The 112,942-nt window shown below is 46.6% G+C and overlaps 1 protein-coding gene across 1 annotated transcript; it reads left to right on the top strand.

The window, feature by feature from the left end:
- The first annotated feature begins 201 nt into the window (after window positions 1-201).
- On the top strand, window positions 202-82,974 carry LOC140496210 (uncharacterized). The gene is made up of 10 exons (XM_072595709.1): window positions 202-226; window positions 4,481-4,930; window positions 5,911-6,055; window positions 18,068-18,212; window positions 27,565-27,684; window positions 58,887-58,997; window positions 69,420-69,462; window positions 69,557-69,675; window positions 82,708-82,824; window positions 82,917-82,974. The coding sequence occupies exons 1-10, from the start codon at window positions 202-204 to the stop codon at window positions 82,953-82,955; spliced, it is 1,314 nt and encodes a 437-aa protein (XP_072451810.1). The 3' UTR covers window positions 82,956-82,974.
- The last annotated feature ends 29,968 nt before the right edge of the window (window positions 82,975-112,942 follow it).

Here is a 112,942-nt window from a genome sequence, read left to right as displayed (position 1 = left end):
TAAAGCCGTATTCTGTGTTCATCCTGACAGATTCGTACCTGAGGGACATTAACAATATCTCCCTGGAAAGACCATTTCCCATTGAGCAGTTTGGGTTTCTCTCGCCTTTCCACGTTTGAAACAGGGAGCAATCTTCATATTATTAATATACTCCTTTTGAATATTGTTTAATGAATGAATGTATATGTTTTTGGTGACAAGATGCGAACTCAAAAATCCAAGAAAGGTGAGACCAGTGTATTATAAAACCCTCACTTTAAACTTTTAAACAGTTACATTCTTATGTCTGACCATTCTGTGCTGTATTGAGTAGTTATTTTCATATTGTTCAGACCATTGAAATTGGTTTGTTCAGTATCATTCTGAAACCCCTTACTAAATGCTCTGTCCCAGTTCAGTTCTTCCATTACACACCTTTTTATCTATTGTTCATTCCTTTACAGAATGCTTGTGATGTCGACAGCATTGACATGAGTGGTATTAACAGTAACTGGTGTCACAATGAGGAAACTGGTCTTGCTGGGTTAAACTTTCACCAATATACCATCCCCACTTCTTAACTAAAAACCCTCAGCATTAACCCCAACTCCCAAACCCCATCCCCAAAACCCAATTTACATCAGTCACCCTGATTCCCAACTTGAACACCTAATCTGAACTAATACCCTCTGACCCTATCCCCAATTTATCACTTGAACCACTTCAAATCTTCCCCCAAACCTATAAACCAGACGTTGCCAGTAGCAGGTCTATCGGTTATGGTCCGAATAATCATGTGTGTTTTCAATTGATTATTCATCTATTTGGAGGAGAAAGTGAGGACTGCAGATGCTGGAGATCAGAGCTGAAAATGTGTTGCTGGAAAAGCACAGCAGGTCAGGCAGCATCCAAGGAGCAGGAGAATCGACGTTTCGGGCTTGAGCCGTTCTTCAGAATGCTGCCTGACCTGCTGTGCTTTTCCAGCAACACATTTTCAGCGCTATTCATCCATTTGCCCAGTAATTGTGGCTGGTCTGATTCCTGCCTTAAATATTCTGCAGTGGTGTAATTTGATTCACTCTTTTTCATAATGTATGGTCCTGAATGATTAAAAACATGAGGAGAATGAAGATTGGGGTCTCTGGTCTCCTCAGACCATGAACTAACAAGGACAGATGAGCTGCCCTCAGCCTCTATCAGTCCCTGTTTCACTTGGTCACTCACAGCTGAGTCCCAGCAGCCTGACAACTCCAGCTGAGGTTTTCACTCCAATAAAATCTCAATAATTTCCCCCAAAATTCACCGAACACGGTGATTTCAAATGGGAGCTACACCCTGTCAATTGGTGTCACTGGGCGTTGGTACAATGACAGGTCATCATTTAACTCCATGTAATTTTGTATGTTTTGGATGTAACCACCATTTGTGTGATCCTCACCCTGTGCTCTCATATTCCCAATGTTGATTTTCCAGAGGAGGAACCCAGTGGAAGATGCCTCTCAAAACCAGCTCCTTTCACAGACTGATCAACTCTCAATGCCTTCTGTTCTGTTTCTTCAGCTTTCACATTGGGAAAGGTAATTCATTTCTCAGCACTTACTTTGTTTCACTTCTTTTAAATTCCCCAGTTTATTTTCAATGCTGTATGAGGCTGGTGATCCAATGGGATGGATTATGTATCTCAGTGTGAACATTGGTCCCAGTGTTAATGTGATTCCTGTACATTTCCCATCATTGACTGTTGAAAAGAGAGACAGAAAATTAACACGATACAAACAGAGTTCGTCGAAGGTAAAGTAACAAATTAAGACAATTGTAGAGATAAAGTTATCACACAAATGCTGCTGACAGACATAGATTAGTCCAGCACAGTACAGGCCATTCGGCCCTCAATGTTGTGCCAGTCTTTTATCCTCCTCTTAGATCAGACTCACCGATTCACCCTTCCTTGTACGATCTTCCATGTGCCTATCCAAGATTCACTTAAATGTCCCTAATGTATCTGACTCTACTACCACTGCTGGCAGTGCATTCCACATTCCAACTCCCCCACCCACGCCCCACTCTCTGAGTAAAGAACCTTCATCTGATATCTTCACTAAATCTTCCACCAATTACTTTAAAATTATGCCCCTTCATGATAGACATTCTACCATGGGAAAAACTCTCTGGCAATCCACTCTTTCTATGCCTCTGAACATCTCTATCAAGTCATCCTTCTTCGCTCCAATGAGAAAAACCCTAGCTCCTTTCTTCAGATGTCATGCCCTCCAGTCCAGGTAATGTCCTGGTAAATCTCCTCTGCACCTTTTTGAAAGCTTTCCAATAATGAGGCAACTCGAACTGAACACAACATTTCAGGGCTCTGTAGAGCTGCAGCATAACCTCGTAGTTCGAAAACTCAATCCCCCTGCTCATGAAAGCTAACACTCCATACACCTTCTTAACAACCCTATCAACCTGGGTGGCAACTTTGAGGGATCTATGGACATGGAACCCAATATCCTTCTGTTCCTCCACACTGCCAAGAATCATGCCTTCAATCCTGTATTCAGCATTCAAATTCAACTTTCCAATGAGAACAGCTTCACACTTTTCCAGGTCGAATGCCATCTGCCACTAATCAGCCCAGTCCTGCATCCTGTCAATATCCTGTTGCAACCTACAACAGCCCTCTGCACTCTCCACAACTCCACCAATCTTTGTGTCATCAACAAACTTACTAAGCTATCTTTCCACTTCTTCATCTTACTCATTTATAAACATCACAAAGAACAGAGGTCCCAGAACTGTTCCCAGCAGAACACCACTGTTCACCAAGCTCCAGGTGAATACTTTCCATCAACCATCACTCTCTGTCTTCTCTGGGCCAGCCAATTCTGTATTCAGACAGACAGTTTCCCTGTATCCCATGCCTCCTTACTTTCTGTATGAGCCTACCACGGGGAATCTTATCAAATGCCTTACTGAAATCCATGTACACCACATCCACTGCTCTACCTTCATCAACATGTTTTGTCTTATCAGCAAAGAATTCAATAAAGTTTGTGAGGCATGACCTGGCCCTCACAAACCATGCTGACTATCTCTATTCAAACTATTCAGAAACAGTACCCAGTGAAAAAGTAAATTTGAGAAACAACTGTTCACCAAGAATTCAAAGATCGACAGATTCTGTTACTGTTGAGGATAAAAGTCACTAAACTCTGATTTCAGGTTAAGAAGTAACACCCCAAGGTGTCTAAGGCCACATCAACATTATTCTCACTGCCTTTACCACTGTCTATTTTGAACTTCCTCCCTCTGTGTATGTGTGCGTCTGTTCATTTTAATCATTGGTTCTTGAATCAAGTGAGTCATAAAAGTCCCTTTTCATTTAAGAAAGGCTTGAAAATGGGCTCTTGCATTGTGTAGTGAACTTGGTTGAAGTTGAAAGATCATCACTGTAAGCTGAACAAAATAAATAAAATGTTTTTGCAGCTGACTAATAGGAGTGAGAAAACAGGGAGCTGGTTCCCTTCACACAACTCGTTATAAAAAGTTCAAAAGCTGAATAAAAAATTGGAAAAGTACATTTATCCTCCTGAATCCTGAAACTTCCTCCAGTCAAAGTCCAATAACCTCTCCAGCAGCGAAGTCATTCAGTTTGGTGAAAGGTCTCCTCAGTGAGCAGGATATGACACGAGATTCTGTTCCTGACCTTCTTCCTTGGTGACAGGCTCATGCTGAGGAAGGGAACAGACACGGCAGGAGGAGGGAATATTGTGAACTCTCTGAACATGCGATCACCTTTCAGTGCAAAATCTCAGGCAAGCTCATTTCATCAAAGTTACAGATTAAACTCACACTGTCACTTTGCTGTTCGGTACTACCTATTGCCTTTACATTGCCTGATCCCTTTTCCAGGGTTCTGGTTTGTAAAAGCTATAACTTCCTCCATCTCAGTGTTGGCAAGCTCAAAGCCTTTGACTGTGGCCTTATTTTATCACACAACTTGATAAGTTGATGGAGGATTGAGGAAACAGGTCAAACAGTTGTATATTTTCATGTGTATACAAGGACAGTGAGTCTGATCATCATAAAATGTAAAATCAACTCACCTGGGTTACAGCCAACTCCCAGCTTTATACAACATATTACAACATTACTTACGACACAGACACTGTCTATTCTTCACCCAGTTCTTGACTCCATCCTTATATAATTCTAACCAGCAAAATGTTTTAATATTTTAGCCTGTGTTTTACAAATACTATTGAGACCTTACAATGGCATCAAAGTTTTGTTTGAGAACCCACTTTTGAAGGGCCTTGCAACATTTTATTACTCTAAAGGTGGTATGAAAAAAAAGTTGTTGTTGTTCCTGATTATCAATTCCTGATAATGCAATTGGTGTGGGAGTTCCCTCAATTTTCCAGCAAAGTCACAGTATTGATTTTAAAAGTTTCTGAGAAGACTTCTCAGGTGTTGATTAATGCTTACTTTGTGATTATATTTGCAGCAATCGTTGGTGCTGAGTTTACAGTTTGTGGATACCTGAACAGTCACATTAATAAATTTCATCACTACATTGGCCCAGACCCATGTTCATTGAAAGTGTCTGTAAAGAAAACAGGCTTAGAAATAGAAGCTCATCTCATTGGGAATGGTTCATCTTCCTGGACACAAGATCCTGCAGCACCTACACCTGCAGCTTCATCAGAAATCTGCATCACCTGGAAAGGATCCGTTGGCCAACTCTACATAACCCGTGGTGATATTGGAAAGTCGTATCCAACTGCCATGTCCACTGGAGGGAAATGTTGTCAACATTTCACTCTCACCAATAGCAGTTCACACAAGAGTTCACCGTTGCTGAGAGACCTTATTTACATAAATCAGTCAGACTTCAGTCCAGTTCACATGGAAAATGCTTCTTATTTGGAATTTACTGGATCTGAAGGAGCATGGGGTGAGTAGAATAATAACTGACACATTGTGAATCATAGATATGTGACTCGATGACTCTATTTATCACAGATAAAGAATAAAATAGAAACATAGGCCCAGGCTTTCTCTGTTTCTCCTCCAACCACAGGAGGAGGAAAGTGTGAGTGGGGGGTGTGTGCTGCTCCCTGTCTTCAGAGATGTCCCCAGTCAATGGGGAGGGGGAGATGGGAGGCCTGGGCTATATTATGGAGCACCAGATGAGCACTAAAAACAACACCTTGATTTTGTAAATAATGTTAATTTTATGTCACAACACAATTAATTTCATGACCTGCTTAATGAAAAGGATCGATGGCTTTAAACCCAGATTGTGGAATATGCATTTCTTTAAGCTTGAGAGTATATTTCTCACAGGTAAACTTCTCCCAGTATTCCAGGAATATTAGTTCCTGTCCAGCTAGATTTGCCAATGTCTGTTCTAACCAGACTCAATTGTAATCTAATAAAACTGAAAGGTTTTTGGTAAATTAGATGATTGATAATAATCACAACAGATGTAAAGATTTCAGCTATTTATCAGGACCCATGTTGAGAGTTTAATGTTCCCGATGCTCTACCAGGACCACAAGTGATTTCCTTTCCCAGTCCCAAGCTTCCTTTCTCCTTTCCTTGTATTGTTCCTGTTTCTGATGCGGGACCTTTCACTCGGGAGAAAGATCTTGCTGGACATCATTAAGTTACCACGTCCATTCAGTTTCCCTCTCCCCAGATGCTGCAGGCCTGCTGGGTAGTTCCAGCATTTCCTGTTAGTGTTTCACAATTTTAATTGTATTGTTCAGGACAGAGTTCAACACAAAGATGGAGATGTGTGTACACAAAGCCTTTTTTACATCAAGCTGCAATTTGCAAACACATGGACATAACATTTCAAAGTTTGACATACTTTCCTGATATTGAAATGTTGAGATTCCCTCTTCTTTCTAACGGTATCTTTCCTATTAGAATCCCCATTGGCTGATTGCATAAATCAGAAAAACAAATTGACTGACCTGACAAGGAAAGGACAATTGAAACTAAATGATGCTCGCTATGCAATGTTACTGACCAACAGAATCCTGGGGCAATGTGAGGGGAACATTTCAGTCGGGTAAGTGTGAACAACTTGAAGTTAAAAACAATGTTTAAAAGGTGATGTAGTGAAGGGGCTTAGTTCAAATGTTTTAATTCAAGTTCATCAACCCAGTAAAAATGAGCCTGCACACTGTATTCTGCCATTTCATTCAAACTGACACTTTTTGCACTGACTTGGAGGCTCTGTGGCCTGCATTGCTTTTTAGCAGCAGAGGGAGAGGCAGGCAGCGTGCCATTGTTGGGAGCACTGAGCAGTCAAGGGGCTGGACATGTTGTTGTACAGCACTGGGCTCTGTCAATCTCACACCGGGAGCTTGTGGCAGCAGCTTATGTGGCAACAATTTGCATGGGCTTCAAGCAAATGGCTCTGTCTAAAGGTCAGAGGGACCAGTCCTTAGTGGAGTGAAGGGGACTATGTGTCAAGGAGCTCATCTAATCCCAGTCCAGGGGCTTGGCCACAGTCTCCCAGAATGTGGGGATCCCTGCAGTCCAGGGAACAGGCCAGGAACAGCCCTGAGGTAAAGTTCAAGCAGGTTGGAGATCACAGGTACATCAGCTGGGGTGCTGTGGGGACACCTGTCTTTGGGCTGGCTCTCATTCGAGGCTGGCCTGCCCAAGTTACTCTGGGGACTCGGACATGGTCCGAGCTGGAGGTTTGGGTATTAATGGTCAGGGGCTTTTCAGGGTCCTTTCCATGGACTCCTGGGGAAAGCAGGAATCTCAGGTCTGAGGATCAGGTTCATTGGATTGGGTTGATGAGGGAATGGTGGGAGTGAAAGGAGGAAATTCAAAATGGAAGGCTGGAATTTCTTGAAGCATGGAATGGGATGGAAAGCTAAGGGAGGGATGGTTTTCACAAGGTGCTACTACTTTAGCCACAACATGGAGGAGGTGTATGGCCAACGAGGGCATCGCAATTCACAGAACCATGGGCTCTGAGGGTAAAGTGGGAACGTTGATGGTTATATAAAGGGGAAGGATAGAAACGGTGGAGGCTGACAGGTCACTGAAGGTGCAAGGGCAGCAACAGGAAAGGGAGCATGAAGCAAAGGGAAGATCATCATTCATCTCGATAAAGACTGCTCATCACTCACAAGGACACTCAACTGAAATCGTCAGATATGAGTATTGTATCATTAACATCACGGTGAAGCACTCTGGGAAGGGTGTCCCTCAGTCAGCATCATGGTGAAGCAGTCTGGGAAGGGTGTCCCACAGTCAGCATCACGGTGAAGCAGTTTGGGAAGGGTGTCCCACAGTCAGCATCACGGTGAAGCAGTTTCGGAAGAGTGTCTCACAGTCAGCATCACGATGAAGCAGTTTGGGAAGGGTGTCCCACAGTCAGCATCATAGTGAAGCACTCTGGGAAGGGTGTCCCACAGTCAGCATCATAGTGAGGCACTCTGGGAAGGGTGTCCCACACTCAGCAACATAGTGAGGCACTCTGGGAAGGGTGTCCCACAGTCAGCATCATAGTGAGGCACTCTGGGAAGGGTGTCCCACACTCAGCATCACAGTGAGGCACTCTGGGAAGGGTGTCCCACAGTCAGCATCACAGTGAGGCACTCTGGGAACGGTGTCCCACAGTCAGCAACTCAGTGAGGCACTCTGGGAAGGGTGTCCCACAGTCAGCATTATAGTGAGGCACTCTGGGAAGGGTGTCCCACAGTCAGCATCATAGTGAGGCCCTCTGGGAAGGGTGTCCCACACTAAGCATCATAGTGAGGCACTCTGGGAAGGGTGTCCCACAGTCAGCATCATAGTGAGGCACTCTGGGAAGGGTGTCCCACAGTCAGCATCATAGTGAGGCACTCTGGGAAGGGTGTCCCACAGTCAGCATCGTTGTGAGGCACTCTGGGAAGGGTGTCCCACAGTCAGCATCATAGTGAGGCACTCTGGGAAGGGTGTCCCACAGTCAGCATCATAGTGAGGCACTCTGGGAAGGGTGTCCCACAGTCAGCATCATAGTGAGGCACTCTGGGAAGATTCAAATAGTCATGTGGGGCAAGAAGAAGCAGGTGATTTACTGAATACAGTTGGGTGAGCGTTTAGTTTATTTTTATCACTTAACGTCTTTATTTTGGGTTTATAGTTTACAAGTGCAATAGTGCTGTGGCCCAGAGAAGAAGAACCTGGAAAAAATCAGCGTTATTGATTTTACAGACAATCTGAGGGTCTAATTGAGCAGAAAGTCATGGGAGTAGATCTCAATGCTGTGGTGTGCTCCTCCTGCTCTGTGGGGAAAGTGGGACCAGAACATGTGCAGGAAGTGGCTCCAGCTGCAGCTACTGGAAGGGAGCCTGGGTTTCAGAGCTGGAGCAGAGACTGGGGACACTGTGGAGCATCTGGGAGGCTGAGGGTATCGAGGATAACACGTACAGAGAGATGGTCACATCACAGGCTTAGACTCCAAAGTGAGAAAGTGAATAGTTGATCACCGGGCCGAGTCACAGAACGATGCAGCAAGTGCAGGAATCCCCTGTGGCTATCCCCCTGCAAAACAGATAGACCCACAATGGATCCTGCTGGGGGTAATGGCCTCTCAGAGGAATGTAGTGACTCTAAAATCTGTTGCACCGTGGTTGGCTCTGCTGGATTGGAGAGGAGGAACAGTTTGGAGTGGAAGGGTGAACAGCCAATGGTTGTAGACTGCACAGATATCAACATCATGGGTTAAAAAATGGAATGGGGTCATACAAGCAGAATATTGGGATTCGATTTCAGATGTTTCGTCACCGTACTGGGTAACATCATCAGTGAGCCTTCAGGTGAAGCTTCATCCAGAGGTTCACTGATGATGTTACTTAGTACAGCGATGAAACATCTGAAAATGAACCTTCCAGCTCAGCGAGCAATCCTCCATCCAGAACCTCAATCTGAGTTACAAATCTTCTCAAAACTCACTAGAATGTGGGGAGTTAGGAAACAAGTTACAAAGGACATTGTCAAAGGCCGTGATCTCAGGATTGATCCCAATACCATGTGCAAGTCAGAGTAGAAATAGCAGGATACATCAGTTGAATATGTGGCTGGAGAGATGGTGTGAGGGGTAGGGTGTCAGATTACTGGGGCATTGGAGTATTCTGGGGGCGGTGGGACTTGTACAGTCTGGATGGTGTACACTTGTGCTGGACTGTTACTGATGTCCTGCTGGGATTATTTCCCAGTCTGGTTGGGGAGGATTCAAACTGAAATAGCAGGGGGATGGGAACCTATCCAGGGAGACAGAGGAGGAAGCCAGGACAAAAACAAATGATAGAACAGACAAAAAGGGAAAAGGAGGGAGAGGAACATTTGCTGGTTAAAGAACAATTTACACAATAGTAATGAAGGATAATGGCTCCAATGAAATGGAATCTGTATGGGTGGAGCTTACAAACACCTAGGGACATAAAACGATAGTGGGAGTTGTCTATACCACAACAATGTTATGGTAAAGTCGGCATTAAACAGGAAATCATGGAAACAGGAAATAAAGGTACATGGTAAATAAGGGTAACTTTAATCTGAAGATGGATTGGGCAAATCAAGTCAGTACCAATGCTGGAGGAAGAGGAATTCCAGTGTGTTTACAAGATGATTTTCTGGATCAATGTGTTGATGAACGAAATAGAGAATAGGGCATCCTAGACTGAGTATTGTGTCATGAGGAAGGAATAATTGGAAGTGTTAATGTCAGAGGTTCCTTGGGAAAGAGTGATCATAACATGATAGAATTCCTCACTCAGATGGAGAGTAACGGAGCTGATTCTGAGACTCAGGTACTGAATCTAAATAAAGGAAACAGTGATAGTATGAAGCATGTGCTGTCCATGATCAAACTGGGGAATGTTACCTAAAGTAATGATGGTGTACAGGCAATGGCAAACATTTACAGAACACTGAGGAACTGCAACAATTTCCATTCCTGCCTGGCAATGCAATAAAATGGTGGCCTGAATGGTGACCTGACCATGGCTCCCAAAGGAAATTATAGATATCATTCGATCCAAAGAACAGACATAAAGTAAACAGCCGACCTGAGGATTGGGAGCCCAGTTTATAATTTAACGAAGGAGGACAAAAGGATTGATAAAGAGAGGGAACATAGAATATGAGAGTAAGCTCGTGGGAAAGATACAAACTGAATGTAGAAGCTTGTGGAGATATTGCCGAGAGAAAGATGATTGAAGACAAATTTCTATCAGTTACAATCAGAAAGAGGGAAGTTATAATGGGGCACAAAGAGATGGCAGGCCATTTAAATACAGAGTTTGGTCTGATTTTCATAAATAACATTTGAAATATGTTGAGGGAATCAGGATCTAGTGAGAGGGAGGAACTGAAGGAAAACAATTGGAGAAACTGATGGGATTGAAGATAAATAACTGCCCAGGGCCTGACAATCTCCATCCGAGAGTAATTAAGGAAGTGGCCTGAGAAATAGTGGATGCATTGGTGGGAATCTTTCAGAATTCTCTCGACTCTGGAACAGTTCCAATGGATTGGAGGGTTATTAATTTAACCCAGTATATTACAAAGAGAGCAAACAGGGATTTATAGAGGAGGGAGCCTATCAGCAGGATTTAGCAAAATGCAAGAGTCCATTTGGAAAGATTTAATAACAGTGCATTAGAAAGCAGTGAGATGACTGGACTGAGTCATTGTAGACTAAGGAAAGGGAAGCCATGCTTGGCAAATCCAGTGGAAGGTTTTGAGAATCTAACTAGAAAAGTTATTAAGGGGGTATCCAGTGGATGAGGTCTACTTGGATTTCCAGAAGGCTTTTGGTTCGTTCTCACAGAAGAGGTTAATGTGAAATTAAAGTGTGTGGGTTTGGTGGTAGTGCACTGTCATCGATAGAGAGCTGGTTGGCAGACAGGAAACAAAGAGCAGGAATCAATCGGTCTTTATCTTAGTGACAGGCGGTAAGTAGTGGGGTACCACATGGAGTGATGCTTGGGTCCCAGTTATTCACAATATATATTCATGATGTAGATGAGGGGACCAACAGCCATGATCATACTGAATGGTAGATCAAGCTCAAAGGGCCGAATGGCCTACTCTGCTCCTATTCTTCATGTTTCTATGAAACCTTACAATTTTCAATTCAAATTACACTGAACAAGAAAACAAAATGACTGCCACCAAATGGTTTTCACTTTGGGGATGAAGTTTAATTCTTTGATTGTGTTGCCCTCCCAGGGGCAATTGTGTTCATCGTAAATGCACTGATTCAGTAAGGGCACCCATCTGGAATCCAATGACAATTCAGCTCAATCTTCTTGCAAGAACGAGCATGAAATATTACTGAAAAACCACCCAACACCAAGTTATAGCCAAACAGATTTATTTGGAAGTCTGAGCTTTCAGAGCACTGCTCCTTCATCAGATATAACCTGGTGTTGTGTGATTTTTAACTTTGTCCACCCCAGTCCAACACTAACACCCCCCACTTCATGATCATAGAGCAGTACAGCACAGGAATAGGCCCTTCGGCCCACAATGTTTTGCCAAACATGAAGCCAAATTAAACTAATCCCTTCCTGCCTTTCCTTGTGCTATTTCCCTCCATTCCTTGCCTATTCATGTGCTTATCTAAAAGTCTCTGAAAGGCCCCATGGATCTGCCTCTACCCCCACCCCTGGCAGCATGTTCCAGACTCCTCCCACTCACTGTGAAAAATACATGACTCTCACATCTCCTTTCAACTTTCCCCTTCTCACCTTATAACCATGCCCATGAGTATTAGACATTTCAACTCTGAGGAAAAAGATTCTGAATGATACTGTATCTATGCATCTCACCATTTTATAGACTTCCATCGAGTCTCCCCTCAGCCTCTGCTGCTCCAGAGAAAACAACCTGAGTATGTCTACTCTCTCCCTCTCGGTCATACCCTCTACCCCAGGCAGCATCCTGATAAACCTCTTCTGCACCCTGTCCAAAGCCTCCATTATTGCCATCCTGCAATGTGCTGACCAGAATTGAATGCAGCATTCTAAATGTGGCTGAATCAAAGTCTTGTAAAGCTGCAACTTGACGTCCCAAATCTTGTATTCACTCCATGAGGAATAAAGACAAGCATGGTCATATGCTTTCTTTACCACCCGAGCTACTTGCGTGGTCACTTTGAGGGAGCTATGGACTTCAACCCCAAGATCCTTCTCTGCATCAATGCTGTTTAGGGTCTTGCTGTTCACCATATACTTTTCCTTAACATCTGATCACCCAAAGTACATCACCTCACACTTACCCAGATTCAACTCCATTGACCATTGCTCCGCTCATATCTGTGACCGATCGATCTCCCACTGTATCCTGTGCCAACCCTCTCCCACACCTGCACCGATCTTTGTGACATAACAAAAACCATTTGAATAACTGCTGGGTAACTGGCTGCCTTCTGCCCCAAGGCCAAATGATTGCCTTGCAGAAGAACTGAAGCAGTTAATTGCAGGAAAGTTGTGTCTTCAAACAGACAGCCAAATGTAAATGTAACAGGAACAGGGAAGCTACTTTTGATAAGAATTCAGTCTGCACAGTAGTCAGTATTGTGGATGGAAGAATCTAAAGGATCATCAATGATGGAAACTTGAAGGACTGGAAAAGCTTTAAGATTTCATCTTCAGGATTCTTCAGTAACAGAAGAGCAATATTGCACAGACATGGAATCCTGAACCTCCAGAGAGAGACATTGTTGGTTGGAGTCGGTGCTAAATTCCATCATTAATCGGGTCATAGTGAAGTTGGGTTGTGAGGCTGAACTTACTTGAGGGGACTTATTTTGGTCGCTACATGCAGTAAAGTTTAAGGAATTAATTCAGTATTTGATTGTGATATTTCTGAATCAGTTGCTAAATTAAAGGGAACTTGTGGTGATTTACCCACAACATCATGGTGTTAACTTCAAGCCCAGCCTGCTTTGTACTCTGGTTCTCCTGTACAAAGGGCAGCCCTTGCTCTGACTGCAGGAACTGAGAGATTATACCATTCAGAGTTCAAACAAAACTATCTCTCAATGCTGCATCTTCGCATGAATTAGTGACACTAAATAAATCTTTGGGAGAGACAAGGTGGCTGTTTGCTGGGACATCTGGCCGGACCAATCACACACAACAATGACATTCTCAGGACTGCAATAAACATCAAAGGCTGCTGGCACTGACTGGAACTGGCTGAAGCTTCATCAATACCTTGCTTCATGAGGATCTCTTTAGCAATGGGGCCCACTGCAGAAAAGGAATCACTGACCTGGAGCAGCTTCTGTTTCAAATGGAGAGCTTGGTGACTCTGTACCTGTGGGTCTGTCGGGTCCACACCTCCCATCTAACTTCTCACGTTGGTCCTTCAACAACACTGGACTGTGGGGCTGATACTAATATGTTGGAACTTGAAAAGAAGCCCTAATTCCCCCCCATTTCAGCTCCGTCTTTGAAATAACTCCACCAAGGCTGGTATCCCGTCATCAAGTCACCAACACAAACATAATCCATGACACTGACCGAGCAAGCTCAGAGCTGGCTCCTCGAGGGAGAGGAACCCCTGACACTCTGTTTGTATCTGTCAGCCAGGGCCCCCTGATTGGACCAGATTAACAGCCCCAATCAGGGAACTCATATTCCAGGATATCCACCTGACTGACCTTGTTCCAGTCACTACATCCTTTCCCTCTGAGACCTGGGACAGAGGCCTGTTCTTTTTCCTGTACCTTCTCCTGGGATATTTTTCCTTCAGATACAGTTCCTCTGACAATGCCTCGGATATTGGCAGCATGTACATTCTGTGGGCCACCTACAGTACCCGGAGTGTCTCAGCCAGGATTCATATTCTACATCTTCATCAGACGATAAGTGCATCAAGGCTGTAACATCTGTCATGGCCATCTCATCCTCAGAGGTTTCTTCAATGCTCGGTGAAGGGGGTGAACCCCATGGATTCTGACAGCCTTGCTGGACGTTCTGAGGGGCTGGGTACAGTTTGTTCCTGCCCCAGTTACATGGTTGCAGCTGTCATGTGATCCACATGCTTGTTCCGTACCGCCTCACCTTCCTGAACTTTATGGGACCTGACCTTGCATTTACCAAGCCTCTTACCCACGCAGGGTCATTCCTGTGGTTTTGACAATCCTACCTCATCCCCTTTGGTAAACTGTCTCTCTCGCTGAGTGGACTATTGTGTCCAGCATTGATGTTCCTGATGTTGTTTTACCCTCCTCCCTGCCCAGGTCCAGGAAGATCAGGTTTAACCTGGTGCAGCATCTTGTCCCCATTAGCAACTCTGCTGGAGCTGTCCCTGGAGCTGGGTGAGGGGTGGTCTGATATCAAACAGGAACTGGGACAGTTTGGTATCGCGTGAAGCTGTATGGCTGTTTCTTTGAGCCTACCTTCAAAGGTTGCCCTGCACTTTCCACCAGACCATTGGACAGTGGATGGTATGGGGCTGTCCCTTCCTGCCTAATGCCACTCAGCTTTGGGAATAATGGGCCGTTGTCTGTGACCAACATTCCCTTGAGTCCATGCATTGTGGAGGATGCTTGCACCTTTCCAATCGTTTTCCCCGTGTTGAACAAATGGATTCTGTGCATATCCAACCACTTTAAATGAGCATCCACAATGACTGAAAACACGGAGTGTGTGAAAGGACTGGCGTTGTAGACATGTGACTGAGTTCAGGGTTTACCCAGTCATTCCCACAAATGTTGGGGAGCTGCTGGTGGTAATTTGTGTCTTCGTTGGCACTCTGGGCACTGCCCCACCAATGCAGAAATGTCATCATCCAATCCTGACCAGCAGATGTAACTTCTCACTAACATCTTCATTTTGGAATCCCCTGGATGACCCCGGTGGAGTTCAGCCAGTATCTGTCAATGACCTTTACTCGGGACAATCACTCCTGCTCTCCATAACAATATGGTGATCTGGTCTCACTGAGTCCAGAAAGGTTTCAATTCTGGTGATGGGTTCTTTCCTCTATCACCACCAGCTGTGTTTGTTTTGCCAGGACGGGATGTTTTTGTGGCGACAATCTGATATTTTCGGTGGTGACCAGAAGGGTGTCCAGAAAGTTTAAAACCAGAACAGACTCTTCTTGTGGTGGAACCACTGGCCAGTGGGAGGTGCCTCAATGTATCTGCATTTCCCACTTGGCCTCCCGGACAGGGTTGTAACTTGTCACTGTCTGCCTCAGAATAAGAGCCCACCACTGTATTCATCCTGAAGGTCTGGGCGGCATGGCCCAGTCCTCTTTAAGTAGCCCTAGCAGGGGATTGTGGTCTGTTCCTATTACAAATGTACACACGGAAAGGTACGGGTGGAACTTTCTCACATCAAAGGTGACCACAAAACCTTCCTTCTCTATCTGGGCGTATCTTCGTTCAGCATTAGCCAAAATCCAGGAAGCATGCACTATCGAGCGTTCCTCTCCATTGGCCCTCCAGTGAGCCCAACACTACCCTGATACCCCACAGGGAGGTATCACACATCAACACCATATCTCGCTTGGGATTGCAGTGAGCAAATACCTGAGACAATGACAGCTGCTTCTCTACTTCCCTAAAGGCAACATCTGAGCTCCAAGGCCATTCCCAAGGCTGACCCTTTTTCAATAGAAGATGGAAGGATGCCAGAATGGAGGCCAGGTTGTGGATGAACGTTCTGTAATAATCCACCAACCCAAGGAAAGGTTTATGCTCCGGTGCAGATGAAGGAGCCTCGGGATCTTTTTTCAATGAATCTCAACCAGTTCTGTCCTATCAAGCTTGGGTCTGGGCTTTTTACTACAATCAGTGGGAACTGAACCAGCTCCTTCTCAGAAAAGACTGGAACTGAAGTTGTACCCTTAATCTGGAAAGGGTCCCCAGTACAGGCTCTCAGCCTGGCCGAGATCTTACACAGACTTAAGGGTTAGAGTCCTGAGGGAATTTTGGTAAAGACTGGTTCCACAATCACTGATACAGCCGCGCTGTTATGGACCTCCATTGGAACTGGGTGACCATTTAACCCAACCTTTATTTTGATTGGTTCTGATTTGGAGATGATGGAGCATTTTAACTGTTCCTAACCAGCTGTTGGTGAACTTTCCAGTGTGTGCACTCTCCTGGATAACGTCCTGTGAGTTCTTATTCAATTCAGGTCAAGTGGGACCCTTTGCCGTCTCGGGTCCACCTACTGGCTGTGACTACAATGGTCTACCAGGCCGGATCAAGAAGAAAACATCAACTGGTTGTCCGAGGCCTGGCTTTGTTTTGGGGTTTTGCTGTGGGCTGTCCAAGGGTCCCTCTGTTCAGGATATGTCCTGAGTGAGGCTGTGCAATGGCCTTCCCTCATGTGGTGTTCCCAAGCTCAGTCGACCTGGTGAGACTGTCCACTTCCACCAACATACCCTGTAACTCAAGCTCCACTTGCTGTATTTTCTAACCACAAAGCCAGTTGTAGTGCCTGTTTGAAGTCCTGTTGGGCTTCAGCGAGTCAGTGCTTTTGCATGGTCACCTCATAAAGCCCACACACCAAACGGTGTCTCAGCATCTCACTGAGGGTTAAACCAAAATCATATTCCTCTGTCAGTTGTCTGAACCAAATCTCTGATACGGATTTCCCTGAAAGGTTCTCAAACTGTCAAGTAATACCGATGGTGTCTCAGAATGAGAGCAGGCTTGGGTCTGAAACAAACCTTCACTAAATCTATCAACTCTTGAAATGTTTTAGTGTCTGGTGCTGCAAGAAAACTCAGGCTCCTAATAACCAAAAAGGTTGTGAGGCCACGCGCTGTCAGTAGAATTACTCATTGCTTGTGTTCTGCTGTAATGTGATTTGCCGGAAAAAATACTGCATTTTTCCACATTCTGGGCCCAGTCTTCGTTTTTCAGGATTGAATGAGTCAAGCTTCCCAAATAGCAGCACAATGTCAAAAATGTTGAGCCCAACTCAAAGACACCTGTTGCAAGTGGATCTCTTCAGGAATGTGCTTTTTTCTCATCATTACAGAAATAACTCACTGAAAGCTGGTATCCCATCACCAAGTCACACTTTATTGACACCAACGTAGTCAATAACACTGACCCAGCTAGCTCAGAGCAGGCTCCTGGAGGGAGCAGAACCCCTGGACACTCCAGTTTGTATCTGTCAGCCAGGGCTCCCTAATTGGACCAGGTTAACAGCCCCGATATGGGAACTCATATTCTCTGAGATCCACCTGGCTGACCTTGTGTCAGTCACGACGGTGTTCAGTAACTGCACCTCCTGCTGAGTAAGCCATTGAGCTGCTGCCTTCAGGAATTCTGACAATACTCTTGTCTCCCAGTTTAATCTTACCTCATGGTTCTTCAGATTCATCTGAGAAGGAACTGAGAAGAGACTGATGCCCCCATTGAAGCTGCTATGTTTGATGTGGTGGTGATGTGGTTTCTTTGGGGATTAACAGAAACTCAGATCAGACACCTTAGTAATTATTACAGTATGTTTATGATCACACTGAGCACGGCAGTAAGGTATCAGAGCAGCATCACTCTCTACATCTTCATCAAACTCACTGCATGGAAAGGTTTGGCCTCATCCTAAACATTTTCTCACACGGATCCCTGCCATTGTCCCTCTGAAATCTGTAAATGACCCGGGACAGAAAATGGTGGTGAATTTGGACAGAAACGTACAGAGGAAATAGAAACATTTTGTGGAAGGATTTGATTCAAACTGTGAGCCATTTCATTTTAAATTAAAGCAGCAATATCTATTGAAGGCCAACTTACAGCATGGTTGTGTCAAACTAATTTACATATTTACATTTAAAACAAATGTAAATGATTGGTCCCTCAGCACACACAGTGATGACATCATGATAAAGGCTGATGGGTTCTGATGAAGAGTCACTGGACTCGGAACATTCATTCTGCTTTCTCCCCACAGATACCAGACCTGCTGAGTTTCACCAGCAATTACTGTTTTTGTTTCATGACATAGACTGAAGTGTAATAAATAAGTTAATATTGACCCTAATGTGTGAATCCCTGTTTCTTATCCAGTCCAATGCTAACTGTCTGTGCATTTTCCAGCCTGGAGTCTGATCTACGTAAGGTCCTGATGGATATGGATTTTCCAATGGACAGTGAAACCTTTGTACTTCCAAATGTTAAGGCTGCTGTGATCAAAGTGGATATGAATGCTTCTGAGTTTAAGGTTATTGCCAATTTCTCATGGGTAAGTGTTTTCACAATGCAGTAATTAATAAAATGAGATTAGATTACATTACAGTGTGGAAACAGGCCCTTCAGCCCAACAAGTCCGCACTGACCCATCGAAACACAACCCACCCATACCCCTACATTTACACCTTACCTTACACTATGGTCAATTTAGCATGGCCAATTCACCTGACCTGCACATCTTTGGACTGTGGGAGGAAACCGGAGCACCCGGAGGAAACCCATGCAGACACAGGGAGAACGTGCAACCTCCACACAGTCAGTCGCCTGAGGTGGGAATCGAACCTTGGGTCTCAGGCGCTGTGAGGCAGCAGTGCTAACCACTGTGCCACCGTGCCGCCCAATAAGGGTGTAGTAATGAAATGTGACATTGTCTGACTTGATAATATTTGAGTATTAAATACCCCCCAGAGTAAGGATCACACAAATATTTAACTGCAACAGTTCAATGGAATCAGATTATTTCTAACTGGATAATCTGAACAATGACCAAGGGGGAAAGTCCCAGCTTTGTAGTGTTGCTTGTGATGAGACTACATGGGCCCTGTGCCCCCCTGGAGATGGGTGCTGTGGTGCCAGCTGTTTCCAGTATACCCCACATGGTACAGCCTCTTGAGAAGGTGCCCCCTGACCCCTGTGTGTTACTGGAACCAGGTGATGAGCTGCTATCCTGGTTTTACACAGCAGCCTCCCTGCCTGATGTAATACTGAATTCCCCAACTTGGACCACCCAGGGCCAAGCACCAAACATGTGCATCACAGAATCTTTATTCATGAACATAGCCAGTGACGTGGACAAATGGGAAGTGACCATCCTTGTGCAGTGCCCGAGTGCCTGTCCTGGTGTTCCTGTGCAGCTTTACCCCGTTGGTTACTGCATGGTTAGTGGAAGGCAGCTGACCTCCAATGGGGGAGACTGCAGGTGGCTTTTGCAGGATTTCCTGGGGAAACCCTGGGCCTGGCTTCAGACTGAACCATCTCCCAACAGACAGCAGCTGTCTGGACTGACAGGGTAAGGGACAACAGCAAGGGGACTGGTGGAGTGGCCACAATGAGAACACAAATGCTGTCGCCCTGAGAGAGGGCAGCAGGTTGATGCTCCATGGTGCCTCTGCCAGTCCCCCAGGCAGCATCCCCAGATCCCTAGTGATCTGTTGGAGGATGAGCTGCTGGCCTGCTCCAAGACCTTGCAAATCCCTTTGCCCACTAGGATCCACAGTCATGTTCACAGCAGGTCTGAGTCTGCATGGGACCAAGCACAACCTCAGTCTGAACTCTCACTGCAGCATTGAGGGGTTTCTTGGCTTCTGTCTGTGTTTCAGCAGTGGCTGAGACAGTGAGTACAGATACTGGATCACTGCCCTGTCAGCTGCTGCACTCAAGGAGCTGGCTCCCACTGGCCCAGGGGGAAATGATGGGATCCAAGCTCTGTACAGTGCCCTCTGTCACATTGGGACTGAGCTTCACCATGCCCTTTGATAGGCTGTCTGACATGGCCTGCTAATGTACCAAGCATCTCAGTGTGTATTCCCATCAACCTCCTTCTGTAGGTCTCCCATTAATGTCCCCATCTGTGTTCCCTGCAGCAGAACCTGCCCTCCATGGAGTTGGCACACGAGGTACCCATTTCCCCTGGCAACTCACCTGTGAGATCAAGTTACAATGCCCCCTCACCAGTGACCTGGGTTTGAACTTCCACCTCCTCACGGCTGTGAGCAGGTCCCCAGCCGGCAGTTCCTGGGAATCTGAAAGCAGCCAATCAGAACGGGAGGGTTGGGATGTTGGAGGGAGAGGCAGAGGAAAGCACCAGATCCATGGTCCCACAGTCTGCAGCTTTCATTTGATTCCCCATCTCAGGGTGAGAGTGAGGAGGGGATTGAGAGCAGCAGAGGCAGTTACTCACCGTCATCCTTAATGTCCCCCATGAAGCCATGGGCTCTGTTCCAGCTGTCCCCATGATTCTCAGCATATTCCCAGAAGTCCCTCTGTGAATGAAATGGTCCTGTCCCCACTGATTCTGTCGGCCCTGTAGCTGTTATGGAGAACCTTCTCCTGTAAAATGTGATTGAGTCTGTTGTAGTGTGTTGGGGTGATGACCCACAGCTGAAAACTGGATGGGAGTGGAAGCAGCAAGAGTTGGTCTGTGTGTCTGTGTGTGTGTATGTGTGTGTGTGTGTGTGCGTGTCTGTGTGCGTCTGAGTGTGTGTGTGTCTCTGTATGTGTGAGTGTGTGTGTGTGAATTTGTATGTATGTGTGTGTCTGTGTGAATGTGTGTGTGTGACTGTGTATGTGTGTGTATGTGTTTATGTGTGTGTGTGTGTGTGTGTCTATGTGTGTGTGTCTATGTGTGTGTGTCTCCGTGTGTGTTTGTGTGCATGTGTGTGTATTTGTGTGTGTCTGTGTGTGTATCTCTGTGCGCGTGTATGTGTGTGTACGTATATCTGTGTGTGTGTGAGCGTGTGTGTTTGTGTGTGTGTGTCTGTGTGTATGTGTGTCTCTGTGTGTATGTGTGTGTTTGTGTGAGTGTGTGTGTGTTTGTGTGTGTGTCTATGTGTATGTGTGTGTATGTGTGTGTGTGTCTCTGTGCATGTGTACGTATGTCTCTGTGTGTGCGTGTGTGTGTATGTGTGAGTGTGTATATGTTTAGCATGAGCACTGAGTGTCGATGAGTGCTGCCAGTGAGTGAGAAGGGCTTGGTGTATTGAATGGTTAAGAATATGTGGTACAGTTGGTGGGACATCCCAATGGATGGTGCATGCACTCACCTTTCCCACACATCTGAGACTATTCACTATTTTGTAGCAGGGCCAGGCATTGGAGGTGTAATCTCCCTTGCAATCTGTCCTGACTCCATTTCCAAGCTCTTACATGAAGGCCTTCAGTCTGCCCACAGCTTCAAGGTGCCTCCTCCCTAAATCCATTACAAAATGGAGCTCTCTCCTTTGCCTGGTGTCTCAGTTTCCCTGACCTTCCTATTCCAACATGGAATTTGTGCTCCCAACACGGGCAATATATTTCCAAAACTCAAAATGGCTGCTGTAATCTATCTGCCTAGGCACAGCTCCCTGTGCAATACAATTGTTACTCTATGTAACTTCACTGGACTTCAAAGATTTGATAATTTCATTGATTAAATTTTGGGAATGAAATAGATCTGTCAGTCTGAGAGAATCACCTAAAGCACAATGTTTCTTTCCCCATTCGTTCCTGCATCACTTGCAGTAAGATAAATCAGCCCATTCTTCTGTTGTCAGAGTGAACTGAAGGCTGTTGCTGACAAGGTGACAAACTGCTTCCCCTTTACTCCTGGGTTTTTCTACCACACAATGAGTTTTGGGTTTGAGACAGACTGGTTGTGGAGAAGGTAAAAACAATGACTGCAGATGCTGAAAATCAAATACTGGATTAGTGGTGCTGGAAGAGCACAGCAGTTCAGGCAGCATCCAACGAGCAGCGAAATCAACGTTTCAGGCAAAAGCCCTTCATCAGGAATAAAGGCAGTGAGCCTAAAGCATGGAGAGATAAGCTAGAGGAGGGTGGGGGTGGGGAGAGAGTAGCATAGAGTACAATGGGTGAGTGGGGGAGGGGATGAAGGTGATAGGTCAAGGAGGAGAGGGTGGAGTGGATAGGTAGAAAAGAAGATAGGCAGGTTGGACAAGTCAAGGAGACAGTAACTGAGCTGGAAGTTTGAAACTAGGATGAGGTGGGGGAAGGGGAAATGAGGAAGCTGTTGAAGTCCACATTGATGCCCTGGGGTTGAAGTGTTCCGAGGCGGAAGATGAGGCGTTCTTCCTCCAGGCGTCTGGTGGTGAGGGAGCGGCGGTGAAGGAGGCCCAGGACCTCCATGTCCTCGGCAGAGTGGGAGGGGGAGTTGAAATGTTGGGCCACGGGGCGGTTTGGTTGATTGGTGCGGGTGTCTCGGAGATGTTCCCTAAAGCGCTCTGCTAGGAGGCGCCCAGTCTCCCCAATGTAGAGGAGACCACATCGGGAGCAATGGATACAATAAATGATATTGGTGGATGTGCAGGTGAAACTTTGATGGATGTGGAAGGCTCCTTTAGGGCCTTGGATAGAGGTGAGGGAGGAGGTGTGGGCACAGGTTTTACAGTTCCTGCGGTGGCAGGGGAAAGTGCCAGAATGGGAGGGTGGGTTGGAGGGGGGTGTGGACCTGACCAGGTAGTCAGAGAGGGAACGGTCTTTGCGGAAGGCGGAAAGGGGTGGGGAGGGAAATATATCCCTGGTGGTGGGGTCTTTTTGGAGGTGGCGGAAATGTCGGTGGATGATTTGGTTGATGCGAAGGTTTGTAGGGTGGAAGGTGAGCACCAGGGGCGTTCTGTCCTTGTTACGGTTGGAGGGGTGGGGTCTGAGGGCGGAGGTGCGGGATGTGGACGAGATGCTTTGGAGGGCATCTTTAACCACGTGGGAAGGGAAATTGCGGTCTCTAAAGAAGGAGGCCATCTGGTGTGTCCTACGATGGAACTGGTCCTCCTGGGAGCAGATACGGCGGAGGCGGAGAAATTGGGAATACGGGATGGCATTTTTGCAAGAGATAGGGTGGGAAGAGGTGTAATCCAGGTAGCTATGGGAGTCAGTGGGTTTGTAAAAAATGTCAGTGTCAAGTCGGTCGTCACTAATGGAGATGGAGAGGTCCAGGAAGGGGAGCGAGGTGTCAGAGATAGTCCAGGTAAATTTAAGGTCAGGGTGGAATGTGTTGGTGAAGTTGATGAATTGCTCAACCTCCTCGCGGGAGCACGAGGTGGCGCCAATGCAGTCATCAATGTAGCGGAGGAAGAGGTGGGGAGTGGTGCCGGTGTAATTATGGAAGATCAACTGTTCTACATAGCCAACAAAGAGACAGGCGTAGCTTGGGCCCATACGTGTGCCCATGGCTACGCCTTTGGTCTGGAGGAAGTGGGAGGATTCAAAGGAGAAATTGTTAAGGGTGAGGACCAGTTCGGCCAAACGAATGAGAGTGTCAGTGGAAGGGTACTGTTGGGGACGTCTGGAGAGGAAAAAACGGAGGGCTTGGAGGCCCTTGTTATGGCGAATGGAGGTGTAGAGGGATTGGATATCCATGGTGAAGATGAGGCGTTGGGGGCCGGGGAAACGGAAGTCTTGGAGGAGGTGGAGGGCGTGGGTGGTGTCTCGAACGTATGTGGGGAGTTCCTGGACTAGGGGGGATAGGACAGTGTCAATGTAGGTAGAGATGAGTTCAGTGGGGCAGGAGCATGCTGAGACAATGGGTCGGCCAGGGTGGTCAGGCTTGTGGATCTTGGGAAGGAGGTAGAACCGGGCAGTGCGGGGTTCCCGGACTATGAGGTTGGAAGCTGTGGGTGGGAGATCTCCTGAGGTGATGAGGTTCTGTATGGTCTGGGAGATGATGGTTTGGTGATGGGGGGTGGGGTCATGGTCGAGGGAGCAGTAGGAAGAGGTGTCCTCAAGTTGGCGTTTGGCTTCAGCGGTGTAGAGGTCAGTGCACCAGACTACCACTGCGCCCCCTTTATCCGCTGGTTGTGGAGAAGACAAGTGAAAGCCTATCTCTGTCCTATTCTTCACATTAACACAGTTCATGAGGCTGTATACAAAATATTCAGATACATGGTGACCTTACACCAACATCTGACCACCAACACCAACACCAACATTCATGTAGGCTCTTCAGGATTCCTGAAGAAGGGCTTATGCCTGAAACGTCGATTCTCCTGTTCCTTGGATGCTGCCTGACCTGCTGTGCTTTTCCAGCAACACATTTTCACCACTGTATTTATACCCAGTGATGTGCAGCTCTGTGACATCTCAGCAAGCTTGCTCCAGGGTCCTATTACCCTGACACAACACTGGGTTATACAGAAAGCTCAATGATTGGAGATTTGCTGCAAAGGTCATTTGGACTCCCTCATTTCAGATACTTCTGCCCATTTTCAGGGATGATGTGGAGGTGCCAGTGTTGAACTGGGATGTACAAAGTTAAAAATCACACAACACCAGGGTATAGTCCAACAGGTTTATTTGGAAGTACAAGCTTTCAGAGCACTACCCCTGATGAAGGATCAACGCTCCGAAAGCTTATACTTTCAAATAAACCTGTTGCACTATAACCTGCCAGAAACAGGGAAGTCTCCCATTTAGTTGCTGAGTTCCTGCTCATGCACTTAGCCTTCCCATTGCTCCTAAACACAGTCATTCCAAAATCACCTTTTGTCAGATTTTAGCTCAATCGTGTAACTTCCCTTTCAGAGCAACAGCCAACCTTTGAACCCTGGATCATGTGATGTTCTCCTATTGGTTGAACCAGGTGAATAGCCCCTCTCATGGAGCGCATATTCTCTGAGAGCCAGTTGCCTGACCTTGTTCCAATCCCTGCACTTTCCTCAATGGGGATTGAGGGATGATTTGACAGAGAGGCAGAAGGCAGTGAGAAGATTGGAGAATGTGGACAGTGTGAAGCTACTGCCATTTCCTGATTGTACAAGTGTCAGGGAACAGGGATTTAAGGTTTTTGTAAAAGTTGCAGTGGGAGTGTGAGGAAGAATGTTTTTATATTGTGGGTGTTTGTGATGTGGAATTCCTTACCTTCAAGAGTATGGGGGTGGAAAGGATCAATAATTTCAAAAGGAAATTTGATGGACACTTGAGAGCAATAAATTTGTATCCCACAGAGTAAATCAAGGGAAATGGGAGTGAGCAGACGAGACTAGACTCTCACAGCTCCCTTTGCACACCTCAGTTTTCACAACTCTCCCCCCTGTCCCTCCAATACTGTCACAGTGTCCTCTTCCCACCCACACTCTCACAGCTCTGGGAACACAGTGATTTTTGTCGAAAGTTTGGGAGTCACTGATCCACACGCTTTCCCTGTTCCCGATGCTCCAGCTGTCCTCTCCTCCTGTGCACCTTCCGGAAAGGATCCTCAGGGACAAGGGGTGGCCATTGCAGACACAGACACATAGCCAACCCTCCCATTATAGCAGGGGAAAGGTACACGGCCTGTCACAGTGTGACCCAGCAATGCATGAGCAGGCCCTTGGCCTCTTAAACATGTGATCCCATTGGCTGGTCTGCACTATGTCCCAGAAAGGGCCTCCCATACTGTCCCTGTGCTCTGTGTAACCTCACACTGCAGAGAGGGGAGGCCTTTTATCAGGACCACATCATCAATTGTCACTCTTCATCTGACCAGGAGGATGTAGAGGGGGTAAGGGGGTCTAGGGCCCAGACTCTCCACACACAGTGACCCAGCTGAGGTAATGACCAAACACTGCCTTCCCTGATGTCCTTGGGAGCTGCCCATTCACTGCCTGAGGCCTGGGGGGCCCTGACATGCTGTGGGACTGCCTCACAGCTACAGGAGCTCACTGTGTCCCCATGGCTCCTGGAGGTGCTGGGGTCACTGGCAGAGGGGCTGAAGAGGCTCTGTGTGTACTTGGAGCACACTGAGAGAAGGCCCCAAGCCAGAAGGGGTCTCTTCTCCTCCGTTGCAAGGGACACCTGCCCCATTGTGTGATGGGGAGATGGAGGAGCCCCTGGGAGAGACTCTCCAGCTATGTTGTTCCTCTCTCACCTGGTCACCCTGTTTGTGTGTGTCCATCAAGTGACCTGCTGGATGTGGCTCTCCATGAGGGGCACTAACCCATCGATACAGGAAGCAAGACACACCCATGGCTGGGACAGGATAGCACCGATGGCCTGAATGGACTCCTCCATTGTCCATCCGTGGGGTTGTCAGCCCCTGGCAGCTCCCTCACCTCTCGCTGCGACTGCAGCAGGTTCCATGTTACTGACTGCAGAGGCCCCTCATCAGCCTGGGACTCAGCCTGGGCCTGGCCTCTACCAGACCTCTGTCTGTCAGTGGCTTCAGTCATCACAGTCTCCATCAGCTGCTCAGGAGAGGCAGTGATGTACTCACCAGCTTGTGACATTGTACCAGATAGTGAGCAGATAGCCACTGCCCGGAGAGGGTCTGTGTTGGTGGGGGGGGGGGGGGGGGGGGGAAATGATGTGATGCTGCATCCTCTGAAGGATCCTTCTTCTCCGAGTGGAATACAGCTTCCTGGTCTCAGCAGCTGACTGTCCTTCTGGAGCACGGAGTCCTGTCTGAGAAAACACAAACAGTCAGGGGGTAAGGGCTTCAGATCCCCTCCTCCCAGCCCTGCCCTGCCTGTTGTGAATCTCTGTGTGCCCAGTGGTGACACAGGAGCTCAATGCCCCCTCACTCTCTTTGCTGTTCCACCTCACGGGGGGAATGGACTGGAAATCAAACTCTGCTATTCCCAGAGTCATGACACAAGTTAATAATTTTTACATCATATTCAAAACTCCCTCATTTACTTGTCTTTTTAGACCCAGGTTAACAGAAAACATGGACCAGGTTTTCATCCTAAACTATTTCCTTCAATTTATTCCTGGTACACGGGTGTCACTGGCGAGGTCCGCACTTCTTGCCCGTTGGGAATTCCCTTTGAGAAGGTGGTGGTGAGCTGCCTTCCTGACCCACTGCTGTCCAACTGAGACTTTATCGCGATTGACACAACTGAGTGGCTTGCTCGGCCATTTCAGAGGGCAGTTGGAAATCAGCCAAGTGATCCTGATGAACAAGATCGCTCTGCTCACAGGATGAAAAGTTCTTTTGAGATGGTGCCAGGCCCTGTCTTTCAGTGAGGGGACACTGAGATTGGCACCTCATTACCCACTCCCACTTATCCATTCAGCATGTCCCTCACCCCCCGGGGTCCGATCACCATTGGGCCTGTTCCTTGTGTGGGAACAGCACCCGCTCCTAGTGCCAACACCAAGATGGGCCCCATCATTAAAAACATAGTGTTCAGGGAGGCTCCAAGTCCATAAACTGCATTTTCTGTCTGATTCCCATTAAAAATTCCTGAAAGATTGATGAACTGTGGAGTCCTGGGATAGTCCAACAGGTTTATTTGGAAGCACTAACATTCTGAGGCGCTGCTCCTTCATCAGGTGGTTGTGGAGTATAAGATTGTAAGACACAAGATTAAGAGCAAAATTTTGTGATCTGTCTTATGATCCTACAGCACAACCACCTGATGAAGGAGCAGCGCTCCGAAAGTTAGTGCTTCCAAATAAACCTGTTGGACTGTAACGAGGTGTTGTGGGATTTTTAACTTTGTCCACCACAGTCCAACACCAACTCCTCCAAATCATATCCCTCATTCAGAGTGAAGGTTGGAGTGACAGATCATCAACTCCCTTCAAACCCACTCTCTGCCTCGTTCAACCTGTCCCCATGGAATTATTAAACAACAAGGTTACATTGTCAGTGGCTTGTTCAGTAAAAGACGATGGAAGTTATTTCAAACAATCTTATTATCATTGTGCAGGTGGGCCCTGATGGTCGGATGGAGTTCACTGTTGTTCGGATTTCTTTTTCATTTGCATCACCTCTGGCCAGGAACGGGAGGGCCGTTGTCACTCAGTTGAAGAATGAACCCTCCATCCAGGTAATGGAAGGAACCCACTCCCTCTGAATCTGGATTGATCTGGATTCCAGACTGTCAGTGTTTCTGTTTGTTATTCCCTTTGTGGATGAATCTGGGGATTATTCTCTCTTTATCTGGAACCTGCTGTGTCTCCAGTATTTCTGACAAGGCTCCTCCTCACTTCAGCTAAAGGCAGGCTTTAATTCCTGGACTTCACGTGAACAAGATCTTACATTTACAATCATCATGACATCACCTGAGTATATCCGATCCACCCCATCTCCTTCGATATACCGCGAGAATAAATCTGTTTATTCACCAAACATCGAACTACAGGAGATTACGGTGACACAGTAACTCAGTGATTAGCTGCCGCACAGCGCCAGGGACCTGGGTTCGATTCCACCTTCAGGCGACTGTCTGTGTGGGGCTTGTACATTCTCCCCGTGTCTGCGTGGGTTTCCTCCGGGTGCTCCAGTTTCCTCCCACAGTTCAAAGATGTACAGGTTAGGTGAATTGGCCAAGCTAAATTGCCCATAGACTTCACGAATATCAAGGTTTGGTGCAATATTCAGGGAAAATGTAGAGTAATAGGGTAGGGGAATGGGTCTGGGTGGGATACTCTTCGGGGGTCGGTGTGGACTGGTTAGTAAATGGCCTGTTTCTCCACTGTAGGGATTCTATGATATTATTGATCCAGACCTGTGGATAGCAGTATGTCCACAATCAGGATGTTATTCAGTGTAAATGGCTGGGACAGGGGCCTCGATATTAATGGGGAAATGGGGAGGGTGCAGGGAGCCCAGCAGGGGGTGAAGGACCTGACCAAGTAGACAAACAGGAGGCTGGAAGAACACAGCAATCCCGGCAGCATCAGGAGGTGGAGAAGACAATGCTTCGGGTCTAACCCTTCATCAGGATGTGGGGATGGGCGGGAGGGGGGAGAGGGGGAGCTGCAGATAGAGAGAGGGGAGGTGAGGGATGGGGAGAGTAGCAGAATGGTGAAGCAGTGATTGGTGAACACAGGTAGTGGGTTCGACCTGGTTGGTCAATGGGAGGGATGGATCCAGTTGGGAACTGGAAGGAAGGGTCAGTGGGTGGAATGGAAGGAAGGAGGTGGGGCTGTAAAGGGAGCAGGGGGATGGGTGGGAAGTTTATTGGAAATTCAGGAACACAATGTTAAGTCCTTTGGGTTGTAGGATGGCTGCCCAGGCCGACCTGACAAGGCTGGGGAGGTGGAGCTCCTCATGATCTTCCCTGGAGAGAGACATTTCCATCATTCTGTCCAGCCTCCCGAGGGACAGTCGCCCAGACTGACTGCCTGGTTTACAGCAACAACAGAAATGTCAAGGGGATCTCATGAAACCTGCAAGAGCAGGAAATGGAATGAAATCAGAATGTGCTGGAGAAACTCAGCAGGTCTGGCAGCATCTGTGGAGAGAGAAACAGAGTTAATGTTATCCGTCCAATCTGGCTTTTCTGATGAACTGAGGAGACGTGCTGGGAGTGTGGCTGAATTAGGCCGGGTATGAATTGTTGTATTTCCCAATGACAGGTTGTGGTGTCGAGATAAAGTCGTGTGTTTACAGTTTGTCAGGTATTACACCAGACTGTGGTGCTTCGTACTTGGTTTACATTTGGATCCCATGAATATTCATTAACATAAAAACCCAGTCCCTCCTTGAAGACCCAGTCAGCAGTGTGTGAGAATCTGGTGAGCCCGGTTCATGTTTGTTTCCCGGTGATGTACAGCGGCAGGTTTCTGCAGTTTGGTCTGAGGGCAGCACTTTCTCTTGGTTACGGCACAAGGGAGAGGGACAGAAAGCTGGCAGCTGGCATGGCGCATTGGGAATGGCCAGGTTGTGGCAGTGAGGGGAGCTGGGGGAATGGGGTCAAGGGGGTGGAGGGATACACAAGGAATTCAGGGGAGGGCAGAGGTGGGATAGGGAATGGCGATAGACTGGGAACAGTCAGACAGGGTAAGGAAATGAGGGGCCTTGAAGGTGGTGTCAGTCCTGTCCACATTTGACTCCACCTCAGGCTGTTAGCTGATAAAGTCATTCCCAGGTGATGAGTTTATCTGTTCCCACTGAGGCACATCCCACAAGGAGCTGGTGTTGGTCTGTTCCTCACCTGAACCACGGTGAGAGCAACATGCAGAGGCAGTGAGACTCTGGGTGGACAGGGTGGATCTGACAGGGAGTACCCTCTCTCCTCCAGCTGGGTTCAGAACAAGATCAACTACAGTGAAACCAAATGGGAACCTTCTGGATATACAGAATGCCCAAGGTCCAGGAAACTTTAGTTGTGTTCCAATCCCAGCTGATGGTGATACTGGACACATCAGATCTCAGAGTGAAACCTGACCTGATAAACCACAGTCATCTGGAACAAAGAACTGTGGGTTCTGGAAATCAGAAACACAACACAAAGTGCTGGAGAAACTCAGCAATTCTGAAGAAGGATCACTGGACTGGAAACATTAACTCTGTTTTTCTCTCTGTACATGTTGCCAGATCTACTGAGTTTCTCCAGCACTTGCCTGTTTCCTTTCAGATTCCCAGTATCCACAGTTCTTTGTTTTATATTGGGCTGAGGTGGGTGTTGGGTACATTCCCTACTGCTGTGTCCCCACAGACATGGCCCATTGTTGAACTCCAGACAAAGTGGAAGATGTTTTGAGTGAGCTCCACTGTCCAGGAGTGGAGTATGGGCCAAAGTTACAGCACATTGAGAAATGAAGAAACATCTCCCAGCTGATGACCAGCTCCTTATCTCCAATGGAGAGGGAATGTCACTTCCCCAGCCCAGTTTCAGTCACATCACAGTTACCCACACCTTCCAGGTTTTAGCACACACCTCGGCTCCTCTGAATCACATTCCCAGCACCTTTAGGTAGTCTGCTCAGACAGGGCAAAGGGCAAAGGATTGATTGGCCCAGTTCTGAAAAGGAACAGGAGCTCATTCTTGCTGCAGTTGATCTTGTGTCCTGAAGCCAGTTTGAACGGGTCACAGATTCTCATCAATCTGATCACTGACGGTGGATCTGTGCAGAAAGCAGTGATGTTTTCCATGTGCAGGGATGATTTGAACTCAGTGTCTGCAGTACCTGGTATTTTCCCTTTTCCTACACCTGCCTCCTTCCTATTGTACTCAGTAAATGTTTCAATACAGCACACAAACAGGATGGGAGAGAGGACAGTCCTGCCTGGCTCCATCTCTGATCGGAAAGCTTTCCCATTCCCACCCATTATTTAAACTGTCCCATTGATGTTTGTGCAGAGCAGATAGATCCAATTGTGGAATCCCTGCATTAACCCCATTTGAAGAGCAAGTTGATTAAGTAGGTGTTGGATATTCTTCCAAAGGCCTTCTCCAGGTCCAAGCTGACAAGTCACAACTCCAAACCCCTCTGGCCTCACTGAGGTGTTTGTCCAGACTCTCCCTCATACTGCTGTCTGAGACCTCCATGAGAGAGAACAGCAAAGACTGTGAGGTCTTTCTGCCTGTGGAGTTCCTGCATTAACCCCATGAACAGTTGAGCGCAGTTGAAAAAAAACTTATCGAAAGAGAAGCCGCTGTTGTCAAGTGACAGGACTAAAGTAACACAGAAAGGCAGAAATGTACAGAAAATCAAAGGATACTTGTAGGTTCAGTCACATCGAAGAGCTCCTGTCTGTTGAGCTGTCTCCAAAATCTCCTAGAGGTCAGTAAAGTGAAAACCGCACAGCCCAATTATACCTGTGTGAGCTGAATGGGGAACTTTAATGTGGAAACACAGTGATCCTCCTGTTCATGTACCTGTCCAAATATCTTTTAAAAGTTGTAACTGTACCTGCATCTGCCACTTCTTCTCACAGTTCATTCCACATATGAACCAGCCTCTGTGTGAGAACATTTCCCCTCAGCTTCCTTTTAAATCTTTCTCCACTCAGTTTAAAATTATGCGCTCTAGTTTTGAACTCCCTAACTCTTTGGGAAAAGAGTTTGTTTCTGACCTTATCCATGCCCCTCATGATTTTATAAATATCCATAATTAATTGGGGGAGGGGAAATTATATCGCGATTAGACAGGAGCTGTGGAGTATAAATTGGGAACATTGTTCTGCGGGAGATGTACAACAGAAATGTGAAGGCTGTTTAAGGAACACTGGTTGTGAATGTTGGATAACTTTGTCCCACTGAGACAGGCAAAGGAATGGGAAGGTGAAGGAGCCTTGGATGACAAGAGAAGAGGAGCTTCTTGTCAAGAGGAAGAAGGAAGCTTACTGAAGGTTTTGGAAGCAAGGATTTAGCACAGCTTTAAAGGATTAAAGTATGGCCAGGAAAGAACTCAAAAAATGGACTGAGGAGAGCTAGGAGGGGGCATGAAAAAGCCTTGGGGGAAAGGATTTGGGAAAACCAAGAGGCGGTCTACATTTATATGAGAAATAAAAGAATGATCAGCGAGAGGGTAGGGCTGACCAGGGATAATGGAGGGAACTTGTGCCTGGAGTCTGAAGAGGTAGGGGAGGCCCTAAATGAGCTTTTGTTTCTGTGATCAAGAGAGAGGGACCTCGTTGACAATGAGAACATTGTGGACCAGGTTAATAAGCTTGAACAGATTGACATTAAGGAAATGGATGTGCTGGAATTTCTGGGAAGCATCAAATTACATAGGTCCCCAGGGCCAGACCAGATATATCTGAGGTTACTACGGGAAGTGAGGAATGAGATTACTACACCTCTGGTGATGATCTTTGCATCGTCACTCTCCATGGGAGTAGTACAGGCTGATTGGAGGGAGGAGAATGCTGTTTCTCTGTTCAAGGAAGAGATTAGGGGAATCCCTGGGAATTACAGACCAGTCAGTCTTACGTCTGTGGTAAGCAAGGTGCTGGAAAGGATTCTGAGAGACAGGATTTATGACCATTTGGAAAGACATTATTTGATTAAAGATAGTCAGCATGGCTTTGTGAGGGGCAGGTCATGCCTCACTGGCCTTATTGAGATCTCTGAGGATGTGATGAGACAAGTTGATGAAGGTTGAGCAGTGGATGTGCTGTAAATGGATTTCAGTAAGGCATTTAATAAGGTACCCCAAGGTAGGTTCATTCAGAAAGTTTGGAGGTATGGGATATCGGGAAATTTGGCCGTCTGGATACAGAATTGGCTGGCCGAAAGATGACAGCGAGTGGTATTGGACAGAAAGTATTTCTCCTGGAGCTCGGTGACCAGTGGTGTCCCACAAGGATCTGCTCTTAGGCCTCTGCCCTTTGTAGTTTTTATAAGTGACTGGGATGAAGAAGTGGAAGGATGGGTTAGAAAGTTTGCCAATGACACAAAGGTCGGTGGTGTCAAGGTGAGGGCTGTTGTAGGATACAACGAGACACTGACAGGATGCAGAACTGGGCTGAGAAGTGGCAGGTGGAATTCAACCTGGATAAATATGAAGTGATTCATTTAGGAAGGTCAAATTTGAATGCTGAATACAAGGTTAAAGACAAAAAAAACTACAGGTACTGGAATCCAAGGTAGACAGGCAAGAGGCTGGAAGAACACAGCAAGCCAGGCAGCATCAAGAGGTGGAGAAGTTGATGTTTTGTTTGTAACTCTTCTTCAGGACTGGGTGTGGGTGTGGGGGGAGCTGCAGATAAAGCGGGTGGTGGGGGTAAGGTTGTAAAGTAGGGTTAGGTAAAGACAGGTAGAGGGGACGACCTGGTTGGGTCATTGGGAGGAATGAATCCAGTTGGTGGCAGGGAGCAGTGGAAGGGAGGGGGAGGGGCTGGGAAGGGAGTTGGGGGATGGAAAGAGAGGTTATTTGAAATTGGAGAACTCAAAGTTGAGTCCTCTGGGCTGTAGGCTCACCAGTTGGAAGATGAGGTGTTGTTCCTCCAATTTGCGGCAATGGACGATGCCAAGGATGGTCATGTCAGAAAGGGAGTGGGAAGGAGAATTAAATTGGGGGATGAGTGGGAGGTTTGGTCGACTTTTGCAGATCCAGCTGCAATGTTTGGCGAACCATTCCCTAAGACCACATTGCGAGCACCTGATGCGGTAAACTGGGTTGGAAGAGACACAGGGGAACCTCAGTCTCACCTGGAAGGACTGTTTGGGGCCCTGGATGGAGGTGACCGGCTGGTGAACCTGCAGGTTCTGCATCTTTTCCGGTTACCGGGGAAGGTACTTGGTGGTTCGAAGGGGTTGGTGGGGAGAGTGGTACAAACCAAGGATTGTCAAAGGGAATGATCCGTGCGGAAGGCAGAGAGGGGTGGGGACTGGAAGATGGTCTTGGTGGTGGGGTCTAGTTGGAGTTGGCGGAAGTGTTTAAGGATGATACGTTTGATGCGGAGACTATTGGAGTGGTGGGGAGGAGTGGTGACTAAGGAGGTAGATGAGGGGAAAGCGGTAGATGTGGTATATATGGATTTTAGTAAGGCGTTTGATAAGGTCCCCCATGGTAGGCTACTGCAGAAAATACAGAGATATGGCATTGAGGGTGAGTTGGAGGTTTGGATTAGGAATTGGCTCTCTGGAAGAAGACAGAGGGTAGTAGTTGATGGCAAAGGTTCATCTTGGAGTGCCGTCACTAGCGGTGTTCCGCAAGGATCTGTTTTGGGACCATTGCTGTTTGTCATTTTTATAAATGACCTGGAGGAAGGGTTAGAAGGTTGGGTGAGCAAGTTTGCGGATGATACGAAAGTCGGAGGAGTTGTAGACAGTGAGGAAGGATATGGCAGGTTACAGCGGGATATAGAGAAGCTGCAGAGCTGGGCAGAAAGGTGGCAAATGGAGTTCAATGTAGCTAAGTGTGAAGTGATTCACTTTGGTAAGAGTAATAAAAAGATGGATTACTGGGCTAATGGTCGGATACTTGGTAGTGTGGAAGAGCAGAGGGATCTTGGTGTCCATGTACACAGATCTCTGAAAGTTGCCACCCAGGTAAATAGTGCCGTGAAGAAGGCATATGGCGTACTGGCTTTTATTGGTAGAGGAATTGAGTTCCGGAGTCCTGAGGTCATGCTGCAGTTGTATAAGACTCTGGTGCGGCCGCATCTGGAATATTGTGTGCAGTTTTGGTCGCCATACTATAGGAAGGATGTGGAGGCACTGGAACGGGTGCAGAGGAAGTTTACCAGGATGTTGCCTGGTATGGTAGGAAGATCCTATGAGGAAAGGCTGAGGCACTTGGGGTTGTTTTCATTGGAGAAAAGAAGGTTTAGGGGTGATTTGATAGAGGTGTACAAGATGATTAGGGGGTTAGATAGGGTTGACAGTGAGAACCTTTTTCCACGTATGGAGTCAGCTATTACAAGGGGGCATAGCTTTAAATTAAGGGGGGGTAGATAAAGGACTGATGTTAGGGGTAGGTTCTTCACTCAGCGAGTCGTAAGTTCATGGAATGCCCTGCCAGTAGCAGTAGTGGACTCTCCCTCTTTATGGGTATTTAAGCGGGCATTGGATAGGTATATGGAGGATAGTGGGTTAGTGTAGGTTAGGTGGGCTTTGATCGGCGCAACATCGAGGGCCGAAGGGCCTGTACTGCGCTGTATTCTTCTATGTTCTATGTTCTATGACAAGGTGGACCCTGTCTTTATTGAATTGGGACAGGTGGGTGTTTGGAGCAGTGGAACGGGGAATGAAGGTGGTGCGGTGGAGAGCTGTCTGGATGACAGAGGGAGGAAAAGCATGTTGCTCAAAATAGGTGGACATCTGGGATGCTCATGGAAAGTTTCCTTGTCCGCGTAGATGCAGCAGAGGTGGAGGAATTGGGAGAATGGGATGGAGTTCTTGCAGGATACTGTGTGGGAGGAGGTGTGACCCAGGGAGTTATTGGAATCTGTGGGTTTGTAGTAAACATCCATCTGGTGACTCGCCGGAGATGGAAACGGTGAGGTCAAGAAATGGGAGGGAAATGTCCGAGATGGACCAAGTGAATTTGAGAGCGGGATGGAAGTTGCGGGCGAAGTCGATGAACTGCTCCAGTTCAGTCTGGGTGCAGGACGCTGCACTGATGCAGTCATTGATATAATGGCAGAAGAGTTGGGGTACATTGCCTGTGTAGGTGCTGAAGAGGGACTGTTTGATATAGCCAACAAAGAGGCAGGCATAGCTGGGGCCCATGTGGGTACCCAAGGCCACCACCTGGATTTGGAGGAAATTGGAGGAGTTAAAGGAAAAGTTATTGAGGGTGAGGATCAGTTCGACGAGGGAGGGGAGGGTATAGGTGGAGGGGGACTGGATGGGTTTGTTGGACAGGAAGAAGCAAAGGGCCTGGAGGCCATCCTTGTGAGATATTAACATGTATAAGGACAGCACGTCGATAGTGAAGAGATAGCACTGGGGGCCAGGGAACTGGAAGTTGCTGAAGAGATGGAGAGCGTGGTTGGTGTCGCGGATGGAGGTGGGAAGAGCCTGAACTGAGGGACAGAGGGTGGAGTCGAGGTAAGACAAGATGAGTTCATTGGGGCAGGAGCATGCCGAGACGATGGGTCGGTCAGGGTAGTTGGTCTTGTGGACCTTGGAGAACAGGTCGAACCGGGCAGTGTGGGGCTGGGGGACTATGAGTTTGGAGGCAGTGGAGGGGAGATCACCGGATGCAATGAGGACACAGACAGTGCGGGTGATATTGGCTTTTGCCTTAAAGCCAGGATTGTGGGCAGAGTGGAGGAACAGCAGGATGTTGGGGCCCATGGACATAGATCCCTCAAAGTTGCTGCCAACTTGATCGGGTTGTTAAGAAGGTGGATGGTGTTTTGGTTTTCATTAACAGGGGGATTGAGGATAAGAGCCAGGAGGTTTTGCTGCAGCTCCATCGGACCCTGGTTAGACCACACTTGGAATATTGTGTCCAGTTCTGGTCACCTCATTAGGGGAAGGATGTAGATGCTTTAGAGAGGGTGCAGAGAAGATTTACCAGGATGCTGCCTGGATTGGAGGGCTTGTCTTATGAAGAGAGGTTGAGTGAGTTTGGGCTTTTCACACTCGAGAGAGGAAGAGAGAGAGGTGACTTGATAGAGGTGTACAAGGGAATGGGAGACATAGATAGAGTAGTTAGCCAGAGACTTTTCCCCAGGGCAGTAATGGCTGTCACAAGGGATCATAATTTTAAGGTGATTGGAGGAAGGTATTGGGGTGATGTCAGAGGCAGGTTCTTTACTCAGAGAGTGGTGGGTACGTGGAATGCACTGCCAGTGGTGGTAGTAGAGTCAGAGACATTAGGGATGTTTAAGCGACTGTTGGTCAAGCACATGGATGGCAGTAACCTGAGGGGTGTGGAGGTTAGATTGACCTTAGATTAAAGTAAATGCTCAGCACAACCTCGTGGGCTGAAGGGCCTGTCCTGTGCTGTCCTGTTCTGTGTTCTGGGTTCGAAGGTCACTCCTTAACCTCCTCTGCTCCAGTGAAAAAAGCCTTGTAGCTTTTCCAGCCATTCCTTATAATCAAACCCTCCATTCCTTATACCATCTTTGTGAACCTTTTCTACATCCTCTCCAATTCAACCATATCCTTCCTATAGCAGGGAAACCAGAACTGTACACAGTACAGGTACACAATCCTTTATCCAAAATTCCAAACTCCAAAAAGCTCCAAAATCCAAGATTGTTTTCGTGGAGTGTGGAGCGCCATTTTGGCGTGTGAACAGGTGACCCACTCGATTCGCATCACTCAGATGTGACATGGTGGTGTGGCCCAGCACTGACTGGCATCAATTGGGTCTCAGTGCTTGTACTATTCACACGTGTATCTGCTGTTAGGTAATACTTTTCTCATTTTACTGTGAAAATGTCATTTATTCCGAATCCGAAAAATTCCTAATTCAGAAAAACAACTGGCCCCAGAAAAAGGATTATGTAACTGTTCTCCAAAATTGACCTCACCAATGTCCTGTACAATCACACCATGACATCCCAACAGTTTGACTCAATGGTCTCAGCAATAAAGGTGCCAAACACCTTCTTTCCCACCCTGTCTACCTGTAACACAACTTTCAATGAACTATGTCCCTGAACCCCAAGGTTTCTCTGTTCTACAACATTCCCTCAGGCCCAACCATTAACTGTGTAGGTCCTGCCCCTGTTTGTTTTACCAAAATGCAATACCTGACAGTTATTCAAATTAAACTCCATCTGCCACACCTCAGCCCATTGGCCCAATTGATCAAGATCCCTTTGTAATCTCAGATAATCATCATCACTGTTTCCAACACCACCAATTTTGGTGTCATCTGCAAATTTACTGGCCCTGCCTCCTATATTCTCATCTAAATCATTTATTTCAATGACAAATAACAGTGGGCCCAGTGCTGATCCCAGTGGAACACTGCTGGGCACAGACCTCCAGTCTGACATACAACCCTCCACCACCACTCTCTGTCTCCTACCATGAAGCCAATTTTGTATCCAATTGACAAGTTCACCCTGAATCCCATGTGATCTAATTTTGAGGTGGGGTTGGGACCCAGGGAGATAGTGAGGAAAGACGTCAATCTGAGATTAGTACAGTTGAGAATAAAAGAGAGTCAATTAGTCAGGACAGGCAGGAACAAGTTAGGACTGATTAATTAAACTACATTTATTTCAATGCAAGAGGCCTAACAGGGAAGGCAGATGAACTCAGGGCAGATTAGGAACATGGGACTGGAATATCATGGCAATTACAGAAATGTGGCTCGGGGATGGACAGGACTGGCAGTGTAATGTTCCAGGATAGAAATGCTACAGGAAGACCAGAAAGGGAGGCAAGAGAGGAGGGGGAGAGGCGTTTTTGATAAGGGATAGCATTACAGCTTTCCTGAGGGAGAATATTCCCAGAAGTACATCCAGGGAAATTATTTGGGTGGAACTGAGAAATAAGAAAGGGATGATCACCTTATTAGGATTGTATTATCGAGCCCCTAACAGTCAGAGGGAAATTGAGAAACAAATTTTTAAGGAGATATCAGTTATCTGTAAGAATAATAGGGTGGTTATGGTAGGGGATTTTAACTTTCCAAACATCGACTGGGACTGCGATAGAGTTAAGGGTTTAGATGGAGAGGAATTTGTTATGTGTGTAAAAGAAAATTTTCTGATTCAGTATGTAGATGCACCTACTAGAGAAAGTACAAAACTTGACCGATTCTTGAGAAATAAGGCAGGGCAGGTGACTGAGGTGTCAGTGGGGAGCACTTTGGGGCCAGCGACCATAATTATATTCGTTTTAAAATAGTGATGGAAACAGATAGACCAGATCTAAAAGCTGAAGTTCTAAAATGGAGAAAGGCCAATTTTGACAGGTTGTTGGAGGGGATCCTGAGGAACAGGATGTACATGTATTTGGAAACGCAAGGACTGATTAGGGATAGTCAACAAGGCTTTATGTGAGGGAAATCATGTCTCACAAATTTGATTGAGTTTCTTGAGGAAATAACAAAGAGGATTGATGAGGGCAGAGTGGTAGATGTGATCTATATGGATTTCAGTAAGGCATTCAACAAGGTTCCCCATGGGAGATTATTTGGCAAGGTTAGATCTCATGGAATACAGGGAGAACTCACCATTTGGATACAGAACTGGCTCAAAGGTAGAAGACAGAGGCTGGTGGTGGAGGGTTGTTTTTCAGATTGGAGGCTTGTGACCATTGGAGGACCATAAGGATCAGTGTTGGGTCCAGTAATTTTCATCATTTATATAAATGATTTGGATGTGAGCGTAAGAGGTACAGTTAGTAAGTTTGTAGATGACACCAAATTGGAGGTGTAGTGGACAGCGAAGAGGGTTACCTCAGATTACAATGGGATCTGGACCAGATGGGCCAATGGGCTGAGAAGTGGCAGATGGAGTTTAACTTAGATAAATGTGTGGTGCTGCATTTTGGGAAAGCAAATCTTAGCAGGACTGATATACTTTATGGTAAAGTCCCAGGGAGTGTTGCTGAACAAAGCGACCTTGGAGAGAAGGTTCATAGTTCCTTGAAAGTGGAGTTGCAGGTAGATAGAATAGTGAAGAAGGCTTTTGGTATGCTTTCCTTTATTGGTCAGAGTATTGAGTACAGGAGTTGGGAGGTCATGTTATGGCTGTACAGGGCATTGGTTAGGCCACTGTTGGAATGTTGCGTGCAATTCTGGTCTCCTTCCTCTCGGAAAGATGTTGTGAAACTTGAAATGGTTCAGAAAATATTTACAAGGATGTTGCCAGAGTTGGAGGATTTGAGCTTGAATAAGCTCGGGCTGTTTTCCCTGGAGCGTCAGAAGCTGAGGGGTGACCTTATAGATGTTTATAAAATCATGAGGGGCATGGATAGGAGAAATAGACAAAGTCTTTTCCCTCATTTGGGGGAGTCCAGAACTAGAGGTTTAGGGTGAGAGGGGAAAGATATAAAAGAGACCTAAGGGGCAACATTTTTCACTCAGGGAGTGGTACGTGTATGGAATGAGCTGCCAGAGGAAGGGGTGGAGGCCAGTACAATTGCAACATTTAAAAGGCATCTGGATGGGTATATGATTAGGAAGGTTTTGGAGGGTTATGGGCCAGCTGCTGGCATGTGAGATTAGATTGGTTTGGGATTTCTGGTCAGCATGGACGGGTTGGACTGAAGGATGGGTTTCTGTGCTGTATATCTCTATGACTCTATGACTCTACTAATTGGTCTGCCATGTGGAACCTGGTCAAAGGCCTCACTAAAAATCCATACAGTCAATGTCTACCCCTCTGTCAAGTTAAAAAAATCACGCAACACCAGGTTATAGCCCAACAGGTTTATTTGGAAGCACTAGCTTTTGGAGCGCTGCTCCTTCATCAGGTGGTTGTGGAGCATAAGATCGTAAGACACAGAATTTATAGCAAAAGTTTACAGTGTGATGTCACTGACATTATATATTGAAAAAGACCTGGATGGTTTGTTAAGTCTCTCATTTTACAATGACTTGTTGGTTTCAGTTCTTTCATATGTAAATTCCAGAACTTTATTAAAGTTATATTCTCAAATGAACTTTAACAATAGGTGCCATGCTCGCCCAGATAATGCATTGAAGGTGTGAGGTGCCCTGTGTGAGGCTGTCTGTGCCCCAATGTTCAGACTGATTCTATTTCTCAAAAAGGGATTTACAGAATCATACAGGGATTCATGCAGTTTGTGAGCAAAATAAAAGGTAACTGTGCACATTCTCACCCTCCCACCCTCCTGCACACACTCTCACAGACTTTTCTCCCTTTACAGTCACACTCCCACACATACACACACTCTCTCTCTCACAGCCTCTCTCTCACACACACTCACACACACAGACATGTAAGTTTGTGAGGTCATTTGTACTTGCAGAACAACATTTTAATAAATTACAAAGTAAAACGTAATTCTGCACATTCCCACACTCCCACCCTCACACGCACGCTCTCACAGACTTTTACCCTTTTACAGTCACACTCACGCACATACAAACACACATACATTTGTGGTGTAATCTGTACCAGCAGAATTCCATTTTACTGCATGAATCCATGAACCATTCTGAAAATCCCTTATACTCCACAACCACCTGAGAAGGAGCAGCACTCCAAAAGCTACTGCTTCCAAATAAACCTGTTGGGCTATAACCTGGTGTTGTATGATTTTTTAACTTGTCAGAGGAGTAGACATTATCGACACAGATGAAGCTCCGTCGTCACACACCTTTCATCACAAACTGAACAATCCGGCCTGTTCCACTTTAGTAGACACGGGGGTGCCCACTGGACATCCCACTGCACTCAGTAATTTGGGTTGGGGTATGCTCCACCATTTACAATTTCCAGTGTTTCAGAAACACGGGGTATTTTCCTCCAGCTCCTTAAAGTTTTGCCATTACTTTTTCTGGAGTCACCATTCTTCCATTCTCCAGCCAAAAAGGAGCAGCTCGTTCTCATCTGTTTCCGTGTGGAGCCTCCCCTTGTCACTGGGTTGGTGATGGCTCATCTCTTATTTGACTCATGTTTTGTGGTTAAACTAAGACCATAAGATGGAGGAGCGAAGGGAAGCCATTCAGCCCATCAAGTCTGTTCCACTATTCAATGTGATCATGGCTGGTCTGATAATCCTCAACTCCAATTTCCTGCCTTTTCCCTGATACCCTTGATTCCTGACTGATTAATAATCTGTCTGTCCCAGCCTGTTTGTCTATTCCTTTGCAAATGCTGGCTGATATTGACATTAACACCATGACCATTACGTTCACAGATGACTGAGAGCAGACTGATCAGATGGGAATTAGTTGGGATGGATTTGTCCAGCACTTTCTGTCCTTTGTCAGGACATATCTGCTATCGTCCAAATTGTGTGAAACTTCCTGTCTTGTGTGTGATGGACTGCTCTTCCTGGTTCACCATTTCCCCTTCCTGTGCACAGTCATTACAATGGAGGGGCTGTTCGGTTCACCTTACTGGGCCATTTCACATGAGCCAATGTGGAGTCACATATCAGCCAGACTGGGGAAGGATGGGAGATTTCCTTCCCTGAACAGCATTAGTGACAACCTGATAGTTCCATGGTCACCATTACTGGGACGTGCTTTTGATTCCAAATGTATTTGTTAGTTAATTGGATTTAATTTTCACATCTGCACTGGGATTTAAACCCACATCCTGCATTGACTGAGGCCTCTGGATGACTAGTCTAGTAACCTTTCCCTGACACCATCATTCCCACAATCCTCACCACTGTTATCCAAGCAGTAGCTGAAACCACTCAGAAATATATTCCCCAACAATGAAGAAGGGAGAAAGAGAACTACAAACAGAAAACCACAAACCTGTTAGTGTTATACCAGGAGGAGCGAAAATACGAGAATCGATTTGCAAGTTTGTGATAACTGAATACTTCGAAAATAACATTTGTTTGGACAGGGTCCACACGGATTTGTGAAAGGGAAATCATGTTTGACAAATCTGTTGGAGATTTTTGAAGCTATTACTTGTAACGTAGATAATGGAGAACAGGAGGATGGGATGTATTGGATTTTCATTAGGCTTGAAGCAGGAGGTTGGGAAACACACTTCGAGCAGCAGGGACTGGGAGAAAGGTCCTGCTGTGGGGGTTGGGAATTGGTTACCAGACAGAAAACAGAGTTGGAATAAATGGGTCATTCTGAAGGTGGCAGCCTGTGTCCAGTGAGGTTCCACAAGGATCAGTGTTTGCATCACTGCTGTTCACAATCTCAACCAATGATGTGGATGTGGGGACCAAATGTAATGGGCAGAATCATATCGGGGTCTGAGCAGCATGTATTATGGTGAGCTGTGTGACAGAATTGGGTGACACGTGCAGTGAGACCCATCTCACCATCAGGAGAGACTCACACCATCTTTTCACAAGCAGCATGGCAAGTTTCTCACTTGGCAGAGGGGAGTTACCAACTGATGCTCAGTATTGATGGTTAAACACCAGGCTCATAACCCAGACCATCTCATTAACAGTCAGACTGCCATCTCACCAAACTCACTAACAAGCCCGATGGCAGGGAAACTTGATTGGGGAACCAGAGTGAGCACAGTGTGAGTATGAGGTATTCGAGAGAAGATGGTGGGGCATATGCTGGCAGCCTGGAGAAGGTCATTGACTTCTTCCTCTAGCACTGGGCATTCCACCAAACAGTTCAGACTGCTTTACCCCAGTGACAACCTTAGAGCAGGATGGCATGGGGTGTCAGTGCCAGCCCCTATGGGGGAGGGGTATGGGGAGTGGAGTCAGCACTGGGCCGTGTGGGGGAAGGGGACAAGGAGTGGAGTCAGCACTGTGTCCTGTGGGGAGGGGCACATGGAGTTGAGTTCGCACTGGGCCCTTTGGGGGAGGGGGACAAGGAGTGGTGTCAGAACTGGGCGCTGTTGAGGAGGAGGAGGATGTTGTGGGGAGTCTGCACTGGACCCTGTGGGGGAGAGGCTCGGGGAGTGGAGCCAACACGGCCCTGTGGGGGAGAGGCACAGGGAGTGGAGCCAACACTGGGCCCTGAGGGGGAGAGGCACGGGGAATGGAGCCAACACTGGGCCCTGTGGGGGAGGGGTACAGGGAGTGGAGCCAACACTGGGCCCTGTGGGGGAGGGGCACAGGGAGTGGAGCCAACACTGGACCCTGTGGGGAAGGGGCATGGGGAGTGGAGCCAACACTGGGCCCTGTGGGGGAGGGGCACAGGAAATGAAGCCAACACTGGGCCCTGTGGGGGAGGGGTACAGGGAGTGGAGTCAACACTGGGCCCTGTGGGGGAGGGGCACTGGGATTGGAGCCAACACTGGGCCCTGTGGGGGAGGGGCACTGGGATTGGAGCCAACACTGAGCCCTGTGGGGGAGGGGCACTGGGATTGGAGCCAACACTGGGCCCTGTGGGGGAGGGGTACAGGGAGTGGAGCCAACACTGGGCCCTGTGGGGGAGGGGCACAGGGAGTGGAGCCAACACTGGGCCCTGTGGGGGAGGGGCACGGGGAGTGGAGCCAATACTGGGCCCTGTGGGGGAGGGGCACAGGGAGTTGAGCCAACACTGGGCCCTGTGGGGAAGGGGCACGGGGAGTGGAGCCAACACTGGGCCCTGTGGGGAAGGGGCACGGGGAGTGGAGCCAACACTGAGCCCTGTGCCTTTATCCCAGTGGCCAACATTTGTACGCACTGCTCTGTGCCCCTCCCCCAAGGGGCCCAGTGCTGACTCCACTCCCAGTGTCTGTCCCCCACACAGTTCAGAGTGGCACAGTGGCTCAGTGGTTAGCACTGCTGCCTCACAGCGCCAGGGCCCCAGGTTCAATTCCAGCCTCGGGCGACTCTCTGTGTGGAGTTTGCACATTCGCCCCGTGTCTGTGTGGGTCCCCTCCGGGTGCTCTGGTTTCCTCCACAGTCCAAAGATTTGCAGGTTTGGGGAATTGGCCATGCTAAAGTGTTCAGGGATGTGTTGGTTAGGTGCATTAGTGAGACCAGTAGGGTAGGGGAATGGTCTGGCTGGGTTACTCTTCGGGGGGTCAGTGTGGACTTGTTGGGCAAAATGGCCTGTTTCCACACTGTTGAGTTTCTATGATTTGAGGATTTGGAGGCCTAACCCCTGGAGGAAAATGAGCAGGATTGTTGTCAGAGGTGATTCAGTAATAAGGGGAACAGATCGATGGGCCTGGGGCTGTAAACCAGACTCCAGGACGGTATGTTGCCTCCCAGCTGCTCGGGTGAAGGATGTCTCAGTGTGGCTACAGGACATTCTGAAGTGAGAGGGTGAACGGCCATTGACCGTGGTAGACATTGATACCAATGACATGGGTGAGACAAGGGATGATGTCCTAAAAACAGAATATATAGGGATTTAGGAAGCAAGTTATAAAGTAGAACCTCAAAAACAGTGATCTCAGGATTACTGCCGATGCTCTGTGCATATCAGAGTAGAAATAGCAGGTTATATCAGACTGGAAAGTTGGTACATGGGAGAGGGTTTCAGTTTGCTGCAGCATTGGGACCTTTTCTGGGGGAGGTGTCATCACGACAACCTGGATGTGTAGTACCTGGACAGGACTGGAACTTGGGAATATATTGGTGAGTGCAGTCAGGAAGGTTTATACTAATACGCCAAGGGGATGAAACTCTATACAGGGAGATGGATGACACTGAAATACGTATTAAATCAGAAAAGAGAATGGGAGGTCAGAATGATGCTGGGCACAGATTACAAGGGCTAGAATTGATCAGGGCCACAGCGAACAGAACTATGGAAGCCTTAAGGCCTTGTGCCTTAATGTGTAATCATTCTCAATAAAACAGATAAATTTATCACACAAATAGATCAGAGTGGATATGATATAGTGGGTATTACAGAGATGTGGCTGCAGGGTGACCAGGAATAGGACCTGAATTACCACAAGTTTTCAGATTTTATAAAGGACAGACACAAAGAAAAGGGACAGTAACACGGCTGATTAAAAGGGAAATTGTGATTGTGAAGAAAGATATTAGAATAGGCATGTGACAGTGCAGGTGGAGACCATTCAGCCCATCAAGTCTGGACCAACCTCGTGAAAAGCATCCCACCCTATCCCAGTCAGCTCACATTTGCCACGGCTAACCCACCTCGCCTGCCCATCCCTGGGCACTGTAAGGCAATGTTTTTAGCGTGGCCAATCCACCTAACCTGCACATCCTTGGACTGTGGGAGGAAAGCATAGCATCTGGCATAAACCCACACAGACACTGGGAGAACATCCAAACTCCACACAGACAGTCACTCAAAGGCTCGAATTGAAACCGGGTCCCTGACACTTTGAGGCAGCAGTGCTCCCCACTGTGTCACCGAGCTGCTCGAGAATAGCTCTTGTGAAGTAGAATCTGTATGGGTTTAGAAACACCAGGGGGCAGGGAATGATAGTGGGAGTTGGAATATCAACTCCCAAACTGTGGTAGTAATATTGGGCAAGGCATGAAAAAGGAAATTAGAGTCACAAGTAATACAGGTAATGCTGTAATTATGGGCTATTTCAATCTGCATATAGATTGGACAGAACAAAACATTAGTAACAGCAGAGAGGAGGAATTCTTGGTGGGTGTAAGGGTTAGTCTTATGAATCAATACTTTGAGGCACCAACTAGAGAAAAGGCCATCCTTGACCTGGTTTGTGTAATCAGGAAGGAATAATTGAAAATTTAGTGATTCTGGGTAATCCAAGATGGCTGACGGGAAAAATATCTGGCTGTAACAGCTGCTCCTTTTTTGAGGTGTTTTAGGGATTAGAGGTGATTTCCTCGAATTCCAGGGGCAACAATTACTGTTTGAAATGCTGTTGCATTGTTTTGGAACTTGGCCAGGAAAAAAACTCAAAACAACAGCACTTTAAAAAGGGAGAAAAACAGAGAAAGGAAGCACATGGTGCAGTCAGTGCAGGAGAGAGAGAGAGAGAGAGAAAGAGAGAGAGAAAGAAAGAAACCCACATTGTTAACTGACAGAGTTAGCAGTTACTGCCTTTGCTGATGAATTTATGTCTCGTGGACAGTGGAGTGAGTCTGGGAAAATTAAAAAAACAGTGAAATTCACAACTGATCTTGGAGGAACCTGTTGGGAGAGGTGACAGCACAGAAACAGAGAAGGGGATGTTTAAGAGTGGCCTTAAAAGAAGTCTGCAGTGATGAGTAGAGTGGATTCTTTCTTGATTATATGTTTTATTGAGCTATGTCTCTTGATGAAACTTAACATATAAGCCATAAGTATTAATTTAACTTGGACCAGTGTTTTGTAGAGGTTTAAGACAGTGCTATTTTCTGGGTCTGTAGATTGAAAGAAGCAAAAATGGCCCTTAGTAGAGTGATATGCTCTTCTTGTCGGATGTGGGAGTTTAGGGAGAGTTTACGGGTTACTGAGGATTATAGCTGCAATAAAAGCCATTGGTTGTGAATCTTATCAGATCGAATGGATCAGTTGGAGAGGCAGTTAGAGGCAATGAGGAATTTACAAGAGCAAGAGGATGTGATGGATGGCAATTATAGGAAGGGGGGATATCTCAGATACAGTCACACAGATGGGTTCAGGAAAGGTAAGAGGGTTAGGCAGGTAGTGCAGGAATCTTCTGTGGCTGTGAGAAACAAAGCTCACTCACTTCAATAATTTCAGTCCGAGACAAGATCTGAATCAGTAGTGTCATTTATTTTACACTTGCAAATGGGTGTGATGTCCAGTGTCTATAAGGCAGAGGACATACACACACCAAATTCAATTCATACACAATATTTATATAATTTGGTTTCTTTTGTTTTACATTGCTCCTCCCCTGTTTACATCCTCCACTTCCCTAAGACTGGCCCCATTACTCCTGTTTATCTCTTGCCTTATCCGGCCTTGTCTGTGACAAAATGCTTATTTCTGGCCTCACAAGGCCGTTTGACCTCATCCCACTGTAGGTCATTGTTAGGCATATCCTTTCTTCATCATTATCTACCCCCTCCATCTATACCTTTCTCTCACAGTATCTTATCACTAAGCCCTTTTAATTGGGGTTTGTTCCTGTGTTTCTGTAAAAGTGGGAAACAGATGTTTATACCTACTGTTTATACAGGCATATCTAATTTAACTGCCTCTCTTCACAGTATTTTATCTATTCACCCGTAATATCTACCATTGTCTTGCAGTCCCGTTTCTTTCCTGCATACATTTTTAGCTAATACAAAAACAATTATTTATTCCTCCACATAGTTTCCATTCTTATTGGCTCAGCTCTTGGCTGAAACAATTACACACTGGTGTGAGTTCATTCAGCTTGTATCAGAAATTAGAATTGCAGAATTGCAGAAGTAACATTAATTTACCTATATCCCACAGTGGCTATCCCCATTTCAAACAAGTACGCTGCTTCGGAAGATGTAGAGTGTGATGGATTCTCAGGGGAACGTAGCACGAACAGCCAAGTTTCTGGTATTGAGACTGACTCTAATTTTAATGGGAGGTACTTCGGGTTCCAAGCCATCGCTTGTCTTAGGGGACTCGCTAGTCCGAGGTACAGACAGACATTTCTGTGACCAGCAGTGAAAAATCAGAACGGTGTGTTGCTTCCCTGGTGCCAGGATTAAAGATGTCTCAGAGAGGGTGCTGAATGTTCTGCAGGGGGAGAGGGGCCAGCAGGAGGTCATTGTACACATTGGAACCAATGACATAGGAAGGGAAAAGGTTGAAATTTTGAATGGAGATTACAGTGAGTTAGGCAGGAATTTAAAAAGAAGGTCCTCGAGAGTAGTAATATCTGGATTACTCCCAGTGCTACATGCGAGTGAGGGCAGGAATAGGAGGTTAGAGCAGATGAATGCATGGCTGAGGAACTGGTGTATGGGAGAAGGATTCAGATTTTTGGATCATTGGAAGCACTTTTGGGGTAGAGGTGACTTGTACAAGAAGGACCGATTGCACCTAAATTGGAAGAGGACAAATATACAAGCAGAAAGATTTGCTCGAGCTGCTCGGGAGGATTTAAACTAGTATGGTGAAGGGGTGGGACCCAGGGAGATAGTGAGGAAAGATTTCAATCTGAGACTGGTACAGTTGAGATCAAACGTGAGTCAAACAGTCAGGGCAGGCAGGAACAGAGCAGAGAACAAGGTAGGACTGATAAATTAAACTGCATTTATTTCAATGCAAGAGGCCTAACAGGGAAGGCAGATGAACTCAGGACATGGTTAGGAACATGGGACTGGGACATCATAGTAATGACACAAACATGGCTCAGGGATGGACAGGACTGGCAGCTTAATTTTCCAGGATACAAATGTAACAGGAAGGATAAAAAGGGAGGCAAGAGAGGAGGGGGAAAGTGGCCTTTTTGATAAGGGATAGCGTTACAGCTGTATGGAGGGAGGATATTCCCAGAAATACATTCAGGGAAGTTATTTGGGTGGAACTGAGAAATAAGAAATAATCACCTTATTGGGATTGTATTATAACCAGAGGGAATTTGACAAACAAATTTGTAAGGAGATCTCAGTTATCTGTAAGAATAATAGGGTGGTTATGGGAGAGGATTTTAAATTTCTAAACAGAGACTGGGACTGCCATAGGGTTAAGGGATTAGATGGAGAGGAATTTGTTAAGTGTGTTGAAGAAAATTTTCTGATTCAGTATGTGGTTGTACCTACCGGAGAAGGTGCAAAACGTGACCTACTCTTGGGAAATAAGACAGGGCAGTCAGGATGCCGGAACCTTTAGTCATCGAGTGGGTTGTGTTCTGGTATGGGAACAAAACTTGGCTCAGTCTTTTGGATTGTGATTCTTGTTGTTGTTACCCTGAAGGAATGTTTCATTGTCTGAACAAATTTTTCTGTCAAATTATTGATGGTTGGGGGATAAAGAGCTGATTGGACATGTTGGATTCCAATCTGCTTCAGATCATCTGTAAATGTTTGTGACAAAATCTGTGGACCGTTATTAGGAGCAAATTGTTTCAGTGAAGCAAACCTCTCAACAATCACCCCCAGTCTTTCAATGGATTTCCCTGAAGAGGATGTCTCCATGATGGCAACTTCAGGTCATTTAGTGTGTGCATCAACCACCATGAGAAACATTCACCCTTCGAAAGGTCTGGTGTGGTCGATATGGATTCTTTCCCATGACCTTTCCAGCCATTCCCATGGGGGTAAGGCACTAATGGAGGTCGGTTGAGGCTCTTGTAGAAGCAGCACATATTCCCACCTTCTCCTCAATTTCAGAGTCGAGCCCTGGTCCCAAAATTAGTTTCTGGTTTTCTCCTTTGTTCTGACAATGCCACAGTGTCCTTCATGTAGTTGATTTAACACACAGTTCCCTAACTGTGGTGGAATGGTGACCCACATTCCCCAGTGAAGATATTCTGCTTGTATGGATAGTTGTAGCTTCTGTGTGACATATGGCTTCAGTTCTGGTGGTGTTCGTGTGACTTTACCACGAAACACCACATCCGTCACTTTTGATAACAGCGGATCATTTCTGGTGCACTTCTTAACTTCTCCGGCCATTTCCGGAATGTTCTCTGTTTGTTCAATGTAGAAGATGTCTGCATAAGGACTATTTGTATTCAACTCATTTGACAAAGGTAACTGAAAGAGCCCATGGACATTCCCATGTAAGTTGCATTGCTGATACTTAATTGTATCAGCAACAACACCCACCTCTGCATATGGCTCACTGCTCGAGAAGGTATCTCTGTATGAGGCCCAAATAATGTGGTCAGTGGACGGTGGTCTGTTAGTAGGGTAAGTTCCAGGCCATACAGGGATTGTTGTATTGCCAGAAATGATTCCAAGAGCTTCTCTATCTGTGCAGAGCTCATTTCTGCTTTGTTCAATGATCTTGGTGTAAAATGTATGGGTTCTCTTTCCCGCTGGGTACCATGTGAGAAATGACTGCTCCCACTCCATTCAGTGGGACATCACATGCTAGCTGCAGTGAGAGCTTTCAGTCAAACTGGGTCAGGCCTCCTGAATTAATAAAGAATCCTTGGCTTGTGTAAAAGCTTTCACATTGATCTTCCCATTTCCAGTCCCTGCTTTGGCAGAATAATTGTGTTATGGCTGGAGAATGGCTGCAAGACTTGGATAAACCTGCCATAGCCGGGGAACCTCAATTATCCGAATAGAAATTATCCGAAAATCATGTTTCCAGCAGTGATTGCACCTTTTGTTTTCAGTGATTAAACAGGCACCATCTCCAAGTGAGTGACCTCCCGCCCTCTCTCTCTCTCTCCCCACACTTTCCCTGAAGTTCTATAGAGGAGTGTACCGGAACACACACACACCCCCACCCCCACAGGTTCCCAGGAATAATCTCTCCAACATTGACCTGTACAGGGCAAACATGGAACCTGTCAAAACCTTGCAGTAATACTGTGTGTGTGTGTGTGTGTGTGTGTGTGTGTGTGTGTGTGTGTTTGTGTGTGTGTGTGTGTGTGTGTGTCTGTGTGTGTGTGTGTGTGTGTGTGTTTGTGTGTGTGTGTGTGTGTGTGTCTGTGTGTGTGTGTGTGTGTGTCTGTGTGTGTGTGTGTGTCTGTGTGTGTGTGTGTGTGTGTGTGTTTGTGTGTGTGTGTGTGTGTGTGTGTGTGTGTCTCTGTGTGTGTGTGTGTGTGTGTGTGTTTGTGTGTGTGTGTGTGTGTGTCTGTGTGTGTGTGTGTGTGTGTCTGTGTGTGTGTGTGTGTGTGTGTGTGTGTGTGTGCTATTTGGAGACTTACCCCACACCGACAGCAGAAGCAGTAGTATTGTTGGTGTACAGTCCGGGTGCCCAGGAGAGGGGTCGGGGTGCGGTGGTGAAGAGCTGTGTTGGAGCAAGGGCTCGCACACCTTGTGCTGGGGGTCGGGGTTGAATCAGAATTGCGGGGGCCAGGGTTGAACCGGATTGAGGGGGTCGGGGTTGGACCGGATTGGGGGGGATGTGGGTTGGACCGGATTGGGGGGGGGGGGGTCAGGGTTGGACCAGATTGGGGGATGTGGGTTGGACAGGGAGGGTGGGGGGTGGGGTTGGACCGGATTGGGGGAGTGTTTTGGACCAGAATGGGGGGGTTGGGGTTGGACAGGATTGGGGGTGGAATAGTACTGGATTGAGGGGTGGGGGGGGAGTTGTACCAAATTGGGGGGCCGAGGTTGGACCGGATTGGGGGGTGTGGTTTGGACCGGATTGGGGGTAGGGCTGGACTGGATTGGGGGGCGTCGGGGTTGGACCGGACTGGGGAGGTGGGTGGGGCTGAACTGGATTGGGGGAGTGGGTTGGACCGGATTGGGGGGGATGTGGGTTGGACCGGATTGGGGGGGGGGGGTTGGACCGGATTGGGCGGGGGGTGGGGTTGGACCGGACTGGGGGGCAGGGTTGTACGGGGCGGGGGGGCAGTGATGGTGTCGGGTCTCGTGTGCCGTGTGCTGCTGCAGTCTCCTGAATCGGGAGCAGACTTTAAAACTCCGAGCCCCAGAGCAAAGGCATTTAATCAATTTTCCGAATATTCAATTTTCCGAACGAAATAGTGCTTGCCCATCTCATTCGGATAATCGAGTTTTCATTATAATTTAGCCAACCCAAAAACCACAGTGGTTGGTATATTTTAGGCAGTGGTGCCTCAATTATGGGGCATTTACTTGTGAAGGTGACTTGTGTCGTCCCTGAGCATCAATAACATGCCTTAAATATTCAATGGGAGATTTAAAATATTTACATTTGTCTTGTCTTAGTCTGAGGCCATAATCTTCAAGTCTCTGCAAAACAGCATCTAAATTATTGAGATGTTCTCCTTCATTTCTGCCCCTGTGTAAAATATTGTCTCGGTAACACTGATTCCTTCCAATCCACTGACAATCTGATCCATGGCACGTTGAAGTAACACAGGTGCAGATGTGATTCCAAATACAGTGCTCTTGTACTGGAATATTCCTTGATGTGATAGAATTGACAAGTATTTCTGTGACTCAGGGTCTATACTTATCTGGAGATAGGCTCGACTCAGATCAATTTTAGTGAAAAGCTGACCCCCAGCTAATCCAGCAAAGAGGTCAATGCCATTGCAGAAGGTGTAACACCTGACCGTTTACTTCCTCCCTCCTCACTATCCAAGGCCCCAGAGACACCTTCCAGGTGAAGCAGCGATTTACCTACACTTCACTCAATCTGATTTACTGTCTGCACTGCTCACAATGTGGTCTCTACACTGAGGGTATGAAACACAGACTGGGTTCCCACTTTGTGGAACATCGATGTGCTGTCTGCAAAAGTGACCCTGAGCTTCCAGTTGCCTGTCACTTCAACACACCACTGCATTCCCATCCTAACATTCCTGTCTCAGGCCTGTTACAGTGAGGCTCAACACAAACTGGAGGAACATCATCTCATCGTCTGCTTGGGGACCTTACAGCCTTCAGGACTCAGTCTCCAGTTTAATAATTTTACAGCATGAACACCTCCTTCCCTTTCTGTTACTGAGCCCCACACACCCCAGATCCTGTCATGAAATGGGATGCTTTCAACACACGAGGAAGAGGAAAACAGCAAACCCCCTCTCACCGACTTAAAGTCCCCATTGTCATCTCTCTGGCTTCTCTTATTCTTGGCTTACTGTAATCAGTCCTGTTGTTGACTGACATTTTTTCCCTCTGTCTCTCTCTCTCTCTCGGCCCAGTCTCCACCCATCCACTAACTCCAAGCTCTCCTCCCCACCCCACCCCTCCACCACCCCTGTCCCCAGCATAAATATCACCCTTTCCCACCTGCTATCAGTTCTGGAGAAGGGTCACAGGACACAAAACATTAACTCTGTTTTTGGTCCACAGATGCTGCCAGTTCTGCTGAGTTTCTGCAGCAATTTTGGTTTTGTTTGTTCCAGCAAATAGATCATTGATTAAATGGAAAGTATACTGCACAGCACACAGTTCCGCGTTAATATTGATCTTAAATTCATCGTAGGTGGGTACCAAATATCTTTCTTTCACACTGTCACAATGGCCATGGCCCAATCACTCACATTGATGGGTCCAAGGACTCCCATCTTGAGCAGCCTCTCTCATTCTGCCTCGATCTTTGCTCTGATTGCATGAGGATAATCCAGCAATGTAACATTCTGCTTGACCCTCATCCCATTCAACAAGAGACCTTTTCCATGCTTCCCAGATCCCCATTGAAAACCTTTTGTGGAGATCAGTCTCAGAATCTAACAAGTAATTCACGTCCGTCCAGTTGATTTTGACTTTTTCCAACTACACTCTTCACATTAAAGCTAGAAAATTTCCTTTGACAATGTGTAAGGGCAAATCTTCAGCCTGACCGTACAAGGGAACATTCACATCGATACAATCAACTACACCCATGAAATAAGTCCTTTTCTGCTGCTGATTCAGCATATACCTTCTATATCCCAGCGATGTGCTGCTCTCTGACTTGTTTTACCACATCAATGGCAAATGTGGGAGAAGGTACAAGACAAGGAAGGAGATATTCATGATTTAAAATGATTAAACTTGGGACTGAGTCCTCAAGGCAGTAACGTTTTGAGTCTGCATTAGTGATTGTTTCTCAGCCACCATTTTGCAAACTTTCTCAGCCGCCATTTTACAAGCTCTCATGTTCCACCTTGAAGGGGCAATGGCCCAGTGTTATCATCGCTGGGCTATTAACCCAGAAACACCAGGAATATTCTGGGGCCTGAGTTCAAATTTTGTCACAGCAGATGGTGGAATTTCAATTTGATTGATAATCTCTAATTAAGAGTCTAATGATCATGCAGTCATTGTCAACTTTTAGGAAAAAAACCCATCTGGTTGAGGGAAGTAAACTGCCATCCTTACCTGGTCTCGCCTACATCTGACTCCAGACCCAGCAATGTGGTTAGCCCTTAACTATCCTCTGGGCAATTCGGGATGGGCAATAAAAGCAGGCTTAGCAAGTCACATACTCATCGTATGAGTGAATATTTAAAAAACAAGCTGAGCTGTTGAGTTTTAAGTTTCTGATCTGCTGGTTCCACAGGGACTGCTATTTCCAGTGCTTTCTTTAAATCAACATAGAACATAGAACATAGAACAATGCAGCACAGAACAGGCCCTTCGGCCCGCGATGTTGTGCCGAACATTGGTCCTAGCTTAAGCACCCATCCATGTACCTATCCAATTGCCGCTTAAAGGTCGCCAATGATTCTGACTCTGCCACTCCCACAGGCAGCGCATTCCATGCCCCCACCACTCTCTGGGTAAAGAACCTACCCCTGACATCCCCCCTATACCTTCCACCCTTCACCTTAAATTTATGAACCCTTGTAACACTCTGTTGTACCCGGGGAAAAAGTTTCTGACTGTCTCCTCTATCTATTCCTCTGATCATCTTATAAACCTCTATCAAGACACCCCTCATCCTTCGCCCTTCCAATGAGAAAAGGCCGAGAACTCTCAACCTATCCTCGTACGACCTAATCTCCATTCCAGGCATCATCCTGGTAAATCTTCTCTGCACCCTCTCCAAAGCTTCCACATCTTTCCTAAAATGAGGCGACCAGAACTGCACACAGTACTCCAAATGTGGCCTAACCAAGGTCCTGTACAGCTGCAACATCACTTCACGACTCTTGAATTCAATCCCTCTGCTAATGAATGCTAATACACCATAGGCCTTCTTACAAGCTCTATCCACCTGAGTGCCAACTTTCAAAGATCTGTGAACATAGACCCCAAGATCCCTCTGCTCCTCCACCTTACTAAGAACCCTACCGTTAACCCTGTATTCCGCATTCTTATTTGTCCTTCTAAAATGGACAACCTCACACTTGACAGGGTTGAACTCCATCTGCCACTCCTCAGCCCAGCTCTGCATCATATCTAAGTCCCTTTGCAGCCCTCCTCACTATCCACAACTCCACCAATCTTCGTATCATCTGCAAATTTACTGACCCACCCTTCGACTCCCTCTTCCAAGTCATTGATAAAAATTACAAACAGGAGAGGACCCAGAACGGATCCCTGCGGAACTCCACTTGTAACTGGGCTCCAGGCTGAATATTTACCATCTACCACCACTCTCTGACTTCGACCGGTTAGCCAGTTTTCTATCCAACTGGCCAAATTTCCTTCTATCCCATGCCTCCTGACTTTCCACATAAGCCTACCATGGGGAACCTTATCAAATGCCTTACTAAAATCCATGTACACTACATCCACTGCTCTACCCTCATCCACATGCTTGGTCACCTCCTCAAAGAATTCAATAAGACTTGTAAGGCAAGACCTGCCCTTCACAAATCCGTGCTGGCTGTCCCTAATCAAGCAGTGTCTTTCCAGATACTCATAAATCCTATCCCTCAGTACCCTTTCCATTACTTTGCCTACCATCGAAGTAAGACTAACTGACCTGTAATTCCCGGGGCTATCCCTATTCCCTTTTTTGAACAGGGGCACAACATTCGCCACTCTGCAGGTTCCTAGGTTCCTTTATGTCAGTAATGACTTCTGGATTGTTTCAAATCTTAAACTACACACCAGTCTGTCTCTGATTGCATCATTTGTCTCCAAATTCACAACATTCTGCTAATGGCTTTGACGTTGCTACAACCTGGGAGACAGACTCACCATCTTGCTGGTTAGCTTTATGGACTCTGAACCTTTCAGCAATCCCCAATGATTTTGGTGAAAAATAGTTCTGTAGGATTCCTATTATTTCTTGATAAGTTTTGGAACCCAGCTTCTCTGGCTGTCCCAGACTCCTCAGGATGTTAAAAGCCTCTCCCCATCCCATAATACTCAAGAACACAAGGATGACTATATCTGCTTCAATTTTGTCAGCTTGAACAAGACAATGAAAATCTCTGTGAGTGCGAGTACCAGCTCTCAGTATTTTCACCTCATGGTCCCCTGGAGTTAAATGTTTAACGCTGGTTCACTTGTTCCTGTTAAAAATAGGGTATTCCTGAGGCTGCCTGTTTCTTTTCCAACACTACACCCTGAGCTTTAACCATTTCCCTGTTCCTCACAGTGTCCTTTCAGGGTGGGGCCCATGGTGAGCTTCTTCTGCACTGTTCCCCTCTTCCCTTGGGTGAATTTGTTTTATTTCCTGACCGTACCTGCTTCAGTGCAGCGAGAGTGTCTTTTGATGATTTTCCTTCATTTTATCAAAATGCCTCTGAGATCTACAGTGAAGTCCACGATTGTGCTTTTTTCCCTGATGAGTCAGTTTATCGATCCGGTTGATCTCAAAGCTGTTTTATCCTCGTCGCCAGTTTCCATCTTGTGTGACATTCCCAAGAGGGACCAGGGAGGCCAAAGTGTTAAACTGACTGAATCCACAACAGGTGGGATGAAATGGGTCTTGTTCTTTGTGGTAGGCAGTGTTGGGTACTGCAGGGATTAGTGTTTGGGCCTCACCTATTCACAATGGACATGAATGATTCCGATGAGGAAACTACGTGTCATAGCTCCAAGTTTACAGATGATACAAAGCTGGGGGGGAGGGTGAGCTGTGAGGAGGATGCAGAGAAGCTGCAGTATGTTTTGGACAAGTTCAGTAAATGAGCAAGTACATGGCAGGTGCAGTATAAAGTGGATAAATGTGAGATTGTTCACTTTGGTAGCAAAAACAGACAGGCCGATCATTATCTGAATGGTGATAAATTGGGGAAGGGGGTGGTGCAATGAGACCTGGGTGTCCTTGTACACCAGTCCCTGAAAGGAAGCATGGAGGAGCAGCAGGTGGGGAAGAAGGTAAATGGTACACCAGCCTTCACAGCAAGAGGATTCGAGTACAGGAGCAGGAGGGTCTGAGGTCAGAAGGTCAAAGGCATGGAGTCAGGGAAGGGTCAAATGGACTGAGGAAAGAGCAGCACAGAGACTGTGGAAGGGAAGGCCAAGGAGAGACTTGATAAAGGTATTTAAAACGGTGAAGGGTTTTGATCGAGCAAAGAAATAGAATCTGTTTCCAATAGCTGCAGGGTGGTTCAGCAGGGATCACAGATTTAGAAAAAGGGGCAGAGGTGATATGTGGAGAAACAGTTTAATATAATCTGCAGTTCGCCTGTGAAATGTAATGGCTGATAGTGCAGTGGGTGCACATTCAGGATTAAATTTTAAAATGGAATGGAATAACTAATTGAGGGAGAAGGATTGCCAGAAGATGAGTCCGTGCTGTCTGAGTCTACCAGGACAGAGCAAAGGAGGGGACCCTCAGTGGATTGCTCTTTGAAACACCAGGTACAGATTCGATGGACCAAATCACCTTCTTCTGTGCTTTCAGTAGGGATTCGGGATTTTCAGTCTGAGGTTCCTTCTCCCCAGTTTCAGGGCTCTGTTTCTGGTTGGTGGAGTTAGAGCCTGGGAAAGGGGAAATCGGGTTCACAGCCTGCAGCCCTTCGAAAGCTGGCATGGGGTAAAGATGTTCTGTAACAGTGTGGAGTAGAGCTAGAAGAACATCTTCCTAGAGAAACTCAGCAGGTCTGGCAGCATCTACGGAGAGAAAGCAGAGTTGAGTCCATTGACCCATTTTCAGAACAGTCCTGAACAAGGTTTACTGGACAAATAGAAATATAGATACAATTACTTTACTTTCTCTCCACAGGTTTTGCCAGACCTGCTGAGTTTCTCCAGCACTTTCTGTTTTCATTTCAGATTTTCAGCATCCACAGTTCTTTGTGTTATTTCCGATGAACATCTTCATTGTCTTGAGAATCCCTTGTCTATGAGTTGTATAGGAGCTGGTGCAGTTGGAGACCACGTCTTTGAGGGAATAAGAGATACCAGTTGTCTGGTGTTCACTATATATCCCCCCAGACGAGTCACACCTCATCAGTCACAACTGAAAGCTCTGGATTTTGGGAGAATCGTTATGTTTAACAAGGTGAACAGTGGGAATGGAGGAACCATTAGTGAGTCTCAATAAGCACCCAAGAATCAAAACCAGAGGGTGACTGGGCTGAATCATCAGGAACAGGGTTTGTAGCCCACACCCCTTCACTCCCCAACACTGACTGTCTCTGTATTTCTGTTTCTGTCCCTGTGTAAGGGGTTGCTCTGTCTCTCTGAACTCCCATTGGGGTGGACATCACTGATGTACTTTAATGTGTTAATGACCCATCCCCACAGTCTAGGGCAGGGCGGGCAGAAAGCTTCATGGAGGGTCTGGAGTTATCATTCACACATTTCTGACAGCAAAGGGAGCTTCTGGGATTGCAGCCCCTAAGGTAACATTTGTAACAATGAGGAAGCCTCCTCTGTTCACCCTCACCACAGAAATGAAGATCATTGAAATGTTTCTGTGTGTTCTGTAAATCCTCAGTGAGTAGATTTTCAATCATTCATTCTGTGTGTTGTTACAGGGCCAGGAGAGGAACCCTGTCTCACCCGATGTTACAATCCAAGTGGGGGATTCAATGATTGATGATCTCACCAGCCCTTTGACAGTTACATTTCAGGATGTACCTTTCCAGGTGAGATAAACCTTCACATTATCATCGAGCTGACCCTGTGAGCAGCCAGGTCTGACTGGATTGTGCAGCAGAGTCTGGATCATCTCCAGTGTTGATGAACAAGTTAAACTGAATGACCCCGAAATTCTATAGTCCTCAGGCTGTGAATGGAGCCCTGTCTGGGCAGGTTTGGAGGATTCGGAGCTGATCTCCTTGTCTCTTTAATGTCCATCAGAAGCTGTGATCATGATGAGGGTGTGGAATGTTATGATGCTGTACAAATGAGGATCGCTGGGCCTTGTGAGACATTTCCCATCACTGTGTCCTGAAATTCCTCTGGAGGGTTGAGAAAGGAGGGTCTGGGACAGGACAGAATGATTGTCCACCCCATGGATATGGCCCTGGCTCCATCCAAAATCCCATGGTCAGAGGGATATCTCTGTTACAGGTGGACCCCCCACAACATTCCTGGTAAAACAGGTGATTCCCCTCAGGTCAGGTGACCCGGTTTATTCAGGTTTATGGAGATTATGGAAAAAAATCATTAAAAATGGCCACAGTCTGGTTTGGTCACTTACAGTCATAGAATCATAGTGACGTACAGCACAGAAACAGACCCTTCATCCAACCTGTCCATGCTGACCAGACATCCCAACACCATCCAGACCCACCTGCCAGCACCGGCCCATCTCCCTCCAAATCCTTCCTATTCATATACACATCCAGATGCCTCTTAAATGTTGCAGTTGTACTAACCTCTACCATTTGCTCTGGCAGCTCATTCCATACACGTCTGCGTGAAAAAGTTGCCCCTTAGGTCTCTATCTTTCCTCTCTTGCCCTAAACCTATGCCCTCTAGCTCTGGGCTCCACCACCCCAGTGAAGAGACCTGTCTATTTATCCTATCCATGGCCCGCCTGATTTTATAAACCTCTATAAGGTCACCCCTCAGCCTCCGACACTCCAAGGAAAACAGCCCCATCCTATTCAACCTCTCCCTCCAACCCTGGCAACATCCTTGTAAATCCTTTCTGAACCCTTTCAAGTTTCAGAACATCTTTCTGATAGGAAGGAGACCAGAATTGCATGCAATATTCCAACAGTGGCCTTATCAATGACTTGTACAGCCACAACATGACCTCCTAACTCCTGTACTCAATACTCTGACCAATAAAGGAAAGCATACCAAACACCTTCTTCACTATCCTATCTCCCTGCGACTCTACTTTCAAGGAGCTAAACTACTCTTCAAGGTCTGTTTGTTCAGCAACACTCTCTAGGACATTACCATTAAGTGTATAACTCCTGCTAAGAATTGCTTTCTCAACATGTAGCATCTCACATTTATCTAAATTATCCATCTGCCCCTCCTCAGCCCTTTGGCCCATCTGATCAAGATCCCGTTGTGATCTGACGTAACTTTCTTCGCTGTCCACTACACCTCCAATTTTGGTGTCATCAACAAACTTACTAACTGTACCTCTTACGCTCACATCCAAATCATTTATGTAAATGACGAAAAGTAGTAGACTGGTCACAGGCCTCAAGTCTGAAAAACAACCACCACCACCAGCCTCTGTCTTCTACTTCTGAGCCAGTTCTGTATCCAAATGGCTAATTCTCCCTGTATTCCATGAGATCTAACCTTGCTAACTAGTCTCCCATGGGGAACCTTGTTGAACACCTTACTGAAATCCATATAGATCACATCTACTACTCTGCCTTCATCAATCCTCTTTGTTATTTCCTCAAAAAACTCAATCAAGTTTGTGAGCCATAATTTCCCACGCATAAAGCCTTGTTGACTATCCCTAATCAGTCCTTGCATTTCCAAATACATGTACATCCTGTCCCTCAGGATCCCCTCCAACAACCTGTCCACCACCGACATCAGGCTCACTGATCTATAGTTCCCTGGCTTGTCCTTACCACCCTTCTTAAACAGTGGCACCACATTAGCCAACTTCCAATTTTCTGGCACCTCACCTGTGACTATTGATGGCACAAATATCTCAGTCAGAGGCCCAGTTATCACTTCCTTAGCTTCCCACAGAGTTCTCGGGTACACCTGATCAGGTCCTGGGGATTTATCCACTTTTATATGTTTCAATACATCCAGCACTTCCTCCTCTGTAATATGGACATTTTGCAAGATGTCACCATCTATGTCCCTATATTCTATATCTTCTATGTCCTTTTCCACAGCAAATACTGATACAAAATAGTATCTGCCCCATTTTCTGTGGCTCCACACAAAGGCCTCCTTGCTGACCTTTGAGGGGCCCTTTTTTCTCCCTAGTTACCCTTTTGTCCTTTACGTATTTGTAAAAACCCTTTGGATCCTCCTTAACTCTGTTTGCCAAAGCTATCTCATGTCCCCATTTTTAGATTAGATTACTTACAGTGTGGAAACAGGCCCTTCGGCCCAACAAGTCCACACCGCCCCGCCGAAGCGCAACACACCCATACCCCTACATTTACCACTTACCTAACACTACGGGCAATTTAGCATGGCCAATTCACCTGACCTGCTCATCTTTGGACTGTGGGAGGAAACCGGAGCACCCGGAGGAAACCCACGCAGACACGGGGAGAACGTGCAAACTCCACACAGTCAGTCGCCTGAGGCGGGAATTGACCCGGGTCTCTGGCACTGTGAGGCAACAGTGCTAACCACTGTGCCACCGTGCCACCCACAAATTTTGCCCTCCTGTTATCCCTCTTAAGTATACTCCTCCTTCCTTTATACTCTTCTAAGGATTCAATCGATCTATCCTGTCTGTACCTGACATATGCTTCCTTCTTTCTCTTAACCAAACCCTCAATTTCTTTAGTCATCCAGCATTCCCTGTACCTACAGCTTTCCCTTTCACCCTGACAGGAATATACTTTCTCTGGATTCTCATTACCTCATTTCTGACAACTTACCATTTTCCAGCCATCCTGCAAACATCTGCACGTTCCCCTCACCCCCATCAGCTTTGGAAAGTTCTTGCCAAATACCATCAAAATTGGCCTTTCTCCAATTTAGAACTTCAACTTTTAGATCGATTACATCTTTTTACATCATAATTTTAGAACAAATAGAATTATGTTTGCTGGCCCCAAAGTGCTCCCCCACTGACACCTCAGTCACCTGCCCTGCCTTATTTCCCAAGAGTAGGTCATGTTTTGCACCTTTTCTGGTCGGTAAATCCACATACTGAATCAGAAAATTTTCTTGTACACACTTAATAAACTCCTCTTCATCTAAACCCTTAACACTATGGCAGTCCCAGTCTATGTTTGGAAAGTTAAAATCTCCAACCATAACCACCCTATTATTCCTACAGATAACTCAGATCTCCTTACGTATTTGTTTCTCAATTTCCCTCTGACTATTGGGGGGTCTATAATACAATCCCAAGCAGATGATCATCCCTCTCTTATTTCTCAGTTCCACCCAAATAACTTCCCTGGATGTATTTCCAGGAATATCCTCCCTCAGTACAGCTGTGATGCTATCCCTTATCAAAAATGCCACTTGCCCTCCTCTCTTGCCTCCCTTTCTATCCTTCCTCTCGTATTTGTATCCTGAAACATTAAGCTGCCAGTCCTGCCCATCCCTGAGCTATGTTTCTGTAATTCCCTGCCCTGACTGTTTGACTCGCTTCTGTTCTCAACTGTACCAGTCTCAGATTGATCTCTTTCCTCTTGGGGGCGGCACGGTGGCACAGTGGTTAGCCGGGTTCAATTCCCGCCTCAGGCGACTGACTGTGCGGAGATTGCACGTTCTCCCTGTGTTTGCGTGGGTTTCCTCCGGGTGCTCCGGTTTCCTCCCACAGTCCAAAGATGTGCCGGTCAGGTGAATTGGCCATGCTAAATTTCCCGTAGTGTTAGGTAAGGGGTAAATGTAAGGGAATGGGTGGGTTGCGCTTCGGCAGGTCGGTGTGGACTTGTTGGGCCGAAGGGCCTGTTTCCACACTGTAATGTCATGCAATCTAATCTAATCTAATCTAATCTCACTATCACCCCCTCCCCCCACCACCACACCCACTCCCCACACCCCCCACACCCTCCCCCTACCACCACCCCCCCACACCCTTCCCCCCCAACCACTACCACCTCCCCTCCTCACCCAACCTTACTATTTTAAATCCCCCAGAGCAGCTCTAGCAAATCTCCCAGCCAGTATATTAGTCCCCTTCCAATTTAGGTGCAATCCGTCCTTCTTGTACAGGCCACTTCTACCCCAAAAGAGATTCCCAAGATCCAAAAATGTGAATCCATCTCCCATACACCAGCTCCTCAGCCATGTATTCATCTGCTCTATCCTCCTGTTCCTGCCCTCACTCACTGGTAGCAGATATTACTACTCTCAAGGTCCTCCTTTTTAACTTCCTGCCTAACTCTTTGTAATCTCCCTTCAGACTCTCAACCTTTTCCCTTCCAATGTCATTGGCTCCAATGTGTATAATGACCTCCTGCTTGCCCCTCTCCCCCTTGAGAACACTCTGCACCCTCTCTGAGACACCTTTGATCTTGGCACCAGAGAGGCAACACACCATTTGGATTTTTTGCTGCAAGCTGCAGAAACGTTTGTCTGTGCCTCTGACTAGAGAGTCCCGTAACACAATCGAACACTTGGAACCTGACGTTCCCCACATTAAATTGGAGCCTGTCTTAATACCGTAAACCTGGCTGTTCGTGTGACATTCCCCTGTGAATCCATCACCCCCTACATTTTCCAAAAGAGCATACTTGTTAGAAATGGGGATCGCCACAGAAGACTCCTGCACTACCTGCCTACCTCTCTTAGTTTTCCTGGAGTTAACCCATCTATGTCATACAGTCATAAAGTCATAGAGATGTACAGCACGGAAACAGACCTTTCAGTCCAACCCGTCTATGCCAACCAGTTATCCCAATCCAATCTAGTCCCACCTGCCAGCATCCGGCCCATATCCCTCCAGACCCTTCCTATTCATATACCCATTCAACTGCCTCTTAAATGTTGCAATTGTACCAGCCTCCACCACATCCTCTGGCAGCTCATTCCATACACGCAACACCCTCTGCGTGAAAACATTGCCCCTTAGGTCTCCTTTATATCTTTCCCCTCTCACCCTAAACCTATGCCCTCTAGTTCTGGACTCCCCCACCCCAGGGAAAAGTCTTTGTCTATTTATCCTATCCATGCCCCTCATAATTTTGTAAACGTCTATAAGGTCAACCCTCAGCCTCCGACGTTCCAGGGAAAACAGCCCCAGCCTGTTCAGCCTCTCCCTGTAGCTCAGATCCTCCAACCCTGGCAACATCCTTGTCAATCTTTTCTGAACCCTTTCATGTTTCACAATATCTTTCTGATAGGAAGGAGACCAGAATTGCATGCAATATTCCAACAGTGGCCTGACCAATGTCCTGTACAGCTGCAACATGACCTCCCAACTCCTGTACTCAATACTCTGACCAATAAAGGAAAGCATACCAAACACTTTCTTCACTATCCTATCTACCTCCACTTTCAAGGAGCAATGGACCTGCACTCCAAGGTCTCTTTGTTCAGCAACACTCCCTAGGACCTTACCATTAAGTGTATAAGTCCTGCTAAGATTTGCTTTCCCAAAATGCAGCACCTCGCATTTATCTGAATTAAACTCCATCTGCCACTTCTCAGCCCATTGGCCCATCTGGTCCAGATCCTGTTGTAATCTGAGGTAACCCTCCTCGCTGTCCACTGCACCTCCGATTTTGGTGTCAAATGCAAACTTACTAACTGTACTTCTTATGCTCGCATCCAAATCATTTATGTAAAGGACAAAAAGTAGAGGACCCAGCACCGATCCTTGTTGCACTCCACTGGTCACAGGCCTCCAGTCTGAAAAACAACCCTCCACCACCACCCTCTGTCTTCTACCTTTTAGCCAGTTGACTGCATCTGTGGCTTTTCTCCCTTCCTATGACTGCAATCCATCACATCCCCTTGCTCTTGTAAATTCCTCATTTCCTCTAACTGTCGCTTCAATCTGAGAGGATTTGCAACTAATGGCATTTACTCCAGTATAATCCTCACTAACATGTAAACTCTCCCTCAACTCCCACATCTGACAAGAAGAGCATATCACTCGACTAACGGCAATTTTTGCTTCTTTCAATCCATAGACGTAGAAATGAACTCTGTCTTATTCCTCTACAAAACACTGCTCCAGGTTAAATTAATACTTATGACTTATATTTTTAAGTTTAATCAAGAGATAGATCTCAATATAACATATAATCAAGAAATAGACCACTCTACTCACTATTGCAGACTTACTGTAAGGCCATACCGAAAATATTCACTTCTCTGTTTCCTCCAAGATCAGGTGTGAATTTCACTGTTTGTTAATTTTCCCAGACGCACTCCGATGTCCAGTGATACATGAATTCAAACAGCAAAGGCAGTAACTGTACAGGTTCACTGCTGGGTCAGTGAGCAATGTGGGTCTGTCTCTCTCTCTCTCTCTCCTTCTCCTGCACTGACCTGACCTTGTGCTTCCTTTGTCTGTACCTCTCCCTTTTAAAACTTCTGCTCTTTTGACTTTTTTTCTCCAAAGTTCCAAACAATGCAGCAGCAGATAAAACAGTAATTGCTGCTCCTGGAATTCGAAGGACCATAAACAGCAGAAAGAAATTCAATGGGACCTTTTCCTCATTTACATCAATAGACCCACAGCCCCCCATGACCACAGTTTCAGATCAGCAGGAGAAGGACAGGGACTCGGTGTAAACAGGTGCTGCCCCATTGGCCATCTAAAACACCCAAAACCCATCCCCTTTACAGCCTGAGAGACTCTGGGAGTGAAACCTGTTCATGGAGCATCACCTCAAACAGAGCTACACAATCTCACCTCAATTCCCTGACAGTAACAGCCATGTCCTGCCTGTCCTCAGGGAATTGAGGTAAGTCTTCACTTGAATCTCTCCCAGACTATGATGGTTTTAGCTGTCATCTTTCCTTCATTAGCACTAATGCCTGTTTCAGTAAAATGACCTCCACAAGTTCTGGAAGGCACTCAGCATGGGCTGCATGGGAGACAGGTTTGGAGGTGAATGGCCTGGTAAAACAGCCAGAAACCCTGACAGGTCACTCCGTGAGGAGACAGTGAGGCCTGCAGATGCTGGAGGTCAGAGTTGAGAGTGTGTTGCTGGAAATGCACAGCAGGTCAGGCAGCATCCGAGGAGCTGGAGAATCGATGTTTTGGGCCAGAACCCTCCATTAGGAATGAAGCTGGGAGCCTCAGGAGGTGGAGAGATAAATGGGAGGGGCATGGGGCTGGGGAAAAGGTAGCTGAGAGTGCAATATTTGGATGGAGGTGGAGGTAAAGGTGATAGGTCAGAGAGGAGGGTGGACAGATAGGTGGGAAGGAAGATTGACAGATGGGAGAAGTCATGAGGTTGGTACTGAGCTGGAAGGTTGGAACTGGGGTAAAGTGGAGGGGGGGGGAATGATGAAACTGGCGAAGTCCACATTGATGCCCTTGGGATTGAAGGGTCCTGAGATGGAAGATGAGGCGTTCTTCCTCCAGGCGTCGGGTGGAAAGGGAGTGGCGATAGAGGACGCCCAGAATGTCATGTCCTCGACAAAGTGGGAGGGGAAGTTGAAATGTTCAGCCATGGGGTGGGGGGGTTTGGTTGGTGTGGGTGTCCCAGGGATGTTCCCTAAAGCAATCTGTAGAAGGTGTACAATTTCCCCAGTGTAGAGGAGACCAAATCAGGAGCCACGGACACAATAAATGACATGTGTGGAAGTGCATGTGAAACTTTGATGGATGTGGACAGAGGTGAGGGGGGGGGAGGTGTGGGCGCAGGTTTTGCAATTCCTACGGTGGCAGGCAAAGGTGCCAGGATGGGAGGGTGGCTTGTTAGGGGGCATGGACCTGACCAGGTAGTGGTGGAGGGAACGGTCTTTGCAGAAAGTGGATGGGATGGGGACGGGGATGTATCCCTGCTGGTGGGGTCCATTTGTAGGTGGTGGAAATGGCAGAAGATGACGCGATGTATCCAGAGGTTGGTGGAGTGGAAGGTGAGGACCAGGGAAGTTCTGTCCTTGTTGTGGTTGGAAGGGTGGGGTTTGAGGCTGGAAGTTCGGGACGTGGATGAGATGTGGTGGAGGTGAAATTTCGGTCCTTAAAGATGGAAACCATCTGGTGTGTTCTGTGGTGGAACTGGTCCTCCTGGGAGCAGATGCACAGGAGGTGGAGGAATTTGGAAAATGGGAGAGCATTTTTGCAGGAGGTAGGGTGGGAGGAAGTGTAATCCAGGTAGCTGCTGGAGTTGGAGAGTTTTCAAAAAATGTCAGTGTTGTGTCGGTCCTCATGGATGGAGATGGTGAAGTCTAGGAAGAGGAGGGGAGTGTCACAGATGGCCCAGGTGAATTTTAGGTTGGGGTGGAATGTGTTGGTGAAGTTGATGAACTGTTCAACTTCCTCGTGCTGCCGGTGGATCTTCGGAAGATGGACTGTTCTACGTAGCCAGCAAAGCGATGGGCATAGCAGGGGCCCATGTGGGTGCCCAGGGCTACCTGTTTTGTCTGGAGGAAGTGGGAGGATTCGATGGAGAAATTTTTGAGGATGGAGACCAGTTCAGCCAAATGTATCAGAGTGTCAGTGGAAGGGTACTGGTGGGGATGCTGGGAGAGGAAGAAATGGTGGGCTTGGAGGCCCTGGTCATGGCGGATAGAGGTGTAGAGGGTCTGGATGTCCATGGTGAAAATGAGGCATTGGGAGCCGGGGAAACAGAAGTCTTAGAGGAGGTGGAGGCATGGGTGGTGTCCCGCACAAATGTGGGGAGTTCCTGGACCAGGGAGGACAGGACAGTATCGAGGTAGGTGGAGATGGGTTCAGTGGAGCAGGAGCAGGCTGAGACAATAGGTCGGCCGGGGTAGTCAGGCTTGTGGATCTTGGGTAGGAGGTAGAATTGGGCAGTGCGGGGTTCCTCGACAATGAGGTTGGAAGGTGGGTGGGAGATCCCCTGAAGGGATGAGATTGTGTATGGTCTGGGAGATGATGGTTTGGTGATGGGGGGGGGGGGGTTAAGTCATGGTCGAGGGTGCAGTAGGAGGATGTGACTTTGAGTCTGGCTTCAGCGGTGTAGAGGTCAGTGCACCAAACCACCACTGCACCCTCTTTGTCCACTGGATTGATGGTGAGGTTGGGGTTGGAGCGGAGGGAGTGGAGGGCTGTGCATTGTGAGGGTGGGAGGTTGGAGTGGGTGAGGGGGGTGAACAAGTTGAGCCAGTTGATGTTCTGGCAGCAGTTTGAAATGAAGAGATCAAGGGCGGGTAACAGGCCAGCATGGGGTGTCGAGGTGGATGGGGTGTCTTGGAGGTGGGAGAAGGGATCCTCGGTGGGTGGGCAGGAATCTTGGTTGTAAAAGTAGGCCCAGAGGAGGAGGTGGCGGAAAAAACGTTCAAGGCCACAGTGTGTGACAAACTCATTAATCTGGGAGTGTAGAGGAATAAAAGTGAGGCCAATATTGAGGACAAAATGTTCATCCTCAGTGAGGGCGAGGTCTGGGGGAATGGTGAAGACTCGGCATGGATGGGGGCTAGGACCTGGAGTGAGGCTGGAATTCAAGGTGGGGGTGGAGACAGTAACTTGAGTGGGCGTGGTTATGGGGACACTGGCTATTCCTTAACTCCTTGAGTGGGTATTCCTTAACTCTGTCCAGGGGTGAGTTTCTCATGATAAGGGACTGGAGCTATCACAGGACTCAGCAGCAACCTCCACAGAGATGGCCAGGCAGTGAGGCCAAATATGGCCCCAATCAGGGACCATGATCCTCCAGTGCTGCAATGCTGCTGGTGTTACACAGGCCCCTGCTCTGTCAGGAGTTGAGTAACATGGTGGAGGGCTCTCTCACTAGGAGGGCAGTGGACCATGGGTAACTGATATAACTGACAGCTTTAGGGAGCTGCAATGCTCACAGTGGTCCTGGAGTAGTGCAGACAGTCTTTCAGAGGGATCACTGTCCAACCTGAGGTTCCTCACAGGACTTTGTATCGTTCTCACCACTGAAGAGAGAGACATTTGTGAGTGCCCCGATTTGAAGGTGTCTGCTCGGTCTCTCCCGTGTCCAGCAGCGTTCTCCTCTCCCAATGAGGCTGCTGTCTGGACACTGCTTCCGACCCTCCCCCGGGCCCTGTACTTCCTGGTAAAGTTAAAGATGGTGAATGGGGAGGTGACCAATTAGGAATCTGCTTTGTGTAAAGTTGCTTTGGTGGGAACACTGAGGTCATACCCAGGATCCGGAAAATTATAACCCAATAATTTCCCAGTTGGCATCACATTTCCTCCTCCTTCCCTGCCTTACCCTGTTAGACAGGCGAGAGAGAAATGTCTCAATGTGTTTGTATCGACCCAGCTGCTTCAACTGTGTTATTGTTGGTGAAGCTAATGTTCTGGTTTATCTTTTCCATTTTAGCCCGATTCTCCACCATGCAGCTCCTGGGACTCTGGTGGAAATGGTAAGTGAAGATTGTTTTAAAATGCCGACATCACTCAATACTGGAATGTGTAAATGAGGGAATGATTCTCATGATTAATAATTCTCCAATACAGGCCCCTTCGATCTGAATGGATGTAACACCCTCATAAACGGAATAGGGAACAAGGTGGATACAATCACTTGCAGATGTGACCGTCTGGGTTTCTTCTTTGCCCTAACACTGGAATCGAAGGTATGAATCGTGCTCATCTCCACACTGTAAATAAACTCCAATATAAGGTTCAATTGGCCTGGAAAGTGAGACTGTTATCACATTCTTACTGCAGTTCAATACAGCTCTGCCCAAGTCTTGAACATGCCTCTGCAAAATATTCTGTAGCTCTCCCACCCCAGTCTCTATGTTTATTTTTAATCTGTTTAAAAACCAGCAATGTAACAATATTTCGGCCTCTCAGTTCAGATGAACCTCCTGCTTGAAATCCCGTTCTGACTTTGATATCAGTGCCCATACATGGATTTTCAATGGGCCTCCCAACTCTGCTGCAGTGTCTGAGCTCCCGCTAGTGCAGACAAACCAGGGAAATCAGTCATGTTTTTTCATTCTCTCCCAGGATGCAGGTGTTGTTGGATGGGCCAACAATAGTTCCCTGTCCCTAATTGCTCTGGAGAAGCTGGTTGTGTGCTGCCTACTTGAACCTCCATAATGTTTATCCCCACAATGCTGACAGGAGGGGAGTTCTGGGAGTTTTACTCAGTGGCTGTGAACGAATGGTGATTTATGACCAGATCAGATGGTGTGTGGCTTGAAGGGTAACTTGCAGACGGTGCTGATTTCATTCACCTTCTGGCATCATCCTTCTTGATGATGGATGGAGCAGGTTTGAAAGGTGATTTTCAAGGAGTTTTGGTGAGTTAATCCAATAAATGGTACTTACTGCTACCACTGTGATCCTGAGCTGCACGTAGTGAGTGTTGAAGGTGGTGGATGTGATGCCAACCAAGTGGTTGCCTTTATCCTGCGAACTGCCAAGCTTCTAGAATGTTGTTCCTCATTCAGAATTCTCCCGAGATTAACATACGGGCAAATGTTTTATTGACATTAATTTTAAGACAGCTCGAATATAATAACAGAAATGTGTTGCTGAGTCTGAGTTTTGGGCCCCATATCGAAGGAAGGGTATTGGAGGAAGTCTCGAGGAGGCTTAAAAGAATGATCCCGAGGATAAAGGGCTTGTCCCATGAGGAGCAAATGGGAACTCTGGGAACATACTCAATGGCATGTAGTCGGATGAGGGGGATCTGACTGAAACTTGATACTAAGAGGCCTGGATTGAGTGGATGTGGAGAAAATGTTTCCACCAATAGGAGATTAGGACCCGGGGACACAGCCTCAGGGTGAAGGGACGACCATTTAGATGAGGAGGAATTTCTGCTGCCAGAGGGTGCTGAAGCTGTGGATCTCATTGTCCAAGTGTCTTTAAGATAGAGATGGACAGGTTCTTGATCAGTAAGGGAGTAAGGGTTATGGGGAGCAGGCAGGAGAATGTGGTTGAGGAACAGGCCAGCCATAATTGAATGCTAGAGCTGATTCAATGGGCTGAATGGCCTCATTCTACCCCTGTCTTGTGGCCTCAGCAGGACATTTCTGCTCTCGTAATCTTGCCCTCTCCAAGTGAATGCTAACATTGCATTTGCTTTCCTCACCGTCAGATGTGATACATAATCCCCACATCTAAGTAAATAGAAGTATGATCTATACAATCTATCAAGGTCGATTTCATTTTAAGATCTGACCTGTCCAGTCCCGTCATCAGCTGGAACCATAGTAAGGACAAGTGGAGAGTATCCCATCAGAATGCTGAGGTGTGCCTTGTAGACAGGCTTACGAGTGCAGAGGTGAGTCACTCACAGCAGAATACCGAGCCGCTGACCTGCTCTCACAGCCACAGGACTGATATAGCTGATCAGTCCCATTTCTGGTCAGGGGTAAGACCATGATGTTATAAGGTGCGGGGGAGGGGGGGGGGGGTGGAAGTCAACAATAGTAATGGCTTGAATGTTCGATTCTCTCTTGTTGGAGATGATTATTGTCTGACAGTTAGTGTGAATGTTATCTGCCATTAATTTCCTTCAAACATTTGTTTTCTCTCTTTATCTCCCAATTCATTCTCAAATTTATTGATTTTTTTTCATTCACCTCCTCTGGTCAGTGCAGTTATCTTTGTTTCAGAGTTATCTGTAAATCCCAGACACAAGTTTGACCAGTTTACATGGCAATTCCGTTCATTTCAAAACTTTTCCTCCATAGGTTACTAATTGGTCCTAAATCTGTTCCTTAAAAATCTCTTTGCCTGTTGTAAAGTCTGGATATTGTCTTTCACACTGAATATCTCATCATTCGTGTTTCCCAGTTTGCATCAGCATTTCGAACTTTAATTGTTCTTTTCATGTCAAAGCATCAGTAATCCATCCGCCCTGGTTTTTAATTCTGCACTCAGCCAACTATTCTGAGCCATCAGCAATTCCTTGTTCTATTCACGGTATTTGTCAAACGATCTCAGAGAGGTTTTTGATATTTGACGTTTTAAAGTGAAGATCAATCTTTGTTGAATTTGCTTCCACATGTTTATCATTGAGACATTGTAAGTTCTCGCTCAAGTACTTTAGTTCCAGTGACCGATGCTGAAGTGCTCTCACCAGTTTGTATTTTCTTCAGCAAATTCACCATTTCAGCACAAAATTGGTTCACCACTTGATCAGCTTTTCCTTGAACTGTCATTATCAGCAATAGGCTGCTTGGGTTTGGTCTCAGTAATTGTGGAGAGTTTGGATAAGACCAACGTGATCAGGAGCTGCAACAACACACTCATCAATGACACTGTCCCAGTATCTCTCAAAAGATGAATTTTTTCCTTGGTTTTGTTGGAGAGGAAAGGGAATACTTCTCACTGAGAGATAAAACCTCTGTAACCTCCTGTAATCTGGCTAAGTTCAATGGAGGTCAAGGAAATATTTCCTTATCTATCCTGAGGTACATTCTCTATTCTAGAAGGTTCTGGGAGAACATGCTGCTCTTCTATTGCCCCTGGTTTATGGGTCCATTTCCAGCAATCAGTGCAATGTTGTTCCTGTGTTACATCTTGCTTCAAAAGAAACATCGGCTTTTGAATTTCACTCCCGCTCTCAGCATCTCTCAGTTTGACTTGAGGAGAGTGTCCTTTTGGGTGGAAATTTCTGCTCCCTTGAGTGGCATGGGAAATGGTAAGAAAATTGGGAAAATACAGAGAGAATGGAAAAATCAGGTCCTCAATGTTGGGAATAACATTTCCAGTTTTCCCAACAGTTCACACAGCAAATTCCGAATCTTGCACATGAGCAGTCACCATTTCATTTCCATGAAGTTGCATCTCATTATCAGCCCCAATCCCGTCACTGTATGCAGCTTCCAGTTCTCCTCCCTGTCCCTGAGAAACTAGATGACACCAATTCAAACTAAACTACATGGATGTCACTGCGGTTACCTGGCAACTGCAGCTTATTGCCTCCTTCTCCATGCCTTTGGACAACTCCATCTTTCCAACATTTCACCACATGCTCCATGGACACTGTCCTCTTCCACCCTTGATCCATGCAAGTGGGCATCACCAAACACCCAGCCTCAGCACATCATCACAGCTGCTTTTAGACAAAACACACACCTCGTCACCCCCTTCAGACTTCACTTTCGAGCTCAGGGATGCTAATGAGCTGCTTGCTTCTGCCAGTTACTTTGCAGACAGGGACACATATGAATCTCATACATCTACAAATGATGTACGTGTTGACTCAGTCAAGCAGCCTGAACAGTGGGATTCTCCCCTCGAGCTGGTTTCTCCCAGGTACAGGGTGCTATAGAGTGCACCCATCTTGCTCTGATCGTTTCCTATCACCAGCCGGTAAACATCGGCAACTGAAAAGGTTCCCACTTCATCAACTCCATCAAAAACTGATGACACCTTTACATAAGGCTCAGACTGAGGCAGAACAGAGACACGACACTGTCCATGTTTCCACCAGGGCCATAATGGAACTGATCGTAGACCTGTTGACGTTGGTAATACTGTCCAATGAAGAAAGATTGAAAAAAAATTGGTCTTTATTCTCTAGAGTTTCAAAGAATAAGAAATGATTTCACTGAAAAATGCAAAATAGTTAAAGGGATAGACTGGGTTGATGCGGGTGAAACGTTACCCCTCGTGGGGGGGGGTCTAGAACCAGGAACAATTGAAAAATAAGGGGGATGCCACTTCGGTGTGAATGAGGAGAATTGTTTTTACTCAGAGGGTTGTGAACCTTTGGAACTCTCAGTCTTCCAAAGAATTCTCCGCAGAAGGATGTGGAGAATCCAGATTTGAGTATGTTTAAGGGAGAGATTGATACATTTCTGGTGGTCACTAATATAGGGATAGGGTGAGTAAAGGACTTTTGAAATGTTCAATCAGCTATGATCATACTGAAGGGCAGGGCAGTTTCATGGGCTGAATGGCCATCTTTGGCTCTTGCATTCCTGTGAGGCTTTGCTGCCTGCACTGCTCCTGTCGGGACTTAGAGTCGAACCAGAAATGGTGTGCAACTTCATTGAGGAAGTTTCTGAGGAGGAAGATGAGGATCAGGACATTGACAAGGAGAGGTGCCCAAGGAAGCATGATAGAGCTATGTTTCATCAAGCACGAGGAAATTACTGAAACCTGTTTCCAGGATGAATGTGCTGGGTTTTCAACTTCCTTTCATTCTGTAACTCTCGGTGAGGTGTAAGGCAAGACACCCCAGATCAGTATGTGTGGAGCAGACAATTTGTGCCCTCCTTGAGCTTGTCTGTTAATGAAGAAATGGGTTTGTTCTTCATGTGATTGTCTGCTTGCTCTCTTCAGGTGCTTCCACCTTCCAGTATCTGCACTTTGCAGGTTTTCCTGCTATTTTGGAGAAAGCAGCAGTCAGTGAGATAGGACAGTCCCATCTCATGAGGTTATAGAACATAGAACATGGAACATAGAACATAGAACAATACAGCACAGAACAGGCCCTTCGGCCCACGATGTTGTGCCGAACTTCTATCCTAGATTAAGCACCCATCCATGTACCTATCCAAATGCCGCTTAAAGGTCGCCAATGAATCTGACTCTACCACTCCCACGGGCAGCGCATTCCATGCCCCCACCACTCTCTGGGTGAAGAACCCACCCCTGACATCTCCCCTATACCTTCCACCCTTCACCTTAAATTTATGTCCCCTTGTAACACTCTGTTGTACCCGGGGAAAAAGTTTCTGACTGTCTACTCTATCTATTCCTCTGATCATCTTATAAACCTCTATCAAGTCACCCCTCATCCTTCGCCGTTCCAACGAGAAAAGGCCGAGAACTCTCAACCTATCCTCGTACGACCTACTCTCCATTCCAGGCAACATCCTGGTAAATCTTCTCTGCACCCTCTCCAAAGCTTCCACATCTTTCCTAAAGTGAGGCGACCAGAACTGCACACAGTACTCCAACTGTGGCCTAACCAAAGTCCTCTACAGCTGCAACATCACCTCACGACTCTTGAATTCAATCCCTCTGCTAATGAACGATAATACTCCATAGGCCTTCTTACAAACTCTATCCACCTGAGTGGCAACCTTCAAAGATCTATGTACATAGACCTCAAGATTCCTCTGTTCCTCCACCTGACCAAGAACCCTACCATTAACCCTGTATTCCGCATTCTTATTTGTTCTTCCAAAATGGACAACTTCACACTTGGCAGGGTTGAACTCCATCTGCCACTCCTCAGCCCAGCTCTGCATCATATCTAAGTCCCTCTGCAGCCGACAACAGCCCTCCTCACTGTCCACAACTCCACCTATCTTTGTATCATCTGCAAATTTACTGACCCACCCTTCGACTCCCTCATCTAAGTCATTAATAAAAATTACAAACAGCAGAGGACCCAGAACTGATCCCTGCGGAACTCCACTTGTAACTGGACTCCATGCTGAATATTTACCATCTACTACCACTCTCTGACTTCGACCGGTTAGCCAGTTTTCTATCCAATTGGCCAAATTTCCCTCTATCCCATGCCTCCTGACTTTCCGCATAAGCCTACCATGGGGAACCTTATCAAATGCCTTACTAAAATCCATGTACACTACATCCACTGGTCTACCCTCATCCACATGCTTGGTCACCTCCTCGAAGAATTCAATAAGACTTGTAAGGCAAGACCTACCCTTCACAAATCCGTGCTGGCTGTCCCTAATCAAGCAGTGCCGTTCCAGATACTCGTAAATCCTATCCCTCAGTACCCTTTCCATTACTTTGCCTACCACAGAAGTAAGACTAACTGGCCTGTAATTCCCGGGGTTATCCCTATTCCCTTTTTTGAACAGGGGCACAACATTCGCTACTCTCCAGTCCCCTGGTACCACCCCCGTTGCCAGTGAAGACGAGAAGATCATTGCCAACGGTACTGCAATTTCCTCTCTTGCTTCCCACATAATCCTAGGATATATCCCGTCAGGCCCGGGGGACTTGTCTATCCTCAAGTTGTTCAAAATGTCCAACACATTTTCCTTCCTAACAGATATCTCTTCTAGCTTATCAGTCCGTTTCACACTCTCCTCTTCAACAATACAGTCCCTCTCGTTCGTAAATACTGAAGAGAAGTACTTGTTCAAGACCTCTCCTATCTCTTCCGACTCAATACACAGTCTCCCACCACTGTCCTTGATCGGACCTACCCTCGTTCTCGTCATTCTCAGGTTTCTCACATACGCATAGAATGCCTTGGGGTTATCCTTGATCCTATCCGCCAGGGATTTTTCATGCCCTCTCTTAGCTCTCCTAATCCCTTTCTTCAGGTCCCTTCTGGCTATCCTGTATCCCTCCACTGCTCTGTCTGAACCTTGTTTCCTCAACCTTATGTAAGCCTCCTTCTTCCTCTTTACTAGACATTCAACCTCCCTCGTCAACCAAGGCTCCCTCACACGACCATTTCTTTCCTGCCTGATCGGTACATACATATCAAGGACACGTCGTATCTGCTCCTTGAAAAAGTCCCACATTTCCACCACATCCTTCCCTGACAGCCTATGCTCCCAACGTATGCTCCTCAAATCCTGTCTTACAGCATCGTAATTTCCCTTCCCCCAATTGTAGAAACTTCCTTGTTGTGCGCACCTATCTCTCTCCATAACCAAGGTGAAAGTCACAGAATTGTGGTCGCCATCACCAAAATGTTCACCCACTAACAAGCCCACCACTTGTCCCGGTTCGTTACCGAGTACCAAATCCAATATGGCCTCCCCTCTGGTTGGACAATCTACATACTGCGTTAGAAAAGCTTCCTGGACACACTGCACAAACACCGCCCCATCCAATCTACTTGATCTAAAGAGCTTCCAATCAATATTTGGGAAGTTGAAGTCGCCCATGACTACGACCCTGTGGCTTCTACACCTTTCCAAAATCTGTTTCCCAATCTGTTTCTCCACATCTCTGCTGCTATTGGGGGGCCTATAATAAACACCCAACAAGGTGACTGCACCTTTCCTATTTCTGACTTCAGCCCATACTACCTCCAGAGGCAGATCCCCCTCAAACTTCCTTTCTGCAGCCGTTATACCATTTCTAATTAGCAATGCCACCCCCCCTCCTTTTTTACCACCCTCCCTAATCTTACTGAAACATCTGTACCCAGGAACCTCCAACAGCCATTCCTGTCCCTCATCTATCCATGTTTCCGTGATGGCTACAACATCGTAGTCCCAGGTACCGATCCATGCCTTAAGTTCACCCACCTTATTTCTGATACTCCTTGCATTGAAGTATACGCACTTGAGCCCATCTCTGTGTCTGTAAGTAGTCCCTGTCAGTGCTACCTTCTCCACAGCCTCCCTACAGTCTTGGACATCCTGACACACAGCTAGCTTACTTGCTGGACTACAAGTCCGGATCCCATCCCCAAATTAGTTTAAACCCCCCCGAAGAGTGCTAGCAAACCTACCCCCCAGGATATTGGTGCCCTTCTGGTTCAGGTGCAACCCGTCCTGTTTATACAGGTCCCACCTTCCCCAGAATGCAGTCCAATTGTCCAAATATCTGAAGCCCTCCCTCCTACACCATCCTTGCAGCCACGTGTTCAACTGCACTCTCTCCCTATTCTTTGCCTCTCTGTCACGTGGCACCGGCAACAACCCAGAGATGACGACTCTGTCTGTCCTAGCTTTTAGCTTCCAGCCTAACTCCTTGAGCTCTTGAATGACCTCCCCGCCCCTCTTCCTACCTATGTCGTTGGTGCCAATGTGTACCACAACTTCTGGCTGCACACCCTCCCCCTTAAGGATTCTGAAGACACGGTCCGAGACGTCTCGGACCCTAGCACCCGGGAGGCAACAAACCATCCGAGAGTCTCGCCCATGTCCACAGAACCGCCTGTCCGTCCCTCTAACTAGAGAGTCTCCTATAACTAGCGCTCTCTTCTTCTCCCCCTTTCCCTTCTGAATCTCAGAGCCACAGACCCCTTCACTGCAGCTTACACCTGCAAGGCTGTCCCCCCCAACAGTTTCCAAAGCTGTATACTTATTTTTTAGGGGAACGACCATAGGGGAACCCTGCACTGCGTGCTTCTTCCCCTTCCCACCTCTAACTGTTACCCAGCTACCTCTGTTCTCTGGCGTAACTATGTCCCTGTAGCTTCTATCGATCACCCTCTCAGCCTCTCGAATAATCCTCAGCTCATCCAGCTCCAGTTCCAGTTCCCTAACTCGTTCGGTGAGGAGCAGGATCTGACTGCATTTCCTGCACACGAAGTCGGCAGGAGTATCGGTGGTCACCCCTACCTCAAACATCCTGCAGGAGGAACATTCCACCGCCTGCGCTGCCATGACTGTGCACTGTCTCCAAAAACAAGAACACTGAGTCAATAACCTGTGGACTTTAAAGTTAGGTTAGAGGAGGAGGGTGGGAGGGAGGCCCTACAGGAGTAGGACCTGGGGTCTAGAACACACCCACTCAAATACTAATCACTTGCCTTCCCGCCCAGCTATGCGCTCCAACCTCACTTCCGCTGCCCGCTACAGGTAAGTAATTTTGAAACAAACTGTCTTACCTTAGCTTTAGTCTCCCGGGTTCGTTTTTCCTCGGCCGCTGCTCCCACTCAAGTTTTAGATCTTCAACAACAGCATGAGATCTGAGTGTTGGGTGATGCAGTCCCTCACGATTTGCAGCAGGTTGGGAGCAATTCTGAGGGACCTCCATTACAGCCTTCCATCATTGGTTAGACTTCAATGGGTCAAACTGCTCAATTGCCCTGAAAAACTTGGGCATCCTGTTGGGCAGCACCTAACCAGAGAGAAGCAGTGTTTTGTGCAGATTCTCTCAGCAGATCATTGTGCTATGAGGGAGAGGGAAGATGTGAACGCCCCATTGTGTACCTCCCAGCTTTTAATGACAATACACTCCCTCCGAAAGCTGAGAGATTGAATAAAACGTTGCCTGCAGAGATATGTGATATCATCACTGAACCTACCCTCTCACTGTCAAGGGTTGTGTAAATGTGGATGATTTGTGCAGGCCAGGCCCTATCAGAATCCCTGAACATTGTTTTTATCCTTAGTGTTGTTAACATTAACCTGCCTTAGCTGTAGTCATCGAGGTCACAGTTCAGGATCCATAATTCTGATGCTATCTGCAGTCAAGGAGTTGGGTGCTTCTGAGAGAATGAGTAAGGCTTGGCCATGACAGCTTCTTTCTCCCTTGGGATATCTGAAAAGGCTGCTCACCTCTCACTAGCTCCAACAGCTGCACAGACAATGAAGCCGACACTTTGAGAATGCAAAGGAGCATATTCTTAGAGAAATGCACTGATGTGTCATCCTGTCACCCATACACCCTCAGTGCAGTTTTTAATTTCCTTTCAGTCTCAGTCCGATGTCTCAGTGCAGTCCGGCCTTCTGCTGCTGGGATAGAGGCAATGTTCTCTGTAGCCGGTCTTGTTAGCCTGGAAGACTTGGTTGGTCACCCAAATCAGGGATATTTGATTCTAGAGGGCCCAGGATAGCTGAGATTGTCCTGCCGGGTTTCAGGTTCATCCCTCTTGGCTTGGACTTCAGTAGGTATTAGCATCAGAGGCAGGAGGGAGGTGAAGGGGCCAGACACCACTAGACTGTCCTGAGAAGCTGCGGGAGGTCTCATGTGGGACTCCTTCTCCTGTGGGTGTCTGCTGACACCATCCTGTCTCCCTGAGAGGAAGAAGGATCTGGAATGAGGTTGAGGTCCCTCATCCCCCTTTGTCTTTGCCATTGATGCTGAGAGCTGATAGCTACACTAATGGAGTTCAGGCCTGTGTGTAAAAGCAGCAGACACTTGGTGTGCAGGACCTGGGTTTCCAGAGCAGTCACCAGCCTGTCCATCGTGCCAGAGCTAGCATTGGTGCACTCATCCATCCTTGGATTCACTTTCCTGCCTGCTGCAGACAAGCTTGTATACTGTTGCTGGGTGTTTCTCTGCATGTTGCTGATCTCCTTTAATTGCTGTGAACAGAGGGTCATATTCTGCCTGGTGTTGTGCAGGTGCCTGGTCTCCAGTTCTCTCCTGACCAGTGACCTGGGATATTTCTTCCTCGGCCAACTGTGGGACAGCAGAATGATGTGCTCACCAGACTGTGCCCCTATCTCTAATCTAGAAAGTGTACCCACTGAGATGAAAGTCTGAGCTGGTACAGGGTGCAGTGAAAGCCTTGCTGGGACATCCTCTGAGCACTCAGCAGCATCCTCTTCAGAGGTGGGGTTCGAACTGAAGCACTCCAGTCTGTGTCTCTTCTTTGTGGTGGTTTGCTGGGTCTCACAAGAGCCTGCATAAGAGAAGAAAGGGAACTAATTGTGTGAAAGGACGAAAGGTCGGTGCGTATTGAGAACGTGTTGGCGCTGGCAATAACGAGAAAGCAGCACAGCACGGCCCAATCAAACTGGAGGGGAAGTGGTGGGAAAGTGGGAATGTAACTGGATGAGTAATGCTGAACCCCAGGTCGGTCTTCTGGGGACATGGTTTTCAATCACACCATGGCTGTTTGTCAGGTTTGCCAGGGAGATTGGAGGAGCTGAATGTTATTTAATGAAGAAAGCCTGCAGAAAACGACAAAAGAGGGTTTTGGTAGTTCTCTTCCAGGAATCTCAAAACGTTAGTGTGTAAGTTCAGAAGGTAATAGGAAAGGCCAATGGAATGTTGCTCCTTATTTCAAAGGGAATGAAGTGTAAAAATAAGGACGACTTGTTAAAATGAAACTGGGCACCTGCTGGAACACACCAAGAAGACAGTGAACAGTTTGGTCCCCTACTCTAAGGAAAGATGTACGGACATTGGAGGCAGTCCCGAAATGTTCACTGTGTGGGTCCCAAGGAAAAGGGGGTGCAGGAGCAGAGGGTCTTGGGTGTTTAGGCGCGCAGATCATTGAAGGTGGTGGGACAAGTGGAGAAAGCAGTTGAAGCCCACAGTATTCTCACCTGTATTAGTAGGGGCATGGAGTACAAGAACAGGGAGGCAATGTTGAACTTGTATAATTCATTGGTTAGACCGCAAGTGGAGTATTGTTAGGAGATGTGGGCATATTATTATAGAAAGGATGTAAGTGCATTGGAGAGAATGCAGAAGTAATTTACAAGAATACGTCCAGGAATGAGGAATGATAGTGATGGGAATAGATTGAAGAAGTTGACACTGTTCTCATTCGAGAGAGGATGGCTGAGAGGAGATTTGATAGAGGCTTTTGAAACCGAGTGGGCTGGATGGAACCCACAGGGAGAAACTGCTCCTGCTTGTGAAAGGAACAAGGACAAGAGGGCAGGGAGTTAAAGGGATGGGCAAATCAAACAGGGGTGATGTGAGAACAAACAAACACATTTTCACTGAGTGAAGAGTTAGAGTATGGAATGTACTGCCTGGAAATGTGGTGCAGGCAGGTTCAATTGATGCCTTCAACAGGGCGTTGGCTGGTTATTTGGATCAAAATCATATGCAAGGTTTTGGGGAGGAGGCAGGAGATTGGGATGAGGTAATGATGCTTGTTTGAAGAGGTGTGCAAGCACAATGGGCCAAATGGCCTCATTCTGCATTGTAAGAATTCTGTGATTCTGTATGGAGGGATATCGCTATGATAAGAAGTTGATGAGATTTTGCCTGTACTTGAAGTCTCACAGATTGGGAGATGACCTTGTTGAAACATTTCAGGTTATGGGGGTTTGACAGTTGAGATGCTGAGGGTTATTTCTCTTTGTGAGAGAGTTCAGGGGCAGAGGGAATAATCTCAGAGTAAGGTGTGTCCGTTTAAGACAGAGACGATGAGGAATGTCTTTTCTCCGAGGCACTGGTCGTATGAAACTATTTACTGCAGAGGCCTGGAGAGACTGGGCCATAAAGTGTATTAAAGACTGAGTTCGACAGATTTTTATTCAGTGACAGAGTTAAGAATTATTGGAGAAAGGTCGGGAAGTGGAAGTGAGGATGATCACATCACCCTTGAACTTATTGAATCACAGAGCAGATACGATGGGCCAAATGGCCTCCTTCTGCTCCACTGTATTATGATCTTATTAAATTGTGGAACAGGCCCAAATGCCTGTCTGTCCTGTTCCTGCTCCATGTCCATCTGTTTATATATGTCCCTGCCTGCTAGGCCTCAATGTTTAGCAGGTACATCTGGAACCTCCACCAGACTGGGAAGGCTGAATAGGGCCCCAGTGAGAGCTGTATTAAAGCTTCAATTTTAAATGTTTGGATTTCCTTCAGCAGTCCAATACTTGATCTCAGCCTGAGCCTCTGGTTAGCCCCAATTCCACTCCTGTTAATGTGGGATTCCCCTCCAATCAGGGATAGATAGAGCAGTTACACAATAGCACCCACTGAAGGGATTAGACTTGGGAATTCTCACATTTGGAGTCTGCGGACTGACATTTTGTGAAAAAAATGATTTTGTTTTCTTCACCATTGAAGTATTTAAACATTTATCCAATACACAATGATGCTTGGGGACTGATCAAGTACAGGGACATTCTGGAATGTTCCCTGATCTCCTTTCACTTGCTCAAAACCAATTACACTTCTCATTTTTCTGTGCTCTGATGACAGGTAGAGACATGAAGATGTTTAACATTTCCATGTTGGAGATGAATCAATCTATGAAATACTTATAGTATGAATCTTTAATTTAGGATGATCTGTTGCAATATTTTTACCATATTTCTTTACAGGACATTTTTGCCTTTTTTCCAAGTGGTGACCCATTTAAAATTACAACACAGAGTAACCTTTCCAATCATGTCAGTGTCACTACCCCAGTGACAGGCAGACCCTGTGAAACACCCCCGGTAAGACTGAATTATCCTTCAGTATCTCAATTCCATTATTTATAAACATCGATTTGATTGAAAAATATCTCACGTATGAATTTCCACTTTAGGAATCATCCTCCAGCCTGTCCTCTTCAGCAGGTAAATGAACTTTATCATAAAATCGACTGTTCAGTTTTGGGAATTGTGCTACAGTGATGGCTGTATTAGTGCAGAACTTGCTGGATGGAAGCACAGCGGGAGAAAGACCACTGTAACAGCAGATTATGGAAATATCTTGTTTGAATTTTCTTATAAAACACAGTCCCCATTTATCTCTCCACCCTGGAGGCTCTCTGCTTCTATTCCCGATGAAGGACTTTTGCCTGAAATGTCAATTTTCCTGCTCCCCAGATGCTGCCTGACCTGCTGTTCTTTTCCAGCACCACTCTAATCTAAACCACAGTTCCAATGATTTCAGCTTTATGGTGTATCCATTGTTTTACTGCAAATGTAGAGCAACCTGCTGTTAGTTTCCAAAGTCTTCAGAATAGAATTAAATATGAGATAATGATGGTAATGGTATTTTATATTCAGGATACTTCCCCTCAGGAGTCCACCAATCTCACTAACTTGGTGTAGTCTTCCCCCGAACCTGTCTCTCCCCCCTCCCACCAGATCCTGTTGATTTTCACTCATGCACTGCTCTGCATCAACCATCATTCCCCTCAGCTTTCACAGCAACCTTCAGCCAGAAGTGCTGAGTGGATGATCCATCTTGGCCTCCTCCAGTGGCCCCCAGCGTTAGAGATACCAATCTTCAGCCAATTCAGTTCACTCCACATAATATCAAGGGATGGCTGGAAATGCTGGATTCTGCAAAGGACCTGACAACATTTTTTGATTCCTTACAGTGTGGAAACAGGTCCTTCAGCCCAACCCGCCAAAGCGCAACCCACCCAGACCCATTCCCCTACATTTACCCCTTCACCTAACACTACGGGCAATTTAGCATGGCCAATTCACTTAATCTGCACATTTTTGGACTGTGGGAGGAAACCGGAGCACCCGGAGGAAACCCACGCAGACACGGGGAGAATGTGCAAACTCCACACAAATAGTCACCTGAGGCGGGAATTGAACCCGGGTCTCTGGCGCTGTGAGGCAGCAGTGCTAACCACTGTGCCACCGTGCCGCCCACAAATAGTACAATAGTACTGGCAATAGTGCTGAAGACTTGTGTTCCAGATCTTGCAACATTCCTAGCTAAGCTGATTCAGTACAGTTACAAAACTGGGATCTACACAATAATGTGGAAATTTGCCCAGGCATGTCCTGCACATAAAAGGCAGGACAAATCCAATTCCCACCCATCAGTCTACTCTCGACCATCAGGAAAGTGATGGAAGGTGTCCATCAACAGTGCGTTCCAGCAGCACCTGCTCAGTAACGCCGAGTTTAGGTTCCACCAGGCCACTCAGCTCCTGACCTCATTATAGCATTGGCTCAAAAATGGACAAAAAAACTGAATTCCAATGGTGAGGTAAGAGTGACAGTCCTTGACGTCAAGGCTGCATTCAACCAAGTGTGGCATCAAGGAGTCCGAGCAAAACTGGAATTAGTGGGCATCAGGAGGCAAAATCTTTGGTATTTAGAGTCATCCCTTGACACATAGGAAGATGCTCGTGGTTGTTGGAGGTCAGTCATCTTAGCTCCAGGACATCTCTGTACACATTCCTCAGAGTAGTGTCCTAGGCCCAAACATCTTCAGCTGCTTCATCAATGATCTTCCCTCCATCACCAAGTCAGATGTGGGGGTGTTTGCCAATGATTGCTCAATGTTCAACATCATTCATGACTCCTCAGATACTGAAGCAGCCCAAGTTCAAATGTAACAAGATCTGGACAATATCCAGGCTTGGCCTGACAAGTTTCAAGCCACACAAATGCGAGGGTGTGACCATCACCAAGAAGACACAATCTAACCCCCACCCCTCGACATTCAATGATGTTCCCATCACTGAATGCTCCACCATCAACATCCTGGGGTTATCATGAACCAGCAACTCAACTGGACTCACCACATTAACCCAGTGGCTACAAGAGCAGGTCAGAGGCTGTGACGAGTAACTCCTGACTCTGCAAAGCCTGTCCACCATCTGCAAGGTACAAATCAGGAGTGTGAGCGAATATTCCCCACTTACCTGGATGAGTGCGGCCCCAAAGATGCTCAACAAGCTTGACACCATCCAGGATAAAGCAGCCCGCTTAATCCCCACTAAATCAACAAGCATCCACTCCCTCCATCACTGATGCTCAGTAACAGCAGTGTGAACTATCGACAAGATGCACTGCAGAAATTCACCAAAGATCCTCAGACAGCACCTTCCAAACCCACAACCACACCCATCTGGAAGGACAAGGGCAGCACAGACATGGGAACACCACCACCTGCATATTTCTCACCAAGACACTCACCATCGTGACTTGGAAATATATCACCATTCCTTCACCATCGCTGGGTCAAAATCCTGGAATTCCCTCCCTAATGGCATTGGGGGTCAACCCACAGCAGGTGGACTGGTTCAAGAAGACAGCTCACCCCCACCTTCCCAAGGGCAGCTGGGACGGGCAATAAATGCCGGCCAGCCAGCAACGCCCACATCCCCCAAATGAATAAATAAATAAAGAGCCCTTTCTTACATTACCCACGGGCTTATGACTAAACGGAAACATGGATAGATGAGGGACAGGAATGGCTGTTGGAGGTTCCTGGTTACAGATGTTTCATTAAGATTAGGGAGGGTCTTAAAAAAGGAGGGGGGGTGGCATTGCTAATTAGAAATGGTATAACGGCTGCAGAAAGGAAGTTTGATGGGGATCTGCCTCTGGAGGTAGTATGGGCTGAAGTCAGAAATAGGAAAGGTGCAGTCACCTTGTTGGGTGTTTATTATAGACCCCCCAATAGCAGCAGAGATGTGGAGAAACAGATTGGGAAACAGATTTTGGAAAGGTGCAGAAGCCACAGGGTCGTAGTCATGGGTGACTTCAACTTCCCAAATATTGATTGGAAGCTCTTTAGATCAAGTAGATTGGATGGGGCGGTGTTTGTGCAGTGTGTCCAGGAAGCTTTTCTAACGCAGTATGTAGATTGTCCAACCAGAGGGGAGGCCATATTGGATTTGGTACTCGGTAATGAACCAGGACAAGTGGTGGGCTTGTTAGTGGGTGAACATTTTGGTGATGGTGACCACAATTCTGTGACTTTCACCTTGGTTATGGAGAGAGATAGGTGCGCACAACAAGGAAGTTTTTACAATTGGGGGAAGGGAAATTACGATGCTGTAAGACAGGATTTGAGGAGCATACGTTGGGAGCATAGGCTGTCAGGGAAGGATGTGGTGGAAATGTGGGACTTTTTCAAGGAGCAGATACGACGTGTCCTTGATATGTATGTACCGATCAGGCAGGAAAGAAATGGTCGTGTGAGGGAGCCTTGGTTGACGAGGGAGGTTGAATGTCTAGTAAAGAGGAAGAAGGAGGCTTACATAAGGTTGAGGAAACAGGGTTCAGACAGAGCAGTGGAGGGATACAGGATAGCCAGAAGGGACCTGAAGAAAGGGATTAGGAGAGCTAAGAGAGGGCATGAAAAATCCTTGGCGGATAGGATCAAGGATAACCCCAAGGCATTCTATGCGTATGTGAGAAACCTGAGAATGACGAGAACGAGGGTAGGTCCGATCAAGGACAGTGGTGGGAGACTGTGTATTGAGTCGGAAGAGATAGGAGAGGTCTTGAACAAGTACTTCTCTTCAGTATTTACCAACGAGAGGGACCGTATTGTTGAAGAGGAGAGTGTGAAACGGACTGATAAGCTAGAAGAGATACCTGTTAGGAAGGAAGATGTGTTGGACATTTTGAACAACTTGAGGATAGACAAGTCCCCCAGGCCTGACGGGATATATCCTAGGATTATGTGGGAAGCAAGAGAGGAAATTGCAGTACCGTTGGCAATGATCTTCTCGTCTTCACTGGCAACGGGGGTGGTACCAGGGGACTGGAGAGTAGCGAATGTTGTGCCCCTGTTCAAAAAAGGGAATAGGGATAACCCTGGGAATTACAGGCCAGTTAGTCTTACTTCTGTGGTAGGCAAAGTAATGGAAAGGGTACTGAGGGATAGGATTTACGAGTATCTGGAAAGACACTGCTTGATTAGGGACAGCCAGCACGGATTTGTGAAGGGTAGGTCTTGCCTTACAAGTCTTATTGAATTCTTCGAGGAGGTGACCAAGCATGTGGATGAGGGTAGAGCAGTGGATGTAGTGTACATGGATTTTAGTAAGGCATTTGATAAGGTTCCCCATGGTAGGCTTATGCGGAAAGTCAGGAGGCATGGGATAGTGGGAAATTTGGCCAATTGGATAGAAAACTGGCTAACCGGTCGAAGTCAGAGAGTGGTGGTTGATGGTAAATATTCAGCATGGAGCCCAGTTACAAGTGGAGTTCCGCAGGGATCAGTTCTGGGTCCTCTGCTGTTTGTAATTTTTATTAATGACTTAGATGAGGGAGTCGAAGGGTGGGTCAGTAAATTTGCAGATGATACAAAGATAGGTGGAGTCGTGGACAGTGAGGAGGGCTGTTGTCAGCTGCAGAGGGACTTAGATATGATGCAGAGCTGGGCTGAGGAGTGGCAGATGGAGTTCAACCCTGCCAAGTGTGAGGTTGTCCATTTTGGAAGAACAAATAAGAATGCGGAATACAGGGTTAATGGTAGGGTTCTTGGTCAGGTGGAGGAACAGAGGGATCTTGGGGTCTATGTACATAGATCTTTGAAGGTTGCCACTCAGGTGGATAGAGTTTGTAAGAAGGCCTATGGAGTATTATCGTTCATTAGCAGAGGGATTGAATTCAAGAGTCGTGAAGTGATGTTGCAGCTGTAGAGGACTTTGGTTAGGCCACAGTTGGAGTACTGTGTGCAGTTCTGGTCGCCTCACTTTAGGAAAGATGTGGAAGCTTTGGAGAGGGTGCAGAGAAGATTTACCAGGATGTTGCCTGGAATGGAGAGTAGGTCGTACGAGGATAGGTTGAGAGTTCTCGGCCTTTTCTCGTTGGAACGGCGGGCAGTGGTGTTTTATTTCTCTCTTCACAGAAAGAGCGGGAGCAGCAGGGGGAAGTGACGAAGACCAGAGAGGCAGCCAAGACCCGGAAGCAGGTATAGCGTAAGCTTACGTGGGTAGGTTTTTTCCCTATAAAAGCACGCAGGAGAAGAATCTGAGGCACTACAGAGGTAGTGCCTCCCACCCGCCCTCCTCCTCTAATCTAATAATAAGACCTGTTGTGGGAAGGAGGTAAACATAGAAACATAGAAACATAGAAAAATATAGCGCAGTACAGGCCCTTCGGCCCTCGATGTTGCGCCGACCGAAGCCTACCTAACCTACACTAGCCCAATAACCTCCATATGCTTGTCCAATGCCTGCTTAAATGACCATAAAGAGGGAGAGTCCACCACTGATACTGGCAGGGCATTCCATGAACTCACAACCCGCTGAGTAAAAAATCTACCCCTAACATCTGTCCTATACCAACCACCCCTTAATTTAAAGCTGTGTCCCCTAGTAACTGCTGACTCCATACGCGGAAAAAGGTTCTCACTGTCAACCCTATCTAAACCCCTAATCATCTTGTACACCTCTATCAAATCGCCCCTAAACCTTCTTTTCTCCAATGAGAAAAGCCACAAGTGCCTCAGCCTTTCCTCATACGATCTTCCTACCATACCAGGCAACATCCTGGTAAACCTCCTCTGCACTCGTTCCAATGCCTCCACATCCTTCCTATAATATGGCGACCAAAACTGCACACAATACTCCAGATGAGGCTGCACCAGAGTCTTATACAACTGCAACATGACCTCAGGACTCCGGAACGCAATTCCTCTACCAATAAAGCCCAGTACACCATATGCCTTCTTCACAGCACTATTTACCATGGTGGCAACTTTCAAAGATCTGTGTACATGGACACCAAGATCCCTCTGCTCATCCACACTACCAAGTAGTCTACCATTAGCCCAGTAATCCATCTTCTTGTTACTCCGACCAAAGTGAATGACTTCACACTTAGCTACATTGAATTCCATTTGCCACCTTACTGCCCAGCTCTGCAACTTATCTATATCCCGCTGTAACCTGAAACATCCTTCTTTGCTGTCCACAATTCCACCGACTTTCGTGTCATCCGCAAACTTGCTCACCCAGCCTTCAAGCCCCTCCTCCAGGTCATTTATAAAAATGACAAACAGCAATGGTCCCAAAACAGATCTTTGTGGAACATCGCTAGTAACTGCGCTCCAAGATGAACCTATACCATCAACTACTACCCTCTGTCTCCTTCCAGCCAGCCAATTCCTAATCCAAACCTCTAATGCTCCCTCAATGCCATACCTCCGTAGTTTTTGCATTAGCCTGCCATGGGGTACCTTATCGAATGCCTTGCTAAAATCCATATACACCACATCTACTGCTTTACCCTCGTCCACTTCCTTGGTCACCTTCTCAAAGAATTCAATAAGGTTTGTGAGGCACGACCTGCCCTTCACAAAACCATGCTGACTATCCTTGATCACATTATTCCTATCCAGATGTTCATAAATCCTATCCCTTACAATTCTCTCTGAGACTTTGCCCACAACAGAAGTGAGACTCACTGGCCTATAGTTACTCGGGCTATCCCTGCTCCCCTTCTTGAACAAGGGGACCACATTCGCTATCCACCAGTCTTCTGGCACTATTCCTGTAGACAACGACGACATAAAAATCAAGGCCAATGGCTCCGCTATCTCCTCCCTAGCTTCCCAGAGGATCCTAGGATAAATGCCATCAGGCATTTTTCCACATGAGAACCTTTTTCCACGTATGGAGTCAGCTATTACGAGGGGGCATAGCTTTAAATTAAGGGGTGGTAGGTAGAGGACAGATGTTAGGGGTAGGTTCTTGACTCAGCGAGTTGTGAGTTCATGGAATGCCCTGCCAGTAGCAGTGGTGGACTCTCCCTCTTTATGGGCATTTAAGTGGGCATTGGATAGGTATATGGAGGATAGTGGGTTAGTGTCGGTTAGGTGGGCTTGGATCGGCGCAACATTGAGGGCCAAAGGGCCTGTACTGCGCTGTATTCTTCTATGTTCTATGTTCTATAATGCTGCACCTCACATTTATCTAAATTAACTCCATCTGCCACTCCTCAGCCCATTGGCCCATCTGATCAAGATCCCATTGTAATCTGAGGTGTAGTGACCACTGTCCGCTACACCTCCAATGTTGGTGTTATCTGTAAACTTACTAACCACACTTTCAATGTTCAAATCATTTATGTAAATGGCAAAAAGTAATGGGCCCCTCAAAGATCAGCAAGGCAGCCTTTGTGAGGGCTGCGGGAGATACTAAACGAGTATTTTGCATCAGTGTTTTCTGTGGAGAAGGACTTGGCAGAAATAGATGGTGACATCTTGAAAAATGTCCATATTATAGAGAAGGAATTGCTGGATGTCTTGAAATGTATAAAAGTGGATAAATCCCCAGGACTTGATCAGGTGTACCCCAGAACTCTGTGGGAAGCTAGAGAAGTGATTGCTGGGACCTGTGCTGAGATATTTGTATCAGTGATAGTCACAGGTGAGGTGGCAGAAAACTGGAGGTTGGCTAACGTGGTGATGAGATTACGTATAGAGTGGAAAGAGGCCCTTCAGCCCAACAAGTCCGTACTGACCCTCCAAACAGCAACCCACCCAGACTTATTCCCCTACGTTTACCCCTTCACCTAACACTATGGACAATTTGGCATGGCCAATTCACCTAACCTGCACAGTTTTAGACTGTGGGAGGAAACCCACAGGGAGAATGTGTAAACTCCACACAGACAGTTGACTGAGGCAGGAATTGAACCCAGGTCTCTGGCACTGTGAGGCAGCAGTGCTAACCACTGTGCCACCGTGCTGCCCACAGTCTATCCTTTTCCATCACTATTTTAAAACTAATAGAATTATGGTCACTGGCCCCAAAGTGCTCCCCCACTGACACCTCAGTCACCTGCCCTCCCTTATGTCCTAAGAGTAGGTCATGTTTTAAACCGTCTCTCGTAGGTACATCCACATACTGTATCAGAAAATTATCTTGTACACACTTAACAAATTCCTCTCCATCTAAACCCTTAACCCTATGGCAGTCCCGGTCTCCATTTGGAAAGTTAAAATCCCCTACCATAACCACCCTATTATTCTTACAGATAATTGAAATCTCTTTAGAAATTTGTTTCTCAATTTCCTGCTGACTATTAGGGGGACTATAATACAATCACAACAAGGTGATCACCCCTTTCTTATTTCTCAGTTCCACCCAAATAACTTCCCTGGATGTATTTCCAGGAATATCCTCCCTCAGCACAGCTGTAATGCTATCCCTTATCAAAAACACCCCTCCTCTCTTGCCTCACTTTCTGTCCTTCCTGTAGCATTTGTATCCTGGAACATTAAGCTGCCTTCCCTGTTAGGCCCCTTGCATTTAAATAAATGCAGTTAAATTTATCAGTCCTACCTTGTTCTCTGCTTTGTTCCTGCCTGCCCTGACTGGTAGACTTGCTTCTTTTCTCAACTGTACCAGTCTCAAAATGATCTCTTTCCTCACTATCTTCCTGGGTCCCACCCCCCCACCTTAATTGTTTAAATCCTCCCAAGCAGCTCCAGCAAATCTCCCTGCCAGTATATTAGTCCCCTTCCAATTTAGGTGCAGTCCATCCTTCTTGTACAGGTCACTTCTACCCCAGAAGAGATTCCAATGATCCAAAAATGTGAATCCTTCTTCCATACACCAGCTCCTCAGCCATGCATTCAACTGCTCTATCCTCCTCTTCCTACCCTCACTAGCTCATATCTCCGGGAGTAATCCAGATATTACTAGCCTCAAGGACCTCCTTTTTAAATTCCTGCCTAACTTTCTATAATATCCCTTCAGAATCTCATCCTTGTCGTTGGTTCCAATGTGTACAATGACCTCCTGCTTACCCCTCTTCCCCTATAGAACATTCTGTACTGTCTCGGAGACATCCTTGATCCTGGCACCATAGAGGCAACACACCATTCTGATTTTTCACTTCTGGCCACAGAAATATTTGCCTGTGCCTCTGACTAAAGCGTCTCCTAACACAATTGGTCGCTTGCAAACCGGTGTACCCCTAATTACATTAGAGCCTGTCTTGATACCAGAAACATGGCTGTTCGTGCTACATTCCCCTGAGAATCCATCATCCCCTACATTTCCCAAAACAGCATACCTGTTTGAAATGGGGATAGCCACAGAAGACTCCTGAACTACCTGCCTACCTCCCTTACCTTTCCTAGAGTTAACCCATTTATGTGATGCTATCTGCAACTTTTCTCCCTTCCTATAACTGCCATCTATCACATCCTTTTGCTCTTGTAATTTCCTCATTGCCTCTAACTATTGCTCCAACTGATCCATTTGATCTGATAGGATTTGTAACCAATGGCATTTACTGCAGATATACTCCTCAGTAACATATAAACTCGCCCTAAACTCCTACATCCGACAAGAAGACCATATCACTCTACTAAAGGCCATTTTTGCTTCTTTCAATCTACAGACCCAGAAATAGCACCGTCTTCTTCCTCTACAAAACACTGCTCCAGGCTTATTTGACACTTATGATTTCAGAGACAGATCTCAATAAAACATAAATTCAATAAAGAACTTACTCTACTCACTATTGTAGATTGACAGCAAGGCTATACTTAAAACTATCCACTTATCTGTTTCTGTGCTGTGACCTCTCCCAAACAGGTTCCTTCAAGATCAGGTGTGAATTTCACTGTTAATTTTCCCAGATGCACTCCGATGTCCAGTGATACATGAATTCAAACAGCAAAGGCAGTAACTGTGCAGGTTCATTGCTGGGTCAGTTAGCAGTGTGGGTTTCTTTCTTTCTTTCTTTCTCTCTCTCTCTCTCTCTCTCGCACAGATCATGTGCTGCCTATTGTCTGTTTTTCTCTCTTTTAAAAGTGCTATTGTTTTGACTTTATTTCTCCAAGGTTCCAATACAATGCAGCAGCATATAAACAGTAATTGCTGCTCCTGGAATTCAAGGGAATCACCTCCAACACCTAAAGTACCTCAAAAAAGGAGCAGCCTGTTACAGCTGGAAATTTTTCCTGTCCTCCATCTTGGATTACCCATAATCCTTGTTAGATTCTGAGATTGATCTCCACAAAATGTTTTCAATGGGATGTGGTCGATTGTCGAATGAGATGAGATTCAAACAGAATGTTACATTGATGGATCAGCCTCATACAATCAGAGCAAAGGTCGAGGCAGAATGAGAGAGACTGGTCAAGATGGGAGTCCTTGGACCCATCAATGTGAGTGATTGGGCCATGGCCATTGTGCCAGTGTGAAAGAAAGATGGATTGTAACCATCTGCGATTAATTTAAGGTCACTATTAACCCAGAACTGTGTGCTGTGCAGTAAAGTATACATTAATCAATGATCTATTTGTTGGAACAAACAAAACCAAAATTGCTGGAGAAACTCAGCAGAACTGGCAGCATCTGTGGACCAAAAACAGAGATAACCTTTCAAGTCCCTTGACCCTTCTCCAGAACTGATAGCAGGTGGGAAAGGGTGGTATTTATGCTGGGGACAGGGGTGGTGGAGGGATGGGGTGGGGAGGAGAGCTTGGAGTTAGTGGATGGGTGGAGACAGGGCCGAGAGAGAGAGGGAGAGAAAATGTCAGTCAACAACAGGACTGATTCCAGTAAGCCAAGAATAAGAGAAGCCAGAGAGATGACAATGGGGACCTTAAGTCGGTGAGAGGGGGATTGCTGTTTTCCTCTTCCTCGTGTGCTGAAAGCAACCCATTTCATGACAGGATCTGGGGTGTGTGGGGCTCAGTAACAGAAAGGGAAGGAGGTGTTCATGCTGTAAAATTATTAAACTGGAGACTGAGTCCTGAAGGCTGTAAGGTCCCCAAGCAGACGATGAGATGCTGTTCCTCCAGTTTGTGTTGAGCCTCACTGTAACAGGCCTGAGACAGGAATGTTAGGATGGGAATGTAGTGGTGTGTTGAAGTGGCAGGCAACTGGAAGATCAGGGTCATTTTTACAGATAGCACATCGCTGTTCCACAAAGTGGGAACCCAAAGGCTCTTTCAATTATCTTTGCCAAACAAGTTGAATACAAATAGTCCTGAGGTGGACATCTTCTACATTGAACCAATAGAGAACATACCAGAAATGACAGGACACATTAAGAAGTGCACCAGAAATGATCCACTGTTATCAAAAGTGACGGATGTGGTGTTTCATGGTAAAGTCACACGAACACCACCAGAACTGAAGCCATATGTCACACAGAAGCTCCAACTATCCATACAAGCAGAATATCTTCACTGGGGAATGTGGGTCACCATTCCACCACAGTTAGGGAACTGTGTGTTAAATCAACTACATGAAGGCCACTGTGGCATTGTCAGAACAAAGGAGAAAACCAGAAACTAATTTTGGGACCAGGGCTCGAGTCTGAACTTGAGGAGAAGGTGGGAATATGTGCTGCTTCTACAAGAGCCTCAACCAACCTCCATTAGTGCCTTACCCCCATGGGAATGGCTGGAAAGGTCATGGGAAAGAATCCATATCGACCACACCAGACCTTTCAAAGGTCATTTGATTTGCTGGAACCACCCATTACACAGGACATTGTTGATGGGAAACAGCAGAATCAGGGTTTCCAATGAGAGAACAAGGGCAAACACAGGGTTTTACAAAAAGCTCAACTCGTGTTGGTGAGGAATTATACCACTGGTGTGATGTAGATATCGGCCATCATTATAGCACAGATTGGACCAGTTTCCTACACTGTACAGACGACAGATGATGTCATATGCAGATCAACACTTGGCAACCTGAACAAATGTGTCAGAGACAACATTGTTTGAAGATCCACAATAATTTTGCCAAATAAAGACCTGGATATCCCTGAGGACACAGCAGTAACTTGAATATCTGACGGTGACAATACCTCAGTGGAGAAGACCACAACATTGTGTAAAACCTCTGAACATTAATTCATCTCAGGAAAAGACAACATTAGATGATTCTCCTCAGTTACATTAACTACTCTCCAATCCATAGGAACTGTTCCAGAGTTGAGAGGATTATGGGAGATAACCTCGAGCACATCTGTATTTTCCAGGGCCACATTCGAAACCTCTCTGTGATGAAGGTTATCAGGCCCTGGGATTGATCTGCCTTTTCTCCGATCTGCTTCCCCAATACCATTTCCCTAAGAAGACTTCTTCCTTTCAATTCCTGCTTTCCATTTGTCCTTGTGTCCCCCATCTTTTGGGAAGTTGTTTGTTTTCTTTCTTTGTGAAGATTGAACTAAAGTATGTCATTAATTGTTTCCTATTATAAGTTCTCTTGTTCCTGACTGCAGGGGACCTATGTTCATGTTTATTCATCCTTTTTCTCTTAACATACTCCAAGAAGCTTCTACAATGAGCTTGTATGTTTCCTTTAAGATTACTCCCATACTCTGTTTTGCCCTTCTTAATCTGTCTCTATTTCTCCTGTTGCAAGGGCCAAAGGTCTTTCCAATCCTCTGATCTTTGGTTTTCTGGCCAATTTTGGTGTGCCTTCCTCAGATTTAATACTACCCTAAACAGGGCGTTATACGGTTCCTGTTTTAATTCCATTCCAGAAATCAATACATTTTGCTGTTTTTCTGTTTAAATGTTTGTCATTGCCTAACCACTACCATCCCTTTAAATAACAATCCCCAAATTATCATGGTCAGCTTGTATCTCATACCATCATAATTTATTTTATGTAAATTCAGGGCCACAGTCTCAGAAACAACCATTGCCCTCTCCATCTTAATGAAGAATTTTACCCTTTTGTGGTCACTCTTTCTGAACAGCCTACATAAAACTAGAGTCACAGAGTCACAGAGATGAAGGGCACGGAAACAGACTATTCGATCCAACCCGTCCATGACAACCAGATATCCCAACCCAAACCCTTCCTATTCATATACCCATCCAGATGCCTTTTAAATGTTGCAATTGTACCAGCCTCCACCACATCCTCTGGCAGCTCATTCCATACACGTACCACCCTCTGCGTGAAAAGGTTGCCCCTTAGGTCTGTTTTATATCTTTCCCCTCTCACCCTAAACCTATGCCCTCTAGTTCTGGACTCCCCCGACCCCAGGGAAAATACTTTGTCCATTTATCCTATCCATGCCCCTCATGAGTTTGTAAACCTCTCTAAGGTCACCCCTCAGCCTCTGACACTCCAGGGAAAACAGCCCCAACCTATTCAACCTTGCAACATCCTTGTAAATCTTTTCTGAACCATTTCAACTTTCACAACATCTTTCCGATAGGAAGGAGACCAGAATTGCATGCAATATTCCAACAGTGGCCCAACCAACGTCCTGTACAGCTGCAATATGACCTCCCAACTCCTGTACTCAATACGCTGACCAAGAAAGGAAAGCATACCAAACACCTCCTTCACTATCCTATCTACCTGCAACTCCACTTTCAAGGAGCTATGAACCTGCACTCCAAGGTCTTTTTGTTCAGCAACACTCCCTAGGACCTTACCATTAAGTGTATTGGTCCTGCTAAGATTTGTTTTCCCAAAATGCAGTACCTCACATTTATCTAAATTAAACTCCATTGCCACTTCTCAGCCCATTGGCCTATCTGATCAAGATCCCATTATAATCTGAAGAATTCCTGAAGAAGGGCTCATGCCCGAAACATCGATTCTCCTGCTCCTTGGGTGCTGCCTGACCTGCTGCGCTTTTCCAGCAATACATTTTCAGTGCATTGTAATCTGAGGTAACCTTCTTCACTGTCCATGATTTCCCACGCACAAAGCCATGTTGACTACCCCTAATCAGTCTTTGCCTTGCCAAATACATGTACATCCTGTCCCTCAGGATTCCCTCCAACAACTTGCCCACCATTGACATCAGGCTCACTGGTCTGTAGTCCCCAGGCTTGTCCTTACCACCTCTCTTAAACAGTGGCACCGCATTAATCAACCTCCAGTCTTCCAGCACCTCACCTGTGACTATTGATGATAAAAATATCTCAGCAAGAGGCCCAGCAATTTCTTCCCTAGCTTCCTAAAGAGTTCTAGGGTACAACTGTTCAGGTTCTGGGGATTTAGCCACTTTTATGCATTTCAAGACATCCAGCATTCCCTCCTCGGTAATATGGACATTTTACAAAATGTCACCACCTATTTCCCTACATTCTATAACTTCTATGTCCTATTTCATTGAAAACACTGATGCAAAATACTTATTTAGTATCACCCCATCTCCTGCTGCTCCACATAAAGGCTACCTTGCCTTTTGAGGGTTTGAGGGTCCCTATTCTGTCCCTCGTTACCCTTTTGTCCTTAATGTATCTGTAAAAACCTTTTAGATCCTCCTTAATTTTATTTGCCAAAGCTATCTCATGTTCCCTTTTTGCGCTCCTGATTTCACTCTTCAGTTTACTCCTACTGCCTTTATACTCTTCTAAGGATTCAATCGATCTGTCCTGTCTGTACCTGTCTGTCTTAACCAAACCCTCAATTTCTTTAGTCATCCAGCATTCCCTATGCTTACCAGCCTTTCCTTTCACACTAACGGGAATATACATTCTCTGGGCTCTCATTACCGCATTTCTGAAGGCTTCCCATTTTCCAGCCACCACTTTACCTGCGAACATCTGTGCCCAATCAGTGTTCGAAAGTCCTTGCCTAATACCGTCAAAATTCACCTTCCTCCAACTTGGAACTTCAGCTTTTAGATCTGGTCTATCTCTTTCCATCACTCTTTTAAAACTAATAGAATTACGTTCGCTGGCCCCAAAGTGCTCCCCCACTGACACCTCAGTCACCTGCCCTGTCTTATTTCCCAAGAGTAGGTCAAGTTTTGCACCTTCTCCAGTAAGTACAGCCACGTACTGAATCAGAAAATTTTCTTGTACACACTTAAAAAATTCCTCTCCATCTAATCCCTTAACTCTATGGCAACCCCAGTCTCTGTTTGGAAATTTAAAATCCCCTCTCATAACCACCCTATTATTCTTACAGATAACTGAGATCTCCTTACAAATTTGTTTGTCAATTTCCCTTTGGTTATGAAGGGGTCTATAATACAATCCCAATAAGGTGATCATCCCTTTCTTATTTCTCAGTTCCACCCAAATAACTTCCCTGAATGTATTTCTGGGAATATCCTCCCTCCATACAGCTGTAATGCTATCCCTTATCAAAAAGGCCACTTTGCCCCTCCTCTCTTGCCTCCTTTTTATCCTTCCTGTTACATTTGTATCCTGGAAAATTAAGCTGCCAGTCCTGTCCATCCCTGAGCCATGTTTGTGTAATTACTATGATATCCCAGTCCCATGTTCCTAACCATGTCCTGAGTTCATCTGCTTTCCCTGTTAGGCCTCTTGCATTGAAATAAATGCAGTTTAATTTATCAGTCCTACCTTGTTCTCTGCTCTGTTCCTGCCTGCCCTGACTGTTTGATTCACCTTTGATCTCAACTGTACCAGTCTCAGATTGAAATCTTTCCTCACTATCTCCCTGGGCCCCACCCCTTCACCATACTAGTTTAAATCCTACCGAGCAGCTCTAGCAAATCTTTCTGCTAATATATTTGTCCTCTTCCAATTTAGGTGCAATCGGTCCTTCTTGTACAAGTCACCTCTACCCCAAAAGTGCTTCCAATGATCCAAAAATCTGAATCCTTCTTCAATACACCAGATCCTCAGCCATGCATTCATCTGCTCTAACCTCCTATTCCTGCCCTCACTCGCATGTAGCACTGGGAGTAATCCAGATATTACTAATCTCGAGGACCTTCTTTTTAAATTCCTGCCTAACTCACTGTAATCTCCATTCAAAATTTCAACCTTTTTCCTTCCTATGTCATTGGTTCCAATGTGTACAATGACCTCCTGCTGGCCCCTCTCCCCCTGCAGAACATTCAGCACCCTCTCTGAGACATCTTTGATCCTGGCACCAGGGAAGCAAAGCACCGTTCTGATTTTTCACTGCTGGTGACAGAAATGTCTGTCTGTACCTCGGACTAGCGAGTCCCCTAAGACAAGTGATGGCTTGGAACCTGACATACCTCCCATTACATTAGAGCCAGTCTCAATACCAGTAACTTGGCTGTTCGTGCTACGTTCCCCTGAGAATCCATCACACTCTACATTTTCTGATACAGCATACTTGTTTGATATGGGGATAGCCACAGAAGATTCCTGCACTACCTGCCTAACCCTCTTACCTTTCCTGAACCCATCTGTGTGACTGTATCTGAGATATCCCCCCTTCCTTTAACTGCCATCAATCACATCCTCTTGCTCTTGTAAATTCCTCATTGCCTCTAACTGCCTCTCCAACTGATCCATTTGATCTGATAAGATTCACAACCAATGGCCTTTATTGCAGCTATAATCCTCAGTAACCCGTAAACTCTCCCTAAACTCCCACATCCGACAAGAAGAGCATATCACTCTACTAAGGGCCATTTTTGCTTCTTTCAATCTACAGACCCAGAAAATAGCACTGTCTTATTCCTCTACAAAACACTGCTCCAGGTTAAATTAATACTTATGGCTTATATGTTAAGTTTCATCAAGAGACATAGCTCAATAAAACATATAATCAAGAAAGAATCCACTCTACTCATTACTGCAGACTTCTTTTAAGGCCACTCTTAAACATCCCCTTCTCTGTTTCTGTGCTGTCACCTCTCCCAACAGGTTCCTCCAAGATCAGTTGTGAATTTCACTGTTTTTTTAATTTTCCCAGACACACTCCACTGTCCACGAGACATAAATTCATCAGCAAAGGCAGTAACTGCTAACTCTGTCAGTGAACAATGTGGGTTTCTCTCTTTCTCTCTCTCTCTTTCTCTTTCTCTCTCTCTCTCTCTCTCCTGCACTGACTGCACCATGTGCTTCCTTTCTCTGTTTTTCTCCCTTTTTAAAGTGCTGTTGTTTTGAGGTTTTTTTCCCAGCCAAGTTCCAAAACAATGCAACAGCATTTCAAACAGTAATTGTTGCCCCTGGAATTCGAGGAAATCACCTCTAATACCTAAAACACCTCAAAAAAGGAGCAGCTGTTACAGCCAGATATTTTTCCCGTCCTCCATCTTGGATTACCCAGAATCACTAAATTTCAATTATTCCTTCCTGATTACACAAACCAGGTCAAGGATGGCCTTTTCTCCAGTTGGTGCCTCAAAGTATTGATTCATAAAACTCACCTGTACACCACCAAGAATTCCTCCTCTCTGCTGTTACTAATGAGTTGGTTTGTCCAATCTATATGCAGATTGAAATAGCCCATAATTACAGCATTACCTGTATTACTTGTGACTCTAATTTCCTTTTTTATGCCTTGCCCAATATTACTCCCACTGTTTGGGGGTTGATATTCCAACTCCCACTATCATTCCCTGCCCCCTGGTGTTTCTAAACCCATACAGATTCTACTTCACAAGAGCTATTCTCGGGCAGCTCGGTGACACAGTGGGGAGCACTGCTGCCTCAAAGTGTCAGGGACCCGGTTTCAATTCGAGCCTTTGGGTAACTGTGGAGTTTGGATGTTCTCCCAGTGTCTGTGTGGGTTTATGCCAGATGCTATGCTTTCCTCCCACAGTCCAAGGATGTGCAGGTTAGATGGATTGGCCACGCTAAAAACATTGCCTTACAGTGCCCAGGGATGGGCAGGCTAGGTGGGTTAGCCGTGGCAAATGTGAGCTGACTGGGATAAGGTGGGATGCTTTTCACGAGGTTGGTCCAGACTTGATGGGCTGAATGGCCGCTACCTGCACTGTCACATGTCTATTCTAATATCTTTCTTCACAATCACAATTTCCCTTTTAATCAGCCGTGTTACTGTCCCTTTTCTTTGTGTCCGTCCTTTATAAAATCTGAAAACTTGTGGTAATTCAGTTCCTATTCCTGGTCACCCTGCAGCCACATCTCTGTAATACCCGCTATATCATATCCACTCTGATCTATTTGTGTGATAAATTTATCTGTTTTATTGAGAATGATTGCACATTAAGGCACAAGGCCTTAAGGCTTCCATAGTTCTGTTCACTGTGGCCCTGCTCAATTCTAGCCCTTGTAATCTGTGCCCAGCATCATTCTGACCTCCCATTCTCTTTTCTGATTTAATACGTATTTCAGTGTCATCCATCTCCCTGTAGAGAGTTTCATCCCCTTGGCGTATTAGTATAAACCTTCCTGACTGCACTCACCAATATATCCCCAAGTTCCCGTCCTGTCCATGTACTACACATCCAGGTTGTCGTTATGACACCTCCCCCAGAAAAGATCCCAATGCTCCAGCAAACTGAAACCCTCTCCCATGTACCAACTTTCCAGTCTGATATAACCTGCTATTTCTACTCTGATATGCACAGAGCATCGGCAGTAATCCTGAGATGACTGTTTTTGAGGTCCTACGTTATAACTTTCTTCCTAAATCCCCATATTCTGTTTTTAGGACATCATCCCTTGTCTTACCCATGTCATTGGGACCAATGTCTACCACAGCCACTGGCCGTTCACCCTCTCACTTCAGAATGTCCTGTAGCCACACTGAGACATCCTTCACCCGAGCAGCCGGGAAGCAACATACCGTCCTGGAGTCTGGTTTACAGCCCCAGGCCCATCGATCTGTTCCCCTTATTACTGAATCACCTCTGACAACAACCCTGCTCATTTTCCTCCAGGGGGTAGGCCTCCAAATCCTCAAATCATAGAAACTCAACAGTGTGGAAACAGGCCATTTTGCCCAACAAGTCCACACTGACCCCCCGAAGAGTAACCCAGCCAGACCATTCCCCTACCCTACTGGTCTCACTAATGCACCAAACCAACACATCCCTGAACACTTTAGCATGGCCAATTCCCCAAACCTGCATATCTTTGGACTGTGGAGGAAACCAGAGCACCTGGAGGGGACCCACGCAGACACGGGGCGAATGTGCAAACTCCACACAGAGAGTCGCCCGAGGCTGGAATTGAACCCGGGGCCCTGGCGCTGTGAGGCAGCAGTGCTAACCACTGAGCCACTGTGCCACTCTGAACTGTGTAGGGGACAGACACTGAGAGTGGAGTCAGCACTGGGCCCCTTGGGGGAGGGGCACGGAGCAGTGAGTACAAATGTTGGCCACTGGGATAAAGGCACAGGGCCCAGTGTTGGCTCCACTCCCTGTGCCCCTCCCCCACAGGGCCCAGTGTTGGCTGCAATCCCAGTGCCCCTCCCCATAGGGTCCAGTGTTGGCTCCACTCCCTGTGCCCCTCCCCCACAGGACCCAGTGTTGGATCCACTCCCAGTGCCCCTCCCCCACAGGGTCCAGTGTTGGCTCCAATCCCCATGCCCCTCCCCCACAGGGCCCAGTGTTGGCTCCATTCCCCGTGCCTCTCCCCCACAGGGCCCAATGTTGGCTCCACTCCCTGTGCCCCTCCCCCACAGGGCCCAGTGTTGGCTCCACTCCCCGTACCCCTCCCCCACAGGGCCCAGTGTTGGCTCCACTCCCCGAGCCTCTCCCCCACAGGGTCCAGTGCAGACTCCCCACAACATCCTCCTCCTCCTCAACAGGGTCCAGTGCTGACTCCACTCCTTGTCCCCCTCCCCCAAAGGGCCCAGTGCGAACTCCACTCCATGTGCCCCTCCCCCACAGGGCATAGTGCTGACTCCACTCCTTGTCCCCCTCCCCCACACAGCCCAGTGCTGACTCCACTCCCCATGCCCCTCCCCACAGGGGCTGGCACTGACACCCCATGCCATCCTGCTCTAAGGTTGTCACTGGGGTAAAGCAGTCTGAACTGTTTGGTGGAATGCCCAGTGCTAGAGGAAGAAAACAATGACCTTCTCCAGTCTGCCAGCATAAGTCCCACCATCTTCTCTCGAATACCTCATACTCACACTGTGCTCACTCTGGTTCCCCAATCAAGTTTCCCTGCCATCAGGCTTGTTAGTGAGTTTGGTGAGATGGCAGTCTGACTGTTAATGAGGTGGTCTGGGTTATGAGCCTGGTGTTTAACCATCAATACTGAGCATCAGTTGGTAACTCCCCTCTGCCAAGTGAGAAACTTGCCATGGTGCTTGTGAAAAGATGGTGTGAGTTTCTCCTGATGTCGAGATGGGTCTCACTGCACGTGTCACCCAATTCTGTCACACAGCTCACCATAATACATGCTGCTCAGACCCCGATACGATTCTGCCCATTACATTTGGTCCCCACATCCACATCATTGGTTGAGATTGTGAACAGCAGTGATGCAAACACTGATCCTTGTGGAACCTCACTGGGCACAGGCTGCCACCTTCAGAGTGACCCATTTATTCCAACTCTGTTTTCTGTCTGGTAACCAATTCCCAACCCCCACAGCAGGACCTTTCTCCCAGTCCCTGCTGCTTGAAGTGTGTTTCCCAACCTCCTGCTTCAAGCCTAATGAAAATCCAATACATCCCATCCTCCTGTTCTCCATTATCTACGTTACAAGTAATAGCTTCAAAAATCTCCAACAGATTTGTCAAACATGATTTCCCTTTCACAAATCCGTGTGGACCCTGTCCAAACAAATGTTATTTTCAAAGTATTCAGTTATCACAAACTTACAAATCGATTCTCGTATTTTCGCTCCTCCTGGTATAACACTAACAGGTTTGAGGTTTTCTGTTTGTAGTTCTCTTTCTCCCTTCTTCATTGTTGGGGAATATATTTCTGAGTGGTTTCAGCTACTGCTTGGATAACAGTGGTGAGGATTGTGGGAATGATGGTGTCAGGGAAAGGTTACTAGACTAGTCATCCAGAGGCCTCAGTCAATGCAGGATGTGGGTTTAAATCCCAGTGCAGATGTGAAAATTAAATCCAATTAACTAACAAATACATTTGGAATCAAAAGCACGTCCCAGTAATGGTGACCATGGAACTATCAGGTTGTCACTAATGCTGTTCAGGGAAGGAAATCTCCCATCCTTCCCCAGTCTGGCTGATATGTGACTCCACATTGGCTCATGTGAAATGGCCCAGTAAGGTGAACCGAACAGCCCCTCCATTGTAATGACTGTGCACAGGAAGGGGAAATGGTGAACCAGGAAGAGCAGTCCATCACACACAATACAGGAAGTTTCCCACAATTTGGACAATGACAGATATGTCCTGACAAAGGACAGAAAGTGCTGGACAAATCCATCCCAACTAATTCCCACCTGATCAGTCTGCTCTCAATCATCTGTGAAAGTGATGGTCATGGTGTTAATGTCAATATCAGCCACCGTTTGCAAAGGAATAGACAAACAGGCTGGGACAGACAGATTATTAATCAGTCAGGAATTAAGGGTATCAGGGAAAAGGCAGGAAAGTGGAGTTGAGGATTATCAGACCAGCCATGATCACATTGAATAGTGGAGCAGACTTGATGGGCTGAATGGCTTCCCTTCGCTCCTCCATCTTATGGTCTTAGTTTAACCACAAAACATGAGTCAAATAAGAGATGAACCATCACCAACCCAGTGACAAGGGGAGGCTCCACACGGAAACAGATGATAACGAGCTGCTCCTTTTTGGCTGGAGAATGGAAGAATGGTGACTCCAGAAAAAGTAATGGCAAAACTTTAAGGAGCTGGAGGAAAATACCCCGTGTTTCTGAAACACTGGAAATTGCAAATGGTGGAGCATACCCCAACCCAAATTACTGAGTGCAGTGGGATGTCCAGTGGGCACCCCCGTGTCTACTAAAGTGGAACAGGCCGGATTGTTCAGTTTGTGATGAAAGGTGTGTGACGATGGAGCTTCATCTGTGTCGATAATGTCTACTCCTCTGACAAGTTAAAAAATCATGCAACACCAGGTTATAGCCCAACAGGTTTATTTGGAAGCAGTAGCTTTTGGAGTGCTGCTCCTTCTCAGGTGGTTGTGGAGTATAAGGGAGTTTCAGAATGGTTCATGGATTCATGCAGTAAAATGTAATTCTGCTGGTACAGATTACACCACAAATGTATGTGTGTTTGTATGTGCGTGAGTGTGACTGTAAAAGGGTAAAAGTCTGTGAGAGCGTGCGTGTGAGGGTGGGAGTGTGGGAATGTGCAGAATTACGTTTTACTTTGTAATTTATTAAAATGTTGTTCTGCAAGTACAAATGACCTCACAAACTTAAATGTATGTGTGTGTGAGTGTGTGTGAGAGAGAGGCTGTGAGAGAGAATGTGTGTATGTGTGTGAGTGTGACTGTAAAGGGATATAAGTCTGTGATAGTGTGTGCAGGAGGGTGGGAGGGTGAGAATGTGCACAGTTACATTTTATTTTGCTCAAAAACTGCATGAATCCCTGTATGATTCTGTAAATCCCTTTTTGAGAAATAGAATCAGTCTGAACATTGGGGCACAGACAGCCTCACACAGGGCACCTCACACCTTCAATGCATTATCTGGGCGAGCATGGCACCTATTGTTAAAGTTCACTTGAGAATATAACTTTAATAAAGTTCTGGAATTTACATATGAAAGAACTTAAACCAACAAGTCATTCTAAAATGAGAGACTTAACAAACCATCCAGGTCTTTTTCAATATATAATGTCAGTGACATCACGCTGTAAACTTTTGCGATAAATTCTGTGTCTTACGATCTTATGCTCCACAACCACCTGATGAAGGAGCAGCGCTCCAAAAGCTAGTGCTTCCAAATAAACCTGTTGGACTATAACCTGGTGTTGCGTGATTTTTTTAACTTGGCAGAGGGGTAGACATCAACTGCATGGATTTTTAGTGAGGCCTTTGACCAGGTTCCACATGGCAGACCAATTAGTAGAGTCATAGAGTCATAGAGATATACAGCACAGAAAACCATCCTTCACTCCAACCCATCCATGCTGACCAGAGATCCCAAACCAATCTAATCTCACATGTCAGCAGCTGGCCCATAACCCTCCAAAACCTTCCTAATCATATACCCATCCAGATGCCTTTTAAATGTTGCAATTGTACCAGCCTCCACCACTTCCTCTGGCAGCTCATTCCATACACGTACCACTCCCTGAGTGAAAAATGTTGCCCCTTAGGTCTCTTTTATATCTTTCCCCTCTCATCCTAAACCTCTAGTTCTGGACTCCCCCAAATGAGGGAAAAGACTTTGTCTATTTCTCCTATCCATGCCCCTCATGATTTTATAAACATCTATAAGGTCACCCTTCAGCTTCTGACGCTCCAGGGAAAACAGCCCTAGCCTATTCAAGCTCAAATCCTCCAACTCTGGCAACATCCTTGTAAATATTTTCTGAACCATTTCAAGTTTCACAACATCTTTCCAAGAGGAAGGAGACCAGAATTGCATGCAACATTCCAACAGTGGCCTAACCAATGCCCTGTACAGCCACAACATGACCTCCCAACTCCTGTACTCAATACTCTGACCAATAAAGGAAAGCATACCAAAAGCCTTCTTCACTATTCTATCTACCTGCAACTCCACTTTCAAGGAGCTATGAACCTGCTCTCCAAGGTCGCTTTGTTCAGCAACACTCCCTGGGACTTTACCAGAAAGTATATCAGTCCTGCTAAGATTTGCTTTCCCAAAATGCAGCACCTCACATTTATCTAAGTTAAACTCCATCTGCCACTTCTCAGCCCATTGGCCCATCTGGTCCAGATCCCATTGTAATCTGAGGTAACCCTCTTCGCTGTCCACTACACCTCCAATTTGGTGTCATCTACAAACTTACTAACTGTACCTCTTACACTCACATCCAAATCATTTATATAAATGATGAAAATTACTGGACCCAACACTGACCCTTATGGTCCTCCAATGGTCACAAGCCTCCAATCTGAAAAACAACCCTCGACCACCAGCCTCTGTCTTCTACCTTAGAGCCAGTTCTGTATCCAAATGGTGAGTTCTCCCTGTATTCCATGAGATCTAACCTTGCCAAATAATCTCCCATGGGGAACCTTGTTGAACGCCTCACTGAAATCCATATAGATCACATCTACTACTCTGCCCTCATCAATCCTCATTGTTATTTCCTCAAAAAACTCAATCAAATTTGTGAGACATGATTTCCCTCACATAAAGCCTTGTTGGCTATCCCTAATCAGTCCTTGTGTTTCCAAATACATGTACATCCTGTTTCTCAGGATCCCCTCCAACAACCTGTCCACCACCAACGTCAGGCTCACTGATCTATAGTTCCCTGGCTTGTCCTTACCACCCTTCTTAAACAGTGGCACCACATTAGCCAACCTCCAGTTTTCTGGCACCTCACCTGTGACTATTGATGGCACAAATATGTCAGTAAGAGGCCCAGGTTATCACTTCCCTAGCTTCCCACAGAGTTCTAGGGATACACCTGATCAGGTCCTGGGCATTTATCCACCTTTATACATTTCAAGACATCCAGCACTTCCTCCTCTGTAAAATGGACATTTTTCAAGATGTCACCATATATTTCCCTACATTCTATATCTTCCATGTCCTTTTCCGCAGTAAATACTGATGCAAAATACTCGTTTAGTATCTCCCCCATCTCCTGCGGCTCCACACAATGGCAGCCTTGATGATTTCTGAGGGGCCCTATCCTCTCACTAGTTACCCTTTTGTCCTTAATGTATCTGGAAAATCCCTTTGGATTCTCCTTAACTCTGTTTGCCAAAGCTATCTCATGTTCCCTTTTTGACCTCCTGATTTCTCACAGGTTTACTCCTATTGCCTTTATATTCTTCTAAGGATTCACTCGATCTATCCTGTCTATACCTTACATATGCTTCCTTCTTTTCCCTAACCAAACCCTCAATTTCTTTAGTCATCCACCATTCCCTAAACTTACCAGGCTTGCCTTTTCCCCTAACAGGAATATACTTTCTCTGGACTCTCATTATCTCATTTCTGAAGGCTTCCCATTTTCCAGCCGTCCCTTTACCTGCGAACATCTGCTCACAAACAGCTTTTGAAAGTTCTTGCCTAATACCGTCAAAATTGGCCTTTCTCCAATTTAGAACTTCAGCTTTTAGATCTGGTCTATCTGTTTCCATTGCTATTTTAAAACGAATACAATTATGGTCGCTGGCCCCAAAGTGCTCCCCCACTGACACCTCAGTCACCTGCCCTGCCTTATTTCTCAAGAATCGGTCAAGTTTTGTACTTTCTCTAGTAGGTGCATCTACATACTGAATCAGAAAATTTTCTTTTACACACTGAACAAATTCCTCTCCATCTAAACCCTTAACTCTATGGCATTCCCAGTCTACATTTGGAAAGTTAAAATCCCCTACCATAACCACCCTATTATTCTTACAGATAACTGATATCTCCTTAAAAATTTGTTTCTCAATTTCCCTTTGACTGTTAGGGGCTCGATAATACAATCCTAATAAGGTGATCATCCCTTTCTTATTTCTCAGTTCCACCCAAATAATTTCCCTGGATGTACTTCTGGGAATATTCTCCCTCAGTATAGCTGTAATGCTATCCCTTATCAAAAACGCCCCTCCCTCTCCTCTCTTGCCTCCCTTTCTGGTCTTCCTGTAGCATTTCGATCCTGGAACATTACGCTGCCAGTCCTGTCCATCCCCGAGCCACATTTCTGTAATTGCCATGATATTCCAGTCCCATGTTCCTAATCTGCCCTGAGTTCATCTGCCTTCCCTGTTAGGCCTCTTGCATTGAAATAAATGTAGTTTAATTAATCAGTCCTAACTTGTTCCTGCCTGTCCTGACTAATTGACTCTCTTTTGTTCTCAACTGTACCAATCTCAGATTGACGTCTTTCCTCACTATCTCCCTGGGTCCCAACCCCACCTCAAAATTCGATCACATGGGATTCAGGGTGAACTTGTCAATTGGATACAAAATTGGCTTCATGGTAGGAGACAGAGAGTGGTGGTGGAGGGTTGTATGTCAGACTGGAGGTCTGTGCCCAGCAGTGTTCCACAGGGATCAGCACCAGGCCCACTGTTATTTGTCATTGAAATAAATGATTTAGATGAGAATATAGGAGGCAGGGCCAGTAAATTTGCAGATGACACCAAAATTGTTGGTGTTGGAAACAGTGATGACGATTATCTGAGATTACAAAGGGATCTTGATCAATTGGGCCAATGGGCTGAGGTGTGGCAGATGGAGTTTAATTTGAATAACTGTCAGGTATTGCATTTTGGTAAAACAAACAGGGGGAGGACCTACACAGTTAATGGTTGGGCCTGAGGGAATGTTGTAGAACAGAGAAACCTTGGGGTTCAGGGACACAGTTCATTGAAAGTTGTGTTACAGGTAGACAGGGTGGGAAAGAAGGTGTTTGCCACCTTTATTGCTGAGACCATTGAGTAAAACAGTTGGGATGTCATGGTGTGATTGTACAGGACATTGGTGAGGTCAATTTTGGAGAACAGTTACATAATCCTTTTTCTGGGGCCAGTTGTTTTTCTGAATTAGGAATTTTTTGGATTCGGAATAAATTACATTTTCACAGTAAAATGAGAAAAGTATTACCTAACAGCAGATGCACGTGTCAATAGTACAAGCACTGAGACCCAATTGATGCCAGTCATTGCTGGGTCACACCACCATGTCACATCTGAGTGATGCGAATCGAGTGGGTCACCTGTTCACACGCCAAAATGGCGCTCCACACTCCACGAAAACAATCTTGGATTTTGGAGGTTTTTGGAGTTTCGAATTTTGGATAAAGGATTGTGTACCTGTACTGTGTACAGTTCTGGTTCCCCTGCTATAGGAAGGATATGGTTGAATTGGAGAGGATGTAGAAAAGGTTCACAAAGATGGTATAAGGAATGGAGGGTTTGATTATAAGGAGAGGCTGGAAAAGCTACAAGGCTTTTTCACTGGAGCATAGGAGGTTAAGGAGTGACCTTCGAACCCAGAACACAGAACAGGACAGCACAGGACAGGCCCTTCAGCCCACGAGGTTGTGCTGAGCATTTACTTTAATCTAAGATCAATCTAACCTCCACACCCCTCAGGTTACTGCCATCCATGTGCTTGACCAACAGTCGCTTAAACATCCCTAATGTCTCTGACTCTACTACCACCACTGGCAGTGCATTCCACACACCCACCACTCTCTGAGTAAAGAACCTGCCTCTGACATCACCCCAATACCTACCTACAATCACCTTAAAATTATGATCCCTTGTGACAGCCATTACTGCCCTTTGGAAAAGTCTCTGGCTAACTACTCTATCTATGTCTCCCATTCCCTTGTACACCTCTATCAAGTCACCTCTTTCTCTTCCTCTCTCGAGTGTGAAAAGCCCAAACTCATTCAACCTCTCTTCATAAGACAAGCCCTCCAATCCAGGCAGCATCCTGGTAAATCTTCTCTGCACCCTCTCTAAAGCATCGACATCCTTCCTCAAATGAGGCGACCAGAACTGGACACAATATTCCAAGTGTGGTCTAACCAGGGTCCTATGGAGCTGCAGCAAAACCTCCTGGCTCTTATCCTCAATCCCCCTGTTAATGAAAACCAAAACACCATCCACCTTCTTAACAACCCGATCAAGTTGGCAGCAACTTTGAGGGATCTATGTCCATGGGCCCCAACATCCTGCTGTTAATCCACTCTGCCCACAATCCTGTCTTTAAACCAAAAGCCAATATCACCCGCACTGTCTGTGTCCTCATTGCATCCGGTGATCTCCCCTCCACTGCCTCCAAACTCATAATCCCCCAGCCCCACACTGCCCGGTTCGACCTGCTCTCCAAGGTCCACAAGCCCAATTACCCCGACCGACCCATCGTCTCAGCATGCTCCTGCCCCAATGAACTCATCTTGTCTTACCTCGACTCCACCCTCTGTCCCTCAGTTCAGGCTCTTCCCACCTCCATCCGCGACACCAACCACGCTCTCCATCTCTTCAGCAACTTCCAGTTCCCTGGCCCCCAGTGCTATCTCTTCACTATCGATGTGCTGTCCTTATACATGTTAATATCTCACAAGGATGGCCTCCAGGCCCTTTGCTTCTTCCTGTCCAACAGACCCATCCAGTCCCCTCCACCTATACCCTCCCCTCCCTCGCCAAACTGGCCCTCATCCTCAATAACTTTTCCTTTAACTCCTCCCATTTCCTCCAAATCCAGGGGGTGGCCATGTGTACCCACATTGCCCCCAGCTATGCCTGCGTCTTTGTTGGCTATATCAAACAGTCCCTCTTCAGCACCTACACAGTCAATGTACCCCAACTCTTCTGCTGTTATATCAATGACTGCATCGGTGCAGCGTCCTGCACCCAGACTGAACTGAAGCAGTTCATCGACTTCGTCCGCAACTTCCATCCCGCTCTCAAATTCACTTGGTCCATCTCGGACACTTCCCTCCCATTTCGTGACCTCACCGTTTCCATCTCCGGCGAGTCACCAGACGGATGTTTACTACAAACCCACAGATTCCAATAACTCCCTGGGTCACACCTCCTCCCACACAGTATCCTGCAAGAACTCCATCCCATTCTCCCAATTCCTCCACCTCTGCCGCATCTACTCAGACGAGGAAACATTCCACTCGTGAGTATCCCAGATGTCCACCTATTTCGAGCAGCATGATTTTCCTCCCTCTCATCCAGACAGCTCTCCACTGCACCACCTTCATTCCCCGTTCCACTGCTCCAAACCCCCGACCCTCCCAACGCAATAAAGGCTGGGTCCCCCTTGTCTTCACCTACCACCGCAATAGTCTCCGCATCTAACGCATCATCCTTAAACGCTTCAGCCAACTCCAATTCGACCCCACCACCAAGACCACCTTCCAGTCCCCACCCCTCTCTACCTTCCACAAGGACCATTCCCTTTGACAATCCTTGGTTTGTACCACTCTCCCCACCAACCCCTTTGAGCCACCAAGTACCTTCCCCGGTAACCGGAAAAGATGCAGAGCCTGCAGGTACACCAGCCGGTCACCTCCATCCAGGGCCCCAAACAGTCCTTCCAGGTGAGACTGTGGTTCACCTGCCTCTCTTCCAACCTAGTTTACTGCATCAGGTGCTCCCGATGTTGTCTTAGGGAATGGTTCGCCAAACATCGCAACTGGGTCCACAGGGACTGACCGGACCTCCCACTCATCCCCCAATTTAATTCCCCTTCCCACTCCCTTTCTGACATGACCATCCTTGGTCCATTGCCACAATGAAACACACTGCAAATTGGAGGAACAACACCCGATCTTCCACCTGGGCAGCCTATAGGCCAGATGACTCAATATTGGGTTCTCCAATTTCAAATAACCTCCCTTTCCATCCCCCAACTCCCTTTCCAGCCCCTTCCCCTCCCTCCCAGTGCTCCCTGCCACCAACTGGATTCATTCCTCCCATTGACCCAACCAGGTTGTCCCCCTACCTGTCTTCACCTGACCCTACTTTACAACCTTACCCCCACCACCCGTTTTATCTGCAGCTCCCCCCCCCCCCCACGCCACACCCAGCCCCAGTCCTGAAGAAGGGTTACTCCCAAAACATCAGCTTCTCCACCTCCTGATGCTGCCTGTCTTGCTGTGTTCGACTTCTAGCCTCCTCCCGTCTACCTTGGATTCCAGCATCCAGTATAGCATTTGTTCTGGTTTTAACCCTGTATTCAACATCCAAATTTGACCTTCCTAAATGAATCACTTCTTATTTAACCAGATTTAACTCTATCTGCCACTTCTCAGCCCAGCTCTGCATCCTGTCAATGTCTCGTTGTGGTCTGCAACAGCCCTCGCCACGATCCACGACATCACTGACCTTTGTGTCACTGGCAAACTTACTAACCCATCCTTCCACTTCTTCATCCAAGTCACTTATAAAAACTACAAAGAGCAGAGGCCCAAGAGCAGACCCTTGTGGGACACCACTGGTCACCGAGCTCCAGGAGGAATACTTTCTGTCCAATACCACTCGCTGTCTTCTTTCAGCCAGCCAATTCTGTATCCAGACGGCCAAAATTCCCGATATCCCATACCTCCAAACTTTCTGAATGAGCCTACCGTGGGGAACCTTATTAAATGCCTTACTGAAATCCATTTACAGCACATCCACTGCTCAACCTTCATCAACT

Source organism: Chiloscyllium punctatum, chromosome 26 (genome assembly GCF_047496795.1).
Source record: "Chiloscyllium punctatum isolate Juve2018m chromosome 26, sChiPun1.3, whole genome shotgun sequence".
NCBI classification, from domain to species: Eukaryota; Metazoa; Chordata; class Chondrichthyes; order Orectolobiformes; family Hemiscylliidae; genus Chiloscyllium; species Chiloscyllium punctatum.
Note: the sequence above shows the minus strand (reverse complement) of the source record. Positions and strands in the feature narration are given on the sequence as shown.

What these genes read in the sequence shown, in the direction of transcription:
- LOC140496210 (XM_072595709.1), top strand. Translation starts at nt 202, where the DNA reads ATGCGAACTCAAAAATCCAAGAAAG. An exon ending in AGAATGAACCCTCCATCCAG is followed by an intron (nt 27,685 to 58,886) that starts GTAATGGAAGGA and finishes GTGTTGTTACAG; the next exon opens with GGCCAGGAGAGGAACCCTGT. An exon ending in GACCCTGTGAAACACCCCCG is followed by an intron (nt 82,825 to 82,916) that starts GTAAGACTGAAT and finishes TTTCCACTTTAG; the next exon opens with GAATCATCCTCCAGCCTGTC.